Genomic DNA, 122,346 nt, shown 5'->3' with positions numbered 1-122,346 from the left:
TACACAACAGCTGAGATAAATATAAATATAAAGTGTTTTATTGCAACCACTTAGGAAGAGTAGCAAAAACATTCAAATTCAAACATGAGAACATTTCAACCTTACATTGCCTTAGATGCAAACTCTGCCACATAAAGCAGTATGTGGTGCAATATCAAGTATGTTTTACAGAACTGGCAACCAACTGCCTACTCTCTGGTCAGCTGGAACATTAAACTTTCCTTTATTGTAATCACAGTAAAGAAGAAAATGAAAGAGTAATATAGTCATCATTTCAGAGAATATTTCAACATTCCATTGCTTAGATACAAACAGAAAGTGGTGCAACACTGAGGAATGATTTAGATAGATAGATAGATAGATACACTATATTACCAAAAGTATTCGCTCACCTGCCTTTACTCATACTATGAACTAAAGTGCCATCCCATTCCTAACCCATAGAGTTCAATATGATGTGGGTCCACCTTTTGCAGCTATTACAGCTTCAACTCTTCTGGGAAGACTGTCCACAAGGTTGAGGAGAGTGTTTATAGGAATTTTTGACCATTCTTCCAAAAGTGCATTGGTGAGGTCACACACTGATGTTGGTCGAGAAGGCCTGGCTCTCAGTCTCCGCTCTAATTCATCCCAAAGGTGTTCTATCGGGTTCAGGTCAGGACTCTGTGCAGGCCAGTCAAGTTCATCCACACCAGACTCTGTCATCCATGTCTTTATGGACCTTGCTTTGTGCACTGGTGCACAGTCATGTTGGAAGAGGAAGGGGCCCGCTCCAAACTGTTCCCACAAGGTTGGGAGCATGGAATTGTCCAAAATGTTTTGGTATCCTGAAGCATTCAAAGTTCCTTTCACTGGAACTAAGGGGCCAAGCCCAGCTCCTGAAAAACAACCCCACACCATAATTCCTCCTCCACCAAATTTCACAGTCGGCACAATGCAGTCTGAAATGTACCGTTCTCCTGGCAACCTCCAAACCCAGACTCGTCCATCAGATTGCCAGATGGAAAAGCGTGATTCATCACTCCAGAGAACGCGTCTCCACTGCTCTAGAGGCCAGTGGCGGCGTGCTTTACACCATTGCATCCGACGCTTTGCATTGCACTTGGTGATGTGTGGCTTGGCTGCAGCTGCTCGGCCATGGAAACCCATTCCATGAAGCTCTCTGCGTACTGTACTTGGGCTAATCTGAAGGTCACATGAAGTTTGTAGCTCTGTAGCAATTGACTGTGCAGAAAGTCGGCGACCTCTTTGCACTATGCGCTTCAGCATCCACTGACCCCTCTCCGTCACTTTACGTGGCCTACCACTTCGTGGCTGAGTTGCTGTTGTTCCCAAACGCTTTCATTTTGTTATAATAGAGCTGACAGTTGACTGTGGAATATTTAGGAGCGAGGAAATTTCACGACTGGATTTGTTGCACAGGTGGCATCCTATGACAGTTCCACGCTGGAATTCACTGAGCTCCTGAGAGCGGCCCATTCTTTCACAAATGTCTTGTTTCACAGTCTGCATGCCTGAGTGCTTGATTTTATACACCTGTGGCCAGGCCAAGTGATTAGGACACCTGATTCTGATCATTTGAATGGGTGAGCGAATACTTTTGGTAATGTAGTGTAGATAGATAGATAGATAGATACTTTATTCATCCCGCAGGAAAGTCGTAGTTTTTCAGCAGTATCCACAGATTACAGATTAAATTAATCAATAAAAAAGATAAGATTAGATACATTTTACAGAGCTGCAAAGAGACTGCCTCTCTCTATGGTCAGCTGAGTCATTCAAGTTTCTGACCTGTGATGAACACAGTGAAAACTGACGAAGGGAGATCAATTATCTTTAATACTCCTTCCCCTCCTCTTCCTCTTCAGTGGAGGAGTGTAAAGGCTGGAGTTAAACAGTACAGGAGTGAACACCTGGGGAGCTGGGTAGATGAAGAACTCAAGCTTGGACTGCTTGCCAGAGTTAACAGATGCTCCATCAGCAAAGAGGTAAAACCAGGTTCACTGCCAGAGCTGTGGAAGACAAGGAATCCCTGGAGAGCAGTCAGTAGGGATAGGGAGAACAAGACCTCCTTGGTAACTGCTCAATAACATTAAAAGGATAGTTCAGATTTTAATGACACAAGGTGGGATGAATCTCTCACTACTGCTGTTATTGATGCACGGTCTTGGTTCCTGTAAGTCCCCAGTAAGTCAGTCTCCAGGATCTGATCTCTGACTGCTAGTCAGTGCCTTCTCAGACAGAAGCGACTGCTCCACTGCGCAGTAGCACTGCTACGCTCAGCAATAACCAAAACAGCTCCAAAATGTTTAGAAATGCATACAGGTGCACTTCCTTGTGAGAGGCCACAATGTAGCTGAGTGCTTAAAACCTAGAAGTTCAAAAATAGAAAAAGCAGCCCTTCAAAAACAAAGAAACAGACTTCACCTCTTTTGCACATTTGTACACTTTACCCTTTGCATATTATTGCTGGTGAGTTTTCATGTGCTGCTTTTCTTGTGTTTGTACATCTCAGTTCATGTCAGCAGTCTGAAGAGAGAGAGAGAAAGAGAGAGTGAGAGAGAGATCTGTGCATAGACAGTGGTGCAGCAGAAGAGAAGGTAGGGCTGCACTCCTGGGACATGGGGTGGGGGTGTGCAGCAGCTAACAGACTTCATTAGTGTAATGGTCCTGGGCTAAAAACTGTTTCAGTCGTGATGTATAGGCGCTGAGCTGTGTGCTGTGCTATCTTGACGAGCCTCTGGAAGGGCTTCTGCTCAGGAAGCACAGCGGCTATTGCCACAGTTTAGCCACAGTGGGTTAGTATGCTCTCTATTGTGCATCAGTAGATGTATCAATAGATGATGACCAGAATCTGAGGCGACACGTAGGCCCTCTTCAGCCTTATTGGGAGATGAAGATGGTGCTACGCCTTTTTCTCTGGATAGGAGATGTTGATGTATCTAAAGGTTTTCAGGGGTGTGGATGTGCAGGTACTTGAAGCTGGAGACCCACTCCACCTCAGTGTTGTTTGTATAGTGTGTATGCAGTTGTTTGACTTCCAGAAATCTGTGATCAGCTCCTGGTCTTACAGATGTTGAGCGCCAGGTTGTTGTTACAGCTCTGCTCCACAAGATGCTGGACCTCTGTTCTTACTTATTGTAACTGTTGTTACTTATCAAACCTACTGCTGTGGTGTCATCTGGTGTTTGATTGATGGACAGGCACACAGTCATGGGTAAAAAGGGAGTAGAGGAGAGGGTTCAGCATTTAATTTGTTCTGCTGTGGATGGATGATGTTTTTGTATGTGTGTTTTGTTGTGGTTTAAAATGTTTTTGTTTTGCTGACCTCTGCTCCTACTCACTTCTGTCTGAGAAATCACAGATTAGCAGCCATGCGCTACACCAGCTAAGATCATGCATGGTTAACACTACAGGTGAAGAACTTTGACCACCTTGCGTCAATGAATCCAATCTGTCTTTTTAATTACATTACATTTATGAGACAGAATTTCATCTGTTGGAGACACACACCGGCTTGTGGATCCTGTCTAAAACCAGGTCAGTTATCTCTGCTAATAGTGCAGTGGATAAATTCAATTGTGTGAAATTATGTTGCATGTTTGTTATGTGTTTGTAGACAAAAAATATACACATATATGTAGATGTTATCCCAATATGCTTTACTGAGCCTTCATAAGCTACTGTGGTGTGTTGAAAATTTCAGATCATCAACTTAGATGCTGGTTCCCTCTATGATACTATTTTTGTCTTGGCAATATTAGTGAAACATTCAGCTCAGCTGACTCATTTTGTGTAGGTCCTATTGTATACAGCTTGCATGCACTCTTTCCTTTGTATTTAAACACTGTAGCAGTGGTGCATGGATAAAGTTGTTGCATATATTTTGTCTTTTGCTTCCTTTTGTCTATTGATGCTCTTTCAGTCACCATAGCCTCGCCTTCACATTTGCCTGTAGCCCATATAGTTGTGTAGTTTAGACGGATAATAGTCAGTGAGCATCAGCAGGCCAAGCTCCTTATCTAATGATCTAGAACTGCATCAAAGCCTAAGAGGGAAAATACATCATCTTAGACTTTAAAATAGAACAAGTAAATCTTCTCCATAAATTCTATCCATCAAAACAATAGGCCTACCTACAGAAAATACAAAGAGACATTGATAGACAGAACAGCATGCTGCTGGTTAATGATGAAATGGGTTCATCTTTACGATAAACCCACTTCAACGCACCCCGTTGGCTAAATGGTCACCAGAGGGAGACATGCTGCAGGGGAACAGGGTATCTGCTGGTATATACAAGTTGGATATGAACCATCCTCAGACGTCAAATGTTCTCAACAACCACAGTCTTATTCAGAAGGACAGAGCGAGGCCTTTTGTCTGTGACTTTTCAATACGAATCCCCGGGCAGAGGGCACATGGGGGAGGAAAGCGGGAATTTTGCCTTCCCCACGACCGAGCCATTGAGCAAGGCGTTTAACTCCCACTTTTCAAACAGAGCAGCGCCGAAAGACAAGCAGCTGTCAGTTGAAAATCGGAAGCAGTAATGCCGCAAAACAGCACAGCTCTGACAAATAAAAATATACAAAAAAAAAAAAAAAAAAAAAAAAAAAAAAACGCTAAATACTGGCAGACATCCACTACCACTGATTAATTCACTGAATAACGCATTAACGATATCAGATGGAAACAACTGCTTGTCTTTGCATGACAAACAACAGTAATCAACCTGTGGAAGATGAAAAGAAAAAGGTATGATGGAATTCCTTGCTTCCTTCAAGTGCTGTCGGAAATATCACCACCTTTTATGCTATTAGAGCTGCTAACACTACTGTTTCAAGTGGCTCCTGAAAACTCATTCACAGATTTTTATTTAAATCTAGTTTTACTCTATTCCTGTTCTTGGTTTTAACCTCCGTTCCCCCATTTTTATTATCTTTGAATATACCTGTTTTTAAGCTACTGCTACACACCTGCTTACAAAAGTTACCTAGCCTATCCAGTGAAACTGCAATAAACTACTACTTATTTTCCAGTGTCTCTAAATTGTTTAACTTCGGGTTAGTTGGTGCATGATACTGTCCAGTATATAGCTTACTAAAATACTCAACACTTTGCATACAACAGAAATTGTTGTCCGCTGTGTATTTTCTCGTCATCATTACGCCAATGCAGCACAAAGGAGCTTCGTGCTTGATTTCTAAAATAAGACATCAGCCTTTTGACACAGGCTGGGTTACTATTTACGACCCTGGTGCTATTTCTGCCTCGTGAATGCAGAGTTTCGGAGCTTTCCTGCAACCCTTTGAAGGCAGCACCTCAGCCTCCGCTTGCCGTTGGCTGGCACGGCCGCCGTTCAACACCTGCGCCGCCCAGAAGCATTGAGAGCGGCAACGACGAGGAGGGGGCAGAGGTATGGTGATGAGGGGGACAGTGAGATGGAGCAGAGCAGCAGCAGCTCCAGTGTTTTCCCTGCTCACTGACTGAAGAAACGCAGCGTGGTGTCTCAGCCCGTGAGCCCTGCATGCGAGCACACACTTGGCACGGCTATTGGGGAAAACGATGCACCAACACCACCGCCGCTTCGCACTGTCGCCGCTGCTAGCCAGGTGCTGGACCAAAGAGCAAGGACGCCGTTAACGTGACTGAATCTAAACTTGTATGTATGTGTGGTGCGCCGCTCCTGCTGGTCCCGCACGCAGACGAACGAGAAGATGCTGAGCCGACTGATGAGTGGCAGCATCAGGAGTCTAGACAGAGAATGCAACTGTACTGTGAGATTGCTGGACGATTCGGAGTACACCTGCACGATTCAGGTCAGTGGGGACAAATATTTTCATCTGTGAAATCGACCCGGTAACCCATTTGCGGAGGTCGGTTTATTGATATGTAGCCAAAACAAGCGGGTGACGGGCAGGTAAAATGACGTCCCCCAGCACATTTCCTCCAAAATCTATTTCAAACATCTATGAAATGTCACTATTAATACAAGAGAGATGCCAAACATGCACAAAATGATCCATCACCTATTTGCATGTTGTGGCTGTGTGTTTATGATCAGGCCTCTTTCATCGTTGGGCTGCAGACCTGCTTTTGCTTTCGTCAGAGAGAGGTACCTGTGTGGACATCCCATGACTGCATTTGGTGTGTGAGGCACGCACCTGCATTGCGTAGCAAATTCAGTGTTTAGCCAAAAGCAACCCTATTTATTATGTCAAAAAGATCCACAGACGTTTTTTTCTAATTATTATTATTATTATTTTTTAATCTCTGTATAAGCTGTTGTCATTTCAGCAGCCACACAGGCTACACTTGCATTGATATCACTGCCTTATAAAACTAACCTTGACAATCTGATTTTGAATGATACATTCCAGACAGGGGCTCAGCTAGAATTGTCAGATCCTCTGGCAAGGTGAGGCAGGGGCGGACCAGTAGCACAATACAGTTAATTTAGCTCATGAGTCAATTTAGCTCACATTTTACAGCTCACATTTTTTGTTGGAGGTAAAGCATGGTTTACTGACATACCACAGTTATCTTATTCAGAGGGAGATAATTTCCTAATTTATGTTAGATGTTATCCACCCTCTCCTCCCCCTTAAAAATAACCGTGGGTATTGCCAAGGAGTAGCTATCACTCTGTGGTTGTGAAAAAACCCCCTTGCAGTTAAGGTGATTTTCAGGTGTTTACTTGGACTTGTTTACTTGAATATGCAGTGTTCATGGTGCTAGGGCTCATTCATTTCCTTCAGAACCCATGATAAATTTTCCAAAATGTATGGTTGTCAATCTAGTACTGAAGTTGAGTTTCTGAATATGCAAGGTTTTCACCCAGCATCAGAAATAGGACTACAATATCCTGTTTAAGCTCTGTTGATCCAGATGCTCTGGCGGTTGCCACGGCTTTGGGGCAGTGTGCAAAATGCCTGCTGGCGACCAGGCAGTCCCTCTGTCCATTGTAGCTTCTCATCTTGACTGAATAGTAGCTAACCAAAATGTGTTTTTATCAGTTGTGCTCATCCACACTGTGCCAAGTGTCAAAAACAGTGTTTTTTGTGAAGAGTTAAGCATTGGGAATGCTGCACTGGATGAGGGGAGACAATACAGGGTAATAAAAATGACTGTCAAGCTGCTTTGTGAATGAAGTCCTTATTGTGAAAAGAGGCCCAAAAATCCAAGACACTATGATGTGTGAAGCAATGTTTTTTGACTTCATCACCTTCATTGTGGTGTCACGACAGGGTGTCACAGCCTGATGAAGACAATGTAGTCGCAGCACATTGGTCAACATCCCCTGCTGAATAAAGGATGTTTACTTTTTCACAGTCAGAGTGCCTTGGTTTTTTTAGACTGCTTTTTACATTAGGGATCTCATTCACAATGTTGCTTTTCACCCATTTTTCATTATCTTGCAGAGTTTTTTTCTGCTGTGCAGTAAAAAGCACATGACCTACACAACAGTGACACTCGTGCATGGACGGCCTTGCCAAAAATAGCTGAGGTCATTAGCAAAGTAAAGGAAAGAAAAACAATGCCAACCGCTGTCGTTCACAGGCCTGCGTCAGAATACATTCATAAAACTGAATAATGGAAATCGTAAGATGCAATACAAAGGAAAAAGTAAACAAAAACAAGGGAAGGATTGCTTCATATGGTCCTTAGTGTTGACTGAGCAGGTGCTCTTTAGATGGAGATAACAGATGAGTCAGAGAAAGCCAATGCATAGGAACAAGGAAGTCTTTGTTATTAAACATTAAAATAAAGTTAAAAACACAGTAATTTCCATCAAAAATGGCAAGATTCTATCTCATTGCATAATTAAAATGCCTTTAAACCATGTCAAGATTATCAATATTTCAGGAGAACAGATTAAAAACATTGCACCTGCGTGTGGTAATCCTGCTTGGCTTTCATCAATGAGAATGTACAGTGAAGAACAAAGGTACATCAATATGTATACAGAATGTAGTCTATATATTTTTTACAATGGCTTGGTGTATAAAGAGGACTTTTTTTTTTTTCTTTTGATCAAACCTTAATGTATATTTACAAAGACATTATATGCATTGGCCTATTAGGCCAGTACATTTCACAGCATGCTTTTTTCCTCCTGATTACATTGCCTTTATTCTCACTTGTTGGTTGTGGTTTGTTGTTTCATCTAACAGTACAACAGTGATCTTTTGTGGATTTAATTTGTCCTGAAGGTCATTTAATTAATGTCTTTGAGGATAGAGTATTGTCAGTGTCAACAGTTTCAGTTATTACTTTACTTGCCTAAGACATTTCATGCATTCATTGTTCTAGTTAAAACAATTTATTTGGCTTAGTTTAAGACTCACACTCACTCACTCACTCACAATTCAACGGTCTTTGAAGGTTTTGTCTTTATTTTTTTCTATGAGTTGTCTCAAAAATCGATTGTTATATTGATGGTGAGGGAGGGCGGAACATGACTAGAGTCAATAAACAGACCATGTGTTTATGAGCAAGAAAGCAAAAGAGAGTGAGAGCAAGTGATGTGGATTAGTGTGTATTACCTTTTTTTTAGATCAAGTGTTCAGTCTTGAGTGTGGGTGTGTTAGTAAGAAGTCTTGTTGTGTGCATCATCTAACCTGGTTGTTTGAATTGCTAGAGTTGCTATTTGATGCGCATTACACAGAGAGATTCTTTCACAGCTGAATTAGGCATGCCAGCGCACAAAGACCCTCACTTCCTGCTTATTTCTAGGATCTGATGGCAAAGACAAATCAAACCTTTTCATGTCAGGATAACAACTTAAAGTGGCAGAGCTGTTGGAACAGTCTCAGGTCTTTCTGTTTCTCCTGATCCTGTCAGGAACTAAACAGTAGATATCCACAACAAGTGGGGGCCCACTCAGGTAATGATGTTTTTAACTGGTATGGAGATAAACCATCAGTGAATTATGCTGGTGATCAGCAGTTTATTCAGTAAATGATATTACCTTTCTGTGGGCACATTTATTTCTTCATTTCCACTCTCACAGGGCTATTGATGAAGCACAAAAACTGGCTTAAAAGAAAGCACAAATCAGATCATTAGGACTTTCGTTTGTAACAATGGTCTCATTTTTTCTGGAATTAGAAAGCGTGAACAACTTTAAGAGAGCCGTGTAGATGTATTCAAGGCCAGTGTCATTAAAAATTTTGGAACATATGTTGGCCATGGAAGTCTGGCTGTATTATTGTGGAGGCCAGTACAGCAGGCAGGTACATTTGCATTTTATTTGATAAACAAAATAAAATTTCAGGTTGTTGTGTTTACGGCCGCCAGAACCGATTTCCATACCACTAAGATCTGAAATTCTACTGGAGTTTCATCAGGATCTCATACTTTATTTATTATCAAAGCAACAGGAGAAACCTGTGGCTGCAGACAATAAAGAGGGTCGAGCGGACGGGGAGACAATAAAAAATTCAGGTGTCTGTAGTGCAACGCTGCTGTTTAGTGCAGCCAATCACTGTGCAGTTTCTGCCATTTCCAATTTCCCTGCAGCTTTCTATGCTGTCATTCTTTACAGACTCTGAAGGGTTCAACTGGAATGTCTTATACATAGCATCTGTAAAGCTAATTGAACAATGGTGAAACACATTTCATCTGCCTGAAAGGACATTATAATGACCAGTACTGAGTGTGACAACATTGTTGGCACAGGAAATGAGAGCGGATGGCTGTTCTCCTTTCTGGCTCACTGTGGATATGTGGCCCAGAATAAAAGGCCCTCGTGGGGCTCAACGAGGGTCACGCTTCCCATTTAGCTCGATTAACCTACACCTTGAACCTCTGCTGCTGCTTGTTGCACAAAATTCACATCACAGGGGGAAGATATGACCTGCTTAATTGAGAAAAGATGTGAAGTATGGAGTACAAATGGATGAGAAGAACCCATCTTCAAACCTATGAAGGAGAGGAACAAAGACAGTGGAAACAAGTTAAAACTGTTATAACCGGTTACCACCACTCATCCACCCCTGTCCACTTATTCCCCTTCCTCTACTGGCGACAGTGTTACCGATTGCATTGTGGTCCTGGAAGGATGGTGAGCATGATGTTTGACGTCTCCAGTGCTTTGAACATTGTTAAGCCCCCTCTGCTCAGAGACAAACTCAGTGTGGTGCAGGTACCTCACATTGTGGTTTCTGCAGTTATTGACTATGTACCTAATGGATGATCCACATGTCATTCACCTCTGTAACAGCCTGTCAGGCATGATGCAGCTGAGTAGCATGGGGACACCCCAAAGGACCGTGCCATCAACTTTCTTGTTCACAGTCCACATCTTTAACCTCAGATTTTGACCAGGCACAGTGGCCTGGTGTTTGCTGCAGATTATACTGTAGTTTGAACAGGTTCAAAACTCACCAAATATCATGAACATTTTCCCAGGAGATTTTGAAATATCAAATTTGACATTTTAGTTGAAGTGTGACACCAGAGAAGTCATAGGGTCACCAAAACTGACAGCGGTCATCCTCTGGTTAGCACAAGTGTGCCCACCAAATGCCACAGCTGTCCTTGGCAGTCTGTATATGTCATGAGACCCAGTTTTGCTTTTTTTTTTTTTTTTTTTTTTTTTGGTCTTTTTTAGGCTTTTATTTTTTTTGTTTGGTTTCAGCCATAGATCATCTACTGTAGTATCCTGGCAATATATAGTGTGTGCAGGTGCAAAATGTCACTGGGCTAGATCAAATGGGCAAAATCCAATCCCGCAATATCTTTGAAGGAATACCTCGATATTGTACTAATACTGAGGGATTACTATTGGTGCTTTCACAAGGTATTTACACACAAGAGATCCACAGTCATGAGTGATGTGGTATGATGACCAAGCAGGTAGAGGCAAATAATAAAACAGCTAGAAAAGTTTTACTATAATGCAGCCTTTTAAACCAGAAAAAGACAAAACTTGTGCCATATCATGATTTTGCAACATCCAGAATCCCAGATGATATCCAGGCTTTTGATGTTCATATAATAAACATCCTACTATACTGTATAGCCTTCAGAGTCTATCAGGATCTTGTGAGGAAAGCCCTGTCCTGGGAACATGTTTACATCCAAGTGGGGACACCAGGTATGTTTCAGCAATGCAGTGGCTAGTGTTAGATCTTTCTTTTAGTTACGCATACATTGTAACCAAAAATCTTTTTACAGCGATCTAAAATGGTGACCTTTCTGACTCAAAAATCCAAAACCCTGCCACGTAACAAAATAAAAGTTCTGTGAGATGTACCACGCAGCAATTGCTACATGCAGGGGCCGTGATTGGTTTGTTAAAGGAATGTTGGCCCATGTAGATTACGGGCACAAATTAATATTCCAAACGTGAGCTATAACATGTAGACTATATAATTCAACTAATAAGCCTGACTGAATAGTATGGATTTAGGGCAAGATTATTATATGTTTTCAGTCAGGGATTAACATGTGCAATTTCTAACTCATGGCTAATGAAAACAGACTTTCTATTGAGGAATACTAACAGATCCACCAGTTTGGGAGTCATGCTGCAGTCTGACGTATAATGTAACAAGACAAACCTATAATATAGGGTTGTTAGTGGCATTAATCCATTTGCTCCAAATTAATATTCATACCATACACCAAAAAATTTAGATCAAAGAACAGGCGCAATATAAATGATAGAACAGCATTGATCCAGAAAGGCATACCTCATCACTATGAGTAAGTAGTTTAGTCACTTGGCACAGTCCAAGATCTTCTATAGCCCACTAATGAAATTAAGGTTGTTCTTTTGAAGCCAAATGCAGAACTTGGAAGGTGCTCTTCCTGTTCTGCAATGTGAATACATTATTGAGATGGGTTGCTCTTGTCTCTTAAGTGGTCTCTCTGCACCCGTATTGTTTTCTGCTTGGTGTTCACTGCTAAAATTGGAATAGAGGTTGCAACATATGTTGTTTTTCTTAGATACATGGTCTTCTGCCGGCGCTGTCTTCACCTCACAAGTTTCAGAGTTAAGTAACAATAATAGCTAAAGTTAGTAATAGCTAATCTCTAAATCACATAATAAAGGTGTTTATCGAACATTTGTCCCAGCAGCAGTTTGCAAGTGCCTTTTTTTGCTTTGTTTTGCTCCAGAGGGGGTGGGACCTGCTACCCTGTACAACACAGTGTCAGCACAATTAGATAATCACATAAAGTGTTTGAAAGTCAATTTAGTATGCTAGTCTATGATTGGTAATTATCTAAATTTATGCAGTTAACTGCAGCTACCCTTGATTTCTTCTTGTATGTATTACAGTGCATTTCCTTTGTTTGTCTTGGTTCTAGGGTCATGGAGCACATCAGTGAGAATATTAGCTGTCAGACACAAAATTAAAGAATGGTTTCGGTAGGACACCAATCCTTAGATCTTTTATGCCTTTGTAGCTCCAATTGCCTTAATCATTGTTGTTTTTGACAGGTGTGGAGAAGTGACAGCCTAGAATTTAGAGGCTCTGCACTGTGACAAGAAGGAGGCTGGTTCAAATCATTGACCAGTTGGGAACTCAGTGAATGTTCTTCTTTTCTTCAACATCTGCTGCCAAAACACCTTTTGACGTAGCAGCTCCAGTGCATCATCTAAATGTCTAAGAATATAAGACTATGTTAATAAGAATAACGAAAATAAAACTTAATTTGTATAGCACCTATTCAAACATACACTATATTACCAAAAGTATTTGCTCACCTGCCTTTACTCATACTATGAACTGAAGTGCCATTCCATTCCTAACCCATAGAGTTCAATATGATGTCGGTCCACCTTTTGCAGCTATTACAGCTTCAACTCTTCTGGGAAGACTGTCCACAAGGTTGAGGAGAGTGTTTATAGGAATTTTTGACCATTCTTCCAAAAGCGCATTGGTGAGGTCACACACTGATGTTGGTCGAGAAGGCCTGGCTCTCAGTCTCCGCTCTAATTCATCCCAAAGGTGTTCTATCGGGTTCAGGTCAGGACTCTGTGCAGGCCAGTCAAGTTCATCCACACCAGACTCTGTCATCCATGTCTTTATGGACCTTGCTTTGTGCACTGGTGCACAGTCATGTTGGAAGAGGAAGGGGCCCGCTCCAAACTGTTCCCACAAGGTTGGGAGCATGGAATTGTCCAAAATGTTTTGGTATCCTGAAGCATTCAAAGTTCCTTTCACTGGAACTAAGGGGCCAAGCCCAGCTCCTGAAAAACAACCCCACACCATAATTCCTCCTCCACCAAATTTCACAGTCGGCACAATGCAGTCTGAAATGTACCGTTCTCCTGGCAACCTCCAAACCCAGACTCGTCCATCAGATTGCCAGATGGAAAAGCGTGATTCATCACTCCAGAGAACGCGTCTCCACTGCTCTAGAGGCCAGTGGCGGCGTGCTTTACACCATTGCATCCGACGCTTTGCATTGCACTTGGTGATGTGTGGCTTGGCTGCAGCTGCTCGGCCATGGAAACCCATTCCATGAAGCTCTCTGCGTACTGTACTTGGGCTAATCTGAAGGTCACATGAAGTTTGTAGCTCTGTAGCAATTGACTGTGCAGAAAGTCGGCAACGTCTTTGCACTATGCGCTTCAGCATCCGCTGACCCCTCTCCGTCACTTTACGTGGCCTACCACTTCGTGGCTGAGTTGCTGTTGTTCCCAAACGCTTCCATTTTGTTATAATAGAGCTGACAGTTGACTGTGGAATATTTAGGAGCGAGGAAATTTCACGACTGGATTTGTTGCACAGGTGGCATCCTATGACAGTTCCACGCTGGAATTCACTGAGCTCCTGAGAGCGGCCCATTCTTTCACAAATGTCTTGTTTCACAGTCTGCATGCCTGAGTGCTTGATTTTATACACCTGTGGCCAGGCCAAGTGATTAGGACACCTGATTCTGATCATTTGAATGGGTGAGCGAATACTTTTGGTAATATAGTGTAGCTAGAAAGGGTTTCACACCAGCAAAATAAAAGACACAATCCAAAATAATAACAGTAGAATCATTGTTAAAGGAACATAAAAATAACAATTAATTAAAATGTGCACTTAAGTTAAATCAAACAATCAGTTAAACATCAGATATAAAATGTACAAATAGAGACACAGCTAGGAATTAAGTTTACATGCTTAATTAAGTTTCTATTTACATGCTACCGAGTGGTAGCATGTAAATAGCATGGGGCCAAGGACTCACCCCTGTGGTGCTCCACAAGAAAGAGACTCTATAGAGGATGTGATTTAAGTGTTGTGTATAGCATTTTAAAACTTCAACCTACCTTATACATTTGATACCTTTGTACAATTGCCATAAACAAACAAGACCATTGCCTAGACTATTGGAAGACTATCTCACAACAGTCACAAAGAGCACGATGCTGCTGCTGAACTTTGCTTGGAATTCTGGTTCAATAATACTTAATTTAAAATGCAGCGTTGAAGCCAATGATCTTCTCAGGGATGCTATCTATTGTTTATTGCAGTCATACCTATTTCTTAAAACTGATGTGTTAATGATTATCGATGTTAAAATATATATGCAAAGCTGGCATTGGGCATATGGCAAATGCAAATCTGCAATTTTTTGGAATGCATATCTGATAGCTCCATCTGGTGGTAAGAAGCAAGCCCTGCCTGTACTAACCCCCACCCTCAAAAATTAACAAATGCAACCAACTGAATTTCATGTCTTTTAGGAAGTAGTTGAAATATTTCAAGAATGCAGAAAGGCAGTGGACAGTCAAATTTAAAAAATGTGCAGCATTTGGTTTTGATACATGATTGAAAACAGTCTTATTTACAATCGCCCAGCTTGCTACATACCAGCATTAACTTATCAAGTCCTCTCCAATACTATATGAATTTCACCTGCACCTGATGTCCAAACATTCAGCATGTGGCTCAAAAATACGGGATTCAGGGAGAGCTGTTTTCCCATAATAATCCATAGACTGGGAATGCTGGTCCCTTAAGTAGATTTATTTCTAACAGCTCAAGGCTTAATATAGAATAAAAGTAGGATGTGGTTTAGACAGGGCTTCTGCTTATCAGCCTCGCTGCCAGCTATGTGCCGCCCTGCTAAAATCTGCGAGAGAAACATGTCTTCCTGATTTGAAGGCGCCCTGCTAAATAACATGTTAATCCATAATGTGGCGAAATGGTGAGATAAGCCTCAAGGCTTTGGTGTGCTTTAAGATTAGGACAGTCGGCTGTTGGCCATGACAGTAATAACTATGATTCCAGTGATGTCAGTGCTTCAACTCCACTCGGCCCATTGATTTTCATTTTATTCTGCACACAGACTCAGTGGTCTGAGATTCTAACCAACTGATTAAAGTATCTGTCTCTCCTCAGGAGTAACTTAAGGCTACATTTCTCTTGTTACCTCAAGCTGCATCTTAACCAAAATGCTCAACCAAAATGCTCTTCCTGCAGTGTTAATACTACAGAATAGGCCTATAGAAAACGAGATATTACTGTATTTTGGGTGCTTCATGATAATCAGCAATCAATGGGGCTTATTTTGAGATTATGTAAAGACCAGTTAATGTTTAATTAGTGCCACTCATTGTGCTAGTTTTCAGTGTATTGTAAGAATATGTAAGAATTTTTGTCAACAAAATAACTATTTCATAGACAAATTTCAGTTCTTCAAACAATAAAGTAAAATCTAATTTGAGATTTTAAACCCAAAAATGAATGGAACCTAAAGACTAAGGCACTTGTGCCATGTGTTCTGTCACTGGCTGTCATTCACCAATCATGACAATGATTAAGATTGCCGTGGTATATTTAAAGTTGGAGTTGCTGGGTTGAGGCTTTCCAGAATATGTGAATAATTAAAATGTTTGGCACAAGTGAATATGTAATGGTGTGCTACCTCTGAATGCGCATGTTGCTGGTGGTGTTTGATAAGGTTAGCCTACAGCAGGTGATGCAGAAGCAGCGGCGACTGGATTGTCTGCCAGTCCACTTTGGCAGCAGCTGCTCCAGGATGATGTCATCGGGTTAGCTGTGCAGCACCAAAGGAGTCACAGCTAATAGTGAAGGGAAGCTTAGGCTGTATCTATTTCTCTCTCTTTCTCTTTGTATCTTTCTTTTCTCTTTGTTTCATTCTGTGTTTGTCTCCTAGCTGCCCTCTGAATTCCACAAAATCCTCTCTTTGTTTGTCTTTTCTCCCACTTCTCCCGTCTTCTCTCCCTCCAACACTCTCTCCCTCTCTCCCCTCTTCCATCCAGCAGCACTGCAGTTCAGCAGATTAATGAGCTTGGCCTGAGAGAACCTGACACCCGTAGACAACACAGCACAGTAACACTATATGTGACACAGCAATAAAGATACTGGAGGCCATTCACTGAAAGCTATAGGTATCACAACTGTTGTTATACTCTTAAAAGGTCCCAAGGGCTGTGAAGATACATGGTTCTCTCAAACAGCTAAGTCAATAGCAGTTGGATTAAAATGCAACACCAATATAATTTACTTTCTGTTAGAGAAGAATTAGTAAGGCAGCGGTTACTTTTGCATAAGCCTAGAGAGACCACTATCCCTTTCTTCTTAATATATTTTTTTTCCTGTTATTATGGTATTTTGTCATAGCAAAAAACACTTTGTGTTCAGTGGCTTTTTGCTGTAGTTAAAACAGAAATTACGGCAACTAGGAAGTTGATTCATGTGCCATATGTTATACACACACACACACACACACACATATCTATCTATCTATATCTATCTATCTATATCTATATATCTGTATATCTATATCTATCTATATATGTATAGATAGATATAGATATATATCTCTATATATATTTATACACACACACACACACACACACACAGCATCAAAGCATCAGCATCAAAGACACCTGCAAAGGTATCTTTGATGCTGTCAGGGAAAGAATGACAGAACCTGAAGTCTAGAAAACACTGCAACTGCCAAGTCAAATGCAGCCTGCCACAAAAATGCTCAACTCCAAACAAACTCATAAGGACGTGTGAGGAAGTGACTGCAGAAGAACGGGCTGAGAGCACTGAGAGTCAAGCTGAGATTCATCAGTGTAATTAAAGTAGTATAACAATCCACTGCTGCAGATTTTATGCACCACAGTGTGAATCTCAGGCCCCTGTATGGCTCATTTTAATTTCAAAACTGAAACATAATTAAGCAATTATCCTGTCATATTTGGGAGACATCAATGGCTCAATGTGGGAAAGGGAGCAGCAGCAAGACTAACTGCCAAACACGAATCATCCTATTCCTTTCAAGGGAGCATTTATATATTAGGTATTATATACTTGTTCCACAGGGCTGGGAAAGATGAAATTAATACATTCTTGAGCTCTGTCTGTCTTGCTTTTTCCCTGTAACACACTCTTTTTAATGATTGATTAATTCATTCATTCAATCATGCATAACTGATCCATCCATTGATCCGTGACTCAGTTAATGAATCCTGCCACTATACATGTGCAGCACTTTAGTCCAGCTGCACCAGGGTTTGAGGGGTACACCTTACCCTCTGCAGTCAAGCTACCAAACTGGAAGAACCCATCTCAACATGGTTTACATTAGACTTAGAGAGAAAACACTGTTGCCCAAGTACAGCGTTTACGTTTGGAAACCCTTAAAGACTTTACTTAAATAAGAGAGCAGTTTCTTGTTGTCAGTTGAATCTTCTCTCCTCCTCCTCCCTCTCCCTTTTGCTCTTTTCTTCATTTATGTTAAAATTTAAAAGGGAGACCAGGGTTATTTGAGAACGCCTTATTGTGGAGTCGAGGACGTCACAGGAGAGGAAGAGTTCAGAGGCAGGTGATTCCGTGTACACGGACGATTATTTTGGCTGCAGAGATCTTAACAGGATTCAGGCCTTGTGTAATTCATCGTAGATTTAAGAGGTTGCCTGTGTTTGATATTTAATCAGCATAATAATGATTTTTTCAGGTTGTGGTTGTACTTGTTAATGGGGACATTCTCAAGTTTTTACAGTGGAGTCTGGGGTATTGTTGATAACAGGGTGCACAGATGCAGATGTATTGCCTTGCATTAATAAGAGCAGGGCTGCTATTGCCGTCCTGAAACCACTCTGGGAATCTAATAATCTCTCACTAAAAACAAAATAAATCTCTTTAACTCAAACATCAAGTCTGTTCTCCTGTATGGCTCAAAAAATGCCTCCTGAAAATCAAGTGCACAGACATCTGTAACAGATGCAACCAAGGAGACATCATGGTCACCCTGGCCAGGAAAAGGTGGAATTGGATTGGCCACTGCATGAGAATATCAGCACAATCAATTCCAAAGGAGTCTTTGTACTGGACACCAGAGGGAAAGATAAAAAGGGGAAGACCATGGATGACCTGGTAACTCACGCTTGTGGCAGAGCTGAAGACCATATAGAGCTCAGCTGTAAGGAGGTGGTGGCCCAGGAAGAGATGGAGAGACCTTAAAGAGGCCTTATGCTCCACTTTGCATGATGAGGCATAAGTAAGTATCCATCCGTGACTCAGTTAAATAATCCTGCCACTACTCCATGTGCAGCAGTCTAGTCCAGCGGCGCCAGGGTGTTAGAGGTTCAGCTGATTGTCAGAGAGCTGCAGTCAAGTTCCCAGACTCGGAGAAACCATCTCAACATGGTTTATATCAGACTTGGAGAGAAAGTGCTTTTTAACCAAGCACAGGCTTTATGTCTGGAAAACCTTTAAGACTTATTGAAATAAGAGAGCAGTTTCTTGCTGTCAGTGGAGTCTTCTCCTTTTTCCTCTTTTCTTCTTTTATGTTAAAACTTGAAAGTGGAGACCAGGGTTATTTGAGAGCACAGAGGCTTGTTGCAGAGTCGAGGACGTCACTGGAGAGGAAGAGTTCAGAGGCGGGTGATTCCGTGTAGACTGACAATTATGTTGGCTGCAGAGAACTTGATAGTCATTCTGTTGTGATTTTGGCATGGACTCGGGCCTCATGTGTAATTCATCACAAATTCAAGAGGTTGCCTACCTTTTATATTTAATCAGCATATTAATGATCTTTCACCAAGGTGCTTGTCATATTTAATTGGAGTATGTGCACTGTCTGAATTTGGATGTGTGTGTGAGCGCTGGAGAGGGAGCCCATTTATGTGTTTGAGTTTCTTCCTTGCATGCGTGTATAGTACTTTTTGTGTGAATTCACAGATTAACAAGAGATGGCACCAAAAAATGTAGCTGGTGTCAGGTCCACTGAGGTGTGAATCAGGCGCTTCGTACAGGAAAGGCAAAAAGCTTTAATTACACATGGATGGTGATGCCATGTTGGGCTGCCTGCTGGCTCGGCACGTTACAGACAACAATATCCTCTGTGTGTTTGTATGTGTCTGCATGTGTGTCTCTGTTTGTGCATATGCATGAATATTTAAGAAAGGAAGGTTTAGGGGGGAATTACAATAGCAAAGCTGCATTGTAGTGTGTGTCTCTGCACAACTCTCACAAGGGTAACACTGCCTGCTAATTATGCTGCGGCATAGTGACACTATGCAGATAGACTGACTGATGTGATTTAAGAGATCACAATTTTTTTTTTCTTCAGACTGTGTGGGTGTGAAGTGTTTCACAATACTCAGCATCACATTTTTTTGTGCACTTGTGAATGTGCTGTGTTCATAGAGTGGCTCTATCTATCCCGTCGCAGGTTGTGCATGTGCATGTGCAACATACAGGCTTACCATATGATACTACAGTACTTGTGTGTCTTTGTGGTCAGTGTGAACCACGTGTCTGTTTGTGGTGCGTGTGTTCATGTTGTAGTTGTCTTGTTTGTCGTCTCATGGGATGTGTGGCCGGCAGTGTTGTAGTGTGGGCTGAGGCTGTGCTTGGTTGGTCTCCCCCAGGGGTCATCAACTACATTTGTCCAAGGGTCAGAATTTTTCTAAGCAATGACTTGACTTTCAAATAATAAAATTGAAATGTATGTAGACCTAATTAGCCTATTATTGTTTAATATTTTCACTTTCTTGCTAAATTAATAATATTTTTATTAGCCTATATCAGGGTTAACAGACTAAAAATAGTAATAATAATAACTAGATATCAACTACAAAATGCTCAGTAGAGTGCAGACCTCCATCAAGGGGGCAGTTCAGTGAGGAGTGATGATTCAAATCTGGAATTCCAGAAATTCATTCATTGTTGAATCCAGTCCTGATTGGCAGCAGATATTAATCAATGTTGACCGGTTTAGACACTCTGGGCTCTAGTTTCGCAGACCGCGGGCGCAGCTGCGCTTCGCCTACTGGGTGTGGCCAAGTGGATTTTGCAATTTCGGCACGCCGTGCGCCTTGGAGCAACTACTGCGCTGTTCCTCCTACCGGCGCAAGGGAGGAGAGAAGGCGTGGTGTGGGTTTGACACAGCCGATTCACTTTAAACCAATCAAATGAGCCCCTGTCCTCGCCTTTAAAATGCGCTGCGCGAAGGCGTATTGGAAGTCTACACATTTGACATGGACGAAGAGAGCACCCGCATCACACACTCAGAACAGTCAGGCCAGTCTTGGCTGCTGCAATGTTGCTGGAGCTACCTGCCATCCATCTATCCACCCATCCATCTAACCACCCATCCATCCATCCATGCATCTATCCTTAAATTCGTCTTCCTGAGTCCCCTGTCTTTCCATTACCTACCTGCCTCGCATCTCTCTTTTTCCAGCTCTGTCACCGTCTGTTAAAGTTATTGATTTTTACGAGCAAATATAAATTTTACTGTGAAGCCCCCATTTTTAATGAATGTTTTTACCTCAAAGGATAATCCTCGCCGTATTCATATAAATACATGTTTGTTTTGCAACTTTCGACTCCATCACTTACTGATGCAACAACACCCTAGAGATTAAAACAAAATCCAGTTCATGAAAGCTTTTACATTTGCTGTTCTAAACGCCCAGTGTCTGGCAAGGAACCGATGCATTTTACATTTTCGATTTGTGTGGAATCAGGGTTTCCGTTGCCAAAAAATTGGCACCGGACAACGTGACCGGCACGTTTTCAATTTACCGGACAAATGTTTGAAATTAATTTCAAACATTTCAAATTCATTCATTTCAAATTCATTGATATCAAGGCATGTCAATTTATAGCGTAATCTTTTTATTGAAAAGCAGGCTGTATCAAATTAAATGAGTGCCGTCAATTGACTCACGTGCGTAACTTCTAAAATAAATAAATAAATAAATAAATAAATATTGCACAAGCCTGTGCTCTTTTAACATGAACATTGCATAAAATTGCAAACAATTACAACTACAATTTGCAAACAAAAAAACGGGCTCATACCATTTTAATAACGCGGCGTGCTGCCAACTTGAAATCAAATAGATGCAATAAAAACTTAATTCAGCAGCTGAACTAAAATTGAAAGTCTCAAGTGTCTCTCCGCAACTTGCAATGTGCATCAGTCTTGTGACCTTGTTCTCCCCTAGGCGACTTCGCTGCGCTGTTTTGATCCGGTTCTGCAGAGAAAAACCTCTCTCTCTCTCTCTCTGGTACACTGGAGACAGGGATCATGCAGGCCATTTTTTTTTTTTTAAATTTATAAGTAAAATTATGTGGAAATTGACTGTTTTAATAAAATTCAAATTGTGAATATTTCAAACAATGTGTCCGTACTGGACACATTGGTCTACACAGGTCTACGAACACAGGTCTACGAAAGTAGACCTGGTTTCAGGAGGCGAGCTTTTGGCGCACCTCGGCGAAGCCTTTTGGCACGAAACTGTCACTGTGCCAAGCTGAATCTGTAGACACCTCCCCCTGCTGCGCCGCCACTCCCATCTCGGCGCACCTCGGTCTGCGAAACTTGGAAACCGTCCGCCTCTCGCGTTGCGCTGGTTGAAACTAGCTCTGCGCGGGGTTCGCCTCACTGCGCCACCCTGCACTGCGCCGGGAAACTAGAGCCCTATCAGTCCTGATTGGTGGAAAACCCTTTCAAGAAAAAAAGCTTTTTGAGTTCTTTGTCAGGCAAGCATGAACCAAAATGTGATTGAAAAGAGAGCATGTGAAAAACAGCAACAAAAAACAAACTGTTAAATGAGAGCTATGTGTGTTTCCCCTTGTTTGCAATGATGATGTGGCACAATGATGATGTGGCGCTGCATTCCATCCATAAAAGATGGAAATTCATTTCAGTTTCACCCCGTCCTCGGCTGCTGCTAGCAGCAAGGCAAGCTCAGCTTTGTAGGTGAGGTTGGTCTGACTCCTGCATCAGGTTTTGTGGCTAATCACAGGAAACTAATAACAAGCTAACAGGTGGATTTGTAACGTCTTTAGAACCTGCAGGTCAAACACATGTATTCGGGGTCAGTAAGTCATTCCTAATAAAAAGATTTCCATCTTAGTCATTTTTGGTGTTGCTTCAATATAGGAATTTAAAAAAAAAAAAAAATACATATCCTAAATATTTGAACACATTTTTTCCCTTCTCATATTTTCTGAATTCATTAATACTCTGCAGGCCAGTGTGGTGCTGTTTTAGAGCAAGTAACAGTGACAAATATAGCAAGTGGCAAGGAGACACATTAGCACACATTAACATTAATGTGTGTTAATATTTTGAGAAAAGCTAATAGTCTTATCTGGAACAGAAGAAGCTTAGGTTTCCTGATCACTCGCCGTGTAAACAACCAGCAGTCAGTGGGGCTCAGAGTGTCCTCGCTGTAGATGGATGCACGAATCTGTCATAATAACATTCCATAGGCGAACTTACTGGTGATACTCACCCTGAATAGTGAATGTGCGCTGTTCGCTGATAGTCAGCAACTTTTCAACCCAGAGCTGCCACACACACAGCCACGCACGCACGCACACTTGCACGCACACACACACGCACAGAAGATATACAAGGAAATGCACAGAATTGGAGTGCTTCCTAAACAAAATAGATGCACTTGATATATAATGTACATATTCAGCAAAATTTCTGTTCCTCTCTTTCTCAAAATAAACATCAGCCAAAATGCTGATGCTAATTTTTACTTATTTCCCTACATATATTTAATTTACATAGTGTACATATTTTTTCATGAAAATTAGACACACATCCAGTTACAGATGAAGGTGTATGTTATGAAATCTTGACTAAAATGTCACAGAAGCTGGAGAGTTTAATGCATCATGTGTACATCACAGATAATGAATGGATTGTTTTACTCATAGCATCACTGAAAATAGCAGTGCATCATATCCGGTTAGCATATCTACACAGTATTTGCATGTCCACTGACTTTTATCTGCCTTTGTTTATATTCAATAGCTGTTGAGAGTGGAGAGCAATGCCTTTATTGGACACTTTTTGCATGTATTTCCTTTGTTTTTTTTATATAGTTCAAGCAAAACAGCCCTGACTTCATGCTCATTCTCCTGTGAAATGTGGAATTTATCGACTTGAATGTGACTGTGCCCGTGAGATCCTTTCACTTCTTGTCTGAATCTGTGTATACTTGTTAGAAATTTTGTTCATGTTGATCAGGTTTTCCAGTTCAAGTGTTGTTCACGAGGTGTTGTGGGCCTCAACAAAACATTGGTGAAGGAAGGTGCCCGCTTGATAACCTCTATGGCTTGCTATGTTCGCTCACACACTTGATGGCTGCAGGAAGGTTGTGGACGTTGCTGGAAGTGGGCTCCTGTGGATTTATGATGGCATTGCCTGATATTTTCTGTGGTACTTGTTTGCATGAAAAGATCTTAATTGGGTCTCTGAATACTCATCTTGGATTAAGGCACAAGGTATAGTAACGTCATATACTGTGCACTGATAAATGTGCTCAGCTGTAAATGAAGACATGCAACATTAGCCTACAGAAATTTAATGCTGAAATAGGCTGGCCTAATGTATAATTTGTCAACAAACAAAACAAAAAATACAATCTACTGTATGAACTTGTAGTTGTATCAATATGAGAGAGAGGACATGCAGACCAGCGCTTGTCTGTCAGAATGATAATGCAGCATCTCTCCTCTGATTAGAATACAAATCAGCCTGCGTGATGCCATTTAAGTGATTGAACAAGTCTTCACTGTACTCACCGGAGGGCATTGCCAAATACGGGTAGTGTCTCGGTGCCCTTGAATCTTGCACTATAATTGAAGGTATAAGAGAGTTTCATAAATTAAACATACATGTTTCCTACAGTTATTCCATTGATTGATGCATGGCACATCTTTCAAAGTACAACACACCAACAGTTAACTAAATTAGAAAGGCTCCAGTTAGTTCTCTTAAGTCAGCTTGTCTCTTCCACAGTCTTCCAATGATCCAGAGAGAGTCTGTACTGCAGCCTGTTAAAATCTGAGTATGAGATAATCCACCAGGACTGTTGCAACACAGACATTGTTTACTAACATGTGAATATAGATTTCATTTCACCAGTGTCACATATTAAGCTACATATTATTAAGCTTACAGCAATGTGCTTAGTATTGCCTTAGCTAAGTTAAAACTGACAATTGGATATTTGACTTATATAACGTTAATGAATGATGCAATGTAATGTTTTCCTCTGTGGTGGGCTGGACTCACTGCGCTCTGTCACTCTACGTTTTCAGGAAATGACTGGATATTATTATTACCTTCATCTCCTATTTCAGCTTGAGGGTTGCAAAAATACGACCGATAGGCAGACGCATATGGGCAATTTCCATATGCGTCTGCCTGTCGGTCTGTAGCCATGTGTTTGTCTGGAGAGGCTATTGTTTATGCATTCAGGTGTCATATAGCAGCATATAGACAACATATAACATTTTGCTTTCACCCATTCTGATTATATTCCATTGTCTTTTAAAATCAGGACAATAAGAAGAGGCAGATTTCTCCCATTATCTCCATTCTCTGTGATGGCTCCAGTTTTTCCCTCACGGACATTTTCCCTCATCTGCCTGGGAACTTTCACTTTTGGTTAGCTGAATCCAAGCTGAAGAATTGTGAATGTCAGTGGTGGGATCTTATGGGAAAACGTAGGAATAGAAGTTGAAACAAACCTCAGCAGCTCCTCAGCTGCTTGGATCAGGATTCCCATTCATTAATTCAGCTGGGAAAAGAATATAACTCTGTTTGCAGTCTGCACTGATATAAATTGAATCTAGGCCTATCAATTTTTCACAGGGTTTCGGAACAGAAACATTGTTGGTATGCTCAAGTGCTTTTGTTAAATCTCGGCGGGTCCCATGTGGTTTAAAAAGGAGTGACTCTGAATTTAGCAGCAGAACTAGAAATTTCTACAGCACAAGGTATTCAAAATAGCCCAGTCTGATTTGGTTGATGCATTTTTTAGGATTCATTTTGTGGTTTGTAAGGAAAGTTGTGTTGGTCCTTTGGTGCCTTTGTTCAGAACACAGTTTGTTCTGTGTCGGTCTAATTTACCACAAAAATGGAACAACTGAATGAATTTGTGATATGTGCTGTCATGTTGCTCAACATGTTTTGCCTTTTCTGCATCATGGCTTCCCATGCATCTGCAGCCAGTATAGAAACTGGATGAAAGTCATCAAAGTTCAGAAAATGGCTACAATAATGTTTCCTTGTGTACCAAAATGCTCTTCGTTTTCTGTGTGCCTGGTTCTGAAATACCCTTGTGGTATGAGAAAAACAACAACACAATGGTTAAAAAAAATCATTCAAACATACATCAAGTCACAAATAAATTTACTTGGCCAAGTGAACTGTGTAATGTAGATTATTTGGATCAAGCAAACATGCATCATGAAGTGATATAAACATGGGCCAGAGGCTTTGTTTTTTCTCACACCTCTGCCTTACCATTGTACCATTAAGAAATTTGTTTCTTCATTAATTTTCATCACGGCACACAGCAGCGACTTCATTACAGATGCACAGTGGCTTTGCTCTGATATACACTGTTGAAACTGGGGAGGATGAAAGCATATTTCTTGGTCCATTCTTCTCTCAAAGCCCTCTCTTCACTGTTAGTTTTTCTCCTGAGATTGTTGGATCATGACATTTTTTCTTTTTAGATGGCAGGTTAATGTTTCACTAACTTCCCCCTCAAGTCGGCTGCACCCAGTGTCATCTGTATCTGTCTTAACAATCAAACACTAAAAGAAAAAATAGCTTGACCCTTTCAAATACTAATATTTTTGATCTACAGGCAGCTCTATTTCAGATTAAAGGTATGTCAGATTATTAGAGTAGCCTAAGCTTGAGCCTCATTGGTAGGTGCAGGTGTTATCAGTCTCTTATATAATGATGTATTTTTTTTTATTGATAATGTTACAATCCAGTGAAGTCTACGTGTCTAACACATAATATATATATGTAATACACCGAAAAAAAACCCCAACAAACCTTTTTCTTATTTTTTTTAGTCTTTGATTATCTTCTGAAAATGGCATACCTTTTTTGTTTGCCTTGTTTATTTTCATTAAAATATTTAAAGTTATGGGCCGAATAGGAAATTTACAATCTCTAGCCTAAAACAAGTACACTTAAAATAATAAAATGAAATAGATTACTGCAAAGTGAAAGTTCTTGCTCCTTGCTTTGAAGGATTCTGCTTAATGAAGTTGCCACGATAATTGCTTCAAGCGTTTCCTCCTGGGCTGACAGGTCAAGCGGCCCATGTCCAACAAAAACTTTGTTCTGCTTCTTCCTCTTCTTTTTTCCTCTGACTTTTTGGTCCAGTTTTCTTCTTTTGGCATCAACTTTGATATCAAACCACTTTTTAAATTTCAGCTACAGTCCACACCTCAGGAGGCACAACATTTCCTGCCTGCATTATTGCAGACCAAGCCTCATTCTTCATCACTTCAGAGGACACGCGATGCAAGAGCAGGTTTTATCTGGCTTGTTTTTGAAGCTGGTGTTTGGGTTTCGGCATTGGTTTTTCTTCTTTTTACCTTTAGGGGCCATGTTTTTCTTTGTTCATTGACTTGATTCACTTTCTCCACAACATTTTTCTGCAAATGGGCTTTCGTTATAGGGAAATGGAGCCTGGTGTTACGCTATTAACCGGTTGTGGGCACACAGCTTTCAATTTAGAATGATCTTGATTCACTAACATAGCACAGAGATGAGAATAATCTTGGCTGGCACTCTCATTTTGAAACCGGCGGTAACTCTGCATGCACTCTTATTCTGTACAGAGAGTCAGAACATTTCTAAGCACATATTAGTGAATGATGCCCAATTAATCTCAAAATGATATGCACATGCACAAGACTCATACTCTGCTCTCGCAACTATTCACAGATGGTTAATGAAATACCCTTCATGAATGCTGATATGCTCGTAAAGCTGCTTGCCATTCCGATCTCTTTGCTCTCTTTGAAAAAGAGAAATTTCCCCTGTGGTATCACTTACCAAAATATTTGTTGGGTACCAACATGTCACAGCAGCAGGTTATGTAGTGATACTAAGAAAGGATTGGTCCAGTGTAAAGGTCAGTGCCAAGAATTGTATTACTTCACATTGACAGAGTGTCAGTGCCACTGTAGGGGCCAAGGCAGCCAAGGGGGAGCTCTCTCTTTTTGGTAACTGGAAACCTTAATCCCTGGCACTGTGACAATTAAGGCGACATAGGTAGCTCAATGCTTCAAGATTTCAGATTCATTCATATTGACTGAAAATTGCATTACAGGCAGAAGAACAGATTTGACATGTTTTTGTTCTCGTTTTCTGACTCTGGGTATCAGACTATGGGTGCTGCCAGGTGTGAGTGGCTGACAAGGATGGCTGTACACCTGGCCTGGTGACTCCAGTATGGCCCTGTGTACTGAGAAAGTAGCTACAACACATCATTATTGTATAACCTTGCGACACCTGGAACTGGGACATGCAACCTATGAACCTGTAATATAAGCTCACTGCAGATAGGAAGATGCTTTTTGGCAGATAGCTTTTTTTTGCCGTTTTGATATTAGGATTTATTGTAATTTTTGTTTTGTTTTTGTTTTTTAAAAACTAGACCATGGGAAAAAGTTTAACCACACACTTCTGCCTGCATATCATGAGTCATATTTCCAAATAAATGCACTTCAATTATTTATGTATTTAAGCACTAAAGTGTTGCAGTTCTACAAATATTGCGATATAAATTATATTGATCTATTTTATCTAATGCAAAAAATGAATACTTAACTCCTAGTTGTTCTTCTGATTCCAGCCTCTTAGACACACTATGATGCAGATGCAGGGCAGTGACTCCGTCATTTAGTAGCTAAGCTAAACTGAACTAAACTACCATAGCTACTGTAGGCTAGGTGGAGTTTTTTGGGGGGTCACAGCAGTAGTGCACGTGCATGTGCACAAGATGTGATTGGACTGAGGTAGTGGTGCTTCCTTGAGGTGATTTGTTGTTTGAGTTGCACCAGGTTGTAGTTTAAAAAATAAGATCACAGCCCAAGAAAAGCTTTGAAGACAGGATTCTTTCCTCAGTGCATTTAGTTTGGCTCAAACCCTCTGTGTATAATGATATCTATATCTATATCTATATATAGATATAGATATTAAGTTTGTGAGAATTTGTTCAAATATACACTCTTAAAGTTTCTTATAATGTTTCTTATAACGTAGTTTATCCAAACTACATTCCAAGGCAAAACTTGTCTCTGCACACAGGGCAAAAATAGACCAGAATGACATATTACGTTGGTTTTTGCCTTTTTCGTAATTCATGAGGAAATTGATGAAGCATAGCATAGAAACTCATTTGTTATCCTGTCAACAGCACAGCCGAGTGTAAATACAGGCCTTTTCTGAGACACAGCTGACTAATTGCTCAGGTAACACACTAACTAGTAAACCTTGCAAAAATGGACTTTTGTTCATTCCTAACAAAAACCTTTTCATGATGTCTTTCCTTTTGAGCAGTGTGAAGCTCTTAACACCACAAAGAGCATATAAGTGACACTGGAAGAGATTCTGAGTCGACTGATTTTTCCAAATCCATCATCTTGACAGTAATTTTACTAACAATGGCAATGCCATCAACCTTCTTCCTTCCTTCTTTCAGATCACCGCACAGACAGTGTCTGGATCCTGAAGGTGTGTCCTGAAGGCAGGCTACTGCACCTCCGGCCTGAGTGCCGTCTCCTCAGTCCAGTAGTCCACTGTGATCTATTTTTACACACTTGCTATAGCAGAGCAACTGTATGTGCGTGGAATATTAAGCACTCCCTCTCTTTTTCACTCTCCTCCTTCTCACAGTTGGTAACTAGTCGTCATCGGCTCGTTTCCATACGCACAACAGCACACACTTCAGCCAAGTGCCAGCCAAAGAGCTCTCGTTTTTTCTCCGCTGCTCTCTCGCTCTTTTTCATGCACTCTTTTAGACACACATTAAAAACATGCTCACAGTCCCTCTTTCTTTTTTGCTCTCTCTTCCACTCCTTTATATCATCCCTCTATATTCCCCTTGTCTCTTTACTTAGCATAGTTTTTCCAGCCTAGTCTCCTCTCCTTTCCTCTCCTCTGGCAGTCAGCATGTTTAGTAAGTAACTAGACTGGGCAAGAGGCTACTTTGTAATCTCATGATGTCCCAGGGAGAGCTGGTGTGCCGATATGTTGGGCTGATCAGACTCTTTATGAGTGTGTGTGTGTGTGTGTGTGTGTGTGTGTGTGTGTGTGTGTGTGTGTGTGTGTGTGTTTTGTAAGACTAGCAGAAGGATGAGGCAGCACAAGTCTGCCTGGCCTGTGGGAGCTCTTTCTCTCTCTTTCTTTCTTCTTGGCTCTCAGAGAGGTGGATGGCATAAGAATGACTCACTGTCAAAGAGACCGATCTCCTAGGCCTGATTTGCTAGATATTGAAATTTCCTACTTATAGCTGCTGACATTTTGTGTAACATGCTGCACTATGTTAAAGTTACAATGCTATTTTAGATGTTCATAGGCCAAGGTCTAGTTCTGCAATGCAAAAGCTAGTTTGTGTAAGAGAGCTGGGTGATTGAAATATCATCCTTTTAATTCAAGAGCTTTTGAATGAGGTTCATCTCTCACGTAGGCAAGCATAGAGCTGGTGAGTCTCCTTGGTGGGACTCTCAATGCTTGTGAAAGAAAGTTAAAATTATAATAAAGAGGGAAAGATGTTTAACACTGCATGTGACGTTTTGAGCACCCACAGCAGGCTTATATACCCTGAGCCAATCAATATTTCTGATTGATGACAGCATTGTTTGACAGTTTCTTGTCTACAGTGCCAAACAAGCTGCTCCCTGACTTCTTACTGTATTTGCTCAGACACACAGATGCACACACACACACACACACACACACACACACACACACACACACATAGATAGGCTACGCACAATCTCCAGTGCCTTCTGTCATTAGTACCATGGTTGGCAATGAATCTATTCCAGACACGTTTTCCATCAATCACTGCAGTTCCAAGGGCCACAGTATGAAATATAGATTTGGACGCCTGCAGAAAATCTAATTGGCTAGATTGGCACCCAGCCCTTCTGCAGTAATGTGTGTTTTGGGCCGCAGTGGATCTCTCTTTTTAAAGATGCTGGCTCCAGCTTTCGAGAGGGTCATCATGAAAAAGAGAGAGCCGGAAGGTGCGCATAAGGGTTGAGAGTCATCATCCTATCAGTCAAGTATCTTAGCACGTTCTACAGCAAGGGCTTTTGGGGGTTTACACACAGCTTAGTCTGACCCAAGGGGAATTTCATGGGAGTAATACCTTCTACCTCCCAACAAATCTGGCAGATTAAGTTGTAATTATTTGTCACCTATCATTTTTCCAAACCCTTGACCTACTGCTTGCATCTCGTGCAGTCTTTGTGCCCCATGTAGGTGCAACATGTTACAAATGCTAGCTAAGGCACACACACAGATCAAGTTAGTGTGACTGTATGGTCCTTTTTTCATGACATGCAAAAACCCTAACATGACATGTTACTGATTATAAAACGTAATATCTATCATCTTTTTACACGGTCTACAGTCAGTGACAAAAGACAGATACCTGATACTTTTCAATAAACAATAGGCCCGTTTCCACCAAAATGTTCCTGGTTGTATTTAGGGGGCAGGAGCTACTACAGGAACGTCCTCTCGCTCGGCCCTCTCACCTGCCGTGTCTCCACTGAGAGGCCGAGTAGGAGGAAGGTTCCTGTAAAGTTACCGGGCGGTTACACGACCATGACCGGGGCATCAAAATGTGTGTTGTTAAAAAAGCCTGTTGTTAGCATTAGCTAACATCCGCTAAAGCTAACGTTAGTGTCCCTAAAATGCCGGCTAAAAAGCCTGTTGTTAGCGTTAGATAACGTTCCCTTAAGCTAACGTTAGCGTCCCTAAAAATGCCTGCTAAAAAGTGTGTTGTTAGCGTTAGCCAACGTTAGCTAGCACGTTAGCGTTAGCTTGGTAGTGTTGGCCGTGTTGCTACGGATGCCTAATGTTAGCTAAAGCTAACGCTAGCGTCCGGCTAGTTTGTCTCTTTCTGTTGACACCACATCGCGCCGTGAGTAAATCCAGTCAGCACCAAGTAAACCCCAAGCCCCACCCAGGAGTTTTTCAGGGCCGCTCAGAGTCCCTACCCCGAGGCAGAGCCTTTTTTTTAGCCCCTGTAAACATTCAGGAGCTCTCTGCTTCGGGGTAGTTCAGGCGGTTGCGACACGCAACAACGGCCCCGGCCCCGTAAAATTACCCCGCAGTTCGGGCAGTGGAAATGGGCCTAATACAGCCTGTTGGATTATTGGCTGTGAATTTGACAGTTTCAGTATAAACACTATAAATCTTGAATGGGCTTGTATATGAGCATAATAACACTGTTACAGTCTTCAGCAGCATAAATTGCAAATCAAATTAGCATTGTTTTCATATTTTATACATTTAAAGAGGAGGTAAGATTTTTCAAATAGAAGTTATCCCAAAGTTAGTGAACATATTCAGAAAAGGACAGTTAGCCTATGTATATATGTATATATACATCTGTGTATATTCAAACAGATATCATTTAATTAGTGTTCTCAGGTTGGTTTCTAGACTCCAGCCGTGAGACAAGGGCACCACTCCATTTCCATGTTTTGATACAGTCCCTTGCATCTCACTGTTGATGAGATGCTTGAGCTGCGACTAGCTTCACTCTTTCCTCCTTTGTCATTTTTTGTCAGTTTTTGTCTTGTTGTCTCTCGTTCTCTCTCCCTCTCTTCTTCTCCTCTTCTCTCCTCTGTCCAGAACCTCATCTGGATCTCAAATCTGCTCTATCAAAAACTGAAAAGGTTCTCTACCTCAATTAGGGATTAATGCCGCCTCAGAGGAGCACATAATAGATGGACTGCTACTGCGGCTTCACTGTGAAAAGTTTCCCCCATTTACATTTGCTCTGCATGGCTAGATGAAAGACAGCGGAGCCTCATTTGAAATGGAGGATTTCTTTTTCCCACCCACTCTTCCCTTACAGAGTTCTAAGCAGCAGTTTGATTGCAAGATTTACCCAGTGACTACAGTGGCTGAGGATTTGACTAATCCAGACAAGCCTCTTTTTTTTTTTTTTTTTTTTTTGACAAAATGGCAAAAGATGACTAGGTCATTTCTTCTGCTTTTGATTTAGCCCTGAGGGCTAGCTTCCTTACATGAAAATCCTTTCCCTTCCTGCGAAGGTGAAAACCTCTGTCTTCTCTGCTTTATCTCCCTTGTCATTGTACGTTGCAGTCTGTTTACACATACAGGATTTGATTTGTCCAGAATGAAAAATTGTAATTATACAAAATGCTGCATATTCTGTCATTTCCTCTTTTTGATTCGGTTTGTTGCTAAGTAGGTAGGTGTCACCAGAAAGTCAATATAGCAGTAAATGTACTGCATTACACATGAAAATAGTTTTTGTGCATCATAGGAAGGGACTGTTAACTTCATCCTGCACACACTGGCTTGAAGATAAGGTGCCAATGCACTGAGCCGAGTCAGTCAGATTCCTCTGCTTGTGTGTTGTCATAGCAGTTGTGCCTCCCAGCCAGTCAGCACAGTGACTTTCTGTTGTCCTTGGATTTTTGGTGACGCTGGGGAACCACGGGTCTCCATGGCAACAAGCTTATTACATCACTGCTCTCCAGCTGCTGTCGTCAAGCTGGTGCTTGGCCAGGCTCTGCGGCAGCCCAGCAGTGACTCGACACATGCACGCACACACACACACACACACACACTCCTGTGCATGCCAGCACTTTCACTGTCTAACTTCTTACTACTAGAAGAGCATGACCAGCGTACACAACATGCTGTTATGTCTGCACAGTGGGCAGTTTGTTTTGAATGTATCAATGGGGGTTGTGAAGGAGGAGGAGCTAGCTGGCTCCATTCAGATTTTTTTCCCCTAAAATCTAAAGTTGACAAGGAGATTTATAAATTTGTGCCTCAGCATCAGTTTGAACCTCAAATATGTGTAATCAGTAAGATTAGATTTTAAAAACATTCATGCTGGTCTCACATTTCGCATTGGCCTTCAAGTAGCTCTCTAATTCACACTGGATCAGAGAAACAGCAACAGTAAGCACATTTATACCATGACCACCATGAGTGCTTGTATCTGATTGGCTAGAAGGCGTAAAGCAGTATGTCAGGACACCTCAACCTGTGATGAGTTTGACAGGGGTTTTGTTTCCATCCCATTTGTTTGTATGTTTGTTTGTTAGCAGGATATCTCTAAAAGTTACAAACGGATTTGCATGAAACTTGGTGGAAAGGTTGGCCACTGGCAAAGGAAGAACTAATTAACTTTCCTCACTGGCCAAAGCAGGGTGTGGTGGCAGGCATGATCAACTTCTGGTGAATATCCAACATGTGGAACTGGCATCTCATGACAGGTGCATTGTGTTGGTGGAGGCATGCGCTCTGAGTGCTCTCTAGTTTTCAAACTAAAACAGCCCCATGTTCTCTCAATTCAGTGTCCTCTCAACATAAAAGGAATAAACTGTAGAATAAATCTGAGGCATTCAAGAAGGAGATGAATTAAAAAAGCCTTTAATATCACATGGCTATTCAGTTAAAACATGCCAACGTGCTCCAGCCGTTCAGGTCTTCTTCAGAGAAAATACGTAACAGGAATCTGAAGAGCACCACAGGGACATTTTTCAGAACCCAAGCAGCAGTCCATGCATATTATTTTTGACTGAATAAAAAAGAATAATTTACATACCTATGTTATAGTAAAGACAAAAAAGCATATTCTTATAGTATGTATTCAGTTAATATTTGAAATGGTCTTTATAGTTGCTTCCAAGGGTATTCTTATTCAATCACAGTTTTTAACGACACGACATTAACAAAGTTGGTATTAGGGTTGCCATGAAAATTAGACACATATACAGCACATTATTAGCAAGAAGCACAATCCCATGTTCCCTCGACATCAAAAGAAGAAGAATCTAAGACCAAGGTTGCAGCCATCTTGTGCATTAATTCCTTATATTGGCACACCTCATGCATTATCACTTACATAGCAAAATAGGAAAACATTCATGTTGTACAGACATCATTAGAAGATTAAAAAGTAAGAAGATTCACTCCTTAATTCAGTCTAGTACACATCAGCTGCTAGCTTTTAAGGGAACTGTTTGTGAAACACTTTATTAGAGCACCATGAACTGGAGTTGCAGTAGGTTAATATGACCTGTCCAGTGGTGCAATACAGTGAGTTGAGTTTCTCAGTGTTTTAGTCTGCGCTGTCTCCCAGTCGCTGAGCTTCTCTTCCTCACATGTAGCCTCCTTTACCCCAGTTTGGGTTTTGCCTGGGGGATGGTTAGTCCTTAAAACATTTGGCACTGTTTTAATGGGGTTAACAGTCTGTCTCAGCCCAATTTCCAGGGTCCCTGTAGATCCCTGTGATAGATGGCCATATGAAAGTGGAAGCAGCTTCCCTTTGGCTGGTTGAGATATTTGTGTATGTGAAGGATGGGGTAGCAGTTCTGTCGGAAAGGTCCAAGATCAAGAAAAGTCACCTTCTTCAGCACTGTTTTTTTTTTTCCTTAACCCATGTTCCTGCTAGCTGGTTTGTTTCAAGATCAAGAAGGCTTAGAAGGCCGTTGTGTCCCTTGGCCCAATCATTCATCAAGCCGCAGACAGGACAAGTCCATCCCACAGGGCCTCTTGTACTTTCTGCCTCACTAGAGGTCAAAGTGACCTTGCTGCCTGACTGAATTCTCTCTGTTCTGAGTGCGTCCCCTCAGCCACAAGACATTTATGTGTACACGGTGTGCTGTAGACTGAGGACTGTCACAGAAAGGAGAGGAAAGGAGAGAGAAAAGCAGAGTTTGAGCGCACCAGGTGAGCCGTGACTTGAGTGAGAGGATATGATTCAAAAGTCAAGAGGAGAGGTGATGCAGAGCTCCTGGTGAGACATCATGGTACGAGTGTCACCTGGCTGCAGTCGTGGACGTGTGGACAGATAGCAAAGAATAATTGTGTTTACTGAATTTAGCACTTACAATAACTTATGTCCAGGGAAGCTTACAAAATCAAATTTTTAAAATGTATTGCAATGGCGGGGCAATCTTGATACGTCATCCTTCCGCCAGTACCCCACACACATGCCTGTCCACTTCTTACATAATGCAGGTTCTTAAATTTTAGAGCAAATCTAAAATAAGAGCTACGGTGTCAGCACACATATCTGCAGAACAGGCTGGGGTGGGATTAAAAATGTATAAGTTGTCTGAAGGTGGAGGATGATGCAGTATGAGGAGAGGTGAGGTCTAGGCAGATATGCATGGATAGCACCTAGTAATGCACTGCAGGATGAACTCTGAATTATCTGACAACGGAAGGAGCTGGCTGGTCTGAGGGTTAAGTTGCGATTAGGGTAGCAGATAGAGAAAAAAAATAGAGAAAAAGGGGCAGAGGAGAGAGAAATCACGCTCAGAGACTCCAACCTCCTTAAATTCTTTTTTCATTTCCTTAATGGTCTGCTCCACTTCTTCCTGACAACAAGTTTAAAGCATTTCTAATTTGCTGTCAGAGGAAATGTTACGCAGTTCAGAGAAATGGTGTTCCCATTAAATGTCTGTTTCCACTATAACTAGCTTCGTCAAAGAAAAAAAAGGTCAATTTATTTCATAAGTTCACACTTCAAATCACAGTTCACAATTCAAATCTTTCCATAAAGTCCCGGGTCTTTATTAGCCTCAACAAAAAAAGAACACCAGTCCATTGTTAGAGACACTACTACTATTACTCCAACTACTACTACTAATAACAGTTAATATCTAAAATGGTTATGCAAAATGGTCAAGTACTTCTTGATGTGGTAAATAAATAGTCTGGTAGGCTATCAGAACAAACTGGTCTTTGCATGAATCAGGTTGTTGTGGTAGCTTTGCCTTTGAGAGTGAATTTGAACTCAAAAATAAATACAATAAAACAGTGTTGTCCAACCACATTGGAAATATGTCTAGTGTCACCCCAGTCACAATAAAAGACGCTCAGTAGCCACTTTATTTGGTCCACCTCTATAATCTAATGCAGTTCAATGTAGCAGCTCTGTCATAAATTCTGCCTTTTAAGAAAGTTTAGAATGTTCAGTTTTTGTTGACCTTGTGGAGAATGTGTGAATTTAATTATATGTTTATTATTAAGGTTGTAGTTTGCAGAGGTCTTGTACTGGTCTACATTATATTTAGAGATGTTTCTAATTTTTTGTCCTATTTATATACGTTGAGGGGGACATAATAGTGGAAACACCTCTCAATAAAAATGCAGTCCAGTATGATAGCACCACTAACTATGAGCTCAATGGCAAACATAGAATTGAATGAACACCTCTATTACTGTGACAAAGAGAAAACCTGAGCATTATAGGCAAAGTAAACTTAATGGCACAACGGTTGTATTGGATTGTACTAGCTTGTGCAGGTAGAGTGGCCACTGAGTGTAGTCGTGTTACATTCACAATACACATCCCTCACACAGGGAAGGCAGTATTGCAAGAACCTTCTTGCGGACAGCGGTCTTATACAGATCATCCGGCAGTTTCTGTTGCCTGCCAATAGGCTTGATGATGCATTTTGATGATCCCAACAAGTTTGTTTTATTATTATTTAGAGTCCCAAACCAGACTTAAAACTATAAAAAAAACAAAGGTGCTTTCTACTAAGCTAATGTAGGCTTGTTCCAATGTATTTTTGCTCGCTCCAGAGCCTGCAAGTTTCCTTATGAAAAATAGTTTGATTAGTTTATCTAAAATCGTTTCTGTATTCTTGGTAAAACTGAACTTACTTTAAATGTATTTACTTTTGCTACTTCCACTTGCAAACAGTTTCCAAGTGGAAGGAGAAAAGGTTTGGTAAGGTAAGGTAAAGGGGAAAAGGAGAAAATGATGAAACACATGTTGTTCTGAGCCAGTACATTTCTCTTCTTGGCACTGGGGAAACACAGGGAAAGGCAGTTTCAGAAGGCAGGCACAGGGCATAGACACTAATCCAAACAGGAAGCACGTTTCCAAGTTTGCAAACTCCTCCTCTACCTCCAAAGAAATTTGCCAGTCAGTGTTGCTACTTTTCTTTCCCACAATCCACACATTTCTTCCACAGTAAAGGCCAGCAGCAGACAGAAAGAGTCTTGGCCTCTCACCACACTGCGGGAAAATGTTTTTTCTTTGGCCCATTCCTCCACAGCTCTGGGCTAGTGAGCTAGTGGCAGGTTTATAAAGGCAGGTAGGAGGTGAATGAAAGTAGCTGCAGGTGTGTGAGCTAACCCCAGGAGAGGAGCAGCTGTGAGTGATAAATATTGATCGTCTATTACTTTGCGTAACTGTATTCTTAGCCAGCGGTGCTGTCCGAGAGGTCCTGCTAGGCCTTCCATCACTGACGAGGTCCCGGTGCTCCACTGTATCAAAACTGAATGAAACAGAACCATCAAAGCCACAAAAGTGAATAAAAAAAGAAGCAATGTTGCATGAAGATCCAAGCAGTAGTTATGTTTACCCAGTGAATATCAAGGCTGTGACATCACTACCTGTATCTGTATTATCACTTTCCATTACATGCAGCATCTTTTCAATAATTGCGATCACAATTTAAGTTATTAACAGTGTGAATTTAGGCTTTTCTGCATTCTGATGTATTTTTTGTACCTGGTTTTATTCTCGAAACTTGATTTGTACGTACACACAACACTCCCTGCCAACTATTGTTAGAGATCAGGCTGTTATTTGAGACTCGATCTTTATGAAAAATATTATGAAATAGAAAATAAAAGAAAATGATCAACTTTAGAAATGTATTTAGGACGTTTTGGAAAGGTATTTCCACAGCCTACTGAGCCATCAAGGTCGTCCCAGTTTTTTTTCCCCTAATTTCCTTCACACAAGCCTCGGCAGTTGTGTTGCAGAAACATTCAAACTGTCAAAACTGTTAGAATTGAAGTTACAAAGGAATGTGGCTCAAGTATAGTGTCTTGGAATTCAGCGTAAATGCAAGTTTGTTACACTGATTTTTCCATTGTGACTTAAAGGAAGGTGCAGGGTTAGCTTTTTACTCTCAGACATGTTTCTGAGATTACATTAGTATAAATACTAAGTCAGTTATGACCGACCATACTTGTTTTGTTCCTTGGAAACCTCAGTGTTATACATAATGTTTTAATTCATTTACAGCCAAAGCAAACTGTTCACACCTGTCCATAGCTAGAGGGGCTACTGCAGGGACACTAACTTAGGGAAAAGATAACTCTTATTCAAATGAATGGCCTGTCACCTATTTGACACTGTTTTACAGAAGCAAAACAGTCAAACAGTGGTGTCAAAATCCCCAACCATTTCCATAATTTTTTTCTGCTACTGAATGGTTAATAGCCTTTCTGCTATAACTCCATAAATGAACACAAACCCAAAGCTAATTCCTCAATTAATATTTATTAATTAATTAATATTTAAGTGAGCTATTTTGAAGGTAAGAGAATCTCTGTAAAATAATTAAAATGGGTGACATATCCCTTTACTTTTACTGGTGACGGCAAACCACAAAAATCTGAAAAGCAGGGAAAGGATCCTGTGCTTCAGGCAGACAAGGCAGCGAAAACATTTCATATTGTCATAAATCTACTGGTGTTAAATATGCATATTTTGTATTATGCACACTTGTTTCAGCTTCATCACTTTTGACCAAACAGTCAGAAAAACTGACTGTTTGGTCTGTTTTGACTGGATAATACATTTAAACCAAAGAGTTGGCTTTCATGATGGATTGGTCTATTAGTGTAATATGGCACAGGCTTACTGAAGTCAGGTGAGCGAGTTAGGCACCTCAGTCCAAATGGATGACAAAGTGAATGATAAATGCCTCAAAGTGCATCAGTCCATTCAGACACTTAACCAGCTTTCACATATTTACTCAGCAGAGTTAACACGTTCCATTAAATCCCTAGGTAAAGCTTGGGGATTTAATGGAAGATGGAGATGAAGATGTGTCAAAAATTGGTTATTGACTGAAAACTGGATTTCTATCTGATGACTTGGCATTGACTGTTGGTTCAAAGCCCATCAAAGTGCACCACGATTTTCCCTGAAGTAATCACTAATTAATTAGGCAAAGAGGCAAGCTTGAGCTCAGTACCTCATGCAGAGTTGTCTGCTTGAGCTGACTTTGCAAAATTGTTTCCTCCCTCACAGTTTTTGATGTGTCTTTTGCTTGTATAATTGATTAGTTCTTGTAAGGCCTTTGTGCCACGAAAGTGCATATGGGTGAAACCTAGCTCATGTCAAGGAGACTGCTGTATGTGATTAGTCTTAGACAAGCTATCATTATCTAACACCTGAGCCCATCAACCAAGCACATTTGCTTCACTTATGATCAGTTTATTACAGGGACACTGTAGCACTTTAGTCACTCTGTCACAGCAGGTGGTGGTAGACCGAAGTGCAGATGCACACAAGAGGCCAAAGGTATTCTGACAGCTTTTACTGATAATATAAAAGGCACTGCAGCAGAACAAAAATAACAAACCCCACTGCCAGAGCAGGGCAGGCTAAACTAAAATGAAATCGACAAAAGATAACTAAAAACACTGGGAGCTAAGCCACAACTAGTAAAGAAAGTGCGAACCTGAAGCAGAGAGAAAAATCTCTCTGGAAACAGAGAGGCTAGTGAGACTAAAACAGTCTTGGACTGTGGTCCTAAAGCACACTCTGGTCAATTGGTCAAAGATATCACATTATCTGTCCGATTACCTCCATATCAATATTGTGACAATACTGTAGGGATGTTGTTTTAAAACAATCTTTAGTAATGTGGATATGATGACCAAGTACATTGAGGCAAATAACAGAAAAGTTAGAGCAGTCTAATAAGGTCAGAAAACTGTATTCCTTAATGGAGCCTTTAAAACTAGGAAAGGACAGCCAGCACTCATGCCACATCACCATATTATAATATCCAAAATCCCATATGATATATAGGTTCATATCACAATATTGATATAACATCGACATGTTGGCCAACCCTATTTTTGAGTCATTTCCCATCAAGTAAGAAGTTGTGAAGACCAAGGGTCTTCACAGAGCTGGTGAGGCGGGGGCACAGCACAGCTGCACTTCGCTTCGTCAACTGGGTGTGGCCAGGTGGATTTTGCAAGTTTGGCACGCTGTGCGCCATGGCACAAGTACTCCACCGTCCTCCTATCGGCGGAAGGGAGGAGAGAAGGCGTGGAGTGGGTTTGACAGAGCCGATTCACTTTAAACCAATCAAATGAGCCCCTGTCCTCGCCTTTAAAATGCGCTGCACGAAGGCGTAATGAAAGTTTATGCAATTGACATGGAGGTCAACTGCTGCAGGAGGAACGGACCCGGCATAGTGGAAGTTCGGCTGACCGGCGCGCAGTGAGCACATGTCACCAAAACCTCACAGGCAGGTTTCCGGAATGTCAGGCACAGTAACAATGCAATAAATACCGACAAAATACCGACCACTATTCAATGCTATGATCACAATCAGCACATAAATGTTTCTCCTTATCGACTGTCCCGTCACAATTGATGTCAGATCAAAGGAGATTGGCACCGTTTGTGCTGATTGTGAGGTTTGGTGACGTGTGAGCACTGCGCGCCGGCTGCGCTCCTCCTTGCGCTGAAAGTAGACATGGTTTCAGATGGCGAGCTTTGGGCGAAGCCTTTTGGCACGAAACTGTCACTGCGCCAAGCTGAATCTGTTGACACCTCCCCCTGCTGCGCCGCCACTCCCATCTCGGCGCACCTCGGTCTGCCAAACTAGCAAACTGTGCGCCCCTCGGGTTGGCCACCCTGCACTGCGCCAGGAAACTAGAGACCCAAGGTGCAAGGTTGTCCCACAGCTCTTAATATAAAAGGGCACCTTCGAAGGCTTGTGCCCCTTGAAAGTGGATTCCTATAAGAGGATCTTAGTGCTTCTTAGGGCACCAAATGGGACAGGGAATATTGCCTAGTAATTTTTTGTGCCTGCAGTTTTAAGTTGAGAGTCACTGACTAAACCATACAAAACGTCTTGACCACATCTGTAATTGCACAGCTGGTTACACTTTATCACAAATTGCACAATTCTTTTCTTATGTATATGCTGGTAACAACAATCTAGTATTTATTGAGAAAACATTTTATGCACTGCCAAGCCACCCTCACTTGAAGTTTCTGCGGTTTGATTAGGATGAGTCATTCCAACATATAAATACATCAGAGCTTCTGAGGTTTTAGTGAGAAAGAATATGAATCCGCCTTTTGGTGGCTTCCAAGTGGGCAGTGTCAGTGGGTCTGCATTTCTATATTGCTTCCCTGTGCATGAGGATAACCTGTATGTTGAATATGTTACCGTCCAACCCATGGGAATGCCACAGAAAACCTGGCTGAACACAAATAGAATACATCTAAAAGTCAATTACCTAGTCAAAGGATCAATAACAGCTCTGTTTTTTTACAGAGAACAGAGGATAATAATGATACCGAGCCCTCAAAATCCAATTTTCCCTCTCTCTTAGTCCATGGTTTGTTGAACTCGCCTTCTCTCAAGTCTGGTGGGCTGTGGTATTCCAAGAGCCTTATCATTTCTGCATTTGGCATTTGTTCAATATTACACTAGTGGAGTGATGATGAATGTTCAGTGATTGTGCTTGTTATAATAATACATTGCAGCATTGCAGAGGAGAGGCATCTGGTGTATGTGTGTGTCTGTCTGTCTGTCTGTCCGCAGCTACTCTCGCAAACTACTGGGCCTCTCCTCGTCTCTCCTAGGCCTAACAGCCTAAAATTTATCATGCACAGATATGACTGTATGATGAAGAACAATCCATGGTGTGGTGACTCAGGACCTATGAGAAAAGCCTGTTCTTGCTACTTCACTGTCTCACTTCATTCACTCTCTAACTCACTTGACAGTGAAAAAACCAAGGACATGCTTTGTGATTTTTTTTTGACGAGAATTATACTTGAATTATACAGAAATTTAATTTGTAATTTGGAACATATTTGACAATACAATTGGCTGCTGAGTCTCCTGAGTTTTGCTCAGCACATAGGGTAGCCCGAAGTCCAGAGGATAGATATATGCCTGACAGAGATCTGCACCCTACTGAGTGCAGTCTACTAATTTTCACAGCATACAATCTGTATTTGCTGGACAACTCATTCCTTAAACACGAATACTGAGGCAGACATTGATGCAGTGGACAGCTGGTATAAACAGGCCTTCAGAGCTGCTTTTGTAGCCTCTGTGTCTGTCAACCACTCTCTACCAGCGCACTGAGAGAAGTGTTAGCTGTTGTGTTAGCGGTGTAGCAACATGTAGTTGAAGAGCTCAGCAGTCGGCTGCCATTTAAGGCTGCCTCCCTCTCCTCCTTAGTGCACAGTGACAGTGACTTCTCTGAGTTGGTGGAGCTTTTAATTGAAAGGCTTGTATTGGAAGAAGCTGCCTGTAATGGAGTGTCTTCTCATAGTGATATCTACCCCTACCTCCTGCTCAGTGCGATGTGTGAGTCCTGCCTTCTCCCTTCGCTCTCCAGGGACTGTCAGAACACAGCACTGGGAACGAGGGACTGGAATCAATTTAGGCCCCAAATTCTCTCGTAAATATGTAGGGTAGCACTATCATGTATTCAATTTTCACATTGCCAGTCAGAGATGAGTGAGCGAGACATGGTGTCTTGGTTTTGCATTTCCTAGTTGTAAAGGTTATAAGGAGGTTATATATAATAAAGGTCTGCTAAGACATGGTGTTGGTGGTCATAATGAAGGGCACTGGCTCCAGATCCATACGTACTGACTAGAATCAAATATCAGGAAATGTTCCCTCCCTCCCAAATCCCACTAGAAACTTTTCTGTTATGTCTCTTCCTTTTTTATAAAAAAAAAAAAATGCTCTCAGTCTTCCTCCTGCCTGAATTAAGATAAATACTGCTGTTGTGGATGGGGAGCAGTCTCTTTTTTGGCAAAGACTGCCTGCGCTATGCTGTTAACTTGTTTGAGCACTGCTTGAAAATGCCCTACAAGGGGCAAGCTGGCATGGCTGCTGGGTTTGGCCATGCATGTGCCCTCAGAGAAGAGGCTCCACTCACAGCACCAATGCAGAGGAGCAACTGGGTATTGCCCTGTGAAATGGGCCAGCTGGGTCCTACGCGACTTTCTGTCTTTAGATGCCATTCAAAGTGAAATGTGCAGCTCACTGAACTGCAGCTCTACCCAGGGTGACCTCCTGTTTAGATCTGCTCTCCACTGAAATCTTCACCCATGCTTACTTTAGCAATATGGCAAGATGTCAGTCAGTGTCATTTTACTCTCAAATAAAAATTCTAACAGGTTAGGGGCTAAGCTACTGCAGCAGAGCAGAAAGACGCGACAAAACGATAGACAGACTGTCAAACAGACCTCTTAGTAATCTGCTGCTGCTCTCTGTGAAAACATCCCCTTCTTGACCTGTCTGTCTTGTCTGACATAATGTCGGGGCCCACACATAAACAATCTCAAACAGAACTTGTGTGTGTGTGTGTGTTTTTTTCGTTCCACCAGTCAGTGTGGTCTGTGTGTAAGGAGTGTGTTGAGCTGAGAGCTGTGTGACAGGAATAAGAACGACTCCCGGTCGTCCTCTGAGGGCCTCGGTGAATCTCTGCAGCTCAGCCAAATAATTGTCTCCTCCGCTGTGTCTCGGCATCCTAAATGCCGCAGCAATGTTGTTCCTGTCACCGGCTGCTTGCTGCCACCGGCAGTAAGGGAGAAAATGCTGCCTCACCTGTACAGCTCTGAGAAGCCGCCATGTGCCAGTGCAGGATAATTAAAATAATTAGTTTTAACAATTGCAATCTCAATTTTTTTCATCTGTGAGTCTATATTTTTCTTCATTGGTATGTATTGAATGAAATAACCTTGCAGTCGATAACTTGCACAGAAGCTCATTTGTCAGAGACAGAAAGGTTTGCACATTATCTACCTCTTATCACAAGACCTTGTTTTGTTCATACTTGTTAGCCTGGGTGTCTGTACGGAGTGTGTACATGATTGATTGTATGTCTGTATTTCTTTGTGCCTGTGTGTGTATACATGTGTCTCATGTGCCTCAGTAGGCAACTCTACTGTTGTAATAAATGAGGTCAGTGTTATCCTTCTTATCCTTGTACCCTGGAAGTGACCAGCCCCAGAGAGCAGCATGGTAATAGGGGTGAGAGATGATGTAATCCTACTGAGACCCATATCTTCTCAGCCTAGTTAGTCAAAAGCCTAAGCATTATTGCAATAAGTTCAAATTAATTATTTTCACTTTGACTCAGTTTTAAATCAAACAATGAATGTGAGGCATTTGGATTTTGATTTCTGGCTCTTATCGACTGCAGAGTTAAAAACGTTTTTACTGCAAAGACCAGCAAACTTTCTTGAGCACAGTGCCCTACTGTACTTGGCACAGTGTGCTAGCATGCTACAAATGTTTTAGTCTGCCATAAAGCTCCACTGTAACATCTTAGTCTAATGAGTTGACAGCTAAATTATGCTTTAGTGCTGCCATGAATTCAGGAAACTGCTGATTCCGCCATTGCCATGTGACATTTCAATCACAGTGTGGATTTTAGTCATGTTAAATGTATGACTGTATGGCAGTTTTAGGTAAAATGGCATTCTCCTTTCTCTGCTTGTCAGTTTAAGTTATTGCATGAATAGATTTCAGGTAAAATTTGTAAGGAAAACAAGAATTTACCTTTCCACTGTCTCTAATGGGGTGGGGGAGGGTGGTGGCGGGGCACTGGCTGCCTATCAGCTGATGATTCTTTGAGTCCCTCTCTGCAGGAGTGAAACACTGTCACAGCACAGTGACAGCTAAGACAATAACTGACAGCTATAATATGCTGGCTTTTCTTAATTTGTCCATGCATTGCCTTGAGCCAGCTATCTACTACTGAATGTGTCTGTTAATTTCCGTCTGACACACTTGCTGTGTTGCCACTGAGTTGCATTTTAATGACTCAACAAAACCCATTTTCTGGCTTGCTTTGCATGCTCCCTTGATAATGCAGGCCATTGTGAATATGTACACTGCTGCACGCACATAATGTCTTTGAAGTCGTTGTTTACATGGACTCCAGTGGTGTGCCCGGTACCTGGAAGATGTACAGAAGTCTGATGTGACTAGTGCAATTAGTGAGTGGTTTCGGAGGGGTATGAATGGTACAAAAGGCTCTAGAGGATGTTGCCGCTCAGCATGTTCACTGTCTGCAGGCGGCCCGAAAACTCCACAGCACACCACTGAAGATTTTGCATATTTTAGAAATGAATTCCAAAGCAAGATATCCTGTTACTTAAGAAGGCGATCCAGACATTCCAAATATCAGGAAATGTCTCAGCGAGGAAGGAAATATTAAAAAGCCTTTATTGTAGTGGCTAAATCATTAAAAAAAGCCAACATGTTTCAACCACAGAAGGTCACCATCAGGGCTTTAGAAACAGGCAATAGGGGTGCGGTCTCACCTATGCAACAACCAATAGGAGGCAATCACATGACCCAGTGAATATCATGACAAAAAATACAAGATTACACAAAAAAATATACAGAAGCTTTGTAAATAGAAAATAAGTATCAATATAGGTTTTGAGAATAAAAAGAGTGAGCAGAGGAATGATTACAGAAAACATGTTAAGCCCATATCTTTATTGAGGTCAAGATACTTTTAACGCATCCAGTCGATGGATCCAAAAAGCTTCCTGTGCTTAGGGTTCTGTAATCTGTCACCCTTTGTGACCAAAGGTTTTAATGTGCTCAGTGCCCTCTATACACAGGAATAAGAAGAAATAAATGTTGCCAATTTGTACAAAATGATTACCAATATGAAGGTAAAGCACATTGTATCCTACTAAATTATGAGTGATATTAAGAACTTAGATTTCAAATTATCTTTCTGATGGTTGAATTCTCTGTGGTTTTGAAATATGAACTGTATTTCAGGCAGCAGAATCATTTATTTAAGATTTGCCCTGCCCTGGAAGACCACAGATCCAAAACTAATTTGCACATACCGCCATGTGATGCTGCTCTACAGCCTCTGAGCAGGAGACTGACTTTGTGGGCTTGTGCAATGTTTGTCTGAACATATACATCAAAATTAACTTAATTGTACCGCTGTCAGATCTGAACCAGAAAATGTTCTGTGATCCTTTTAAAATCACCATGGGGTCTGGCACAGTTATCTTTTCCAGTGCGTTCTCTGTGGAGCTGCACATTAGTGTGACATCTCAAATTAGCAGCTGACCAAAGTCCTTGCTGCTCGGCAGTGACATATACTAATGATTGTTCACTAACCCAGACCGAACCATTTACTGTTTGTTTGTATGTGCTCTAAATGATGGAGTTTTAGTATAATTTTTCCAAAGTGGTTTCCCTGCAGTCTTTGCAGGCACATATCAGTTTCTGGCTGCATTAAGAGATGACATATCAGTTTCAATTTTGAATCTTTTATCTTGTCTTTTCAAATAGCACATCATTTAGACAGACAAAAAGATTTTTTTTTTTTTTTTTTTTTTTTTTGACAGGTTGACCTCATTGTGAGTTCAGACATCTCCCACACAATTCTTCAGAAAAGTTTTTAGGATTTCTGGACCTCTGCTAATTTTGACATTTGCAGTGCAGGCATGGTGAGTGCTCATCATAGCCTATTTCACTAATGGATTCCAGCAAGCTGGTTTTATTGACATGATTCGCCAAGACTTTCATCTAGTTAGATGGGTTGGTTTGCAGTAACTCTTGTCATTGGAGATATTTGGCACTGATGCCGGGGATGAAATGTGACAGTGCTGGAGGAAGGCAGGAGCAGCAAAGACACAGTAAAACACTACTGAACTCATGCCACTGGACCACCTCTGAGCCCTGACTGTACTTTACAGTCAATTCAGCAGAGTTTATGTTGTTGTTACACTTTTAATGGATTAGCTGCGTCTAGGTTGCACCTGCTAACACTTAGAGGTGACAAGCTTTAATGCAGCAGGTGATTGTATGACTGCACTGGAAAGTGTAATTGTACCCCAAGGTGTCGGATAAAATGCAGCTGCATCTGTCCTTGCTTGGCTGATTATTATTTAGTAGGGAAAACAGGAACATTTAGGAAATGCTGCTGCACCAACAAATAAACAAAACTATTTTCCTAGCCGGTCTGTGTTCTGAACATACAAAGCAGAGACAATATACGTCTCCATCCTCTGGAGTGCTCTTTGTGCGCTGACCCTGTTCACTGTGTTCATGCCCTCCGCTGCCATTGCTTTGATTCCCTAGACAAATGTGTGATGATTTCTGTTCTTCTGTCTCTGTCCTTTGTGTGCCATTTCCAATTCACCTGAGGCATTAGCATTTCCCTCTGTCACGTTTCAGAGAAAGTTGAGAGGACTTGGTATTGCCTGTGAAGTGTCTTTTTGAGTATTGTAAGAGCGCACAACAAAGAGGATACATCAGATACTGTAAACGGAAAGAAAGTACACATTTCCTCTGAAAATAGACCAGTTGACAAACTCTAAAAGCATAGTTGAAAGGGTATGTGTTCAGAGTGGTGCCTCTCGGCACACTTCAGAAATGAGGGCATGGATATTTGGATCTCAGAAACAGCTCAACAGGAGGAAAGAGAGACTTTGATAGTGCTTCTTTATCCTGCAGGCATTTACTTTGACCTACACAGGAACTACGGAGTTAGGGTGTTTGAGACCTTGTCCAAACCTATTTCTTTACCAGGTTTCCACTTCCAAGAGCTTCTAAAAAGTTCTTCTCCTTGCCAACTCAACTGGTAGCCTGAATACTAATGGTTGAAAACAGGACACTAATACTAGCAAGACCTTAAGTGGGTATGGCATATTTTAGGAAGGGTTCTATAGCCAATGGCATGGTACACTTACAGAAGAAGTAAGCAAACCCAGCAGGAAACATGCTCCCATTCTCTTGCATTCCCTATTATCACATTCCCTTCTTCCTTTCGTTCAGTACTGAAGGAGAATCCTGGCTGAACCAAATCCTAATCCTAATAAAAGGTTGGCTCAACACTTGTTGAAAGAATGATGAGCACCTGTCAGCTGAGATTGAGCAGTATCATTCACCCAGTATCAGAGAATGAATGAATAGTGGGCCAGATGGTTACCTCAACAGCCACACTAAGATAGCTTATGCTAATGTGCTGTACATTGTATTACATTTGTATAACAAAGAGGGTAACATTTCACAATAGCTCCAAATGAGAAATGATAGATAGATACAGTTTTGAGCTATGTCAGAATTGTTGGTAAGGCTGCACCATATTGTATTGTTGACAATAACACCGGTATAACTTATAACTGTATGTGGAAAAAGTGTCATATCAGGATATCAACAACATAGCAGCGTGATGATGTGCTGATGCATTTCCATACCCTGCTTTGCAGCCTGCAGTGTGAGCCCCACGATGATTCAACCCATTCAGGGTTTCCTATTAATGCCATTAGTTTCACATTGCTCCCACCTCCCTTGTAATCAGCATTTTCATTTGCCCAGACACACAGTCATAATCATGCTATTAGCAGAGCTGGCTATCAAAGTTTGTTACCTTTATGGCATCTTAAATGCCTCACTACTACAGGTTATTGGACAAAGGAAGTGTCATTCAGTACCATGTTAGTTTTGATTGTTTTCGATACTTTACAAACCGCCTTCAAATGCAGCTCACCTGCTGTTATGAAAATGGAATCATGGGTGAAAAAAATCCATGTCGTGAGTTGTGTTTTTTGGGTGAGTTTAATACCCACTACTGACCAAAAAAGGCAACAGAGTAGAGGAGAGATGGGGCAAGCCATGTTGTGTGCTGAGACCGAAAGTATGTGTGTGTGTGTGTGTGTGTGTGTGTGTGTGTGTGTTGATGGGTGTGGGGTGCTGAGGTGAAAGCAAGGTGAGCAGGGTAAGACAGAGTAAAAATACTAAAATAAGGCGGCGAATTGACCACAATTAAACTGTTGAAGTAAGAGATAGTAGGCTAGATGTAGGCTAATGTATTTTTTCAAATATTTTCAATAGACAGCCCTTCCCATTGTCATTCTGTGGGAAACCCCCCCCCCCATCCCACAAGAAATGTTAAGGGATGGTCTTTTCTAAAGCATTTTGTTTGCCAAATACATTCTGCACTGGAGAACAAGTTTGACACACTGACTTGATCAAAAACACTTTACTGTGTGAAGTAATGTCTGAAGAAGAACTAAGATTTATGGATGAGTTGCTGTGAGCTTATAATGCCACTCCATGGGCCACTGACTTTCTAATTTAAGTACACACCATCATGGATTTCAGAATCAAATACTGCATGATGCATCTCCAAGCTGTGTTTCCCATCAAACACTTGTGCATATGTGGTGTAAAAGGTCGTGGGTGTGGGTGGTTATTATTGTTCATGTGCTGAGGTTGTATGGCTGAGGTGGATACAGCGGAGAACTGTGGTTATGCCTGCAGCCTAAAACATTGAACACTACAGTCCTGTGGTGGAGTCTGTATTGTGCACAACACAGAGATTTCTATACCAACCAACAGAAAAAAAAAGAAAAAAAAAAAAAAAAATCTACCTTAGAAGAATGTTTTTGAACAAAGGAGATATAAATCTTAAGAGTAAAGGTGTTGAGACAGAGGCAGTCAATACACAGGCATGATCTAATAATGTTTAATTAAAAACATTTTCATTTTAGTGAAAATGACATTCCTCCAGTGTACAGTTTGCCATCGCTAATGTTTCTTGAGGTATTCAAACAGGAACAGTTTGCCATCAAAGGTGGCAATTTTCTCTATGGGTAACTGTAAATGATTGCAGCGGTAGGTAAAGACATCTAGGCAATTACACAAATGAGAAAATTACTGTCAGCAGCCATTTTGAATGTTTTTAGAGACCTCCTTCTTAACAGTGCAAATAATCTGGATAAAATACTTGGGAAATGAGTGGGGATCTTGGAGCTTCATATCATTCAAGGACAGTCAAAAATGAATAAACACACATTTATTGTCCCTCAACAGTGGACATTTTATTCAAATTTGACAAAGGAGACAGTGGGCAGGTGAATTGTTTTCCTTACTATTTCCCCTCCGTTTATTTTAAACTAGGGAGATCACATTTATTTGTCTGTTTTGAACAAAGAAAACAAGATTGAAAGTAAAATGTTCAGAGTTTGTGTGCAAAAGATTATATTAGAGGTTAAACTAATTTGAAATAGCCTGTTTTCCCAGTGGCACTTGATGTAGTTCCTGTAAATTGCATGTCTGACCAGATGTTTGTGGAGGTCACTTCCCAAGGAAGCAATCTTTATGTTTTGGTCTACTGCAGCCTCTGTGTGATACAGATTCCATTGTTTTGTTGGAGGCAAATGGCCAACACGCACAATACACCATGGGCCACTCATCTATAACAACCAGCATGATTCCTTGTCACATTCACCCATTGTAATGTTTGACCCCTAAACTCAAGGGCACTGACTGAAAAATCTCAGACTGACGTTAGTTGTTGTTGTTGTTTAGTTTATATTAGTTTATTATTATTACTGTATATGCCAAAAACATGCATAGTATAAAAGGTGTACATAATACAAGCATAACATAGAGACTGTGAAGAGGAAAACAATCAATAAAAAAAAAAGACGTGCAGGAGGAGCAGAAAAAAAAAAAAAAAAAAAAAAAAACCTAAGGCCTTACAAGTATCCAGGACAGGTGACTATACTACAAGCACAGTGAATATATATGTACCTGTGATTAGTGGGAGTGTTTCTTCCCAGTTGTATGTGAGGATCTGCTAACTTGGAGTCCTGCTCCTGCTGTTTTTCTCAGGTTTCTCTGCCCGCCTCAGTGGCATGTCCAGATGCTGGTGTCAACACATCGCTACAAAATGGAAATTGTTTTGCCGCTGCCCTGGCTCAGTTTTCCCTTCACAAAAACCTTTTGGCAGCATCCCGAATGTTTTGACAGAACATTGACGGTCACATTGTCTGCACAGGAAATGGACCAATTCATCCAATGGACAAATGTGTCTTGGTGTTTTCTGTGTCATATGAGCACAGATGAGAAACAAATGACAAACCTTTGGTCTGGAGGATATAGTGCTTTTACAGGGTGTGTGGACACCATCTGGGGCTGAAAAGTACATTGATGAAAGGAGATAATAATATACTGTGCGCACGTGCGTGCATGTGTGTGTGTGTGTGTGTGTGTGTGTGTGTGTGAGCGTGCGCATGCTTGGATTTGCGTGCACGAGTGAGCACAGATAGCTGAGCCTAAAAACAAGCTGTCCGTGCTCGGTGACACCGCTGTGTCCTTCTGATACCTTGCCTGAATGCAAACGCAGCAGATGCAGGGCGCCTCCCTCCATCATGTTCCGTGATCAGTAACACATTTGACCTGCTGACTGCTCAGTCAGGGCAACATTATCGGCCGTTAGCACTTTCACAGAGGGGACCCATGGTCTATGGTGTCAGAGAACTCAAAGCCTTTTGTTACAGTCTTGTCCTCAGATGGAGGATGTCTTCTCCTAGGCAAGGTCTTTCTTTAGGGAACATCGAAAAGTTTTTGTAAAAAGACAATTGAATGGCTGATGTGGGATGAACAGCAAAAGTTAAATCTGATTGTAGCATATTTTTCTTTCTTGCGTGGCAACTCTAATTTGCAGCCAAGACGTTTATTTCCATTGCAAACTTTCAAATGTTTACTACGCAAATTCATCAGCATTTTGTTTCAATGCTGTTTGAACCTTAATCTACAGCAGTGAACCTTATCGCTTTACTATTCATGGTGAACTAAAAGGTCGCTCAGTCAAGTAATAACATCTGTTAGCAGTGCTCGTTCAGTTAATGTGTCAAATGGACTCCCATTATAAGGTCAAGGAAGCAGAGTAATTGTTAGGTAAAGTGACCTCTGGCCATTTGCTAGAGTTAGCCTTTCTGCTTCAGTAATTAAGCCACTTATTTATTTTTTTATTTTTTTCACTTAGCATGAATGACACAGTTCTGAAGCAACCATCACTCAAAAATGGACATTTAAATGGAAATTTGAATTCCTTGGAGTTTAAGTCCACAGTCATATCTGCAGTAAATGTAGCACAAAACACTTTTACTGCTACTAAAATGTACAACAGCTAAACTTAAAGGACTATTCTGCATTAATAAAATCTTTATCGTCATTCTTTCGATAACATCTTTGATTTCCTAATGTATATGCTAAAGCATTAATAGGCACATTGGTAGCCAGTAGAGCTTGGGCCAGAATCCCATAATGTCAAATATTGTGATGCAATATTTTTTACATTTCAAAACGTGTGAGATTTTGACAGGACAATATTATGATATTAAATTCTGCATATCTTCAAAGCCTAATGACCAGTAGGTTGAACTCCCCAGCCAATGAAAGTAAGTCTTTTACATGTATTTGAAACCTGTATTTTATGCTGGAAATTGCTACTTCCAAAAGAGATGTAACATTGAACAAGTCACCAGCTAATGTGTGTCACATTCCTGCTCTAACGACATTTTTTGCAACTTTTCCTTTTGTATTTGTTAAACAGCTGGTTGATGGTCAAGTGCAGCTTTTGAAGCCTACAGGTTATGCGTGATATTTTGCATCACTGTTAAAGTAACAAGTGATTTAGAAGGTGTGGACTGCTTTCAGATGTAAGCAATGCAGACATTTGAGGAAAGAGAGCCTTAATAGTCTCAAGCAGCTGTCAAGCCAAGTCACACTATTGCTGGATCCCGTGTCTCTCGGAATGTAATCATTCAAAGAAATCTGCTGATGTTACTGATCATGGCATTGTTTTGTTTTTTAAAGCCTTTGAAGCTTCTGACAGAAAATTGGCCCAAAAACATCTGAATTATAACCTGCACTATCAATAGCTAGGCTTACTCATCTCTTCAGTATTGATCTTGACTGATGAGGCATAACTTTTACTGGCTACTATAGGCAGCACTGTGCTAGAATATTTTGTAGCTTTTTGCAGGTATTGTTGTGCTTTATTCATTCAGAAGGGTCCAGCTCACTTCCTTAGTCTTGTCTTTTTTCCAACAGGCTGCTTGCCTTTTGCTGCCTGCCAAAAATGGAGGTAGGATCAGAATCTGAATGTGGTGTGTTCAGAGCTACAATAAACCCTTTTTTCACAAGGAGTGGTTTAAATCAAATGTTTTGTAGACTTGATTGATTTAAAATTGATGCAAACGTTTTAAGGTTTGGCTTCACGGAGATCCTCTGCATTTTAATGCTTTCTGCTGTTCTTTGTTTTCTGTTTTTTTTTTTTTTTTTTTTTTTTTTTCCTTTTTGTCCCTGGTGTCTTTTGTTCTGCTTTTGGTTAACCAGGCATACAAGCGGTTGGTGCTCTTAATAATACATAGCACAGGAGCATCTTGCAGTGTTGGAGTCATCAATAATATACCGGTGTCTTTGGTTGTGCTGTCTGGTCACTAGGTAAGGTGGATCTCTCCCTGTCAGTTCCCCATGGAGTTTCTGCCTCACCGGCTGGATCTATTAATCCAGAGCAGCGTCTCCTTAATCTATTGACTATCCAAAATGAGTCAGTGGCTCGTTCCTGGTGAAACCACACATCATAAGCATATCTTATGAGACTCCATCCCACTGGGGGAGAAAAAAAATTACATTTCTCAGACTGCAGTCCTGATCCAAAAGTTTTAAACAGCATATTTGACATGTCAGTCCTGAGTCCTTGTTATGAATTTCTATTTCGCTGTTGAGGTACTTGATGCTATTTTGTGCTCATTACTGTAAACTCCCATTTCATCTGATGTGTAAATAAATAAATAAATAAATAAATAAAAACCTGAAACTGCTGATGACAATGCTATATGGTAAAGTGTTCCATTGGTCCATCCGGATCTTTTACATTGTCGGAAATGTAATGCAGTGTATCGTAGTGTAACATGTAATGTAGACCAGGAGTTGGGAGCATTATATTTCAGATTAATTATTATTTCAAATATAGCCCATTTGAGAGCACTCAGATTCTGAGGGTCAGGTTTTGATGATCGACTTTAGTCCGTATGCTGGCACTGATGACAGTGGCCCTGCTCCATCAGACTGTATGAAGTCAGTATGATCAGGACCCCCTGTGGCCTGTTGCTTTGTTCAGCCAGCGTTTTGTGCCGCTAATGTTTAACTTCTGAAGCAAAAGATCAAAACTGTTAATGTTGATGTCAATAGTCTAGTTCTCTCAGCTCCAGGCAGTCGCTCTGATGTCATTATACGGAGTCAGGACCTAGAGATGATGCTAGTTTCATGGTGAGGATGTTGGGTGTCTTGTGCTTCTTACTCTGAGAAAGGGGGCTATGTTGTGGCTGAAATGTTGCCAGTTTTGATTGTGGGTGCTAAATGAGCAGTTTTCTCTTCACTCTCAAACATGCCAAGTTTTAGAAGGAAATGTCTCCATCTGAGCGAGCTGAGGATGGTTTGGTGTGACCCTCTATGTTTCCTTAGGCGTTTACCGGGCCTGATCATAGTTAACTAGTATCAACTACTGTGTGTGAACTAACGCACTCTTTTCCAAACTAGCAGCCACAGGTTCTAACAGCAAACCCTGCCATACACCATAATAGTTGTTTATGCACATAAAAGTACAGTAGCTCCCAAGTGTAAAGCAATCTGCTGGGTTGTGGGCACCTCCTTGTCTCCTATGGTTATCTGTCAAAATCAAAGAAGGTCCAATTAAAAGTAAATGCCAGCTTACCATAATTATGCATGGAACACAATATTATACATCAACATAATTGGACTGAAGATGATTGATGTGTTGTTTTTTGTTTAGCTGAGTTTTATTCGACTTTGAGCCCTTGGTGTGCTCCGTCATGTGTAATGAGCTTTCTATGGGAGCCTTATCTCAGAGACATCTGTGAGTTTACTAGCACCGTTTCACACCCTGACAGACGCCAGATGGTACAGGTATCAAGTGGTGTGTTTGCAGTGTTGCTCAAACTGCACAGGAATAAACCCTGCCAGTTCAATAACAAAACATGGCATGGTGCTTAAAATAGGCCTTCATCGTGCAATTTATGGGAAATGATAATGAAATATAGTTTGGACAAAGGTGTATAAACACATCTTGGAACTGTTGCTTGATCTTGCCTTGAATTGCGATGTCAACATAGTGACAGGAGGCCAATGTCTTGTCACAGTTTAGTTTTTTTTTTTTTTCTTCTGTGCCTTATTATCTTATCTTTTATTTTAAAAATTGATTTCATATTCAAAGATGCTGCAGGGAAGTTTGAAGAAAAACAGGAAGGCAAATGGCTCCACTCTGCCTGTCCCCTCCCTCCTAATGGAGTCAGTCAGTGAGAGTCAGCCTGCAGCTGATTGACAGCTTTGAAGCAGAGCTGTCTTTCCTCGACTGCTCCGAAGCCCAAGCCAAAAAATTTACTTTGAAAACAGATAGCAGAGAAATGGCACTATTAATATTTCTGAGATTCTGGCAAATTATGTCTACTAAATTCAAACAAAATGTAAACTTAAACACCTAACTACAGTGGCATTAAGTTTCCAAAATAAAATAATATTCTAATAATATACAAGTGCATTTCCCAAGAAGCTCCAAGACAAGAGTGAAGTCTCAAACAGAAACCCTCAATGACTAATAATTGAAACTGTAGAGGACATTACGCCACATTCCTATTCGTGGAAAGTCTCTTGTGATTAGGAGCAATGTTCCAGATTCATGGCACAGTTTAATGTCTTTGAGTGGATCCAATTTAGTGTGACCCTTTATTCCTTAAAAGGCTCCATTCAGAATGATGGTGACAGTCAGATGTAGGCAATTTACAAGATAGTGAAAGCTCAAAGCCAGTGTCATTCCCATTCTTTCTTTGAAATTAAGGATGACATCACTGCTGCATTTCTGACATACAGCACTTCAAAATCACTTGGTCAGTTAAATGTGTATATCAAGCACCATTGATCTGAAATTACTCCCAAGCTGTATTGGCTTTCCTCAGCTCACCCTATCACTTGACATTCAAGAGTAGAGCAATCACATTAGCATTATCATCCATGTTGTGATCGTCTGTCTTCAGAATCAATAAAGTCAGTTTTCTTCTTGAAGATGGCATTGAATAGCACTTGGAGCATAATGACTTTCTTACTTTCATACACTGTGGGCATGGCATTAAATACTGCTCATTTTGAAGATGATATTAAACCTCCCTTGTTGCATCTGTTGATGTCATATCAGCCAAGTTCTGCTGATGAAGAACAGCAGGAGGTTCAGGCAGAAGGAACACGCTCACATACAGCTGACAGTGGCTATATTTGCATGCACAGAAAATCACACTCTTAACATGGTTGCTTCAAATAGGATTTTGGATTGATGCATGCAAATGTTATAACTCGGTGTAATTTGACTCATATTGCAATACTGAATGGGTTGCAGTGGCTTGTAAACTTTTTACTCCTTTATCTTTGTTTTTGTTCTTTTTGTTTTGTTTTTTGTTTTGTTTTTTGCACAAGGTCACTATAAAGATCTTGATTTCTTTACCACATGTAAGAGATAATGCACTGCTGCTGAAAGAAGGAGGCTATAGCTGACAGCCACAGATTTTCTTGCTGATTTGCGAGGGGACCAAGAATGTTATGCTAATTGGTTTATGCATGGCAACAGATACTCAGTCACAGAATAGCAAAGATTTATATAAACAGCTTAACCCGAATAAGACTTTTCCAGAGTTTGGTCAATAGCCAGGTTATGAATACACAAATAGCCAGTGGATATGATACAGAGTCCAGTATGTATACCCAGGGAGATGCAGGGCAGAGTAGAAAACTAAAACAAAAGAGTAAAATCACAGTGGCAGAGTGAACTGTGAATGCTACATTGTAACCCTGTATTTGTCATGTCTTTTGGTGTCTCTTGGACGGGATGTAATTTAAATTGGAATTTCCCCTTGTGGGATTAATAAAGTGTACTTAATCTAATCTAATCTAATCTAGTTTTAGATTGTCAGTGAATCAAATGTAAACATCGGTTGTATTTGCATTCGCCTCTCATGATGAAAACCAGGTTGGCTTTTTATATTTGGCCAGCTTTCTCCCTATATAGGCACCATAGGCAGTAGTCACTCTGCAGACATACAGTGTGAGTAAATAACTTGTTCTGAACCTGAAAGTCCCAGATATCCATCTGTATGTATAGCAACTCTGCGATAGGAGATGGCGGTCATATTCAAGGAAGTTGTATTGATTTTATTTGGTCTGTCCTTGGTGCATCTGTTGATGTCACATCAGCCACGTCGCTCTTATCAAGAACAGCAAGAAACTCAGGCAAGAGCTGCACTCTCAAATGCAGCTGACAGTGCATCTGTTACTGAAACTGCTACAGGAAATGTGATGTGATGCACATAATTTTTTTTTAGTAAGCTCGAGATTTGTCTCTTGTGTCTTCATTAACACCATCGCCTGTCACGCGCACTGGTGTGTGCACTGCTGTACATGTGGGGCATCCAAAACCAAATAAAAAGTCTTGACTCTTCTTTTACAAGACACAGGAGAATACTGTTCCCTTAAACGCCTGCAGAAAGGAAGTGTATTTATTTGCTTATTTATTGAGTTTTTTTTTTAATCAATTCATTACTGAGCAAGCTTCTCTGAGATGTAATGAAACATTTCCAAGTCCAGTCACCTTTGATCTACGACTTGAAATAGGCTACTACTGCGCTTGAGATAGACTGGTTCATTATTCAGATGGTTGATACACATTAAAATTAAAACTAATACATGCTATATGTCAGCATGTATTTAAAACAAACAAGCAAGCAAACAAACAAACAAACAAAAAAAAACCCTGCATATTCTAAATAATCTCTAAAATCTTTTATGTCATTTGCCCTCAATGAAATTTCAGGATCCCACCCTGTGAATTTCACTTTGCTGTAAATAGTTGTTTTTTTTTTTGTTGTTTGTTTTGTTTTGTTTTTTCTGAAGACTAAATTAACAACTAATATTTAACCATACAATGAAAATGTTAGCTTGGTCCTCATTACTTCAGAATGTGTAGAAATGAACAACACAAGCACTTTAATACAGATGGCAAGAATTCAGTGGCACTCCCTCTTGACTTTACAATGGAGTCATTTCTCTGGACTGAAGGCTCATCTTTTTCATCGCTTCATGCTTATCGTCAAATTTCAGTGTCACAGTCCATTGAAAAGATGTCGCTCTTTTTTTGTCATTTCTGCTTGATTTGACAGCAACAGAAGAGAGAGTCAGGAAAGATGGGAGAGAGAGGAGAGGACATTCAGCAAAGGACTCTGTATTGGGACTTGTGCTGTACAAATAAAGATAATTATATTATTATTATTGTTGTTGTTGTTGTTGTTGTTGTTGTTGTTGTTGTTGTTACATGGTACATGCTAAAGATGTCTACATATGCACCGTGAACTCTTGTATAAGACAACTTGCACCATTGTACCTTGACTGTGAGACATTGTGCCACTTGGGTGTTTGCACAGGCTTAGTTTACAGTGTGTGTGTGGGTGAGATGGGAGTTCACACAGACTCGCATACATAAGATCATTATTTAGGATTGTCAGTGCAGGCAACAGGCTGCCAAGTCCCAGGTGAGATGTGCAGATGACTGACTGGCTGGCTCTCTGTCTGTCCGTTTGTCTGTCGCTCCTGTCTATCTGTGTCCTGAAATTATCTCAATAAATGTTACCTTAATACTATAATGCACCCATTTGAATATTAAATAAAGGTTTAACTGGCTAATTTGGTGTATTAATTCAGTTAATTTTTTTGGGTTAGATCCTTTTTTCCCCATCTTACGATCTTTTCCGACCAAACTATCATGCACTGCCTCATGACAGGCACTTACATCTTGCTTACATTTTGCTTGGTGTGTGACTCTCCAGCTCTGTAGGGCAAAGAGTGACTCAAAAAATTAGTCTTAAAAGCACATGCATCATGTCTTTTTCAGCCCTCTGTAGTAGACGAATGTGAAGAAAAAAGGCAGAGAAATGGGGTAAAGGTTGACAATGGTGTGGACTTAGTTTAAGTGCTCCGCTCTGTCCCCTAAGCTGGAGGGTAAAAGAAAGGACAGAGAGAACAGTTGCTCAGTGCTTGGGCTCCTTTTTTATACCATGCACATCACTACCCTTTTCCTGGAGAAATACCTGAGAGACTGTTAGACCTCAAGGCACTTCTGACTGCTGTCTCTTCTGCCATGTCCTGTCCTCTCCTCTCTCCAAAAATATTTCTCTCCAGTGTGATCACCCAGTCATGAGAGTTCGGCCCTTACCAGCTCTTGTGGGCAACAGAATCAAACACCATGATTATGAGGACCAAATACCTCAACATCGATATTGTGACAATATTGTAGGGATAACCACTGGTGCTTTCACAAAATATTTACACAGAGATTTAGGCAGTCATTGGTAATGTGGATATGATATCCAAATAGATAGAGGCAAATAAGAAATAGAACAGTTAGAGGGGGGGTCCTGCTCTCTGGGCTGCTCTCTGGGCTGTTCCCCTGCTGTGGCATCATTGTAATGGAGTCCCCGGCGGCCTGAACCACTCTCGAAAGGCGGAATGATTTACACAGCCCACCACTGATTGTGAACGCAGACCCAGCGAAGCCGAGTCCCGCAGGGCCACTTCAAGGGCAGCAAGACGGCAGCCTGCTGTCTGCGATCGTCTTTTAAAGAGGATCGCTGTCTTTTCCTCTGGCAGCAGAGAAGGGTTTTAGGGACATGTGCATGAACATCACCAAGGGAATGGCGGAGGTGTATTATATTGAATACATACTCTAGTAATATCATGCCTGGTGAAAGCACTTTGTTGTCTCAGGGGATTGCCTGGCACTAGTTTGTATTGTTTTGCCTCGTAAATACAGGGGCTGTCATGTTTAGTTTGAGGAGCTTTTTGTCTCAAGTTGATGTCTGTCATTGAGAATGATGCATTGTGGCTCGTGGTGGGTGGCATGTTAGTAGAAACAACGTACCTTTGCCAAGGTGTAGATTTGCTCATGCTGCCTCTACTGGTGAAACTTGGACTTTGGGTGAACAGTAGCTATCCTTGCCATGTAACTTTTACAGAGAGTACACATAAAGCAGTCAGCCATAGTTTGAAAAAAACTGCTGCAGCATACTTTAGAAGTAGCACCCATGTATCACCCATGTGTCACCAGCAAAGCACCCCCACACCATCACACCTCCTCCATGCTTCACAGTGGGAACCAGGCATGGGGAATCCATCCGTTCACCTTTTCTGCATCTCACAAAGACACGACAGGTAGAACCAAAGATCTCAAATTTGGACTCATCAGACCAAAGCACAGATTTCCACTGGTCTAATGTCCATTCCTTGTGTTTCTTAGCCCAAACAAATCTCTTCTGCTTGTTACTTTTCCTTAGTAGTGGTTTCTTAGCAGCTATTTGACCATGAAGGCCTGATTCGCGCAGTCTCCTCTTAAAAGTTGTTCTAGAGATGGGTCTGCTGCTAGAACTCTGTGTGGCATTTATCTGGTCTCTGATCTGAGCTGCTGTTAACTTGCGATTTCTGAGGCTGGTGACTCGGATGAACTTATCCTCAGAAGCAGAGGTGACTCTTGGTCTTCCTTTCTTGGGGCGGTCCTCATGTGAGCCAGTTTCATTGTAGCGCTTGATGGTTTTTGCAACTCCACTTGGGGACACATTTAAAGTTTTTGCAATTTTCCGGACTGACTGACCTTCATTTCTTAAAGTAATGATGGCCACTCGTTTTTCTTTAGTTAGCTGATTGGTTCTTGCCATAATATGAATTTTAACAGTTGTCCAATAGGGCTGTCGGCTGTGTAGTAACCTGACTTCTGCACAACACAACTGATGGTCCCAACCCCATTGATAAAGCAAGAAATTCCACTAATTAACCCTGATAAGACACACCTGTGAAGTGAAAACCATTTCAGGTGACTACATCATGGCGCTCATTGAGAGAGGGCCAAGGGTTTGCAGCGTTGCAGTGTTTTGAGTTATTTAACATTTTTTTCTAGTAGTAAAAATAAAGAAAAAACATTGAATGAGAAGGTGTGTCCAAACTTTTGACTGGTAGTGTATATATATATATATATATAAAATTCACTAATTGCAGCCCTGTATGTGTGGCTGGATAACTACAGCATTACTGTTTATATGGTTTTCAGTTTCTTGAGCTTGAGGTTACATCCAGGAACAAGCAGAATATCTCAAGTAATTTAAATATTTGCAGCTGTGCTGCAAGGCAAGAAAGGATCACCAGCATACAGCCAAATGTCAAAAAACGAGGATATATTCTATAGGAATCAATCACTGGGAATTACATGCAGATGAGTGAGTCTAATCCATAAGCACTGGGTTGAGTCATCTTCATAGAATTACCAGTGAGAAGGGTTTTGCTCTCAGATTTAACCACAGTCAGCATTTTTGACAGTGCACTGGTGCATGGCATTATGTTTTTATATAAGTTTTGTTGAAGTGGTGCCACTCATGGAACAATACTGTCTGCCACATTTTTACTGAAGTATAACACTACACTTGATCAAAACACTGAAAAGTAAAACTCATACTACAGTCTCTGAGCATAATTGCTGTTCTCGCCCAGTAATCGACCAGTGTTTTTGGTCCTGATAATTGGTCTTATGTGGTAGAATGTGGTGAAATCCTCTTTGTTGCTGGTATTTCAGTGATGTTTTTATGACAGGACTACAAAGAGATTGTTACTGCTAAAGCTCAATGTCCCTTATCTGAAGAATGACTGTTCCAAGCACACCTGGACTGCCAAGGCTGCAAAGAAAAATATTCCAGAGGTACAGCTGTTGGAGAGAGACGACAATGATGTAGAGCCCTTTGAGGAGGAAAGGGAAGCCCCCTGCAAACAGACCTCAGCTGCCGTTCAAATGATTGCAGAGCTCCTGCTCCAGCTGCAGAAATCCTAAAGGAATGCAGAGCAGCAGGATGCCCTTTGCCTGGAAATAAAGGAGCTGAAAGAAACACTCCATAAGGAAAAGGTCTTGAGCACCCAGGCTGCAGACAGAAATGAGGCAACCATCCTGGGCCTGAAGCATGAGCTTCAGGGCATCAGTGACAGAAGTGATGTCCTCAAAGCAAAGAGTTTGAGGACACTCTCCTAAATGAGAAAGAGGAGGCCCTGAAAGTACAGAAGTTGCTGACCTACCTGGAGGCTCAGTAGGAGGAAACTGAAGGAGAGCTTATTTGAGATGATGTTCTGCTTGCAATGTTAAAAAACAACTGGAAAACCAGCTTCTTCAGTAGCAGGAGAAGACCACAGATGGAAGGAGTTATAAGAGATGGTGCACTGCAACTTACAATGGGGAAGTTTGAAACACTTAAGATGACTGCACGTCTATGTAAGATAAATTGTCAGCCAGTCACAGTTTCAGAGTTTGCATAGTTGCACAACTTTAATATTTATGACAGATCCAACAGATAACAACTGCCTGATGCCACCAAATTAATACTGGTGAAAACATAAGCCATAAAACTCAGTGGTTGGAATACGTGCTCAATATGACTGTTTACAGTCAGCTGACAGATTGTGGTAATCCTGCTATGTGTGTATGTACTTGTATGCATGTGTATAGCACATGTATACAGGTGTCATTGAATGAAAAATATTGTTTTTATGTCACACTAAAGTCATTCAGAAGAATGCTTATGACTCAGCGTTGTTTACAATTTGACAGAGATCCTAAATAGGGAAAGGAAATGACACCAGAACACTCGACACAGACACCTCCCATTCAAAGAAGGGTTCTTGTTGTGTTGGTCGCAATTCTGTTGCTGAGAGCATTTCAACTATAGCGCCAAGTGCATCATTTCTTTTTGTAAGTATTCATCTCTGTGATGACCTTGCTTCTCAGGACATTTGTGGGGTTTGGCTCTGGTTTTGTGGCGCTTTTGGATTAAACTGCCGTCTTAGCCAAGGTCACATGAGACCCCCCGCCTTCCCCTCACTTTTAAATTCAGTTCTACTTTAAGTCACTATGTTGTTGAAATGTGTGGTAACCATTGCGTCACCATGGTGCTAGTACTTGTTTCCTTACTGTACATTTGAAAGCTTGTCAAAATGTGTTTTATCCTTGATGAAACTGTGGATAACAATGAGACATACCTGAATAATGTCTCAAATTATCTGCATGCAGTCTTACAATATTATCTAATTATTCCTTCCAAAATGCCTAAGAATTAGACGGCATGTTTAAAGGAAATAGCTGCCAGCACCATTCAGCTGCCGATCGACAGGAGCACATCCACTACAGTCTGACTTCTGTGCCAGCACCCAAGAGTATACAAAGTACACATTACCATATCATATGATTATGGTAAGCCATTTACAGGCTTAGATGCTCTTGCCTTGGAGGCAGCACCTTAAAGCACAGTGGAAATATGCATGGAGATTATGTAATGGGGGGCTGAGATATGCTGACTGGCAACACTGAGGTTGAGCCCCACAGTAGTGGGAGTTGTCAGAGCCCACCGCTTTAAACCATTCTCCCACTTAATCACCCTCTACCCATGAGCTTAGAGCTCTATTTAAAGAAGAAAAAAAACATCAAGCACCGATGTAACCAGATGTTACTGAAGCACTAACCTTTCAGGGCCTTTTATTCAGTTGTTGCAATTTCCATCCACTATCTTAAAATGACACCATAATTTATTGATGCAGTGTTTCCCGAGCTGATATGGAACCCATCTCAATAATTAATCGGACGCAAGGCCCAGCCAGGCTGAGAGAGCGGCGTGCTGCCACTAACACTCCACCAAGGACCCCAGTGATCATTTGGCCCCAGTCTGGGTTATTTCCATCCCTCCATTTGTCACCTTTATTATATCTGTGATGAAACACTGTGCCTGCTTCCATAAAGCACTAATGGCCCTCTGCTTATTTAAAGGAACACTGTGTAGGATTTATGTGATATTTTGGCAGATATGAAGTATAATATTCATTAATTATTATTTTTTCATTATTTTTTTAGTAGTGTATAATTAGGTGGAAATAAGAATCTTTGTTGTTTTTTGTTTTTTGTTTTTCAAACGAGCCCTTTATATCTCCATAGGGAGCAGGTCCACTTCTGCACAGGTTGCCATGTTGCACCGCCATGTTTCTACAGAATGGACAAACCAGACAGTAGCTCTAGAGAGGGCCTTTTGCATTTGTGCAAATGCAGCAGTAGACCAGAGGACGACTAACCATACAGTTTCATACAGGCTATGTGAATAACAAAGAGGATTATCCATAGTTTGCAGCTGCTGGCTTGCTATTTTGTGTGAGAACTTTGCGAGAGTTGTTGGAGAGACTTACAGAACAATGAGAATGGCGATAAATGGAGAATCACATTTATTATATAGCACAACAAAGAGCAAGGGAAGTGAACCTTCATCATCAAAGACACGAAAATATGAAGATGCAAAGCTAATTGGAGACAGATGATGACAGAAAACACTGGTAAACATCGGTGTTGCCTTTCCCAGAGGGAAATTGCTGATGAGAGACAAACATTTTTACAGTGATGCTGAAGTCGCCTGTTTTCTGCTGGACAGGTAATGTAGACAAAGTAAATGCTATGTAGTGTGTGATTGCTTTAGCTAGAACATGGCCATGGGCACAGTTACTGACACAAGTAGCCTAAGTTACCATTTTGGCACTGTTGAAAAGTATCTGATTTCAGTTGTGAAAAAGAACCATGTGTAAATCCATACTCTTAGGCAAACATTTTATACAGTGTTTGTATAAGACTATGTAAGAGCAAAACTTCAACATTTGATTGCAAACACATATTTTTATCCGCTGAGATGGCCCCAAAAATGTCATTGTGTGAAGACGATGGTGAGTTTAAAGACTTTTTTCCTGTTTGTTTGTTTTTTAATCCATCTACCTAAAAACTATTTTGAAAGAAAACAACTTCAAACTAGTTTTAGGGTGTTTAAGCAGTTATTTAAATAAATTATTAATAAAAAGTACCTTTTGTTGTAATTTTCTACCCAGCCTCATGTCAGTCACAAGCACAGGTGAAGTTCTGTGTGTCAATGTAACACCCAGCGAGGGAACTTGCGCTGCTAAGTTTCAGCTTTCTTCAAAACAACTGGGGTGAATAGATAGCCTACTTCATTTTCCACAAACGTCAAAAGCCAACATAATAAATAATTAATAATGCCTTGGTGCAACAATAATAATAATAATCATTTGTCATTACATGTATATCATGCATATTGCATAACTTAAAACTTAAAATATAAATCTCAGCTGTCCCCCAAAATGCTCCCATATTTTTGCCTTCAGTTTTGCCGGTGGTGGATATACTTTCTACTCCATGTTGCTTTGAACTGAGACCAGCTGCTGTTTGAAACAATGCATTTGGCCTATGCTGTTACTTTTTGTGCATTGTGCAATCTGTGCCTTTATTTTTCAAGACTGCTGTCAAGGAACTTGCTGCTGTATCAGTAGGGGACCATTTGTATCGATGCGTGCATCAACATGGAGATCATCATGATATATAACCATATGGATTTTTTTTTTTTTTTTTTTTTGCACAGCCCTATTATTTTTGTTCACTATGGTTCTATAGTCCTTTTTGCTACCTAACAGTATTGTTTTGTTATATACTCTGTGCTTTGCATGTCATTATTTTTATATCTTACAATCCTTTATCTCTATTTATTGTTTTAACACATTTAACTCATATTAAGGTGCCCCTTGTATATGTCTGACTGCCACTCCCTACCCCTTGGTGTGTGTGGCTTAGTTATGTAATAATGTATTTGGCCTTAACTTAGCTGCCATTCAGGGATAAATACAGTGCTTTGAATTGGAATTTATATAACAATGTGGCTTCATCGTGCATCAAGTAGATGCAATGATATTTCAAATCTATCAAGATGTGACAGAGTTCATTTTTACCCACATTTGGTGGGTGTTAATTCAAACCCTGGGTGGAAGTTAGGGTAGAGTATCTGCATGAACAGGAAGACTTTGTAGTGCAATGGCAGTGCGTCTGACTCCAGATTACAAGATTGCATGTTCAAATCACATCTGGGGTCAAAGCATTTTCCAGAGAGAAGCCAAGCTTGGGAAGCTGAGGAAATGGTAAAAAAGAAAAGGCAGCAGCAGCAGCATGGACTAATGTGCCGGCCTTGTTGTGTTGGTGTTTCTGCTGTGTGCAGAGTTCCCTAAAAGCATCCTGTATATGCTTTGTGACATTTCTGCAGTGTTAACTTAATAAACTGTACTTTGGGGACAGTGCTTTTTCATAAATCAGGGAACTACAGCAGGATCTTGCAAATGTATCTTTCAAACAGGCATTGAAGAAGAAACAACCACCAGCCTGTCCAGATCCGGCTGTATGGTGCATGATGGATATGGTGCGGTCCTTATGGACCGCTTGCCATATCTGTATTTGCATAAACACGACTCAACATCAGCTTCGTGCAAATGAGTCCGTCCAGCACAACACACCAGGCTCACAAACCTCAGATCAAACTGTCAAAATATGAATCAAGATTCTGTTACTGAATTGCTTATTTCTCACCTCAGATTGTTTCAGAAACATATTTTAGCATACTGTTTGTTGTAATATGAGAGTTTTTGACCAGGCTGCAAGTCTTTTCCTGCTAGAAAACAGATGAGCCAAAACCAAACAACTTTCACTATGTCTATTCAATCAACTAACAGGTATGCCCACCAAAACTGTTGATAAAACAGGGAAGACATGTATAAAATAAAAAAAATAAATAAATAACATGACATAACCTGCATACACACCACTGCCCACCCGACAGAGCGTTGAGTGGTCCGGTCCGTCCAGATACATCTTCGCCAGATTTGGTATGAACATACCGTCACAGCAGCTGCCTGCCCACTGCACGCCATCCATCCTAGAAACCTGCTCCTGTAGAGACTAGTCACATCTCACATATATTACACATATTATTTTCATATTAAACACATGTGCACGCATGAATGCACACACATCATTACTACTGCTAATGCAACCACTACTACCCCAACTGCTTTACTACCATTACCACTCCTCCTGCAATTACTTCAATTTGAAAGGAATAAGAAATGAGAATCAGGTTGAGGTTGCTTGGTGGAAAGGCTTTAGTGCTCAAGACCCGGGTGGAGTCGGAAAGTAGTTGATGAATGAACTTTAATTAGTTTGATAGTTTAATTACTCCCGGAAATTGGTTCAGGGGATTGAGTGTGATCAGTACAGAAGAGGGAGAGGAAACGCAGTCTCACAATAGCACAGTGGATGTGCTGTGGGGCAAGTTTCATCATGAGCAAACATCACGAGTGACATGAACAGCAGCAAATACTGATATTGTCAATTATATGATGATTATATGAATATAAGATGATTATACAGACTTTACTTGACCAGATTAGCATGACGTGACAAGTAGCGGGATTTTGTGGTTATGTGGTATATATATATAAATATATAAAACCAACTGAGCCACCAGAATGCCGCAGTGGAACAGGACTTTAACAGAAAGTTATGCATGTTACTACTAATGAGAGTTTTGATGAGGTTTTAACTAGTTTGAACATTATGTGGTTGTTTTGAATACCAGCGTTGCATAGGCTGAGTTCTCTTTTCTGTAATATTAAGTTTAGTTTGTTTCAAGTCAGTCCTTAGAGGTTTTCATAATAACAATGTAGTTGGTTATTTTGATGTATCTAAAACTTCTCTGACTTACTTACTTATTCTTTACAATAATTGTTTTATATGGAGGAAAAAATAAAATTGTTGTGGCCACAAGATATAACTTGTTCCTTCAATTTAATTAACTTGTTCCCATGATTTACCTCATTTGTGGCCATGAACTAAGTGTGCATTATGGTTCCTTTCTCGTGGGAGCAGACTGCGACTGCAACAGATGTTTGTCCCCATGGATCGCAGATCCATGCCTGCAGATCTTTTCTTGGAGTCTTGCCACTGTGTTCATCTGGTGTTGTTGACAGGTGTTCAAACCGGAATAGCCGAACCAAGTGGACCCGGTTTGCAGGAGAAAGCAAGAGTATATGAGCAATTGTCTCTCATATTGACTGGTTATGTAAGAGTCAGCTGGTAAAGGTTTTCTTGGATATGAGATATTGTGTCAAAGTTGGCCAGTATACACTGTAAGTTAAGTGAAGGGTTGCAGATTATGATGGACTCGCATTTGCAAATAAAAAAAAACTAAGGAGCTGAAATCATTTTTAATGAAGCTTGATAGTTTTATGCGAGGAGTGATAGCTTTGCATGATTATTATTATTATTACATGATTTTGCATCAGGGACTCTGTATACTTGTATGTTACGTCTTTTTACAACAACTCACAGTGTTTCGATTTAATAGAGATCTTACACGTGGGCCACCACTTGGCCTGTAAAGGTTACTATCAAAGGTATTTCACATGTGTACCAATGGCAATCATAAAAGTTACAACTTTTTTTGTGTTTACACTCTTGATTAAGTCTGGCTTATAATAATATTTAAATTAAATTTTAATGTCTTAAAAACTAGTTCAGGTGTGCTTGATTTTATTTGTCCAAAATTTAATCTACCTCAAGAGTGGGCACATTATTTCCAGAAGATAAATCAAATATTCAATTTTATTCAACCACTGTTTTTTTTTTTTTTTAAATTTATTGATTCCAAAAGAACCTATTGGAAAACTGCTCATAAATAAATCATATCTCCACAAAATTATGATATGAGCTGACTAAGTAATATCTAAGCTGCTCTTTGTTTACTCTGCAATGAGACGTAGCATTAGCTCATGATTCAAACTCAACTCATAAAGCCGTTTTAAATGCCTCGTTACTATGGCCTCATTGCAGGACTCAGACGTCGCATGAAAGCCTCCTCACTCCATCATCTTGACTTCCTAACTTGTATGTTTGTGCATGTTCGTATGTTTGTGACAAGAACACTTCCTGTACTCATAAAATAGTCCAGACCAGGTGAAATCTTGAATTAATAAGCTTGAGGCCTGTGCAACATGGGGTGCAAATCAGCAGTGTAAGATGCTCTGGACTAAGACTGTAGGCCCCACAAACGTCTTGTTGTATCATTGTATGTATACTGTATGTGTGTATTGTGATTTAAAAACAGCCCATTGTGAATTATTTCTGCAGGGCAGCACAGCCTTGTATACGGTAAGTGAGAGAGTGAGGGAGAGGAAACAGTGGAAGAGGCAATTCCCAAAGTGAAATCATATGACCTCAAACCACATAACAGACCTGCTGTACATCTGCTCAAATACAATAACAAAGTGTTTTAACTGGTAATGTATAGTATTTCCCTTCTCTAGCCACTGGTCTATTGGAATTTGGCTCTGGGCTTAAATCTCATAAGGATGTTGAAGAACACTTAGCTTCGGATCGATAATGTTTCTGCCTCAGAGCCAGCCCCCCGATCCCTGCGGAGTCAGGGTAAGCTAGCTCAAGTTCAATGCATCTCATCAGTATGCAATACAACACAGCGGATACATTACAAGTGTTGGGTCAGCTAGTGATAGACCAGAAATTATGCCGCTTTATGACATTACTGCTGTGTTTGGTTTAGTCCAAGGATGCAGTGGGAGCTGAGCATGGATCAAAAGAAGAGTGTACAATGCACTCTCAAACTTTGTGGAGGACATAAGGGCCAAGATTGACAGACATTATCAGGAACTACAGGATTGCCTGAAGTAAAGACAGTTACATGTTTTGTAATGCAAAACAGCAGAATCAGACCATCTAGGTCCATAGCATCGATGATGATTTTGTCTTGCAGCAGAAATTCGCAGGGAGCAGTGGAAGACAAATTTATTCAGTGGACTATTATTCAGTGGTCAGTGTAAATGTCAAAAATGTAAAAGAAACCATTGCTGTAACTGGCTGATCACATCAAGATGCAGACCTCAGGAGTTTTTTGAAGTTTCCCAGTGTTAGTCATTATTTTGTTGGGTCTACAGGGCAGCCTGACTCAGAAGGTAGAGCAGTCGTCTGGTAATCGGAGGGTTCCTGGTTTGAACCCTGGCTGTGTTGAAGTGTCTGTAAGCAAGACACTGAACCCCTTTGTTAACGTGTGTGTCAATGGATGAATGTGAAGCAAACATTGCAAAACACGTTGAGTGGTCGGTAGACTAGAAAAGCACTATAAAAATGCAGTCCGTCACCATTTACCATTTGCATAATAACTCCACTTGCGTGTTATCTGGCCTTGGAGCAGCTATAAGGTGCTGTGCCTTGGATAATTGATCATAAAATGAATGTGACTTACCTGTGTGGATCATTGAAAAATGCTTTGAATAATATTTAGCTGGCACTTAAGAGTCAACAGCTGGTAGAGTGTTGATATGTACAACTGTAAATAAACAATTTGCTTAAAATTGAGGGATATGAAGGGCATAAACATAAGAGATATATATATGTGAGGTTGTCTGCAGCTGTATCCCAGGTGAGGTATTGTGTCTTGTTTTAAAACTGATGGAGTAAGTGGAGTTTGATACAGTGAAACGAACGGAGGGATGAAACCACGAGAGTCAAAGGAGCACGTTGAAGATTAGAGAATGGTGCAGTGCCGGTTTTGTTGTTTTGTTTTATTTTGTTTTTCCCACTGTAAAATAGCCTATGTCAGACTTTGATAAATTTGGACCTCAATAAGATTTTGAGCATGGATGTGTCCCTGGAAGCAGCCCTTGATCTATGTCAGAGCTGCTAATAAAGCTTGTGCGTGTTTATGATCGCTGCTGTTATGTAGACCCAAAACATGCTTGCTTTGGAGTGGAGCATTTTTAATGAATGGCTGCTGCTAATGCATTTCATTCGTGTTAATTTCTTTTTTTTTTTTTTCTTTTCTTTTTTTTTTTTTACCAAGATAAATGGCCCTACCTCTCTGTTGTTGTTGAGTAACTAATGACTTGGACGTGGGTCATCAATAACATCTCACAGACACATGCATGCTGACACACAGGCAAGGGATGCACAGATCCACTATTTTCAGCTCTGGTCCGATTTTGATACCAGGACTTTGGATATCGGCTGAAATACCCATCTGACCGACCTCAGAAATGTTCCGGTTAACTCAGTAATGCTATTTGATGTTATGCTCACTGTAACTCAGGTTTCTGTATAATGTTCCTACAGATTACATCCAACGCAGAAATGTGTTCCCAGCACTTTAGCAGTGAGTGTTTTATGTGGCATGAAGAGCCAAAATGGAAAACACAGAACAACACAGAAACCAGTGTGTTCCAGTGACCATAACATCACATAATATTACTGAGTTAACCAGAACATTTCTGAGGTAAAACACAGCAGTACAGCTAACATTACACTGCAAGCGTCATCACATCCAGTGGGTTTAACTTCCAGACTTTAATAAAATGTGTCCACAATGTTATATTTCAGAACGAATTTTCACTGTACCTATCGTATCATATAATGCTATCAAACAGTAACGTTAGCTGTTGTCTAAGTCTAGTAGCTAATGGGTGATCAAAGTTGTTTTACGATGAAATATGGCCCAATGTCCCTCTGAATTTTCACTATACGTTGTCTTTTCAGTTGTTCATCAGTCGGCAAGTGGTGAACATTTTGTCAGATTCTCTATATTTATATGTGTGTGCATATTGTCATTCATCCAGGTCATAGGTATCTCACAGAAATTGAATCAGATCAACTGGACTTAGTTATATGTCTAGAAGACGTTTCGCCCCTTATCCAAGTGGCTTCATCAGTTCATGCTGTTCATTAGACTAGACTGGTAGTCTACCAGTTCACCTGATTCAATTTCCGTGAGATACTATATATATACGACGTGCAGAGCAATACCACGTGATAACAACATTTGAGCGTCCCACCCTGTGTATATGGTGTATAGCCTGGCTGACAGTCAGCCGTGGAGGCAGCAGCAGGGGATTAACTACAGAAATGTTATAGAAATACTACAGGGGGCAATGTGTGTGCGTGTGTATCACGTCTTGGTACCTGGATCGGTAACATCAATCCAACATCCGATCTGTGAGTTACATACGGATCGGCACTGGTATCGGTGCACCTCTAACATCGGCACACATGTAGAAACAAAAATACATACTGTATACGAGCACACACACACACACACACACACACACACAGTAACAATGTGATTAATTAGAAAGACTTTTTTGGCTTCACTCAAGTTTACACTACATTGCACACCAGATGGAGGGAGTGGGAGGTGCAGCTTCTGAAAATGTGGATCTAGAGGTTTCACAGGTGTACCACAGACCTTTATAATAGAACAAGGAGCACGGAGGCACTGTGTGTGTGTGTGTGTGTGTGTGTGTGTGTGTGTGTGTGCGCGCGCGCTTGTTTGTCTGTGATTCTATTTTTTGTCGCTGGGCTAGTCAGCAGGCCTGTCCTGGTGAGTTGGTGTGCGTGTTGTGACAGTGACATACAGACACAGTGACAGAGGAGAGAGAGGATCAGCCTTGTGTCCCTGTGGACTCTGACAAAGGTCGGGCCAGCGCACAGCCTGACACAACCAGACCCGATGGGTGGGTCATGTTAGAATTTCTCATGCCATTGTTTTGGGTGGATCAAAACTATTGTTAAAAAATGCTGTTGTCATTACTTAATCTGAGTATCAGCATTTTCAGGCTTGTGTTGTTAACATCCTAAGACTTACAATTATTACTTATTATTACGCGGTAGTGTTGAATACTTGATTCTGATTGGTATATTAAAGTATTTCTGTGGTCGTTTATTTCTGAATAACAGACCATTGTCAAGCTGCAACCTCAATTATGTTCTGTAAAGTAAATGCACGCTCATGAGATGGAGACAAATGTCTCACTCCAAATTGCACAGGATACTACAGTAAATTTCCTAGTATTTTAGTCAAATAGATTTGTCTTTTTATGCTGTTGCTTTGAATTGTTTTGTCTTGTTTTAACTACTTGTGTGTATTTGTTTAAGCAGTTGCCCACTTGGCATCCATTGTATTCCTCGCCAGTCTGGAAGGGGCTTCCCTCCCTGTGTTATCCTTCCAAGATTTCCTCCATTTTCCCCCTTTTTGGCATCTGTTTTGTTTTGTTTTCTTGCCCACTGTGCAGGCTTAGGTCAAGAGTTTTTTTGTTTTTATTAAATAAAATGTGGGTCTTTAAAGACCTTTGAGACTGTAACAGTTGTTAAGGGCTCTAAATAAACGTGAACTTTGATTTGTTTTTTGTTTTTTTTAGCACCATGGATATATGATGTTATGAACACTATACTACATTATTATTGCTGTTGTATATTTGCCATGCTTTTACTGAAAGAAAGGTAATTGGAGATTCGCTGTTATACTACTGACTTGACAGTGTTTCTTGAATTTATTCTTCAAGCGACGGCGTGATCTAGGAAGCACATTTTCAACAGCAGCAGTGCTACTGAGTGACTACAGAAACAGTATGGGAGTACTACAGCCTGCATTGCATCCACATGCTTTTCTCATCCTGTCTGTGACCACACATTACCTGTGTCTCAGTAGAAATAGACTGCATGTGATTTGATGAAATTGAAAAATTGATCTCAGCATGCTGGGCTGCCTTGGTACAGCACGACAAATACTGAGTAAACCGCTGTGAAGAATTACCCGCCGAAAATGAATCCTAAAATAACATGGCTTAAGTGATGAATGGACAGACCGACCATCCAGCCAGTATTGCCGCTATTAGCAGCAATAGTGCACAGATCCTGCTGAACTGTTGAATAGTTGCAACTCTCAGAATATGATCCACAGGTCATAAATGACAATAAGCGCTGTTTATGACAGATTAGAGCGCTGGTTTCATCTGAAGCCAAAGAGCCTCCTTAGGCCAACTCGAATTCGAATTAATGGCATCCCTGACAGTGTTAAGGGTTTCCCACCTTTCACCTGAGGGGTGATTTGGTACGGGGAGAAGCACAAGCCGCATTGCTGTAAATGGTGCATCTCAGTGGGCTTCACATCTGATAGAATGATGGTGGTGGGTGATGGTTGATTCATGCAACAGCCTTTCGATGCAGTCATTTTCTGTCTTAGCTGTGCTGTGGCGTGGTGTATTGGGATCAGTGTTCACTGGCTTTTCTTGTTCTCTCTCTCCTTATTCTGGTTCCTCTCTCTTTCCTCCCTCTCTATTTGGTTTTCACTTTCCCGTCTCTTCCCCCCCCCCTCCATCATCATGTGTCTGCTGTCTTTCTCTGACTATGCATTTTGTGTGATACTCTGTGTGTGAGGCCCTGTCTTTTCTAAAGGACAGGGCAAGGTGTTTTAGTATCTCAGAGTTTCAAATATACTATCGGAGAAATGCGGAGAAAGAACATGTTGAAACTGGTGGCACAGGTTAAAAAAATGGAAGGCAACTCACCTCGAAAAGATGCAGTAGTTCTTGGTACATATTAGTGCCGTGCCTGTTAAAATGTATGAAAATGTTAGAGTCTAGTTGTGGGTTTTGGATCAAAAGCTCACGTGAAAATGTTACAGGCTCAGTGAAGTCAAAGTGGTGTTTAAAGTGCACGGATAAGGCCCAGATTTCACAGAGCTCAATAGTCCACCCTGAGGTGATACTGCTGCAAGCGAGTTAGCACTGCACAACACTTCTGTGCTCATTATCTTCTCTGGTTTAATTGTTTCACATTTATTATGGTATCATCGATTAATAACTTTTGCGTGATTAATTTTTATCATTCTTTGAATTCACAGTAAGTCAGAGTCAACATTTTATTTAGCTGTTCCTGTCTGATAACAACTGCGGAGTGTGCACGCTGCAGACTTTCCAGGTGCTGCACTGCCCTCGCATTTGATTTCTTCCTTTCGTTGTCCATCCACATGATGTTAAGAATAACATTTTAAAACCAATTTATGCACCTTTTGAACCATACATACTCGACACTGCACTGCGGCGGGTCCTCAGCAACACACCTGCTAAGTATGAAGTTGGATGTACGGTCATGGAGATATCGAGCCACAGACACGCATGTAGACAGTACTCCATTTATAGTTAGATGACACCAGTGTGCTGTTACACTTGGATCACTGGTTAACTGAAGGGACTGTAAAAAAGTTGGAAAAGTTGAACTTGTATCCTGTGAAAGAAATGGCTCCCCTAGTCCAAGTGAGGTGCATGCTTTTGAACTGGCTCAATACAATAGCATCTTAGGTATTCTGGGCTGGTCCGGGCCTGTGGAAACTCAACAGTCTTGCCTTGAGGTGAGACTAATTTCTTACCTCTAGAAAAGCTGCAAAGCTGCAGTGAATGGAAGCATTTTAACATGACTATGAGCAGAATTTTGCTTGCTATGCAATGTGAAGTTGCTGGCTGAAGTTACACTATTCTGGCTGCCATATTTATGTTTGTTGATCATGACAGACAAAAAAAAAAAAAAAAAAAAAAACGTTCCCAAGAAGAATTCATTGAAAATGTGCTGGTGTTTATGAGGCATATAACAATTTTCAAGGCTTGTCCATTCACAGTTAACCTGCCAGTGCCACTGTAGCAGAGGTATACAGTGAGATTTTTTTCTGTCAAGAATATGTAGACACCAAAAAATGTGGACACTTAAGATTAAGACACATGAAGGCTTTTTTTTAAACCATATAGAAATTACTCAGGTAATATATGAGCATGGGATGTGCCTCCTAACCCCCCACCACCCACCCATCCCCCTGCCACCATCCACTTCACTTGAACCTCGTCTCACTACTTCTCCAAGTCCTTTTCTGCAGCTGAGATTTCTCAGAGCCTTCACAGATGCTACCGCGTATGAATATTTGATAGCCTTCAGATATCTCCCCTGAGGGTTGGTGAAATATTAAAACACTTTCTGGTGTCTGCTATTGAAATTTCAGCTTCTCAGAGGTCCCCAATAAATGGACCTCCCGATGAGCGGGGAAAATTGTTTTTATGTGACAATGTCCATATTTTTCCTCAAACTTCGAAACTCCCCTCCATTTGAGAATAATATGACATTACCTCCTGCTTCCAGTTGGGTAGTGTTCAGATGCAAAGTGCCTTGCAGCATCTTTTGAAGGTGGTGAGAGCCTTTATTTTTGGTGCTACTCACTACATTATAGTCTTGAATCCTATCAAAGTGAGTAAATTTAACATTTTCTCGCATTTTCTCTGTGTTCCAGCGAGATGCCAAGGGACAGTACCTGTTTGACCTCATTTGCCACCACCTCAACCTACTGGAGAAGGACTACTTTGGCATTAGATATGTTGACCCAGATAAGCAGAGGGTAAGTCTTAATTTTACAAAAGGTCTAACAAAATTTCAGTTAAATTGGATTTGGCTGATGAGCATGAGTGGCCAGCAAACAAACACTAATGATGTGTCACTTTGTCACGTCTCCACTGTCCTCTGTGCCCATCGATCATCTCTTGTCTTCCACCTCTCACTTCATTGAGCTGGCCTTGAAACAGCTACTGCTTATATCTTTACCTTGAGAATTGACAAACACACTCCTCCTATTTCTTTTTCTCTCTGTGAAAGCTGTTGAAAGTCATTTTGGAAATGTAGACAATCTTTGATAAAGCAGGAATGAAACAGTAAGATTTTTTTTAGGCTTATACCAAAATCATTGTCTTTCCTGGCATTATAGCCGATAGTGGTTCCTATAATAAAGTAGAGGAAGACAAGGCAGTCTCAGGGAAAGTGGTAACAACAAATAAGTAAATTATAACATTTCATCTCAAAATAACTCCTGGAATACCATGGATATCACGTATTGAAGATGCTTTGTTATAATAGTGTAAGAGTAAAGCTGCAAATGAAATTGAGTAGGCAAATATTTGCTGTAATTACACATTTTTCTTTCAGTACAGTACCATTGTGCTGCTATTGCCTGAATATGTTGAAGATCAAACTGTATTTTCCTTGTTTTTTTGACCTAATGGGAAGTCATTCATAGTTTTCTGACATAATGCTGATTAAGGTTTGTCACCTCAGGGCACAAATACACTGAATAACATCAAAAATGCATAACTATGAAAACAAGGCCACTGACTTGTTGAAAATAGACTGTTTCAAACAGTAAGGCACCTACTGTAGCTGTTTCCAAAAACATTAAAAGGATCTTTTTGTGAAGGCATCATCTTACACATCGCAGTCCGGTTCATGAGAATGTGAAAATGGTTAACAGCTCTTCTACTTACTCCCTACTACACCGCTACCTGGACACTTAGAGAGACTTAGTTCCATGTTATTGTTGAAACAGGAGCAGTTTTGCACATCAGAGATAGCAGAGTTATGTCTTTTTTTCTTGAAGATGATAAGCTATTCAAATGCAAATCTAAAAAGCTGTGAGGGAACCCTGCGCAGCTGATGCAAGGGTAAGAAATCATCTGTGTCTACTAACTTTTGAAAGAAAGAAAGAAAAAAGGGCTCTCCTTAGTCTGTGACAGTTTGTGCATCCTTCATCTTTGTCCCAGTCAATCCTCACCACCACTTCTACTCTGTCACTGAGGCTGCATGAGCCTGTAGATCACCAGGTAGAGCAGGCAGGGATTAACCATGAAGTCTCAGATACAGCGGCACAGTCAGATACTCGCTCAAAGGATGCAAGGCGGGTAAAAACTAGGTCTAATCAGTCTAATGAGTCTCTTTGTTCTACTGACATTAATATTCATGACTGCTGTATCGGCCCTACAGGTCATTTGCACAAGCAGGCAAAGGGATCAGTGAAATATCATGAAATATCATGAATCAAAGGGGTAAAAAAAAAAAAAAAAAAAAAAAAAAAAGAATGCAGTCCAAGGTGAATTTGCATGCAGTTTTCCCAAGGGTCATGGAAATTCTGGGAAGTTAAGGAATATTAAAAAGTCCAGGCCTGTTCCATTTGGGGCATGCCATGCAGAATTTTAATAATAGGTAATAGGTAACCAGTTATTCACCAAATAAAACAGAGTAATAAACTTTAATACGACTTCTGATGGGTGTTTCAAACTTTGGTCAAAAACACAACAATAACAAAAAAAATAAGTTAAGTTTGATTATGGCTGCCTTTCTGTACTTTGACTACTTTTTTCAGTTGAATGGCTCAAGGTTGACAGTTTTGGTCATACTAAATTGTAATTGCTACTACAATATAATTGGTTGCACTTGGATGACTTGAATGTATCAGCTGGCATCCTCCAAAACATTTCTTATATTGTGATTAATTATTGCAGTTTTAATGAAATGACCTTGTGCTCTTGGATAATCTGGATGGAAATGTCAAGAAGCAAGCCCCTCGTCTGCCTCAGCAGCTCTGAACTGCATCAGAGTCGCTGCTGAGTGGCCACCAGAGGACAAACAGTCTTACAGGGCAGATACCCAGTGTGTGTAAAAGGCACTGTGGCATCATTGTAATTACACAACACGCCTACTGCACTGTCAATATATACATTAAGCACACCACTACTATCAACACGTCATTATCTCAGTTGGCTGGAGACAGTTTCTCCTCCTGATGGTGAGAAGAAAACAGCCCTCTCCTTCTCCCCTTCCAACCAGCTTCCTTTCATCTCCTCTCTGTGCACCGACTGGGTGGGAGTGATTCTAAATAAACAGGAGGTGAGGAGAGCGAGAGTAGCCTCGTATGTCTCCAAGCTGCAGACTACAGCTCATCATCTTCGATTGCTAAGCGATCAGGCTTCAGACTGTCACTTTAGAAGCGGCTGATTTGGTTCAGTGCCGTATGATCACATCTTCTTGTGTTTCTCTCTCCTTTCCAGCATTGGTTGGAGTTTACAAAGTCAATTGCCAAACAAATGAAATGTAAGTATATAACATGCTTGATTAATTTGCGCTGATGATTTTAACTGAATGTTTTCATCCACTGTTTCCAAATCTGAAGATATCAGACACATAAAAGCGGATATCTAGTGTAGTGGAGTATACACAAAAACAAAAAATGTCCAGTGAAAACCATGTCTCTCCATAATGTCAACCTCCAAGAAACTAAGAAAAACTGTTTTTAGACTGACCACTGTACATTTTTCGGTTTATATATTTGGTTTTGAAAAGGTTTCATAAACTTAAGGGTTGAAGATCTTTCTGAAAAAATAGAGGAGCAGGTCCATACTCAAATTAAAATGTGAAAATCGCAAAAATTTGAGATAAGGCTGAATAATCAAAATATTACATATTACAAATATACAAAATATTACAGGAGGGTTTTGATAAAGGTCAAATGTGTGACCTTGCAGCCACCCCCCGACCCCACCCTGCCCACTTTGAGTGAAAGTGAAAATTCCAATGAATTATCATTCCTCCAAACACTACGAATCACATCCCAACATTTGTAAAATTAATTTCAGTGTGATTTTTCTTACCATATTGTTCAGCCCTATTGGAGATACATGGTTTTCACCAGACAACAACAGTGTGTAAAACACATGTCATGTCAACAGAATTGGTTAATTTGCAAAAATAAAAGTGTCCATAGATGATGGCAACAGATTTTTGTTTTTTTTCCTGTCCGCAGCCCAGCCTCCGTTCACCATGTGTTTGCGTGTCAAGTTTTACCCTCCTGACCCTGCTGCCCTGAAAGAGGAAATCACCAGGTAACTTTCTGACACAGGGTTGTGGGAAAGGGACTGCTGTATGTGCTCATCATGTTGTGAGTTTGACTCCCAATAACCTTCACGTCATTACCCCGTCTCCCTTCAACTTTTCCTGTCACTCTTTCTATTGTCTATAATAAATTAGACACCTTAAAAAAATAGCGTTGTTAGGGATGTTTTATAGTGCAGATGAAAGCAGGCTTTGTTCTCAAACACAGTTTAGGAAAATGGCATTTTTATGCCTTTAGTAGTTTCGTTTCACTTGCGCGTTTGTATCCCTTAATGAATTACACAGTTAACTTAAAAGGCTTTAAAGTGTCATGAGTTGTCCTAAAAATGTTTAAGAGATGGTTTCATTTGTATGCGTGTATGCAATGCAACAAATAAGTTATAAGCTGCAAGACTGAAAAAATAAACCCAAAACACAGAAAACAGCACCGTCAGCCGTCCAGACTTCATAGATCTTCCACACACAAGCTTTTATTTAAGTGTTTACCATTTGCTGCATAGTGTACAGACAGGAATCAAGGATCCATGACAAAACAAGGCAACATATTCACAAGTATAATATCTCAAAAAAAAAAACAAAAAAACAAAAAAAAAAAAAAACCTTAAGATGTTCATATATTCACAGATCATGTTTCAGAAACAGAAAATTTAACATAAACAACAAAGCTATGTTTCCAGATGTTCATAGCTGTGTTGAAGAGTAATTTCACTTGAATGTTTTTACTTCACACTCCTTCATCTGACTGTTAGATAAAAGTCCTTATTGCAAATTCACACACACAGAACTCCAAGAGTAAACTGAACCAAAACAGTCTAAGATGGTTTTCATTACCTGAAAATGGATCCTGGTGGCACACACACAAAACACTGCTACTAAAAGTGTGATGGGGAAACACTGAAGTTAGTTCTTTCTTTCTTTCTTTCTTTCTTTCTTTCTTTCTTTCTTTTTCCAGTTTCTTTGTTTATTCTTGTCACAGACTGGTTCATAAATTTGAGTGGCATTTAAAAAAAGTTCTTAAATATAACTTACTGGAGCATTCAGAAACCCTTCAGCTACCAAAAATGACACAAAATGTCAAATATGAAATATCCTCACATCAGTGGACATTTGACAGGGGGATCATGGAGATGGCAGTCTGATTTTACTGAGATGTCCACTGGAGATGCCTCTGTCACCATTCTTTTGCTTCTCTATTTACCTCTAGTCATTTCATAACTTCAGATTACAGTGATCGAATGAGTAAATCAGACTTTTTTAAGTTATTGTTTTTATTTCTTTTATAAAATCTGCTTTTAGATAAAGTTAGTAGAGGTTTTTAAAAAGCCTATCTGGCTTCACTGGATCTGAGAGTACTTTTGGAACATAAAAAAAACAGCTTCAGTGTTTTGGATGTTTTAATCATCCCAGGAACCAAAGCAGTGCTTTTTGGGAGGACTAACCGCCCTCCTGGTTCATGATGAATTAGATAGTTAAGTCAAATTTACAAGGGATACAAACAACAAGACATAGAGAAAGTACATTATGAACTCCCATAAATGGGAATAAATGTTGCATGACTATATGTGTGTGTGTGTGTGTGTGTGTGTGTGTGTGTGTGTGTGTGTGTGTCTCAGTGCTTGTAGACACTTATTAAAATCCTGAGTCATCATCCTATGTCTGTGTGCTTGATCTCAGTCTGTAACTAGCTTTTTCTTTTCTTTTTTCTTTTTTTTTTTTTGCAGTGTTTTGTAGTCTGATCATCATTTGCACAACACATTAAACTGAGGATACCTAAAAAAAAAAAAAAAAAAAAACGTCCTAATTTGTCCCTTGAAATCTCTATGTAACACTCACTCATAAATGGAAATAATTACACACTGGTGTTAGATTAAATTGTTGCAGACAGCAGTTTTGGGGGAATTATTCACACTCGTAAATGATGGATTTTCACCCAGTGACGTCTTTTAGAATAATCAAATAAAATTTCATCTGAGTGTACCTTTAATATTAACAGGACAGAAAGCAATGCAGGTACCAAAGAAAGTGCACCGCTTTAATCTCATAACATGATCAAGAACCTGACAGTGAGCCAGGTGGGGGGGTGGTGTATTCCCTTTTTTATAAGATGCAGTTTCAGGATGCTCTGCGCCGCTGTGCTTTGCTGTGTGTGGCTTTCTCGCCAGCCAAACAAACTGATGTGAGGAGCGAGCCAGAGAAACACACAGATCCCTGTAAATCACTTCCTCAGCCGGTTGCTATGCAGTCAGATCTCTTCTTCTCTTTCCAGCTCCAGTGAGGGACGGCTTCAGCCTCCCCCACCATCTGTTTCCGACGGCACGATGCTTTACAGACGCACAAACACATTCATGTACAAGTGCAAATGCACTTAAATAGTAAGTAAGAATTACAAAAAGACACAATTAAATTAATAGGATCCCTTTAGTAGTTCAAATGATGAGATTGACAGAGCAGTATATTTAGAAACTGAAATGTACACCTGTTTTTAGAGGGACTTTTGTCTTGCCCACCATGTGGACTAAGTCAGGGTGTCCTGCTTGTTAGTTGTAACCTTGCAGGGGGAAACAGTAATTTCTTTGATTACTCGTTACTGATAAAAGTAACGCCGTTAGTAACGCCGTTTCTTTGTAACGCCGTTACTCCCATCACTGCTCATATGACAGGTGGAGCGTATTTAGTTTTATATTGTCCCACTCTTCACAAGAGCCCATTTTATTTTGTGTGGCAGACCACGTAAAGTTACAGAGCGAGTGCTGAGGTGCATAGTGCATAAAAGTGTCCAATATATTGTTATCAAAAGTTTTCTACTCTCCACTGTCTATCAGTGTGATGCCAAAAATCCAGTCATGCTCTTGTTCACCACATTTTTAACACCTGGGTTTTGTCTTATAGTCACTGTAGTTTTAGTAAACTCTGAAGACCTTGAAGCATGCACCTTTACACTGATTTACATATGTGCACATACACAAAGGAGTGGCAGGGTGCTCACATAGACTGTCCTTCAGCTGGAGGACCAGGGTTCAGCATTCACCTGAAGCATCACGGGGTGGCACTCTGTTGGCATGCACAAAGAATTTTATCCCTAGGGAAATCAGTAAAATATGAAATATACATACACAAACAACAAACTCCTGCATGCTATAATCTAAAAAAAGGTTTAGTGTAGTCCCACATACCCCAAGTCTTATCTGCAGCACTGTTTAATACTGCTATACTATTTATTGCTGTGCTGCTTGGAGAGGCAGAATCAAACGGGTGTGAACTGAACTCTGGGTGGGAAATTTGAGATCTGAGCATTTTGTGGATGCTGTGGATGAAACCAAAAGATCTGGTGGCTCCCAACGGACTCCAACCCAAACCAGCAATCGTATTATCAGTCATTTCTCAACATGATTATTGCTTGACTTCAGCCTCAAAGCATGCTTTACAAGCCATATTCCTTATATGTGATAAAAAAAAAAAAAAAAAAAAAAAAAAAAAAAACTTCAATGTCCAAAAAGGCAACTTAAAAGAAATAGTTTCTTGTATTTTTACTTTTTGGATTGGCTGTCATGCAGTAATTTCCAAAATTTTATATTTTAATACTATATTTTAATACTTATATTTTAAATGGGCCCTAGTGTTGTGTAGTTTTCTCGTTTTCTCATTAAGTGAAGAAAGGCTTTTGCACAGCACCAGGAATGTTTTTCTCAGAGATTCCTCCTGCGTCATAAATTCAGTTGATTTAGATACTCATGCAGCTCACCTCAGCAAACCTTAACAGCAAGTAATAAATCATTAGCGTTTTGCAGATGGTGACACACAAAACATCAAAATTCCTAAAGAGCAGAATCCACAAATTCCACACTCAAATGTTGTGAGCCAAAGGGTTGCAATTTAAAAAAAGAAATATTTCATTATTGAATAATCTGTTATTTTGCTGAATTGTTTATCTAAATTATTGAATTTCATGTGATATTAGAAGCAAACATATTTCAACATTATTGTGACTCCAGGCCCAAGTGAGACCCAGTTATTGCAGCACATTTGTAACGGCCAACGAGCTGATGTCCAAGGCAGACTGGGAAACACAATGCAGGAGCCTTAGAACAGCGGTTCTTAACCTGGGGTCTGGGGAACCCAAGGGGTCCTTGAGGGGGTTCCAGAAAAATAGGGAGTATTTTAATTTCACTATTTCTTTGACTAGAAGTTAGCCCAATGAGAGAGTGTGCGACTATTCTGTTCTTAGGTTTCACACTCTTCACTGTTAATCTGCCAGTCTGCAGTACAGACAGTCAGAGAATAACAAAAGCTTCTAAGATGAGGATTCCTGAGACTACATCTTATCAAATACTGGTCCACAGCCTGATGTGTATCAATTTGGGCATCCATGATACCAAAAAGGTTGAGAACCAGTGCCTTCGAATATACCATGATATGCAGTACTGTTTTTTCAGTGGTACGTCTGAGTAGCTTTTTTGCCACTAAAAAGGAGCCCTTGCATTTTGACCTTACGATGCCCTTCAGGTATCAGGCTATCTTACCTTGGCACACTAGCCGTGCTAATCTGCCGTTAGGTGCCTTAAAATATGCTGCACCGATTTTTGCCTGTTCAGGTGTCAGTGCACAGGAGCGTCCTTGTGGCTCAAATGGCCAAAATGCCTCTCAAGTAACCATGGCATCCAGGGTTCAAATCCTGCTCAAACCTTACCTGTTGCATGTTGTTCCCCTCCCTCTCTTTCTCTCTCACAGGTGAACTGTCGATGAGATTGTGGATACCGTCTTAATTTCAGCCATTTATGTACTTATTTTCTCATAACATAAGTGGAATTTTTAGATAAGAGATAAGAAATTAAGTGGTTCAGCATCCAGTCCTGCACACTCTGAGGGAGGCCAGGCAGAGTGGTGTATTTATCAAGCTGCCATGAGTGGTTAAAAGCCTAATTTTCCATCCATTCATTAGAGATTCTGTTAAAATGCATCAGGTAGAGTCACAGCACAGCAGTGAAATGAAGGTTCAGCTGACCTAGGAGAGACAGGGTGACTGATAAATTTATCTCACAGGGCCATTTGAGGCTTGCGCCTTAGTAGAACAAAGCAAGAAATCGCAATCTGTATGACTATCAGGAAGCAAGAGGTCCCAATTAAGGGAGGAGACGACAGATCAGAAGATGCTTATCTGTCTGTGCTTGTGACTTTTGCTGCACTCTAACTACATGTTGGTCTCTGGAGTATATACACACACACGTAGTCAGACAACACACACACACACACTTGCCGTTCACAGCACTCAGCTTGAGGCCCTCTTTGATGAGCTGTTTTCAAGCTTTCCTCTCCACAACCCCTCTAACTAAGTTATAAAAAATGCTTGCAGCCTCAAAGTCGTATGGCAAGGGACATTTCAGATTGTAAATATCCACCACAAGTGTTGTTTGGAAAAGGAAAACTGGCCTTTGTCGGTATCGGTCCTATCTATATGATAATGAGTCAGTGTTTGTCTGTGTCCCATTTCGCAGATACCTAGTCTTCCTGCAGATCAAGAGGGATCTGTACCATGGCCGCCTCCTGTGCAAGACATCAGATGCTGCTCTGTTGGCAGCCTACATACTGCAAGGTAGGGTTGTACCTGATTCTCAATTTCTAGAGTAGACTCAGGGTCGGCATTTCAATTCAGTAATTTGACAATTTGTACAGGCACGTCCCCCGCTCTGACAGTATTGGGTATATATTCCTCTACCAGCTCAGTAGTTGGCATCAGTTTTTGTTTGGTACTGTAGGTGTATTTCGACTTGCATGTTACATGTTTTCATGTAGATTATGGGCAGAGTAGCTGACAGAGCTGAAGTACAGAACTGAAGCAGACAGCCTCAGTACTGTACTCCATGCCAAATATTTTTTCCTAGGATGGTGACAGAATGTTTCTCATTTTGATATGTCAGTTTGGCTCATTGGTTAACGTTGGTTATGGTTTAGATTAGGGAAGTGTTGTCATGAATCAATATAAGTCAATTAATTAATTCCATCACCATTCTAAGAAAGGAAAACTTTGTCCTCTGAAATTCTCTAAGTAATTAATCCAATAAATTGCACATCTACCAGTTCTAAAATGACTACTAAACTATCTTAAAAAAAAAGAAAGAAAGAAAGAAAGAAAGAAAGAAAGAGAAAGAAAACACGACTGCTTGACTTGGAGAATCTGAATGATTCAACTGTCAAGTCATTTTTACAACATTAATCTAGTTGACTGAGCTTTTGCATATTGCTTTTTGGACTTCTCTGTTGCAAATGGACTTAGTCTTCTGTTGAGGATGTAGAGTTACAGTGCTAGGCTTTGCTGTAGGTAGCTGTAATGATACTGTAACTGTGGTTGTGAGCTGCAATTGGTGATATTATTTAAATTTTTCAGATATGTATTTTGTCATTTCTCATTGACTTAATGTTTTTTTTTTGGTTTTTATTTATCATGCTCTAAAAAATAGTATTGATTTTCTTGCTTGAATTTCCTGCTTGGTGGACATTATATCTGTCTGAAATTGCCAGAGTGCAGCCAATTGTACCTTGTCTCCATGTGTACACCAGTTTGCTGAGCTACTTTACGATGAGGAGGGTGCAACTGTGCAAGGCCAGGAGGCAAAACCACATATACATGAGTGTATCATTCTGTGGTAACACTGATAGGAAGTGAGAGTAACTAGAGATGGCTGTCTGCAGGCTTTTCTGTCATATAATTTCCATACGACCTTGGCTTGTTGATAAACACTTGCCAGCTGTTTAGCCAGCTGTTTTCCATGTTTCAGCGTGTGTGTGTGGTTGCGTGTGTGTGGTTGTGTTTGTGTGTGCAGGCATTGGTGTACGCACACTCATGCACACGTGCACACGATTCTGTGTCCTTGACTGTGGCTCTGTGCAAATGTGCAAGTGTGTGTGTGTCTGTGGTCTTGTGTGTTTTATCTGTGCTGGCTCAGATGTGTGTGTTAAGAGCCTGAAGCCACCACTAGTGCAGACTTGTGTCCTTCACTGTTGTACGATTGAGACTTCATCTGAATATATTGCTTTAATCTAGAATTCAAAGTCCTTTATGTGTTGAGGAATCCTCATAACTCTAAGGGCTATAAACCAAATTAGATCTGATTATCATTTCAAGAATTCATGGAACATCTAAGAAAATGAGCCAGTTTGTTTCTCTGAAAGTTCATTTTTGAGACATACAAGGTTTTCATTTGACAGCCAGCCTCCTTGGGTTGTCAGGTTCATTGGCATGCAGGTAGTGGAGCCACATTAAGGAACAGTTCCCCTGTCACACCCTGCCAGCCAACCAGCTCGCCTGCCAGCCTTTCCCCTGTCGGCCACTCCCAGAATCTAAATGCTGCTGCGGCCCTCTGTGTCCCTGCCTACTGCAAGAGAGAGCTCCAGCCTGTTTTTTTAATGATCTAATATCATAACCTGCATTTTAAACCATAAAAATGAAAAACTGTGTCTTGTGAAATGGAATTCTTCAAGCCACAATCTTGACTCTTGGGGATGTTGTATACCTCATTCTGATCACTGAATCTGAGTTTACTGTCTCTACATGAGACTGAGGTGAGTATTAGTGTTAGTATTAGTATTAGAATATGTGCTGTTTTCAACACTTTTTCATTTACACTTTAATATTTATTTTGATACGCTGCCGTAGTGAATGCAGGTTGGCCCAGTTGTTGATGAGACTGTGCTGTAACCTCAAGGAAGGTCACAGGTGCAGGCCCTGTGGCAGATAACGTTTCCATCCATCACTGCCAAAGTGTCATTGAACAAAACACCATATTCCTTTTTTTTATTTTTATGATTATTATTATGTTTTTTGTCTGGACCTGACCCTGGAGGCAGCCTGACAGTTGAACCTGAGTGATCAAAGTTACACAATTGTTCGGCTAACCAAAGACGTCAGCTACATTGGCTACTATTGGTTATTGGCTGTTGTCTTTCAAAATGAATCGGTGCACTGCAGCTCATTTAGTTATCAAATCATAGTTATCAAACACACACAGGCACAGAGACAGAGGAGGGGGGGGGCTATTCCGATGTGAACAACCAAGCTCTTCCGATGTGAACAACCAAGCTCTTGCGCGCGTGTAAAAATGCTTCACATAAACAATATTAGTATGTAGTAAGAGATTCGCTGAAAAAATAATTATAGATAGATTATCAACTACGACATAACATTCACAAATCTCACTTTTTCATTCCCTGGACAGAATCCACATTGTTCCTCCTAAATTTGACCTTGTGCATTACACTTATTCATCCTTTTTACCTACTGTGTGTGATTTTGAAGAACATCTGGTTCCACAGATGGAAATTAATGCAATAAATTAAAAATGTTCAAAAAAACCCATTTAAACTACCTGTCATTGATAAACACTATGAGGTTACATCTTGCAAACATTTAAGTCAAATGAGGAGGTAAGGACATGATAATTGTTTCTCTGATAACAGCATGTCATAAATAAAATGCACAGCAGTTTTTACACGAGAGACAGGTCATGCCAGAAAACAGGCTTAACATTCAATATGGCCAGAAGGAAATCACAACTTTAGCTCCTTATAAATCAATAAGAAAGATATCAGAGTTTCATGAGAGTTAATAATAACACACTTTTAGGAAGTGCTCACAAGTATATGACTAAGATGACAGGTGACCAAAATATGTAACCATGACAAACATGTAACCATCAGAACAAGGAAGCGGGCAAACCACCATAACTGCATCATCAAAACAATGTTGGCTTCTGCTCTGGCTTCGGTGCTACTTAAACGCATAAGGAATCAGGGTTTGAATTCTGCTGTCCACTACAGCTGCTGTTCATGCAGCCAAGGTCAAAACTTTTTTAATGGAGCCACATATACTCATTTTTTACCTAGTCTTGTTTTAGTTAAGTGAGTTCTGACCACTGTTGAAATGTATATAGGTATGTATGTCTTAGATATGCAAAGACACAGATCACTAATTACGTGACAGTTTGTTTATAGATAGACACATAGATAGATACTGGAGAGCAGGGCTGACCCTATAAGAACCGGATTCAGTTAAATGATAATCTGCAGAAAACAGACAGCCAAGCTCTCATTGTCAGGGAGTCAGCCAAGTGTACACAGGAAAACAATACAAGGTTACAGTGCACAATCGGGTGTTAAAACTTAATTACATATGAATTTTCTGGGATCAAATCTAACTCAGTGTCAATTAGACACTCTCCCACTCATCCTGCAGGCCTGGCAGACTAAAAGCAAACACTGAAGGAAAGTGATGGGATTTTATTTACAGATTATTCAAGGTGTTTTAAATTTGTTTCATTCTCTTATCTGTGTGTCATAAGATTGTGAGCCTCTCAGTTTTTTTCAGATGGCAGATACTTTTGTGTCCTTATTCATTTTATTGCCCCTTTTGTGCTTTTGTGCTTTTGTGTCCTTATTTCTTTCTATTTCATTAGTTCCATTCGAGTGCACCGAAGTTTGAAGTTGTCATGCTCAGCCTTGTTTAAGAGCTCAAAACTCATTCTATTGATGGGGTCTCCATCAAAAATGTATCATTTCAATTCCCAATGAAAATTAAAACAGAATCATGCATAGGCTAGGAGAAGGACTCGTGTTAGCTAACATCAATTATCTTTTAGATTTATGTTGCTATAGTCTTTGAAGTGTTTGCATTGCATAGGAAATATAATCTTTGGCGTCAATAGTTTAGTTATTTTACATTGCACTTGCTCTATGCTCTACATTTCACATACTGAAGTCGTTCCCATATTTTAGTTTCAGAGTTCCAAACAAAACATCACTCAGTAATAATTTTTCTGTATATCTAAATTTTAAATCAGTTTAGACCTGTAAATGGAAAATATATTTTCCTTTTCCATTCTCTCTTAGTCCATAATAACACAAAATACAAGTCAAACAAATGCTGAGGTACAAACACTACATCTATGAACTTAAACAACTCAGCTCTCGCATGCATTGTGACAAAAGACCAAACAATAAATTAAAAAAAAAAAAAAAAAATTCAACTCAACTTCAGTCTAATAAGTACTATGTGTACTTTGACGTTACTGTATGTGTGTTCTTCACAGATTGAGATCTAAGTGTTGGAGCTTTTCCTTGTCAGACCTGGTCATGTTTATTGCACACATTGATTTGGGATCTGGGTGTGCCTTCTTATTAATTCTTTCGGCAGATTTATTCCAAAGCTAGACGACTTTATCCATCAGGCCATGAATATTTTCCCCCCTCGTTTCTTTCTGCTGAAGTAAAGCCTTTACAAAGTGTGTACCTGTTATTCAGTTTTATCTAGAACAACGGCACACAGAGACTGATTTGGCAGCCTGCCCTTGAGCCATTAATTGAACACAAACATAATAAATGAAATGAAATGAAATTTAATTTAATTTAAATTTCATTAAAATTTGAAATGCCTTGTGCTGTTCTGCGTTTTTGTCTTTAAGATATAACATTTTCTCACATCAGAAATACATTTTTTTCTGACAAGAGGTGTTTCTTAGTTGAACTGAATTTGAACTTAACCCTTTCATAAACACTTGTTATGTCAGCAGCACATGCCAGTTGAATGCTCATGGAGTGTTGTTTCATATACCTGTGGATTTCCTCCTGTATGTTACCTGCTCTCGTTCTCACATGCATGCAGCTGATGGCACCTGTGATGTTTAGAAAGCCCACCATACAATGGGACCTATCTGTGATCATACATCTTGTCTGTTGAGTGTGTCTGGCCAGTGCATACAGCTTGTATTCTTTAGCGTTTATTAAGATGTTGGCCAGACAGCAGGAGACAGAGCCTTGAGATGGTCCTGCTCATCGGACTCCCTGTCTGGCTGTCGCAGCGCCTGTCATCAAGAGGGAGTGGAGGCTCTGCATCGTCCTTCTGATCAGGGTGCAGCAGTCAAGGCCCTATCGTGTGTAAAAGCCAGAAGCACAGGACATCGATTAAACTCAGAACATTAAAACAATTTCTAAGCACCCAGCGTGCTCCCTGCAGTGCTGCACCTATTGATGATGCCTTAAAAATTCAGTTGTGTGTGTGTGTGTGTGTGTGTGTGTGTGTGGTGAAGTTTTTTATCAGTATGCATGAGTGTGAGTCAGAGGAGCAAGGCTGAGAAGGAGTCATAAATGCGTATTCCATAAATTAGACTGAGATCATGATTATTTATTTATTTATTTTTGTTAGTAAAGAATATTGGTTTTTGCTTCAAGTTCTTGCAACCAAGCTAATCCTTATCCTAATTAATGATCCTCAGCATTTATTAACCTGGAATTAAATGGATTAAATGAACCACTTTAAATGGAAGTCAAGAATCTGTGTATCAGTGTGTGTGAGGATAGGCACTGCTGCTGATTCACATATTCATCACTTTAGCTGTGCGTCCTGCAGGAGGCTCTTATTACTGTACAGGTCTCTGCGGTTGAAGCCAGGTGAAGTGTGATGCATGTCTTAATACAATATAATGAAGCATATTTGAAAAAGTGCAAATATAGCACATTCCAAAATTGTTCAAGTCAAGAAGCACAAAAGACAAGGATGTGCTACCTTTTTTACACTTTTTGGAGTATGTTCGCTGATGTGATGCAACCCTTTTTTCTACAAAATAAAGTACAAACTCTGATCTTCTGATCTACACCAGTGGTGCACAAATCTGTCCAGGGTCCACCACGGCATCACAGGTGTCCCTCAAAAAATTACAGAATATATATTTCCTATTGTATTTACCATGAACTTATTCATCTGTCCATGTGTGTACAGGAGAAAGTGTGAGCTGTCCCTGAATCCCACAGTACCTTCCTCAAACCCAGAAGCTAAGTTTTACCTTCCTCTTCTTTTTCAGCTGAAATCGGTGACTACGACCCCGGGAAACACCCAGAGGGCTACAGCTCCAAGTTCCAGTTCTTCCCCAAGCACTCGGAGCGGCTGGAGCGGCGGATCGCTGAGATCCACAAGACTGAGCTGATGTAAGGTGACACCTGTCCAAGTCCCTACATCCTCTCCTATAGCTGCCATGCTGCAGCCCCTCACACAACCACATCAGGGTCTGTAATTTGCTGTCACATCTTCTCTGTACACACTGAAGTCCACGCCATCATATATCTCTTAAAGTATGCATTAAAATAGACCGCTGGCCCAATGCTGGTAGGTCTCCATTTGTTTTAACAGAGCAGTACAGTTTTAATATGACTACAGGTAGAACAGTGATGCAGCAGCCAGCTGATCTTTCATTTTTGGTGGGACAGAAAGTTATGACTCTGAAGGAGTGAACAAGGAGAGCACGGCCACTGGTTTCCGTCTCAACTTTTTGGGATAATTATATATTTAGCGGAAATCTTACACAGATCACAGGATATCTTCTGTCAGCGGTGGTCAGGAGATAAAATGCATTTTAGTGTCAGTCCAACCAGAGAAGGAAATCTCATCTTCAGTATAAGAAAGAAGATATTGTGATTTCATATGCAAGGCCATTGCTCTGTAATTTCATAGGTACTTTATGTGCTGAGTAGTCACTCTGTTCTTTTGGTATATTTTTTTTTCTTGTGTGTGTGTGTGTGTGTGTGTGTGTGTGTGTGTGTGTGTGTGTGTTTGTGTGTGTGTTGTTCCATTAGTTGGTGATTAACCTAGGTCAGCACTGCCTACAAGCAGAACATTTCTTTATATCTCTCTTGCTCCCTCTCTCTTTCTTTAATTCTCTCGTGCACCTCTTCTACCACCCCCCCCCACACACACGCACACACATACACACAAACACGCACACACATTCTCTCTCTCTCTCTCTCTGTCTCTCTCTCTCTCTCTCTCTCTCTCTCTCACATACACACACACAAACATACATTCTCCAGGTGAACGCAGGTGCTAGTCGAAGCTTTTTATCCTACACTGCCCTCTAGTGTTTTGCATTGTTGCATCTCATCATGTCTTTGCTCACTTCCAGCACAAGAGAGAGATTTTAGGTTTTAACACAGGAACAAAGATAGGGGGGAAATCCAGAGTATTTGAGAGTATTTGAATTTCTTCTGCCAATCACAATGCAGGAGAGCATTCAAAACCTTGGGGCAGATGGCTGTCACCTTGTAGGTTCACTGATGTTAAATTGCACTTGCACCATTGTTGACACAGAGGGACTCTCCAAGATACAAGGACTACGTTGTAATTGTGGCAGGGACAGTGGAAATAAATCATAACCGTGTAGAGTGGAAGTAGAGAGCTCTATACTCCACTTGGGGCAGACTAGTTTGACCCTTGTAAATACCATCTGACACTAATAAGTAAAAAGTAGGAAAAACTGGCAGCCAGGCTTTGTAGTTGTTTTTTTGGGGTTTTTTATTTCCTTTGGTCAGTACAGCAGTGCATCTCTCGTCTGTCTCATTTATCAGCTGGCAAGGTCAGCTTTGGGCTGGGAAATGTAGAAGATTAGCCTGCACTCTTGAAAAATGAATGAACTCTGGCTTCATTCATTAGTCACAATGAGCATGTTCTGCTTATCCATCCCTCATCAGCAAAAGAAAAGTTGAGCTCAAACAAACTGGCTTAGTATTTAAAATTTAAAAAAAAAAAAAAAGCCTGGCATCTAAAGATTAGTTGCGCCTCAAGCTCTATCTGCTGGTGTGAATGAACACAAGACTGTGTGTGCCCGCTCTCTCATGTAGTTCATCTTACTGATAATAGTGTTTTCAAGTTTTAAGCTTTGGTTTGGGACCAAAAGTGGGTCATGACTCTTTTTCTTGTGGGTCCCACATGAGCACTAACAAGTTTTAGTGGGCCCAGGTTACGCGGGCAAGATAGAGTTCATTTTCTACTACACACTGACACATAGCCACCCTGTGTGCAATCTTTTGTGTTTATTTTACCCAGGCTTCTTTACATCTCAATGCTAAATGAGATGACAGATGTCCTATATGGAAATATAAAACAGAAGTTTTGTCACTTTTATGGATTAGGATACAGTGCATGCTTGTTATGTTGTGGTTTCAAGTCCAGATTATATATTCAGCGTGAAAGGTGAGGGTCACCTACATGTATAGAGCAGCACCCATGGAGTTGATAGGGATAGACTGTCTTGCTCAACAATAATCTATCCATCTAGGTCAGATTGTTGTTGAGGGGCAGACTGCTCAAAGGATGGCCTTTCTACTCATTACACCTCCTTGCTGTCTGAAAAATATCTAGTGTTGTATTTTGTGTTACTATATGCCATATATTTCACATTTCTCCTCTTACAGTCTTATTGTCACCTAGTAAAGATGAAATGCCATAAAAATAACCATAAAAACACTCGCAGACTGACTTACTGTCTTTCCTTCCAGAGGTCAGAGCCCTGAAACGTCAGAGCTCAACTTCCTTCAGAAGGCTCAGATGCTGGAGACGTATGGAGTCGACCCTCATCCATGCAAAGTACAGCACGCAAACAAAATATACTCTGTATTTATCAGCGTGTGTTTATTTATCAGTTCAATTTTATTTAATATGCAATATACTGACCAGTATACATAAAATGTGCAGCGACAGGACACAACACTGCAACACTGCACATGTAAACCATGCACACTTCTTTATATGTTTTTTTTTTTTTTTTTTAATCAGGTCCATCTGTATTTTCAAAATTTTGACAAATGATCAAAGATCCTGACATAAATCCGATTCAGTCCCAAGATCGTGACATCTAATTTAGCTTCAATGAAATTTTCATATTCCTGTCCTGTAGTGTCGACTGGAGTAGCAACTTAATCATTCATCATCAGGGAATTTGCAAGAAATCCCTTCATCCCATTGTGAATCTGTGGCCTGATGTCTATATTCTTATGTATATTTTTAAGTCATCTCTGTCTCTTTGTGTGTGTGTGTGTATGTGTGTCAGGATGTCTCTGGCAACCCAGCTTTTCTGGCTTTTACGCCCTTTGGATTCACTGTGCTCCAAGGAAATAGGAGGGTTCACTTCCTCAAATGGTGAGTACAAAGTGTTAAAAACCACAGAGGTGTCTGAGATACACTGGACCTAACAAATAATTAATCACATTCACTTGAAAGGGCCCGGTGTGTGTTTGTGTGTGTATCCATTTAACTGCATCTCCTGTGATTTTGAAGGCATAGTAGTGCAAACAAAACTGAAAGTAGCCAGTGGTGTGTAATGGATTACCAGCCCTGCGGTACTGATGCCTCTGTTCTGAAAATGGGTTTTCGTGCTTTAGCAGCTTAGCCTGTGTTGATTTTCAGAGTCTGAAACCACTTTGTGGAGATTTTTCAACCTAGAAGTTAAAAACAGTTGGTCTTATAATTTGCCTCCAGTCCTGATGAATATTTTACCACCTTTCCCCATCTCTCTCCCTCCTTCTCTCTTCCTCCCTCTATCTCTCCCCCCGTCTGTCTGTCTCTCTCTCTCTCTCTCTCTCTCTCTCTCTTTCTCTCTCTCTCTTTCTCTCTCTCTCTCTCTCTTTCTCTCCATCTTATTCTTTCTCTCTCTTTCTCTTTCAGGGAGGAGGTGACCAAACTCAAGTTTGAAGCAAAGACATTCCATATATATGCAAATCAGAAGGAGGTAGGTGTATACATTATTGAAACAGCTGTCATTACTAGCCCGTGGAGTGAAATGAGTGTAGCCTTGTTTTATGCATGTGGAAGCTGCCACTGGGGAGTCGGTGTAATCTATCCTTAATAGGGAAATAAATGAGAAATGACCAGACTAAGATGTGTGTCAGACTTTGGTTTTAAGACAAAAGAAGACTTTAAAGCCACAGCCTCCACAGTGATTTCATTAGTATATGTACTGCAGGTCTAAGAGGAATTGAATCTTGAGAGGGGCGCAAATCCGTTCTATCAGTCGTCTTTATCAAATCCTCTTTTCAGCAAATAACTGACCAGGCGAATCCAGTCGAAAACTGTGACACACCCGATGTTAATCCACTTTGGCTGTGAAGAGAAATGTAGATGAATGTGAGGAGACAAATTAATTAATAATTTAGACCAGGGGTGTTCAACCAGTGGTCCGTGGCCCCCTGGTGGTCTGTGGAGGTATTACAAGTGGTCCCTGATACCATGCATCCATGCATGCAGTAAAGGAGTTCTGATGGTGGAAGCGGTTTTACTTCCATCTATCATGTCTTGTTTGTGAACAGTCAAATTAATTAAAGCATATAAAAGTCAAAAATATTAAGTTGCTGACTACCATCTAAAAATAGCTAAGTGATTATTCCAATGAAAAGACCTTTTTGCAAGTTTAAGTGAAAAGTAAAATCAAGTAAAAGTGAGAAACTGATTGAATTTGAATTCAATCAGTTGAAAACCCCTGATTTAGACAAATGAATTGTGCAAAAGTGGGCACCACCCAGTATCAGGAATTCAGTGTATGCAAATGCATGTAAAATTTCTAATATATTATGTGATTGGCTCATTACAGGATAAGAAGATCATACTGACGTATTTTGCACCGACACCAGAGGCCTGTAAGCACCTATGGAAGTGTGGAGTTGAGAATCAGGCCTTCTACAAGTGAGTCACATAACTGAGGGCTTTATTTTATTTTGCCAGTACCGCTGTCTTCCATTTTCACAAAACAAACTGCCTTTTAGATTACTTTTTTTATTTTCTTTCACTCTATCTCTTTCCGTACACTCCCAGGTTGGAGAAGTCGAGTCAGGTTCGCACTGTGTCCAGCAGTAATCTCTTCTTCAAAGGGAGTCGCTTTAGATACAGGTATGGAATACTAATCAACAATACACACACACACACACACACACACACACACACACACATACACACACAAACACAAGCGCAGTGGATGTCCATGACAAGAGTAGAGCCGTATTTAAAATTTTAATGAGCCCGGGCCAAGTTTACTCAGAACGTGGGATGGAAATGTTGATTATTTGGCTTATGGCAGTGCTCTGTTTAGTAATAGAAGTGGTAGCAGTAAAAGTATTAGCTGTAGTTAATTTTCTGTCTAAATCAGATTAATAGATTTCCCTTTCCCTGACTGTTGCCTTTGTTTATTTTTCTCTCAGTGGAAGGGTTGCAAAAGAGGTAATGGAACAAAGTGCCAAAATTAAGCGAGACCCCCCTGAGATTCACAGGTCAGAATTTTTGTAGAATCTTGTCTGCAATCCACTACAGTTTGATTATTTTATTATTTTAAATGGGGATATCTGGTATCAGCGGTTTATACGTGTTGTAAATGTGTGTGCGTCATATTTGTTTGTGTGTGCGTACTGTGTGTGTGTCTCCAGGGCTGGCCTGGTTCCCAGTAGGAGCTGTCCATCCATCACTCACGGCCCTCGCTTGACCAGTGTGCCCAGGACCCGGCGGAGAGCTGTACACATCTCCATCATGGAGGGTAAAACACACACAAACATACAAACAAGTCAAGGCTGTAGCTTTAAAGAAGTGTGCATGTTAACGGGAGGCTACTTTTTTTTTTTTTTCCAAGGATGGCAAAGTCATTTGAGTGGTCATTTTGGCTTATTGGTTAAGGTTAAGGTTAGGCATACGTTGGTTATGGCTAAGATTAGGGAAAGATTTTAGAAGATGAATGTAAGTCAATTATGTCATGACTTCACCATCCCAGGGAAAACCTGTACTGTACCCCTCTGTTGTGTGCACTCCCATGTAGGTCCCATTTCCATTTTCCAAGATTTCAACCACTTATCCCTTGTTGCTCCATTCTGGAGGACCACTACCCAGTCTAGGGCACTCCTAAACTAGGGGCAGGACCAGGGGGGGGTAATTGGGATTGGCAATACCCAGCAGCACTGTGCCGTGGCTAATAATACTGTACCAGTGAACCAGTGAACTCCCAGCTATGAGCTCACTGGTCTTATGAGCTATGTGTGTGCAACCTTCAGTATCAGTGTAACTATTCCTCCACACTGTCACTAGAGCAGGTTCTTAAACGCCAGATGGTGGCTTTAATTCCAGTTTATGTCATCGGCAAAAGCTTAAATACCTTAAGTACAAACATCTTAGCCATCACAGAATCACAAAATCATACTAGTTTTACTCACCACATTTTCACTACATGTAGCTCCTGTCTTGGTGACTGCGGGCCTATCCTTTTTTTTTTTTTTTTTTTTTTTTTTTTAACGATAGAGCTTCAACTGACACGTGAACGGCCAGTGACACACTGGAGGCGACAAAGTCTGTAAACTGTGTTTCAACCTTATGCTGGTGTATGAATACAAATGTAACCTGTGAATAACAAGAGGTGGACTCTTGTAGACAGTTTCTTGTTTGAGTTGATTGAAGGCATGGCATCAGGTGTCAGCCTGGCAAATTTGGCGAGCCCCTCGCTTGGAGTGCTGCATGGCGATTCTGCCTCTAAACCGAGCTGTGTGATACTTCACACTGAAACAGCCAAGAATTTCACCCAGTTCTGATGCCAGTTTTGAAAACTCTTAGAGCAACTTGAAGTTTCAGTTCAGTGTTTATTTAAAACCTAAGAAACCCTGATTTTCACTATTCATTCATATTGATTTACAGCCGAAATGCCTCACAGCCACACAAGTCGGAAAATGTTTTCTAATGTTTATACAGGCAAAGAGACAAGCATGTGTTCACACATAGACACACAATTACTCTCAATCTGAAGAAACTATGTATTAAAAAATGTAAAAGGTTCTGAAACAGCTGAAACATGAAACAGCTTGTTGGTTGACGAGCACTTGTCCCATATTCCCCCAAAGCGAGTAGGATTAGTACCAAATTCAGTCACTGATTACTGCAAGCACCTCACTCAGATTGTGTATTATGGGAATATGGATTAAAGACCTACTTTACTAACTCGCTAGGGCCTTTTTAATACTTTCTGTCACACACACCTGCACAAATACACACCGAGACTATACACACAGAGACAAAAATAAACAGAGAAGCAACCTAAGTGCCTTTCCTTGTGAACAATGCCACTTGTGTGTGTCAGTCACTCCCTTTGTACTTAGTTAGTGAGATATCTCCCCTTTGTCTTTCGCTCATGATTGTGTGACATTTTAAACACACACACACACACACACACACACACACACACACTGAGGAAGGACCATGTCAGTTTTTAAAGGACACTTACTGTCCCTTTAAGTCAGTACATATATTTTATTTTAACTCCCTTAACCTTTCATCAATACTGTCATCACAACTAAGAGATAAAGAGAATAAATGAGAATAATAACAAGTGCAATGGCAGAATAAAACAATGTAAACTTCCAGCATAGCCTTTTCACAGCAAAAAGACACTTTGTCAAACTAGCTCCCTTCTTGTCAGTCACTGACGCAGAGTACAGGCTCTGATGTTGCTCCTCGCTGTAGCAACACTGAAACAAACCCCCTGTGTGTTGTCCTGTTGCTCTGTCTGCGCTGGTATTTCCACTGGTAATAATATCCAGCCTGAAAATAGCTCCCGCTGTCAGGGCCACACCATGTATGTCATGACTGATGGCGGGGGGACAGAGGGGACTGTAGCACAAGAGGACCGCATTCCTGGACCTTGTCTTTCACTGTCTATCAGTCTTTCTTTTATCTGTCGCCCCGTCTGCCAGGACATGGGAGCTCGCTGTGGCTTAGACAGCGTTGCTTAGCCGGCCACATACTTTCACAGGCAAAACCAGACAGCAGGGGTGCATAGAGAGAGACAGTTTTGAGAACGAAAGAGGACAAAACAGAGAGCGTAGGAAAGGTCAGGCCAACTAGAGCTTAGCGTTGTTTGCTCACCTCGAGCCATGGTGAAGTGCCTGATCCGGATCAAGACTAAGGTGAATGTTCACCTGCGCATGATCAACCATTGCTACCGCGATGTGAAGGTGCGCGTCCTGGCCCTGGGACCCAGGCTCCTGGGCAAGGCTCTCGGGGTCCTTCCTCTCTTCCCCTCCCTCCCCGGAGCTTCTCCCACCTCAGGGTCCTGGTCAGGGGAGAGCTCACAAGGCTCTTCCAGGTTCGATGTCCCACCAGCCAGCTCTGCAGGTAAAAAAATAAATAAATACAGACTGGCTTTATCATATGGGATAAGCAAGTATACTACATTTCTGTGGTTATTGAATGCCTTGCCTATAGTTGGTGGTTGATTCTCCAAATGAATTATCTATTTATCATTATTGGTGGCTTAAAAATACTGATGTTTGAAACCAGTCATGCATTCCAAGGTTAGATGATTCTCTTGGACCAAAACCCAGTTGAACCTCACATAAAGATTAGACATGACCAGTTAAAATAGTATAGTTGAAGTCCATGAAAATGGACCACTCTGACAGCTTTCCTCCGTGTGATCGCGCAGCTTCCAGAGAGCAGCTTTGGAAGTCATTAGAATCGAGGGAGAGCTGAGTAAGAGTAATGGGGGAGGCCTCGGAGGAAGCTCTCCTTGTGTTGCATGTTTACTTTGGGAAGGGTGGGGGACACCCAACACTCCTCGGAAGTTTTTCATTTAGACGTGGATTACATGACAAGATGTCAGTGTCTTGAGTGTTTGTTATGACAAGCTAGCCATTAAAAACATTGCGGCACTCCAACAACATTTTCCCCCCTCTGGCCACATCGAGCTAATACGTTTTGGCACAGTGTTCAACAGAGCATCATGTACTTGAACATTTTGGTAGCAAACCAGGCTCACAATCAAAGAGACTGAGTGGCTCCACGTGTTAGGACTAATTTAACTCTGGCTGAACATAATTTCCCCTTGGACCTGCTCTTATGTAGCTTCAATCATAAAACAAGTACAGGTTGTGTACAGTCCCATGACTTATTGCGTCTGATGTGTGCCAGTTTTTTTTTTTTTTTTTTTTTTTTTTTTATGAATTCTTAGCTCTCGGGCTCCTTTAATTGATCAGCAGCTTCAAATCTCTACTGTGAACAACAACACTGGGACACTAACCTTGCTACATTACTTAGATATATTTTATATTTCACTTATAAAATGCCAGATGTATTGTCTAATAGTCATAAAAAGATATAGTACAGAAACTAAGAGTATCTTCCCCCATTGTGTGAAGTCATGTAAATTCATTTGCATATAAAGAGAAGAATGGGCCTTTTTTGATTAAACTACAGAGAAATAAGGATTTTGTGCGGCACTTTGATCGTGCACAGGTTTCAAGAAGTGAAGTCTCTCATTCCTCACTGACTGACCCCAGGGACGTCTTTCCCAGTGACGATGATCTTGAAGATTTGACAACATAACTGAAATCAGACGTCACTGCTCGATATAAGAGTTGTCATTTTGCGGAAAAGAAACCATTACGCATCAAAAACAGAATCATTGATTTCATGTTTTGAACAATACGGCCCTCTTTGTTGCACATCAGTGGCCTGTATTTTCAGTATAAACAATATCAACAGCTATAGATTGCACAGTACTTAATAATGAATGTATATAAAGTCTTAACACATTGCCTTCATCTGTGCCTCTACACTTGCAGAAGGTCATATTCGGAGCAGTTTTTTTTTGTTTTTTTTTACGGCGTGATGTGGGTATTTCACTCGAGTTAAATGGGTGATCTACAAAGTAAAGTTGGCAGTGTCACGTTGTCAGCAAAGATTATTTTAAAGTGGATTTGACCTCCTCTCTTTTCACATTAGCACACTGCCATCCGCTCACACTGTCTCCTGCCCTCGGGCTTGGCTGTCTCACACCAATGCCAACACACAAACATGCAAACATGCAGCAAAAAATCCAAACACAGAAAGAATTCCCCCTTTGTTCACTCTGTGAATAGGAATTGTGTATTGTGTTGTTTCTCCATGATTAAAATGTGTTTCTTGTTAAGGCCTTTACATCAAGTAATAGTTTAGATAAGATAAGATTAGTTTAGTTAGTTTCCATAGTGACTTAACCAAAATGTGGGAGTGATTTGATAAAGTTCAAAACTGTATCTCTTGCACACAAAGCAACCAAAAAAAAAAAAAAAAAAAAAAAAAACTTGTGTTGTATGTACAAACTAATAAATTGGGCTGTACACCAGAGCCAAGGGACAAAATGTAAATTGGTGATGTACCTTGTGCCAAAATAATGCTATTGGGCATTGTTCATTGATAGATAGTGTAGATAATATGATCATTATGCATTGATTATATATTGTCATGGCTCCCTGACTCTAATAACTACATATTGCAAAAAATGACCAGCACAGATCAAAGTGTTTCAAGTGTCAGAATTTCTCTGTCTGTGCTTCCAGGTCTGGAGTCCCTTCGAGACAGCGCCCACTCCACACCCGTGCGCTCCGTCTCCCACGGCGACTCCTTCATGCCTCGTTCACGGGGACAGATGGTGGACGGCAGCGAGGCTGGCGCGTCGGGAATCATCTCTGACGAGGCCTACAGCCCCTCAGACAGCGTGCTACCTACGCCAGTGGCCGAACATGGCATGGAGCTGGCCGTGGCGCGTCATCTGAACGGCGCTCCCTGCAGCATAGAAGAGGAGAAGGAGTCGGCGGCCAGGGCGTCGATGGAGGGCCAGGCAGCGGAGTTTGGGCCTGGCGGGAGGGCGCGGCGGACAGGCCGGAGCAGGTCGGCACCTCCGAGCGACGCGGAGGACCTGAATAAGTTCGTCCTGAGCGTCTTACGCCTGTTCCTGGTCACCATAGGACTCCTGTTCGCCCTGCTGCTGCTCCTCATCATGCTGACCGAGTCAGAGCTGGACATTGCCTTCCTGAGGGACATCCGCAAGACGCCTGAATTCCAGCAGTTCCACTTTGAGTACTTCTGCCCATTGCGGCGCTGGTTCGCCTGTAAGTTGCGCTGGATGGGAGGCTTCCTTATCAGCAAGTGAGACAAAGCGAAAGGTAGAGACTAAATGAAAAACAGGACTCCACTGAGGGAGAAGAGACACTCACAACACATGAAGGCGGGTGGAGGGAGAGCAACAGACAGTAGACCTATCCAAACATTAACCCTGCTTCTCCCAGGACACAGTTCCTGTCACAAGCCACGGACTGTCCCCAGAAGAGCCTTGTCATTTTTTTTTGTTTGTTTGTTTGTTTGTTTGTTTGTTTTGACTATTACTGCGAGGAAATGAATCAACACACATATTACTTTGCAAAATCAGGTCATCTCAAGGTACTTTATTTTTACACAAAGTCACAGCAACAGGGTTTGTCTCTCACAGTCTGTCGCAGACATGAGGAGAGAACACACTGTTCAACCACAGATAACAGTTGCCTTTAATTTTTTATTAATTTCTATGTTGTAACATTAATGTAAGACAAAGAGGGATCAGAGATGTCGGTGTGTGTTGTTTGACTTGACTGTAAAAGAGGGGCAGAGAAAAGTGTGGAGAGAAAGCGCAAAAGGGGGCCAGTCTAACTCATGTCATTCTCTTATTTCAACACCAACAGACCATCCATGATAATAAAATATTTCACCATGGCTGCTGCTATGAGATTAAAACTGCTCTCTTCAGTTGCACCAGTATGTGGAGGTTGGAGAAAGTGTGAAATGGAAAATTGAAGTGGCACTTCTTGAATGTAAACCAAATCCTAGTCAAATACTATTTGTGAATATTTATTGTGGTTTGTTTTATTGTACCGAAGCAGATGAGTGGACTTTGCCGCACGGAACAACATGAATGGCAGAAAGTTCAGACAATCACAAGAAAGAATGTGAAAATAAATTATAGTACCTTTTTTCAGTGATCGATCACTTATCCAACACTGCTTGAATTGTCCCGATTTGGTAAATGCCACTCATCTGGCACTTCACATGAGTTAAAAACTAAGGCTAATGATTAATTGCAACTACTATTTGACCCAGGTGTGATGCAGATGCTGTCCTGTAAGAAGGCTTGAAAGACTATTTTTGTAATTAATGACTGTGACTTGGTGTATGGTCACATATTAGACATACATCAACCGTGTGCTCACGTTATTATTTTTGTCCAGACATTAGAGCAACATTAAAGTTTGTCTTGTAAAGTCCATCGACTATCAACTAGATCCTTGTAAGGATTCATGTAAGGGAAGTGTTTTTATCGGTGGATTTCACAAAATTGCAGCCAAACAGTACTAATAACTACGATGAACTTCTGCGTCTAAAGAACAAGTGTCAGTTTGGCGTAGGTATTTTTTACAGTGTTACAAACCTAGATGTAAAGGTGACGGAGCTGTGTGAGCTAGTCATGTAGAGATAGAGCAATGTTGGTGAGCACTTCAATTCCCACACTTTAGACTGTAGAAGGAGTTAAACTCTATGTGCAATACTGTTAATATAAAATCCAAGATCCTTTCCGTAATGGGGAATTTGACATTGTTTTACCTTTGTAAAGTGCACTCTAACATTAAAAAAAATTGGTGATTTTTTCCCATAGTATACGGTTAAGAAAGCTAATGTATTTGTTTTTGCATCAAGACCCCGCTGAGTGTAGGTCCTCTCACTTTGTTCAACCCTGGTGTGTTGAGAATATTTTACCTAGTTAACCTGTGAAGGCTGAAGATATTGAAAATGTTTCCATTTTGTAAAAAAAAAAAAAAAAAAAAAAAAAAAAAAAAGTAATAATGTCTCCTTAGCATATTAAGAGAATTCCTTGCAATCCATTTTAATGGAAGTTAGTTTTTTTGTTTTGTTTTTTTTTCTTTTTTTTTTTACAATTGATATGTAGTTTTTAGCTCTGTGGGTCAGGTTAGCACTCACTTACAAGAGGTGGATTTAAGTCGTGTTTATGTCTTATTGCAGTTTTCTGACTTCATCACACACCTACCAAAGAAACCTCTGTTGTCTCTGACATTTCTGACACAAGATTAGTTTGGGTCAACAGATGGAAATACTGCTGTCCTTCTCTAGCCTTACTCTATGTAATTTCACCAGTCACCCACAGTGCATCTTTAACAAATGCAACAAACTACAGCATAAGTTAAAAACCATCTTTAAAGGAACAGTTCACCCAAAATACAGCAAATATATATTTTCCTACTTAAACCCATCCAGGTAGCTTCTGTGTGATTTGGAAGCTGTCTCAGCACAGTGGCGCTGGGCTATTTGTTTGTGGAGCTCATGCTGTTGAAAATGCACATGTGAAAAAAACTGCAACAACGGCTCTTTTCAGAAACGATGACACGGATACCCAGCGTAATTCACAACCTTCAGGGGTGAAGTATTCAGTTGGGAACTATTTCCTGTCCAAGAACACCGGGAAACTGTATGTGTCTGCCCCCAGCAAGTAGTAATTAGAGGCAGATAGGTACAGTGTGCAGGCGTTGTTCAACAGGAAATAGCTCCCAGTTGGGCTGTGAATTATTCCAGGATTCCCTGTTATTGTCTTTATAGAGAGCTGCTGCTGTTAAGTTTGCCACAAAACAATATCCATCCGGAGGAGGGATCAGTATTCTTTGGGTTCCGGGACAACTGTGGCAGACTGTAAACCCCACCAAATCACACAGGAACTCTCTGAATGATGGATAGTGTTTTTTTTTTGTTTGTTTTTTTTAAAGAAGAAAGTAACAAGAGCGCTGCTGGTGTCCCTTAAACCACTGGTGCTCATAGAAGGGAATAACAACAAAGGAGAATGGAAGAATTATGACCATGTAAAAACAGCATGTAGAAAAATACAGGTCCAGGCAGTCAAGGTAGATTTGAAAAATAAAAGGCCTTTATTTCAGTGGGCTATAGTTATTAAAAACTACACACCATCATGTGCTGGCTTGTGTCTTCTTCAGTGTGAAGAAGGACTGGACCTGGATTTTTTAAGTCATTTCATGGTCATAGTTCTTCCATTCTCCTATTGTTTGCTTGTTTTTTTTTTTTTGTTTTGTTTTGTTTTGTTTTTTGTTTGTTTTTTTAAAGATATATTTTATTTTATTTTATTTTATTTGGTGAACCATTTCTGTAAGTAAGGTTGTTTTATGACAAGTAAACAGAGGTTCACCTCCAGAAGCCCATCAGTGGTAGTTCAGGAGGTGAATGTACCGTTTTCCCAAAGTTGGCATGTGGTAAGTGGCTGATCAGAGGGTAAAAAATATTTTACCCAGAGAAATGAGTGAACACACTTTGTACGCAGCAATAGTATGGATACATGAGAGCCAGTATACATTTTTCTCCACAGGGTGTGTGGCACTGAAGAAAGGTATATGAATACTTAACTCTAACTTAAAATCCCACAGATTGAAAGACACAATTTAAGACTAGACTTGTTTGTTTTGAGACCACTCAGCCCTTGAAACATAAATAGGCTTTAAATGTTTCAAATTTTAATTTGTACAGTAGTGATATTTTCTCAGTCCAAAACAATGTTAATGACAGGAAGCATAAGTAACCTTTTTTTTTTTTTTTTTTTTCCTTTTTTAGTTCAGAGTAGATGGAGTACCAGACATATCAACTGTTTGATATATTTATATTTAATAAATCCCTCATATTTTATGGTTGTTTTCCAGAGTTGATAAATTAACTTATCGATGTATGTGCTTTAATGAATATTCAGATGGTGCTAGATGGTAAAGTGATTGTGTATTTTAAAAGAAAAAATGGAAATGGCCAGTCACAGTAGAAAATTGACAGTTTTTTTTTTTTTTTTTTTTTTTTATATACCTCCTATGGTATCATATACCTTTAATTCTCATTTTCTCTTTATGCGTATGACAAACTATACAACATAATCTGAGCAATAACTATTAAAACAGAAAATTTAGAAATTAATATGAACCTTAAAACAGCAAAGTAATATTTTGCTCTCTCTGCTTCATGCAAACTGTATATTTTGAATCCTCCTGCAAAGGAAAGACAGAAAACAGCCTGGAGATGCATGTGTGAGGGGAAGGACGGGCAGTGCTCCAGATCATATCAGTCCCGCTGTGCAGTGCAGAAGATACATCACTAAAACTCCTAGCGTTCGTGTTACTTTAAATCCTGTTTAGCTGTTGCCAAATCAGCAGGTAAGCCTAGAGCGCTCCTTCTTGTTTCCATTCAAAACACGTTTTTTTTTTTTGTTTTTGTTTTTTCTTGTGGAAGTACATGTAGAACATCTGAGACAGTAGCCCAGTTTTCACTGGACTTTCAAAACAGGTTTTACTGCAACGGTAGCAGAACAGCTTGTATTTTTTGCCAGTCTACACAAAAAGTAGCATTATTTAACTACCTGAATCTTCCTTGTGGGATTCAAGTTCAGTAAAACATGGAGTATTTTTGAGCTTTGTTGCTAAATTGTTTCACATTACTTGCAAAGTCATGGTGAAAAGGGGAGGGGAAGTTGGGTGTGTACACAGGAATATGGCTGCAGTTGTAAGATCCCTTCCTGTACCATGGTCATGCATATGGATATTTCTCTGTAAGCATGTGTTCTGCATTTTGTTACCTCTGAACAAGACTGCTTATTTCCAATCACAGACTGAAGACTGGTGTATTCAATTAATTTATCAATAAATATAATATATTCTTAAAGCTGACACTTCATCTGACTACTGAAGTTGAGGTTTGAGTGTACAATGTGAATTTATATAAAAGCATAAATACTGAGGGTCACAAAAAGTGTCTTAGATCCACTGCTGGAGTTATAATAGTCAAAACAGACTGCCAGCACCAAATGTCAAGCCAAAAAAAAGTTAAATACAGCATTTTCTGAGGCAGATGTGGCAAAACACACACACACACACACACACACACACACACACACACACACACACACACACACACACACACACACACACACACACACACACACACACACACACACACACACACACACACACACACACACACACACACACACACACAGAGTGCATTTATGGTACAATACTGCCATCTACAGTTAACTGGTGCTACCACTGACACTCCCAAAGCTGAGCTAGGCTTTTCAGTCTCATTTATCATCACTCACTGTCAGAGGTACAAAAATTTTATTCAGTTCAAGAAACATAAGATTTTTTCAGTAGTTTACTTGTTTCAGCAGTAAATACTTAACATATAAAAAAAGAAACATAAAAAAGTCAACACAATGAACTTCCCAGCAGCTACTCATTACAGCCCAAACTGTGATGTATTTCCATCCAGACACCAACACTGCTTTACCTCCAACTATTTTGGTTATTTGCTGGCTTCAGATGGAGGAGACAACAACAACAAAAAAAGGCATAATTAACTTTCATCAGATAATTTCTAAGCACTTGACACCAACTGGATATTCTCTAAGACCCCATGAAATGGACTCTCTCAATTTGATACATTTCCTGTTGGATGTTTGGGCGGGGCATTGTGCAGGGAAGGATCGTTCACAAGTATAAACCAATAGGAAAGACCAAACCTTAACCCTAACCCCACGGGATATCAGATTAGGAGAGAAACACAATTTTATTTGAAGGGATAGGTGGATAAGACAGGATATTTAAAGATTTGTCAAAGTTTTATTGAACTACACTACAGTATGCCTGTGTTTAACAATGCATGTTAAACTATCTGATGCCAAAAGTGCAGTATCTCTACTTACATTTCTAGTCATTTAATTACAACCAGAAGGTCATATTCTTGACAGTGGTCCCAAAAAAGTATAACTGATTTGATACTTTCCAACGTTATAAAGATGCTACTGTATTGTGGCTCCTTTATTGTGGTAGTACTATATCAGGAGCTCTCTAGACATCCCTAAACATAAATGTAAACATAAATATAACGTAACATAAATGTAAACATAAATGAAGAACATGCAAGAGAAAGAACTATCCCAACTAGTCAGATGTCAGTATTTTCTTTACAACTAGCAGGCCTATCATACAGTTTCCAGCAGGTGAGATGTCTGTCTCAAAGGCAAACTGTGTGTGCTGTGCAGTCCCCATTAACGACTGTTTTTGACAACAGTGTCTTGCTCATTTTTACTGCAGAACGTAACTGCCTGTGTTCTGCTTACGTGATCTCGTACATGTTTGTGTCTCAGTCGGTGAAGACATGCAGGCGTCCGGAGGCGTTGCCCCCCAGCAGGGCGTTCCTCGTGGGGTGAAACGCCGTGACGGACAGCACCGTGGTGAGGTATTCGTCGTCTCTGAAGGTGTGCTGGAGCTGGCCGCTTTCGTGGAACACCAGCACTTTCCGAGGCCTCCCCATACTTCCCACCACAAAGCAATCCTCCTGTTTAGGGTCCCACACTGCTGACAGCTTGCTCAGCCAGCGGCCTGTCTGCATGTCATGTCTAAAAACAAGAAATCGAAAATGTTACGTCTAAAAATTTTTCAGCACAATTCAATTCAGTTTGTAAACCACAATTTGAGCAAACAATTCTACTTATACTGAATAGACAAAATTTATTTCTTTTAACGGGCTGATGCAGTTGATTTGCCGAGAATTTCAAATTGATGCATCAGTGCAATGAATTCATCCCTACACCTCTAATGTATAGCTTCATCAAGAACGTGATCAAGAACCCACTTCCTGTACAGACATATTGCATGGACTCACTGTAAACAGTAATGTTGTATAAACACTTGCTTTCTGTGTGGTTCTTTCCACTAACACAATGCACAGTGACTTTTTAAAATTGCTTGATTTTCGTTCCCAAACTCCCAAACATGTTGACACAACTTTTCTAAATGGATATGCAGTACCTGATGGAGGTCAGCAAGGGAGCTTCGGTGGTCATTGCAGAGGTGTCATATATCCTGTAAAAAAAACACAGATACATATTTAATTAGAACGTGAATTCCAAGAAAAGTGTCATGCAGTCCATTTGTTTCAGCTGCTCTGCCTCACCTGATCTTGTCGTCCATACAGCAGGTAAGAACTCTGTTCCCTGTGCTAGGAGAGAAATATGCACTGGAAATGCTTAAAGAGTGGCCATGCAGCTGGGAGACCGCCTGGCTCTTGGTCTTCTTCAGATAGCGACTGTCATAAATACTCACAACCCTACAGAGAAGAAGAAAACAGTGGTTTGCCAAAGTTAAAAGACTGATCGGACTACTGATGCATGTAGTTCAGGTGGACAACTGATGAGAGACTATGGATCAAGCTGAATCATACTTGCTCTCTGCCGCTGCAAAGTACTGGTTTTGTAGAGGGTGGACGCTAACACAGCGAACGCTTTTAGTGTCCAGGCTGTGAACTGACATGGCGGAGCTGTTGCAGAGAAATTAGACAAGAGAGAAAACAGCTAAAAACAGCTTTGAACCTTTCTGAAACAGTAAAAGCATCATGTATGTCTGCGATGAGACATAGCAAAGAGTGGAGAAGTGCTACATTTTCTTGTTAATACTCCAATAGCTTATGAAAATGATGGTACGTTACCCCGGAGTGCGTCTGTCAACAATGGCAACATCTCCATACCAGTCGCCCACCACTAGTGCTGAACAGTCGTGTGACAAGAAGTCAAAGCTTTTCAAGCCATCATCAATATCATACACCTTGTAGGACAAAGAAAATGATTTGACTTTTAGCATTTTAAAATTTTGTTGATGGCTAATAATAGTAACCTATAAACAAAGCCAAAATCCTAAAAAAGGTGCAAATTACATTTTTTTATTTTCCCTTAAGCAAGTAGCCAAATAATGGCCAACATGCATCTAGTGACTGAAAGTGTTTCTTGCCAAGCACTATCAGCTAAGTAAGTTTCAGAGAGGACATTAACAGAATAAATCTTTACAGATAAATGCCTCAGCACCAACAACAAAACATCAATATGATGAACTGAACAAAACTTTAGTTACATCATCAAAGACAGCCTTCTCTACATCCATGCAGCGCAGAGATCCATCATAGCTGAGGCTGAGCAGGTGGCTGGGATTAGCCCTGGAGAACGCCATGCAGCTCACTGGGCGACTGTGGGGCTCAAAGAGCAGCACACCATCATCACCCCAGCTGCCACCCTGAAAGAGTACAAATGTGGGAAAAAAAAGAAAACGTTATTTCGGTGTGTGATTTACTTGTGTCTGATAATGTGATGTAATCCAGTCGAACATATCTGGGTAATCCTCATCTGGCTGACTAGGTTCTTTGGGTTCTTTGAAGGAGGATGGAATATTGATTTGTTAAATTTCTATATAGTCATCTTGGACAGCTGAGCTTAAAGTAAGTTCAGAAAACACAGCTCACTTAACTGAACACGTTTAAAAGTGTGTAGTTTTTGTTCATGATGCCAATACATTTCAGACGTGTTTTATCTGTGTTTAAAGGACAAAACAGGGCCCAGATGTCTGCTGACTGATGTTACATTATTCCCCGTCATTCTCACCAAAACGACCCACTGGTTGGCAACATTAGCAGTCAATTTAAATTTTATGTTTCAGAGTGATAGAATAAATCTTTGTTGTCAGACTAGGGCTGAAAATTTCTCTTTGGAATAAACTGTTGGACCCTGAAGAATACCAAGTTTTAAAGAAGATGTGCAGTATCAAATTGTTAACAGGACTCACCATGTTCCAGAGTCCAACACGTCCCCACTTGTCCCCCGTAGCCATGAGCAGACTGCGGCTGCAGGGGTGAAACGCAGCAGAGAAGATACGATCCTTCACCACTTTGGCCACTTGGTCCTCAGTTATCCTCATGGTCTTAAGTGCACGGCTGTACCTGCATAAACACAACAACCCATAGTTTCCTCCCTACTTGTATGAGCCCTCCGAGAATGTTCTTCAAGATACAATGAAGAATGCTGTGATCTAAAATGCAACGGTTTTGTTTTAGAAGCAGAGATTGCAGCAACATCTTTACAGGTTAGGAAGCAAGCTAAAATGCAAAAATTGCAGAACATTAACTTTTGAAAACTTACTCCTTGAGATCAGGCTGCATCTTTACTTCCTTTGTGGAGTCCTGTGTATAGAATGACAATATTTCAAGATTTACAGGATGATTCTACAGGATTAGGCTGTATTGCTGGAAATATGAACATATCATTAGATTTAAGGTTAAAACGGAGACAGCGTGTGTTTTGATTTCACCAATCTGTCTGTCTGTTAGCAAGATGCATCAAAAAGTTACAAGGGCAATAAAGTGTATGTCTGTGTTCTGCTGAACATTATCTAGAGAATTTTTGGTGATGTTATTATGGTAATGTACAGTTATCGAGGTTGAGCTTCCAGTTTACCAGTGGTTGACATTTTTCAATATAAATGTGGGTGCAAAGTAAATGCCGCAGCTCAAAATCTTTGATCAATACAGCTGATGTTTTTAGTTAGTACACATGTACAAGATAATATGCACAAACATTTATGAACATATTGATAAATGAGGTCCACTGCGATGGACTAATTGTTAAGACTAATTGTTAAGCCCAAAAGCTGGTAATCTCTGGGTGCTCTCGTGTCCCAAATACAATAAACCTGAAATATGAAACCCTGTTAATTCCCCTGACTCCCACCTCAGAGCAGAGCTCAAGAAGTTCTGGAGGCAGCCGACTGCCCTCCTCCATGTTCACTGGAACCAGCGGCAGAGGGCCAAGATGCTTCTTGACTGACTCAGACTTTCATATGAGAGAGAGAAAGAAAGAGAGAGGGAGAGACAGAGAGAGATGAAGAAAGAAATAACAAGTGCAAACAAGTGACAGAGCAAACAAAAACAATCTGAAACTCATGAGCAGAAGTGCAGCATTCATGAAGTGACAAGTTAATATTTTTGTCCAACAACCACCAACTGTGTCTACACTGTTCATTAAAATAAGACATTAACTTTGTGCTGTTTATACACTACTACTTTTGAGTTTAATTGGGAAAAAAATGTTATTAGAACAAGTCAAATTAAAATCTATGTAATAATTAGTTAGTCACTTACTTTGCTTTGGTCCAAAAAAACCCCTCGGGGTTCAGGTGGGAGTGTGAGGACCTCTGCCTCTTTATGTTGGAGACGAAGGGACTTACGAGGAGGCAGCACTTCTCTCACAGCAGCCTTTGACCTGCCACAACAAAAATGTAGTGTTACAGTTGCATCAAGAAGACACTGGCCTTGTCTAAGAGTTGATGTTTTCAGTAATGTCCACTTTACACAGAAAAAAAAAAAAAGTTACAAAACTGTCTACTGTCATGAAAAAAACATGAAACTTATGGGGGACAACAGTTCTGACTACACAGTATGGCTGCTAGGTGATAAAATGCAGACAAATGTGTCACTTTTTCCGTTTTCATCCTCCATTTTTAGTAATCATCATGCAGTGCAAGCTGTGACACTAGGCGCAGTTTGAACTTGCACAGATCTAAGAGCCTTGCTTGGCAAGGCCATGCTCAATACCACAACCTGTGAATGAGAAGGTTGCCATCGTCCTCCATTTTTATCCTGTTTAGTCACATTTCAACAGCTGGGAGTCCCCAGTCACGCCAGATCAATCAATTGTATTCTTCAGCATCTGTTACCGCACCAACACATTCCCATCAGTATGCTGTAGTTCATCAACTGACTGTACCTCATGAGACCCCTCTGCGATGGCTTCGGCCGTGACGACTCTCTCAGATCCTCGGTCGCCTTTTGACAGAGAAAAACAATAATTTTCCACCACCGTTTCCACTCACAGACAGCAGGACCAGTGACACTTATCATGCATTGACTGTAGCAGAGCTTTGCCATTTCAAAGCGCGTTATGCAAATTGGATACATTGAAATTTAAACTTGGATTCAGAAAATACATATCACATGCCTTTTGATGTGCACTGTTTTATATATAAAGTGGAGACTTTAGGTAACATTTAAAAATTTGCTGCATTTAGCTGGTTGTAAAGTTCATTGATGAGGTTAGACACAGTATGTAAATAAATGTAAGGAATATAAGATGTGACAAGCTCTTGGCCACTTTCATTTTTTCAAAGTAGCTGTCAGATGAAAAAAGCTTGGATACCGCTGGTCTAGATAGTTCAAAACAGTAACTCTGACAAACCACTGGACCAAATGGTCAGTGGACAACACACCTGAATGCCAACTGCCAAATACAGTGAACTGAGCGCACAGAGCTATACACACCCAAGACATACAACTAGGCGTAAACAAGCCCACAAAAATCCCCTGACCTCCATGGATTAAAAGGGATACAGCTTATTAAGGTTTGTTTTGAGGGGGGATGAAAAGCTGGAAAGCTCCCTCCCGTTGATAAAAATGGAAAGATCAACCAATTTCCCTTGGCATCTGCACACATCAGGATTTTCCTGCTGTTTGTACTCTCTTTAGGAGAGACCAGAGGGCTCTGTTTGTTAACACGACACTCACAAACCAAAAAATTACACTGATCTGGGCAAAAAAAAATGGGGCTGCAATGGCTGCACCTGTCTGCCTACCTGGAATAATTTGATGGAAGACAGAAAGGCTTGGTTCTGTCTGATGTTCTCTAGGCGCTCCAGTTCATACGCAGACAGTCCTCTGTGTCCATCCTGCAAAAAAGACAGAGCATTTTATGGGGAGTAAAGACAGCAGTGGCAGAGAAAGGTTTCTACATACCACAGATGTACAGCACAATGAACAACACCAGATTCAGACATATCGGGAGTTAAAACTGCTTCTCTAACAGACTTACTGATGCATGCTCCACATCGCTGTTTTCAACATCCTCCTTCTTGACCTTGCCCTTCTTCCTCGCCTTGTCTTCATCGCTTGTTTTCTCACTCAAAGTCTCTCTCTAATAGAGAAATCATTTGGAAACCTGTAACTAAACGAAACTTCCAAAACATAGCAATGTCTGAGAATGGAAATGCCCCTGAACGCCTCACCTTTCTCTTCTCGGCTGTTTTTTTGGCAGCATCCTCTTTGGAGGTGTAGTTGAGGCGTTTAGGTGCCAGGACCCCCTCGCCCTGTGTGGTGACTCTTTGTTTTTTCTGTCGAGCTGACCGGCGGACTGTCACCTCTCTGTCGGAGTCCTTTTGCCCAGGAGGGGTCATTTCCTGGAAAAATTATTAAAATTGTATTAATTCATTTAAGTGGTTTTGGTTAGGTAACTTAATCACAACGATAATAAGTCAGTGACGCAGTCTTTTTTATTGCCCACTGGATTTGCTTTGCTGAAATATTTGTTTACCGAAGATATAATGCATTTTAATGATACATTTTATGTGTATAGCACTTTTCTTGGTGCTCGAAGTCAATACAGAGATTAAAAACACACACACACACACACACACACACACACACACACACATGAAATAAACAATATTACGAAAACAGAAGTAGTAGCCTAGCAAAACACAAAGCTAAAGGACGCTTGGTGTCAGTCATGCTATTATTTTACATTAATTTAGCATTTTTAGTCTTTAATAACATCGCCAATTTAGCTTAAAAAGTCTCTTTTTACATTGACAGCTTCGGTAAACTCACCTGTGACATCTTGTGAGTCTTCACCACAGCTTCGTGTTTTACCATTTCTGTCGCCATGTCGGCACAAGTCCAGCAGCTCGTTTTATTTCAACAAGAGAGCAGCTGTGATGGTGTTTCAGCCGCACTTGAAAACCAGCTACTATCATCAACAGAAGTTCCGGGAGAATAATGTTGGCGCCACGAGGCGTGTTTTGTAACTCACTTGTGAAACAGGGCTCTGGCAGCTCTGATTGGTGGATGTTTCCACGTGACGCGACGCGGCCCAATGCGGCGTTTTGTGTCCTGTGGGAAAGATGGAGAGGAGAAGGAGACGAAGTAAACACAACATCACGCTTACACTGCAGCCGAGGGATTTTAGAGGATCTGCTGGCTCCTTGCTCTGTCTTCTGTGATCAGGGAGCGCCCGGAAATCAGTCTGATCGACACCCCGACTCTCCTTGGGCACACACACACACACACACACACACACACACACACACACACACACACACACACACCAGCTCTAACCCACAACTATAGATTACCAGAGGTGTAAGCAACTAATTACATGTTACTATAATAGAGTAGCTTGTTTGTGTACTTGTGCTTTTTCAAATATTTTTGAAAGTATATAATTAAAAAAAAGAAGAAGAAGAAATAAATGTGCCCATTACTAACTCCAAAACTACAATTTTAGTTTTTTGTGAAAAGAGAAATGGAGGTATGGGTATGAAAAGACAAGGACACACCTGGGCATCACAACTTTTTTAAGTAGAAGTTCTTTTAAGTAGTTTTTGCAACACTAGTCTCTCTCTCTCTCTCTCTCTCTCTCTCTCTCTCTCTCTCTCCCTCTCCACCTTTGTGTGTGTGTGGACTAGAGGAGGGTACAAGCATGCACAGCACAGGCTGTACCAGTGGTGTCAAACTGCTGTGGGTAGCAGGACTGGGGTCTCATCACTTTCACTTTTAAAATAGAAATTGAAACTACAGTACATCAGCTAATGATAGATAATTAATCCCATGCAGTTTACATGTAGATATCTTCATGAACCTTTTCATTGTGTTAGCTCCCGATTCTTTTGTTGAAAGCCCAAGAACAGACCGGAGTCAATATTCAATTTTCTGATGAAATATTTATTATGGTCACATATAAAGCAAGGCAGCGCTGGTCTCAGAGTGACAGCTCAGTCAGAATGAGCCCCAATATTAGGAAATGATGCACATTTATCTTCTTGGGCTTGGGCCTGCCCCGTACATAGGTTGGACTTACACGCAACCGAGAATAATTGGCCAGTTACCCAGACATGGACAGGCCAACCACTGCCCATGCGTTATTACTGGAATGTGTGATGCTAGTGTGTGTGTGTTGACTGGGCGTGTATCTAATGCAACAGACCTAACTAACAAGATAGAGAAAGTACATCTGGCTCCTGGTTTATCTGTCTTCTGCTGGCGATCAAGCTGTCATGAACTATATAATACATTGGATAATGCAAGAGACAATCAAACTATAAGGCCAATTGTAACAATCCCCCTTTTGACATAATTTTATTATGTCAACCAACAAGGTGAGAATGTTTAATCTGTATTGCGGTACCGCTTTAGGCGGAAAACCAGCTGGTCAGCCCCCCCAAACTGCCAGTGATTCCCAGCCTAAAGAAGCAACACAATCAAGCATGAGGTTTTAATGCCCCCCTTTTGGTATATTCTTACTATATCAACAACAAAAAGCACATAATTTAAATCTTAAGCAGAAGCATGTGTTCCTACCTTCCTAGCAACCTATATGTCAGTGGATATGTGTAAGCTGGCTATGTGTGAGTTCTTAGCAACTATCAGCAATGATTCTTCTTGCACAGATTATGGAAAACAGTAAACATAACTATGAAAACTATAAGTAGCACGCCCCTATGTGTATGCGAGTATATATATATGGTTATGTATTAGCATTAGCGTATATCATGTGTCTATATGGGGTTCAGGGATACAAATAGTGGTCTTCTTGGTCGTCGTCGTCATCTTTGTCCTGGTCCACTTCAGTCCTGTCATGGTATTCTTCAGTCTCATCCTCCCCGGGCTCAGGGAGGGAGACCAGAGGAATTGTCTCTCCATGGTGTTGGATTAATTGATAAGGAGGTGGTGCAGGGAATTTATCATTAATTGCCGTAGTGATGCATTTCAGACAGAGATGTCTGATGCATGGTATGCAACAGCATCTGCATAGCGTGAGTACTGTTACTGCAAAGATCAATGAGATGAATACAGAGACTATCACAGTTTTCCATTTTCCGAATGCATGATCAAGCCAATCAGCTAAGGGATTTGATATCCCTGAGTGTTCTGCCAATTCTTCTGACATAGTCTTTAGGCCAGAGAGAGCTCCAGTTATAGAGCTGTCTGGTGCAGTATTGTTTGGGATCAGGACGCAACAGTCCTGGGAGATCATAGCACACACCTCCTGTGTAAGAGAAAATCTAGTGCGAGTCTATTTTGGTAGGTTATTATTTAATTAGCAGCCAATTGTTCGTGCAGACCAGTCCATGTATTCCAATTTTTTAAATGTTAAGAATTGATGTAATTTATCTAAACATTCTTATTTATTGTGACCCACCAGAATAAAAAGGATTCAAATCCCGCTGCATCTTGGTCCACTAGTTTGTATTCATCGGGCACACCTCTTGGAACTCCAATTACATATATAGGAGAATTTTGGTTTAGGTCAAATGCACCTCTTTAGTGCCGCTGTAATTTGGTGACAGGCTGGAAAACAAAGTTAATCTTGGCATACCTTGAAACTATTTCAGCTGCTCAGGCCTTTATCAATTTCAGTGGTGCGATCAGGGATAATATAGTACACGTTTCTGACCAGCTTAGAAGGAGCGTATTTCTTAGGCAGTTCCCACCACAATACCAATAAATGTCTGAACGACAATAAGTGAGTTTGATCGCATTTGGCCATTTGGTAACATTAATAATGGTTATGCACCAGTCTTCTGGTATGGTTTCAATTCCAGTATAGTCATTGTCAGTGCCTGTGTGTGTCTAAGTATGTCACAGTCGGGGCCACGTGTCCAGTCAGTGTCAGTAGGACAGGTTCCTAAGTCAGTGCGAACCTCAGTCAATTTTCTGTCATTCGTGTCCTGTGCCAGTGCACAGTGGGTTTTATGTATCCAGTTCTCAGTCTATCGTCTGTTAACCACACCTTCACAAAGTGTGTGTGACCTCAGCCCCCTTATATGGTCCCTTCCATCTTAGAAAGGACCAGTTCAGTTTGTTAAACGTTCTGACAACCGAGTTGCCAACCTCCACTTGAAAAGTGTCGTGGTCCTGTTCCTCAGAGAGTATCTGGGTCACCTGTTGAAAAATACTCGTCACAGTATTGTTCAGTTATTTCACATATTCAACCAAATTCTCATAGTATACAACACATATGGTGTGTCGCTTGGTGCAGTATTGGAAGGACAGGGAATTTTTTCTTCCTGTCAAAATCTCATGGGGAATAACATTCATGGTTGCGTTTTGGGGTCGACCTCCCCAGCCCTTCCAGCTCTTTCAAAGCTTTTTAGTATTTTAATTTGTTGTCATTTTAGAGCAATTCATTATTCTTTTTTTTTTCATGAACACTTACAGTCAATAAATCTAGAAATGCAAAATCATCTTTTTTCTTAAAAATCAGTAATTATATATCAAGCATGTAATATTTAAAACAATTAACAATTAACAAAAACAAAATGTTTTTCACAAAGGTCTGTCATATGTTACACATGATCAGTAAGTGTACCAAATACACTAATGGTAATCCAACACATCTGCATATTTTTCCTTCATAACCCTGAATTTTAATTCTTTTAATTCTCCTTTTAATTCAAGAAAAAAAAAACTTGTTTCTTAAAAAAAAAAACTTACCATGGAAAGTGGATGGTTTTAATATTTTGGGACTATGTAATCTGATATCAAATTATGTGTTTTGTATTTTTGTAGCATCTGTATTATTGTGATTCCAACAATTCAAAAGCCTATCGTTTAAAGCTATGGTGTAAATGCTATATGTGGTTGTGTGGTTGTGGGTGTGTGTGTGTGAGTGATTGTGAGTAAGACAGAGAGAGATAGGGAGACAGAGAGAGAGAGAGAGAGGGAGACTGTGTTTCATGTCCATGGTCTCATGGTACAGATAATTAGTGATATCCCAATGTTGTGAGATAAGGGCTGTTACTTTAGACTAGAGCTAGCACAGTGACCTCCACTATGCCCTTTCTGACATAATATAGGCTTTGGTGGCTTTTAAACAGCTTTTCATTGTTTTGTTTTGTTCCATTTACTACTCTTATTTTTAGTTATTTCTCCTTTTATTCTTCTGATGAAACACTGGACATGGAAACACACAATTTCGTTATGCTTTTGGCATAATGATGGTAAAGATTTCTGATATCTGATTTCTGCTATCTGCCGCATTGTTACCTCTTGACAATTTTCCATCTCCTTTTTGGTGTCCTCTGCACTTGACTATAACAACCCGATCTAGTTCAAGCAGGGCATAATAGAAATTAAGTAGCTGATTTAAGTGTTTAACAGGGTTGCCAGTTCAGGTCACAAAACATTTCTTCTCCAGTGACACATGTCCATGTGTACTGCTTGAACTGCATAGGCCGAGTCAGTGTAAATAGGGGTAGTTTTCCCTTCGCTAATTTACATGCTTCTGTTTTTGCGACTAAGACCGTCATTTGAGCTGATGCTGGTTCAGGGACAACCTGTGCCTATTTTGTCTCTAATTCAGCCGATGTTTCTTCCATAGCAGCATATGACGTCACTAACTCGCCAGTGGGAGAGTGGTGGCTGTGTCACAATATAGTGTAATTTGAGCATTTTCAATTGGATGTTTATATAGGGTGGAATGTAATGGCATTTCCTTATCAGTTTCTGCAGCACAGTCATGATCTTGCTTGGTATCAATTTATGAAATGGATCTGAGGTTTGTTGAGGAGTTGTTGCAGGCCTTGGAACTTATGTGCTGACAATGTGAACGCATTGAAGCTGAGAAACGGATTTAGGCAGTGGCATGTTTATAGTAGAATATCTGCTCCTGTGTCACTCACACACATGTAATCTCGCCATTGACTGTTAATTTAACGAGAGTTTCAAGAAACAAGTCATCTGAACACAGTGAGTCACCTGCTGTCAGTGCTGGGCATCCCTATTGTTGTGGCATTTGTTGGCCACTAGGGGCCTGATGCCAGTAGTTTTGGCTTTGATGTGAGTGTGGGGGCACTTGAGGAAGAGGGTCGTGCTGTGGGGGCGGATAAATGTTATAATCATATGAGAATGTCGGACAATGTCTGGCCCAGTGCCCATAGCCTCCACATTTGAGACACTTATCATTTCTGCTTGGACCTGAGCTGGACTTTTTATTGTTTGGTCTGTTTCGCCTTCTGTTCTGCGCTACCACCTGTGGATGAGGATAGAGAGGTAGGTCCGGGTGAGGGCCGTAAGGCATCGGAGGAGGGGGCGGCACTTGAGGAGTAGCCTGTTGAGGCAACTGTTTAGCAGATGCTTTATTCTGGTTTACTTTATCTCTCATTTCCCTTAATTGTGATTTAGCCATTTGTGCCTGAAGGGAGGCCAAATCTTTTTTCTCCTGGATGCGTTGCTCTAGCTCATTGTCCAGGTATTGAGTGACATGAGCTGCCCGCATGTGATAGTTCATGGTAGGCAGTCCTACCACCTTTTTGAGTGCAGCTTGTGTAGACGGGGGCACTGAAGCCTCAACTGCTCCCCTAAATAGCACTTCAATAGTGTCACTGACAGCAGGATCTTCACCAGTTCTGTCTTGCCACATTTCCCGTACTCTAAGTAAATACTCAGTCCCTCTCTCATCCTCATTAGGTGGAATGCGACACAACTCAGCTGACCGTATTTGCAACGGAAATTTTTCTCGTATGGCAGGCCATAAGGACTCAACCAAATGACTTAAGGGCACATCATCCGGGTCTGCATCTGTCAGACAGTGTTGCTCTATTTCTCTCAACATTCCCAATGATGTGCAAGATGCGAACACGCGTCTGAAATCACCTAGGACAGGGACTACACCGGCGCATGCTTCCAAAAAGGCCTCTATCCATGGCGCGCCCCCTTGGTTAATGTTGGGCAGTTGAGATTTAATCATTTTATTGTCTTGTAGAGAGAAGGGTGTATAAGTAGTAAAGGTGCGCCCTCCAGTGGTGGTTGCTGTCACTAATGGCATTTGATGATGACGACGACGGGTGTCTAAACAAGTGTGAATGTTGCCATGATTATGCCTGTTAGGGTGACGTGATGAATCAACCGATACTCTCCCATTATGGAGGCCCCTTCGCTCAACAGCAGAGGGTGCTTCATGTACAGCAGTGTCACCACCTGCAGCTCCAGGGCTGTTCACATATTCACGTTCAGACGGTGGAATGTCTGATTGAGATTGCTCTGTCGGGGGCTCAAAGGAATCAGACGAAACAACTGAAGTAGGTGGCTCTACTCGAGTGCTAGTAGAAAAGGGATCAGTGCTCCTCCGAGCAGTTTCATTCAGATATCTTTCTACCTGTTTTTGTGATGCTCTATCCCCTGAGTACGGAGCTAGTTGCAGCAGACCGTTCTTGACAACCAATAGTGGAGGCATATCAGATGTGGTATTTTGAGGTGTGCAAGGTTTTTTCGAGCTGGTGGGTTCACTTTGAGGCATCTTATGTAGGATAGATTCCAACATCGCCCTTGCCTCGGCGTAGGGAGGGGGCGAGGTCGTGGGTGCTGAAGCAGTCTCAGTTGCCTTGGGTGAGAATGTTTTGTCTCTGGGCCTGGCATATTGTGCCTGAATTGTTTTTGGTTTGAACGTGTTATCTATAAACTCGGCACATTGTGTCTCCGGAGAAGTCAGGGTCTTAGCTGGCACCTCGTGTTTTCGCTGTGCAGAGGACGTCTGAATAGAGAGTTTAACTTCTCCCAAAAAACACTTGCAATTAGTCAGAAATGTTTCTGTCCTTTTCACTTCTCTCTCTACCCTTCCTCTGTGCCATACTCCTGTCTCATGCAATTTTGCTTTTGCCTGGTTTGCACTACTCGCTGCCTGCTGCCAAAACAAGCTAAAATCGCTCAGTTTGGGTGGAGCGCCTTCACACCCCCCAAACATTCCCTTCTCTTGCATTTCCCTCACCCAATACACAAACCTATCCATGTCTTTCCTTTCTTCCTCCTTTGGAACTTTCTTCTGCCACCTTATCAGTGTTTCTATCAGCACCGACCCCAAGGAG

At 40.8% G+C, this 122,346-nt stretch overlaps 2 protein-coding genes across 6 annotated transcripts; one reads left to right on the top strand and one right to left on the bottom strand.

Moving 5' to 3' along the window:
* Positions 1 to 1,771: 1,771 nt before the first annotated feature.
* Positions 1,772 to 120,356, top strand: LOC115378879 (FERM domain-containing protein 5-like). Of its 5 annotated transcripts, none has more exons than XR_003930179.1 (15): positions 1,772 to 1,988; positions 76,514 to 76,618; positions 79,095 to 79,137; positions 79,847 to 79,925; positions 85,428 to 85,525; positions 91,782 to 91,905; positions 94,249 to 94,336; positions 94,800 to 94,888; positions 95,414 to 95,477; positions 96,336 to 96,427; positions 96,557 to 96,631; positions 96,940 to 97,008; positions 97,162 to 97,268; positions 102,088 to 103,880; positions 120,344 to 120,356. XR_003930179.1 is itself a non-coding variant. In XM_030079452.1 (15 exons), the coding sequence occupies exons 4-15, from the start codon at positions 79,131 to 79,133 to the stop codon at positions 102,678 to 102,680; spliced, it is 1,485 nt and encodes a 494-aa protein (XP_029935312.1). In that variant the 5' UTR covers positions 1,873 to 1,988; positions 2,516 to 2,600; positions 76,514 to 76,618; positions 79,095 to 79,130; the 3' UTR covers positions 102,681 to 104,360. The 5 variants fall into 5 exon arrangements, 4 of the variants coding, with proteins under 4 accessions (XP_029935281.1, XP_029935294.1, XP_029935312.1 ...); XM_030079452.1 differs by lacking the exon at positions 120,344 to 120,356 and adding an exon at positions 2,516 to 2,600 and having other exon boundaries at positions 1,873 to 1,988; positions 102,088 to 104,360; XM_030079421.1 differs by lacking the exon at positions 120,344 to 120,356 and having other exon boundaries at positions 102,088 to 104,361.
* wdr76 (WD repeat domain 76) lies at positions 107,714 to 115,286 on the bottom strand. Its single transcript, XM_030079463.1, has 15 exons — positions 115,094 to 115,286; positions 114,493 to 114,663; positions 114,300 to 114,401; positions 114,064 to 114,156; positions 113,202 to 113,260; positions 112,577 to 112,697; positions 112,167 to 112,268; positions 111,579 to 111,619; positions 111,226 to 111,379; positions 110,521 to 110,679; positions 110,102 to 110,217; positions 109,838 to 109,933; positions 109,571 to 109,723; positions 109,426 to 109,479; positions 107,714 to 109,013 (listed from the first exon to the last, which is right to left on the bottom strand). The coding sequence occupies exons 1-15, from the start codon at positions 115,148 to 115,150 to the stop codon at positions 108,758 to 108,760; spliced, it is 1,734 nt and encodes a 577-aa protein (XP_029935323.1). The 5' UTR covers positions 115,151 to 115,286; the 3' UTR covers positions 107,714 to 108,757.
* Positions 120,357 to 122,346: the final 1,990 nt, after the last annotated feature.

The sequence above is a fragment of the Myripristis murdjan genome, chromosome 3, assembly GCF_902150065.1.
Source record: "Myripristis murdjan chromosome 3, fMyrMur1.1, whole genome shotgun sequence".
NCBI classification, from domain to species: domain Eukaryota; kingdom Metazoa; phylum Chordata; class Actinopteri; order Holocentriformes; family Holocentridae; genus Myripristis; species Myripristis murdjan.
Note: the sequence above shows the minus strand (reverse complement) of the source record. Positions and strands in the feature narration are given on the sequence as shown.

What these genes read in the sequence shown, in the direction of transcription:
- wdr76 (XM_030079463.1), bottom strand. Translation starts at nt 115,150, where the DNA reads ATGGCGACAGAAATGGTAAAACACGAAGCTGTGGTGAAGACTCACAAG. An exon ending in AGAAGGCTGTCTTTGATGAT is followed by an intron (nt 110,218 to 110,520) that starts GTAACTAAAGTT and finishes TTGTCCTACAAG; the next exon opens with GTGTATGATATTGATGATGG. An exon ending in CCCTTGCTGACCTCCATCAG is followed by an intron (nt 109,014 to 109,425) that starts GTACTGCATATC and finishes TCTTGTTTTTAG; the next exon opens with ACATGACATGCAGACAGGCC.
- LOC115378879 (XM_030079421.1), top strand. Translation starts at nt 1,797, where the DNA reads ATGAACACAGTGAAAACTGACGAAGGGAGATCAATTATCTTTAATACT. An exon ending in AGGGTTCACTTCCTCAAATG is followed by an intron (nt 94,889 to 95,413) that starts GTGAGTACAAAG and finishes TTTCTCTTTCAG; the next exon opens with GGAGGAGGTGACCAAACTCA. An exon ending in TATATGCAAATCAGAAGGAG is followed by an intron (nt 95,478 to 96,335) that starts GTAGGTGTATAC and finishes GGCTCATTACAG; the next exon opens with GATAAGAAGATCATACTGAC.